The 140,894-nt window shown below is 39.3% G+C and overlaps 1 protein-coding gene across 1 annotated transcript; it reads right to left on the reverse strand.

Annotated features, from left to right (window-relative positions):
- Positions 1-11,391: 11,391 nt before the first annotated feature.
- Positions 11,392-120,104, reverse strand: RSPO2 (R-spondin 2). Its single transcript, XM_074894367.1, has 5 exons — positions 119,730-120,104; positions 65,793-65,981; positions 52,946-53,089; positions 51,715-51,903; positions 11,392-12,020 (listed from the first exon to the last, which is right to left on the reverse strand). Exons 1-5 carry the CDS (start codon positions 119,821-119,823, stop codon positions 11,911-11,913), a joined length of 726 nt encoding a protein of 241 aa, XP_074750468.1. The 5' UTR covers positions 119,824-120,104; the 3' UTR covers positions 11,392-11,910.
- Positions 120,105-140,894: the final 20,790 nt, after the last annotated feature.

Here is a 140,894-nt window from a genome sequence, read left to right on the forward strand (position 1 = left end):
GCCTCCTCCCACTGGTCACAACTGCCTCCCCCTCCAACTTAAAACCTGTAACTTATGCCCACTTAAGCCTATATGACAAATATACATTTGGAAAAAATTAATGTGTGCTGAAAAATAAAATGGTCACATTTGGAGATGACACCATGTTGGGTTGGAGTGTTGAGAACGACCCCCCCATATTCCAGGAGGAGATGGACAGTGACCTACTGCATCACATATACTCACACAAGTCTATGGGACCGGATGGGATACACCCAAGGGTGCTGAAGGAGCTGGCTGGAGTGCTCGCCAAGCCGCTTTCCAGCATTTACCAGCAGTCCTGGCTGACTGGGGAGGTCCCGACAGATTGGAAATTGTCCAATGTGACGCCCATCTATAAGAAGGCTCAGAAGGATGATCTGGGAAATTACAGGCCTACAGCTTGACGTCAGTGCCTGGGAAGCTGATGGAGCAGATCATCCTGAGTACCATCACACAACACATGCGGGACAACCAGATGATCAGGACCAGTCAGCATGGGTTTATGAAAGGCAGGTCCTGCTTGACAAACCTGATCTCCTTCTACGACAGGGTGACCTGCTCATTGGATGAGGAAAAGGCTGTGGATGTTGTCTACCTTGACTTCAGTAAGGCCTTTGATGCCGTTTCCCACAACATTCTCCTGGTGAAACTGGCTGCTCGAGGCTTGGATGGGCACATGATTTGCTGGGTAAAAAACTGGCTGGATGGCCGGGCCCAAAGATTTGTGGTGAATGGAGTTAAATCCAGTTGGCAGCCGGTCACGAGTGGTGTCCCCCAGGGCTCGGTTTTGGGGCCACTCCTGTTTGACATCTTTATTGATGATCTAGATGAGGGTATCGAGTGCACCCTCAGTAAGTTTGCAGATGACACCAAGTTGGGTGGGAGTGTTGATCTGCTCAAGGGTAGGGAGGCTCTGCAGAGAGACCTGGACAGGTTGGAGCGATGGGCTAAGGCCAACTGTAGGAGGTTCAATAAGGCCAAATGCCAGGTGCTGCACTTTGGCCACAACAACCCCCAGCAGCGCTACAGGCTTGGGGAGGAGTGGCTGGAGAGCTGCCAGTCAGAGAGGGACCTGGGGGTGTTGATTGACAGACGGCTGAACATGAGCCAGCAGTGTGCCCAGGTGGCCAAGAAGGCCAATGGCATCCTGGCTTGTATCAGAAACAGCGTGGCCAGCAGGGACAGGGAAGTGATCTTACCCCTGTACTCGGCATTGGTGAGGCCGCACCTCGATTCCTGTGTTCAGTTTTGGGCCCCTCACCACAAAAAGGACATTGAATGACTCGAGCATGTCCAAAGAAGGGCAATGAAGCTGGTGAAGGGTCTGGAGCACATGTCGTACGAGGAGCGGCTGAGGGAACTGGAGGTGTTTAGTCTGGAGAAGAGGAGGCTGAGGGGAGACCTCATCGCCCTCTACAACTACCTGAAAGGAGGGTGCAGAGAGTTGGGGATGAGTCTCTTTAACCAAGTAATAAGTGATAGGACAAGAGGTAATGGCCTCAAGTTGCACCAGGGAAGGTTTAGACTAGATATTAGGAAGTATTTCTTTCCAGAACGGGTTGTTAGGTGTTGGAATGGGCTGCCCAGGGAGGTGGTGGAGTCCCCATCCCTGGAGGTGTTTAAGAGTAGGGTCGACATAGTGCTGAGGGATATGGTGTAGTTGGAAACTGCCAATGTTGGGTTGATGGTTGGACTGGATGATCTTCAAGGTCTTTTCCAACCTTGATGATTCTGTGATTCTGTGACAAGGTATTGTGAAAATAGCACTGAATTTCTAATACCTCAGATATTTATGTCGTACTCTTATGCCTGACACTACCAAATATTTCTCATCGAAAGAATCCTTTGAACTTGTAATTTGTATATAAAGTAGATATTTAAGTTTGATCTTTTTTAATTTAAAAAGTAGTTTTGCCAATTTACAGATACAAATCCTACCCCAATTCTGGTTAGCAATTTGCAATCATCCCTCTTTGAATTATTTACTGAAATAAACAACTTGCTGTAGAAATAATATTTTCTTTTTTTTTTTTCAAACAAAAGAGCAAAAATTAAAGGCCTGGTATCTTCTCTAAAAGGCCAAGTAATAATTATGAAGCTCACAGTCTTCTAAATAGCAATTTGCATAATGGGCATTGAACTGGCCTTGAATATGCAAGACATTGAGTCCAAACTAAAGGCTTCCCATGCTGTTGAGATGTACATATTTGCGCACATGCTTTCTATCTCTGCCATGATCCAGAGATACCAGGGTTGGTTAAAATAATACTCTCGGAAGAAATGAGGGCATTTTCGGAATTTTGAGGGCTTATTAAGCTTATACTATTTTTTTTAGTTGTTGCTGTCCCCCACTGAAGAAAAACTGCCTTTACAATTGTACTTTTTCATGAAGACCAGAAAAAGGGTTTGTTCCACAAGAAGGCAAAAGGTTTACCTACACACACAGAATGGGAAGAGCTAAAGTTCTCATCTACAAGACCAGCTTTTAAAAATTAAATAGTATTTCTGTGTTCCCATTTACAAAGAAAATACTGTCCAGATTCATCCATGTATCAGATCAGCTATTTATCTAAACGTGTCATATGCTACCCCATATGGCATATAGTTTTGAGCAACTGTAGAGATACATCTGGTCATAGCCTGTGTCATGGCCTCCTTTCCTCTTAAGATATCACTGCCCTGTGCAACTGCAATTTTTAGTTCAATATATACACAACAGCATGTCTGTCTTTATTTCTGCTACAATTAAACAGTTATTAAAGATGTAAGTACAACACACATTTTAGAAGTACTTTGTTTTGAAGATCTGAAGTTGAATAGTATCTACCCATGAAGAGACTTCACTGACAGAGAGCATTTGTGAGCCTGTGTTTCTGATTACGTCTGGTGTTAACTTCCAAAAAGTTTAAGGGTAGGATTCTTGTTAGCTTAAGACTATATCATTCTTTAGCTTGGGCAGAAAATGTTTGGAATGCATTTTTTTTTTATCTTTATCTGCATCTGACTGAATACCAATATGAATTTTCTCAAAAAAACGGGATATTTTAGGCACCAACTGAGTCTGTATTTTTACAGATTTGTGCCTGCTCAAACTCATAGTGATTCACTGAAATCTTTATGGGCCTTCTGGGAGCTCACAAACAAGATGAACACAGTGGTGTTTGATAACTTCACTGCAGCAAGATCTACAGATTCAGGTGCAAGATCTAGCAAAGCTCCTCCACCAGACGTCTCAGCTCCACTCTGAAGATTAATGCAACATAGCAGTATGTTACATGGTACAATGCTTGTTTCTGGGCTGCTGTAATTTATAAACTCCTAAATGCAGATACATTTCCATCTATTTCAATGTAGATGAATAAGATAGCTCTCAACAAGCACAGCTGAGGAGAAAGGCAGGTGATGGTGACTCCTGGCAGTCTGTGGAGAAGATGTGTGGGAACTCCAAAGTGCCTGGCTGCCACAGCTAAGGTAAAGAAGGCTTGTGAATCAGTCCTCAGCAGTACCACCTCAACTGTACAGACACATTTATACAATAATTAAAAATTAGTTACTGGCTGTGCACTGCCCTTATCTCTGGCCACATGCATATCTTGTCCTTCAGAACAATAAATAAATGCGGAGCTATCATGTATTCCTTTCAGGTAGTTATTCTCCCTTACAAATGACTTAGCTCACACTTGGTTGGGTTTCTATGTCCAGTTGTTGTTAATAGTGTTTATATATATATATATATATATATAAAATAAAAAAGTGTTGTTAATAAGCTAGGCCAGGCTAAGCAAAGCTCTAACAAGTCAGGATTGTATATATACTGAGGTGGATTTTCTATTAAGTCTCACTTGGATACATATTCTTCATTTCATACAGAACCAACTGGATAATTTTGAGTTTTTAAACTATGATTTCTTGATCCAGGTGCACTTTACATGGAGATGCCACATGGAAAATATTTGGGTGTCATGTTTAAAACATTTTGGTCGTGTGTGAGATCTCTCATCAACAAAACTTCCAATGCAACTCTTTTCTTCAGTGAATGCTTAGCAAAGGCATTTTTACAAAAAACAGATAGCAAAAATCAGCGTAAGAGGACTTTTATATTAGTGTGGCAGAAGAGAACTAGAATAGCACATAACCAACAGAGCAGAAGATACATGTGCTTAGCATTGAATATATCTTGTAAGTGAGGAGTGCACTAAAACTAACACCACCACAGTCAAATTTAGAATCTCAGTCACTCCAGGTTTCTCCGGACATTTCATTCTGCCTAATTTACCCACCATTGCTGAGTTCCCAAGAAGGCAGAACATACACAGAGTACTATGTACACAAAAGACCTCATTGCTGTCAATCAGCCTCAGGACTGTTGCACTCTGGATCATGATCTACTCTCAAAACCTTTAAATCATTTATAGAGGACAGGGGTGGCACAAAATTTTCTACAGGAAAGGAAAGCGACTTCTGCTTGGCAAATGTAACATTCAAAATGGGCTGCAGCTGGTGGACAAATTTGCTGCTGGAATAAGTAGGCAGGTGAAAGTAGGCTGAAGGAAGGCAATCAATCCTACCAGAAGCTTGATGTGGAGAGAATGAATGGCTTGCTCTTTATAAGACTAACTCAGATGGAGGAAAAGACACATTTCGGGAATTATGTTTTATAATCTGATATAATCCACAGAAGAAATTCTGTTTAGGAATCAAAATTGTCCTGTTCTAGGTTTCAAGTCCTAGTCCAGATCTTAAGAAATATATGTTGGCTTTCAAGACTGGTCTTGAATAATGCCTTGGTGATACAATAGTCCAGGTTGAAATGCACACTTCATTGTTAGCAAAGGGTCTATCAGCCTTAAATGACTTGTATTTGCTCAGGAAGCCTTCATCTACATTTATGTCTGTTAATTAGACATTTTAATAGGGAAAAGATAATTAGGGTTTATGATAAGGTTATTTGTGGCAGGAAGTTCTGTTGTACAGTCAAGCTCTCCATCTCTGTGTATTCAGCACAGTAATGCTAGCGTTCTGCTTAAAAACATGCCAATATTCTTCAGTTCCAATATAGTCAAAGATCTCTCTTTTCGAAGAAGTGGATTTGGAGGCTTCACAGATAATACAGCTGCCCTTTCTTTTTACATCACAACTCAAAAAAGTGAAGCTGACCAGAGAAATCATAAGAATTAATGTATTTCTCCAGAATGCATGTGCTACCTACTTTCTCTCTCTGAATAACATCTGGATTTTCTTCAGAGTGGCTGGCTGTGTAACTTGGAAATACATGCCAAAACATCTGCAAGTCAGCCATCTATTGCAAAGCTTAGAGTGTATGGGAATTCCTTGAATTATGTTATAGGGAGCACCAGGGAGCAGGAGGGAAGGGGAAGAAAGAGTAGGTAAAGCCCACAAATCCTTGTGCTGCACTGTTTGCATGAAGGAAAAATAATTTTAAAATGACAGTAAGGATGAAGAATGATTGCCTCATTCAACTAATCAGCATTGCAGAGCTGCAGCTCATTTATAATCAGAAGAAATACATTTTTGGTTATCTCAGTACAGATTTTTAAAATGCTATCATTCAGCATTCACGCATAATTATCATAACAGCATAAAAAATTCAGAATGAAAGTTTTTCTTCCACATTCATTCTTACTGTTGCCAATATTCTATGAACTACCACCTTGTCATAAACTGAAAAATTCTTCATGGTTTTAGTTCAAAGTCAAATATACCTATAGGTGATAAGAACCTTGTACCTTCCCTGCCAAAGTCACCGACTGTCTTTATCAACTGTCCCACCAGAAATGATCAAAGACTGATTTTGAACAATCCCATTGAACTGGGATTGAATTGATTTGAATTTACAAATTCATGATGAATTCATGAAGAAAAAAAAAGCAGAAAAATTGTTATCTAAACTATCTTAGTAGAGCAACAAACACTATATTCTTTTATATAAAAACCTAAAAAGAGGCTCTAACAGGTCAAACCAATAATTCAATATTCTGCCTCCAATAATGGCAATGGGCAATAGTGTGCAAGGTGAGCACATGAGCCATTATCTACAGTCCATTCATCTCGTACTCCCTCAGCATCTGCAATCATTGGATCAGGGATGGTGATTATACTTCCCTATATACTTACTTATTCCTGGTTTAGATTATAGGTGTGAGAGGATACACACTTGCCTATTCTTCTCATCATTTGCTTATAGACCTTTAGTCCATGAATATTCTTTCTAGAGAGAAAATATATGATCACAAAATAAATTACTGAGATCAGATTTAGAGTCTGAATACACATGCCCTAGCCAAGAGAATAAACAGACTAGAAGACCTTTGTGGTAGAGGGGTTCTTCATTGTTCCTGCCAAAGCCAGGCCACAGTGTAACAAGGAACATGAGGCCAAAAGGAGAGTACCAAACTGTGACAGAGAAATCCTGTGGCTGAACTCCACGTCCCTGAGATTTTCTGTGCATGTATCACTAGACAGCAACTAAATAAAAGACTGAAACAATCCTGGAGCAAAGATCAGGAGCCCCCCTGCAGTTGAGGGCCTTAGCATCTGTAGATGGCAACCAATACCTCCAAGTCCACTCAGAAAGAGAAAGCAAACATAAACTCTCACCAAAGTTTCTGCTAAAAAGAAGACTTCAAGGGAAAAAAACCCACAACTCTTATCTTTCCCATAAAACCCCCTTAAAGTCTGACAATGAAGCTAAGACATAGTTGCAAGTGAAGACATAATCTCTAACTGCCAGTTTTCTCTCTTGAGCTGAATGTCTATTTTGAAAAGTGACTGGGGAAAAACATAACAGCCTCATTTTCAGTGTTTATTTATTTGTGGTCTATGAATTATTAGTTAGTTAGTTTCATTGGTATTGCCCAATTAAAATCAACAAGATTACATGAGTGTCACTGAAGACACAGTTTGAAAACAAGGAGGCTGGGCAGTTCTTTCACAGCGGGCATGACTACAGATACACTACTGGCCAGTGTAAGTAAGGATCCAATTTCACTGGGGTTGAGGATGTATGTTCATTAGACATAAACAGAGCTAGTTTGCATTAAAAAAGAAGTTGAAGTCTAGAAGAATTGGACAATGAGCCAAAGGCTGGTCTCAATTAGGGTGCTCTTTCTAATCATACTTATAGCATTTTTCACTCCTGAGAGGAGCTGCACTTCAGACACTGGCCTGCCTTTCTCTCAGGTGTCCTGTAGATCAGGCTGCTCTAATACTTCCTAAAGTTAATGTCCTTTCCTCACTCTTGGACAGAGGCTTCTCAGGAAACACAGAGCTTTTGGTAAAGAACTAAAAAAGCTGACAGTGGTTTGTGGGTTACGCTTTCAGAAGGGTACATTTTGTTCTTGTTGGTGTCAGTCCAAAACAGCATCAGTCTAAAGTTTACTGGAATTTATGCTGGTTTACACCATTGGAAGGGGAAGTGAACTAGTGTCAAGAGACAAGTACATTTTTGTTGGTGAAGGGAAAGAGATGTGCAATCTGAAATCAGAAATCTCTCATATGGTCTGGTAAGTGATAACATCAGTCTTCAGTAACATCACCCACTTAAAAAAGCGTGGCACTTGTCCCGGTAGTATCCACTTATTTTTATTCTATATTCTATTTCATCAGCATTATAAAGTTGAAGCACTGACTTTGCTCTTAATCTGTCTGGAAAAGTCTTCACAATTTATAAGCTTTTAATCAAGATTTTACCATTATCTTTTATTTCCATAAAAAAAAAAAAAAAGAAAAAAAATAAAGTTAACATGGCATTTAATTGATTTTTGCTTTATTTTTAGCTAACTCAAATGAAAATCTACTTCCTATTTTTTTTCTGCTTTTCAGTTTTCTGTAATAAAAACTCATACTGATAAAGGGAGATACATCATATAAGTTCTACAAGTATTCACTTTTCTTTCATAGACACCTTTATGTCAAGCATATAGGTGTAAGAGAACAATTTCCTAATACTGATATTTGTAATATTTGCATTGCCATAATGTGGAACACAACATTTTTTTTCCCCCAGGAATAAGAAAAGAGACATGTAACACTAATTCCTCACTAGCAAGCACAGCAGAGATGCAGTGAAGACCAGTCAGTCACAAAATAATTGCTTTAAACTTGAACCTGGGTGTTTTGGTTTTAGTTTGGTTGGTTGTTTTTTTAATTTCAAGAGACAGATGCTAGGAGGTCAGGATAAGGTAAGGCATACTGAGGACAGAGAGGTCCTCAATGCAGAGTGGGGCTATGCAATTGTCTCTTCTGGGACAGGTGAATAAGATATAAAGGAATGTATGTTTCAAAAAAGAACTTCTTGCACATCATAGCAATGTAACACTTGTTTTAACTGATGATTACAGCATGGAAAGTTCTATATCTTACTAACTTGATACTTTTCTAGTTTTAAACAAATTTCCAATGGTTAATCATTAAACTAAGGGCATAAAAACCTTGTGCTCCACCTCTCTGAATGTTTCCACTGTTTTGAGAGAAACAGATTCAAAAAGTAATGGCAACTCTGAAAGGGAAAAAAGTTGGTAGCGTCTGTACCTGGTCAATTGCTTACCAGAAAAGAAGCAAGACCTTTACAAGCCTGCTTCTGATCATATTTAAAGGAAATAAGAGACAGAGTAGGCACAGGCTGTTTTCATGATATCCAGCTTTGAAAACCTGATCTTAATTTACCAACAAACTGTATCTGTTTGAAGATCCTGAAGAAGTAGCATAAAACAGTCCTCTCCCAGATCTGTTCTCAGTTCTCCAAGCATCCCAGCAGAAGTATGAAAACCACTGTTGTGAGGATCGTCTCTGGAATCCCGGAAGGGAGTATGTTCAGAGAGGTTGAACCTCCTCTACTCAGCACTCAGGAGGCCACCACTGAGGTACTGCACCTGGTTTGGGGTACTCAGTATGAGAGAGGAATGGAGTAAGTCCACTGGAGGGTCACTAAAATAGCTAGGAGGCTGGAGCACAAAACATCCAAAGAGAGGCCAAAGACACTGTGGTGTTCCACCTGGAGAAGAGGAGGCTAAAGGGAAATGTAGCAGCAGTCTTCAACTACCTGATCAAGCTTACAGAGAAGACTCAGCTCAAGTCTTCTCAGAAGTGTAAAGCAAAAGGACAAGGGGCAATGTACACAAATTGCAACAGCAGAAAAAAAAAATCCCTGTGTAGATGGTCAAACATGGCAACACAGACTAGAGAGGCTGTGAAATCCTCCATCTCAGGCAGATTTGATTTAACTTTGAGATTAGCTCTGTTTTAAGCAGAGATTGGGACTAGATGATCTCTCAAGGTCATAGAATCAAAGAATCATAGAATATCTCAAGTTCAAAAGGACCCATAAGGATCATCCAGTCCAACTCCCTGCTCCTTGCAGGACTACCTAAAACTCAACCATATGACTAGGAGCATCACCCAGACACTCCTTGAACTCTGACAGGCTTGGTGCCATGATCACTTCCCTGGGTGACCGACCACCCTCTCGGTGAAGAACCTTTTCCTAATGTCCAAGGAACAGCCCTTTCTAACCTCAGAAGTATGATCCTACAAAAACCCCAATGCTATGAATGCACCATGCAAAGGCAGGATAAAAACAGATGTCTAGGACAAAGAAATTACACACAAGGACACTTGCTGCTTAGAGATGACTTTCTTTTATCTACACTCTCAACGAAATTCTGAATAGGAAAGTAACTGGGACAAGTATATCTAACATACAGTGCCTTTTCAAACATGTTATAAGTATCAACAAAATAGCTGTTTGGAAAACCCTCAAATTTTCCACTCCAGTGGGAGAAAATCTGCATCCACACACCTTCTCCAATTCTTCTATGTGTATGCTATTCCAAAGGAATCTTTGAATTAAAAAGGACCAAAAATATTTTACTCAGAAGCTTGTGACATAATTTTATTGTATGTTGTAGCATTCTTTCCATGACATGCCTAATACAATATTTGTGACCACTACTAAAAGGATTGTATGAGGGCATTCACTGCACTTACAGCCAAATTTGATAACCAATAAGCAAACAGGCAGCTACAGTTCTTACTGTCGTCTTTTTTTTTTTTTTTTAAGTGAGCATTTAATGTCCAAAACAGCAGCCCAGGATCAGAGCAATCTTACTGTCCTTACCATTATTATGTTCTCTAGGTAAATACGAACATATTCTAAATGAAGGATGGTGAAAGCCTCATGGCTAAGTGGAAGTCCACAAGCAATTTCATGGAACATTCATATGTGCCTAACTACTGCACATTTCTGTAGCAACACTTGTCCTAGCTAAATATAGATATATTTGTGCTTATAGATGCTTTATTTCCCTAGTTTATTTGTAAAGTATATAAGCCATAAAACTAAAACTGAGATTTGTGGGATTTTTCTAAGGTATATGTCAAAAAGAGTTTTGTAGGGGTCCTTATCCTTGCTTTGTGTAGGTCGTATGCAAGTTTTAGTCCTAGAACTGGAATAGCTTCTCTAAGTGGCAGCATAAATGGCAGCCATTTTAGTGTGGGCTTTTCCCAGCAGATATTAAAAAATCTCCTTGAATGCAAGCCAAATAATGCTAGCTTACCAAATTACAAATCCTGAGCCATTTTAACTTCCTACACAGAAAATTCTCTCCACCCCTCCCCCCCAAAAAACCCCAAACACCAGATCCAGAATAAACTTGCTGAACTTCTACAAATAACTGGCAATACTGGGACACTGGTGTTCGCTATACTTTTGAATGACTGAACTCACATAGCTTTTTCTTTCGTTTCTCCCATGTTCAGGTATTTATTTGCTGTATCTGACTGGATCAGGACTAACAGAAATAAACTGCTGTGCATTATATTTGAAAAAAACTACACATACAATCTTAGATACCAAGAACTTTCCATATAATTTCTCTCCTGACACTCAAAACATCTATCATCATTGTGCCTCATCTTAAAAAATGGTACACTTGTTTTTCTGAGACAAAATACACTGGGGCTGAGATAGGAGTACAGAACAGCAGAAAAGATTTGCAGTTTACTAGTCTGGCAAGCATACTTCAGAGCTGACACTCCATTGCAAGGGTCAGTACAAGGTAGTTTAGCCATCTGAACGTGCTTTACAAATGAGAAAAAAAATCCAGTTTGTAACTACTGAGAAATATGAGAAGATACTTAAAACATAGTAAAAAGTAAACATTTACTGGATTATTTTAAAGTATATTACTAGAACCAACAGGACATAACTTTAAACATGTATAAAGTATTATACATAAAAATGCATAGATGTACAGTAAATATGTTCATTTATATGTAGACAGAGTAATATGTACACATAGAGTCTGTTGTGCTTCTGTAAGTCTAAGCAGTAATTCCTGTGGTATACTGTCTTAAAGTAGTTTTATTATACAACTGTTTCAATGTAGCAGGTGATGAGAACAATGTACATTAACACTAAGTAAGTCATACCCATTTACTCTTGAAATGTACAAATATAGGAAACAAAGGCCATAAATGCAATAGTACCTACACCTCCAAGACTTCCTTTTTTTGTTTGTTTATTTAAATATGCACAAGTCCGCCTAATGATGATACATAGGTTTCATTCCTGCTTTCCCCCTGTGTCAACATATTGACCAGGCACTCAGGACAAAATCTGTGATGGACTTCAGCACCACTTCCACTGATTCACCTCAGTGTGCTCCTGACCTTGAAGTCTTCAGGTCAAAAATGAGAGAAAAAAATAAAATAAAAAATATATAAATAAAACAAACAAGCTTGTGGGCTTTTTTTTCACAAGTTATTTGCCATATTACTGTCAAAGCAGCTGAATCATAGTGCATCCATGGGCAGGAGCATATAGCAGCTTTTGTGCACTTTGCAAAAAATATATTAAAGAAAATCAGGTCTTTACTGGCTTGTTTTATCTGTTGCTAAAAAGATGCTGTGCTGCTTCTGAGCCCTTTCCATCAAATTCTTTTTCTTCTTTTTCTTGTCCTTTGTTTTTGTTGGCCTTCTCCCTAAAAAAAAAAAGAAAACCAAATATCAACAAGTCAACCAAGTAAAGAATACAAAAAAGTGATACTAGACTGCAGTCGAAAAACTCAGTGGCACAGAAATTATCGATGGGGATTGCAAAGGTAATGCTGGCTAATGAGCTTCGATCATCAGTGAAAACAGAAATTTTCAATGTGATACAAGAGGAAGCAGGATCCCTGACTGTCATCACTTGTCCACAGACACAACTTTCCTGGTATGAGTAACCATACTGATGCAGGTCTCAGTTTTAGGAGGGTAACTCACACAAGCAACATTATGCAAGTGCCTGGGGCCCAGAGCCAAACAAGTATGTAGAATCCTAACCCACTGAAAGTTGGATGTGTGCCTTAGACCCTTGTGTAAATTTGCTTGAGTGAGTAATCCTATTTAAGTCACATCCAATATATCCATGATTTCAATGAGAAATTAGGCATTACAGCCCAAGTATTTGGCTGGATGTCATCCTACATGCTTTGGTAGAAACAGCGTCACCTCTGTGAAGAACTGTTGTTATTGCTTATCAGTACACGGTGCCGAAGTCTCAGCACATTACTGTGCAGAAACAAAAATTTCATTACGTGCTTCTTACTATTGGAACCTCACTGAAAAATAACCAAACTTGGGAAATCAGGATCAATGCAGGAAAAAAATTTCTCAGGCTCCTAGGATGGGAAAGTTTTTTTCTGTTCAGCTCTAATAATAAATCTGTGCCCTTTGATTATCTCAGCAAAGATACCACGGACTGAAAAAATGCTAGATACAAAGGCCCTAATTCAGCAATGCATTACCCTGTAACTATATGCTTAAATCCTATCAAAGTTTACTAGGATTTAAGGAGATGACCGAATGCTGTCTGGAGTAAGAACAGTCTGGGTTTTCTTGGCAGTACCATATACCGAAATATGCGATCGATGGTAAAAAAAAATAAGGTTATTAATCTCTAGAGGTGCCAACTCTGTTAACTTTCAGGAGAACTAAATGAACTTAAGAAGACAGTAAAAGGAAATTCAAGTAGCAGATGACATAAAAATGTGAAAATGTAATTTTCATCTACATTGTCAGTACCTTATTAGTTGGGAGAAATGTTTGCCAGTCTGGCTTTGTGTTACTTCCATATTGTTTCTTAATTAAAAAGGCACAAGCCAGTATAAAGCATTTTTCTCTATTTGATAATAACAGTGAATAAATCTGATTCTAAAAGTGTCAAAATTTATGATTTATTAAAAAAATAGGGTTATATACTTCAGATGACATATTTGTAATATGCTGTGTAGGCTACTATTCTCCAGGAATTATTGTAATACTTGTATATAAAATAGGACAGGACATTAAGGTAATGAGCACGCGTTAAGTCCATATTAAAATCATAAGGCTCCTTGGAGTTTACTTCTGCTTCTCATTAAAGTCTGACATTAATGCTACTATGGCATTTTGCCATTTTTAAATCTAGTTAATCCTACACAGTAAAACCTCAGTCCAACCAAACATTAATCAAAGCAGCATTTAAGTTAAAACTCTTTAGTAACACTGTATCTAATGACTACACACACCTAATGAGGTCAGAGGGAAGGAATACTTGACACAAAGTGGCATTGCAACAAGATGGTTTGAATTATAGAAATTTCCGTATCAACATTTCATTACTCTGCTAGTTGGTATATTGTAAGGCATCAGAACTGGGATGAATGTATAGTTCAACACTGTATTCTAACTTGCACTTTAAATATTCTAAATTTTAACCCGAATCTTTGAAATATTTACTAAGGAAGGAGTAGATGAGGGGAAACAATTTGAAACAAGTGACTAATGCTGCTGGTCAGTTGATTCTCAGAAGACCAGCAGAATCAACCAGAGCTTTACTGGAGTTTTGCTATCCTGTTTGCTCAGTGATCTTACTGTCCGAGGTTTTTCGCTGCACGGACCAATTAGTAAAGGAAATATAAATTCCAGTCAGCGCCTCATCTAGTTTTCTCTACAACCTCCTCCAGAGAACTAAAGGAAATGCTTACTCTAAGTTTAAGGCAGTGAAAGATCCTATTATTTTTCCTCTGAAAACTTTGAGATGCACAGGTAAAATGACACACACCTCACTTGGTATCTTTGTCTAAGCTTACAAAGTAGCTCCTGTAACAAAAGCATCAAAACAATTTGCCAGTACACTCCCTATACAATACCCTTAAAATAAAAATAAAATGGACTAGACGTCAGTAATTTGACATGTCATTTTGCAACAAACACACTACAGTGCTTCTGCTGCTCTGCAGCAATTGTCCCCATACCTGCCTTTGCCCCAAGGCACACCAAAGGCAAATTACCTTCTTTTACATGTGTCAAGGAGTAGCAACCCCTGCAGAGGCAATTCCACTGAGACGCTGATACCTGATAATTTGTTCCCCTGTTAGTGAGCTCTTTGGTGGCTTGCTATATTTCCAAGCGCCATATTGTCAGAATTAGTTTCATTATTTTAAGGACAATATTAAATCACATGGAGAAATGGCTGGCGATGCTGAGAGTCCCAAATTCCAACAGTCATTTTAATCAGAAAACTGAATATAAAAGGTACTTGGCTAACCATCAGTTCCCATATGTTACTAAAATGCAACAGAGATTAGAGATTAGCAAGAAAAAAGTGACTATAAAGACTAAACAGTCCAAATGAAGTCTGCTGCTAAAGTCCCCATACATGAGAACTTTTATTAAATTCAGATTTCAATTACAGTGCTTCGTCCGTCAGTAGAAGCACAGTGAACAGAAGTAACTTCTGAATATCTTGCTATCGATGTCTTTCAAAGAACATGATGTTTATGATACAGAAAATAGACCCTCAAGGAAGATCCAGGAGTCCAACTCTACCAGTTCCCCAACTGGAGGGCAGCAGGGTGACAGCCGATGGAGGAGGCGCTCCCCTGGGGCCGGGATGGCAGCAGCTCCCTCCGCTCTGTGCCGTGGGTCAGGTGTGGAGAACCTCGTCTGCAGGGAGCCTTGCACGGCCTCCCCCATGCCTGCCATGCTCACTGCTCCTGAGAGCAAGAGTCCTGTCCCAGGCCCCTCTCTCTACAGGAAGCAGCCGGGCTCTGCCACACTTGGCTTTGCTGGGGCAGTTGAAAAGGAGCGGATTTTAGCAGCGGTGTATTACAGTCCAGAACTTGCTGTTGCACACAGAAGGCAATTCCTGGCTGAAGCAAACAAGGGAGAGCAAAAGCACTCTGTCTCTAGAGGGATTTTACCACTATCAATAACAGGTTGTAGTGTTACTGCACAGGACAAAGAGTGACAATATCCGAGATATTAAGTCTGATTCACCTAGCCTACAAATCTCTCCTGATCAGAAACAGCATCCAAGCGAGCAAATTGTCCAGCGCAGCCACTTGGGATCTGCAGCCTGCACCACTCTTTAAACAACATTACATCCTTCCTAGTGATAACTCACCTCCTTGTCATCTGTCAGATAGCCACGCACCTTGCTTCTCCTTTCCAAGTGACAGACCTCCACATCAGGTCTCATTTTCAATCTTTATGACTGAAGACAATCTATTTTTGAAAGCCTTTGGTGTTAACAGCAATGGGAGCAAATACAAATAATTCATGCAAAAAGCAGGATATCTGAGCACTGTTCAGGTTACTGTATACCTATTTTTATTTTGATTGCATTTTCCCTTGCATACTAACTAGTTAACTAACTTTTCCTTGAAAACCACTTTTTATCTGACTGTCTAAAAAAGGGCTCCTCAAATTTTATTACCAGAGTCAGCTCTGAACATAATTTACGGAATTTGTTTAACACTCTGTAAAGTCATGTGTATACACTGAAATGTATAGGGCCTAAGAAAGATCTGAAACTTAGCTGGATTTGGTGTGCAATTATCTAGTAAATAAAAGCCTTAAAAGTTTATCTATCATTCTCTATCTCACATATCTGCACAGGTTATTTTACAGAAGCAAGATTGGCAAAGCCATTCATTCAAACCCTTTATTGCAATGTTATACAATTCAGTTTTGCTATTTGCTTTATAAATTACCAATAAGTCCTCATTTTCTAAGTAACTTTTCCCAATGTTTGACATCTTTACAGTGTTATTCATTAAATTTCTGTTTGGACCACTTGGTTCTGGTAGGTAGGTGGGCAACTAATATGCTATGCAATGAAACATTACCATTAGCTAACAATGTACCACAGCTTCTAATAGTATGATAAAATATAGGTAATGATACAGTAACCTATAGGTAATAATGCAATTCCAACATGAATTCCCAAAAAAACTTTATTTATGCTAATATACACAGCAATTGTCCGTATATCAGAGAGTAACAGCTACGAAAATCGTTATTTAACTTGGCTCTTACTGGATTATTTTTCTTTCTTTGCTGTTTTTCTACCATTTTATCAGTGTTGCTCTTACAGCTGCTGCATGCTGTTATACTAAGAGACTTGTGCTCAGTTCTCTGGCTTGTCTCATACCTTGAGCTGAAAGGTATTTGGAAATACTGTATGTTCCTCTGTGGATGGACCCACCTGGTCAATTCGGGATACACATTACCTGGTTCAGAAGGAGTCTTCATCACCTTCTGTCAGCTGCAAAGGCAGCCTTCTCCAGACAGAGTTTGGGCAGCAGATTCCTAACACTCAGGGCGCTCCTGGTTCTCCAGTACTAAAATGCAGCAAATGTATCACAAGGACTCCCAGCCACCTTACTCAAGATCCTTGGCTCAGACAGACAGCATCAGTTCAGTATCTGAATGGTCCTTCATCTGCTGTATAAATACAGTCATATGTAGTGGTCTTCTAACAAAATCTGTCCATCGCTAGTTTCAGCAGATGGAGAAAAGACAGCATACATCCACATGAGGGCAGCAAGGATTTAAATTTGAAACATTTACTAAGGAAAAAAAACAACTATCTGCAGCTTTATTTCATAGTGTAATTCCCTCACAAATTTTCAGCATTCTCACATACAAATCATTATTTTAGAGATATCAGAATGTTTAATACTCCCTTCTTTATTTAAAACAGTTTTTCTTCTATTGATTCTGAAGAATGGGACTTAGAGGTGTCTGCTTCCCTTCCCTGGATTTTCATATGAAGGACTTTCACTGCTAGCAGTAAAGGCACAATGGTGTCCTGGGATAACAGCAGACCTTGCTAAATACACCTTTTAATCTTTTCTTCTCCTTCATTTGTCCTTTTAGGGGCTGAATGTTGCACAGTGGTACATCATTTTCCTATGGCTGCAGTTCTACCATAGACCCCCATGTATGGCAGCATCTCATCCGTGTGGTAAGCTAGAAAAGTTATTACATTCAAGTCATATCACTGAAGAATGGCAGGCAGCAGGGAACTAGTGACAGCAGTAGAAAGATGATAGAGATATTCAATGATTAACCAGTCAGACCAACTCAAGAGAAAGATGGCAGATGTAAGCTTCTGGAGGAGCCCTCTCTGGCAGGACAACTTCTGTCCTGCACAGAGCCATGGGTGCCTCATCATTTACTCCCCATTTGCACTGCACATCAAACTACACATGAACGGTGACTGCAAAAATCCAACAACCAAGCAAACAAATGATTCAGCCTAGAAATGATTCACCAGAGGTAATTTATTCCCTGGGGCTTTCAGCTGGGTTAAAAATTTTGGATACTGAAACTGCCAGAGAAATGCACAAATTCTTAAGAAAACTTATAAACACACACTCAATGAAAGAAAAAAATTCCTCACTGCTACAAAGTCAACCTCTTCCTAAAGCATGACTTACAAACCCACACTGACAAGTGGCCCACAGGAAGAGGACACAAAGAACTCAAATAACTTAGCAAACTGCACACCGCAGGCATCTCTACCAATGTCACCTGTTATTGAACTCATGACAGCTTTCCTAAACTGGTTTGCAGTTGGTTTTTTTTAACACCATCAAATTTAGGCTGAAATTGGCTATGCTCAATGTGTGCTACAGCAGGAACATGACCTGGGGAAAATCAGCCAAAGTAAAATAGCCTTTTTTGGACAGGGAGTGAAAGACACTGGGGCTTAGATGGTGACACTGGAAAAGAAGATTGAGGAGATGGGAAAGAAAGGGTCAAGAAAGAAAGGGTGTTAGAAACCAGTTCCTCATTTTCCTGGGTGAATTTCTGATGTCATTTGAAGAAGTCCTGCAAACACATATTTGCCTCTGAAGACAACAGAAGGGATGGTATGATCACACAGAATACATCAGCTGCCTACAATGCCATTTCAAATCCCAAAACACCAGAATCAGTAAAGGCAGGTTAATTAATGTTTGCGAAGCACTGAAAAACGGTAACAATGGACACCATAGAAAAGTCATGAATTATTTTATCATTCTTTCTTCTTTGGCAAGGGTTGAAGAATGTTGAGCAAATGAGGTCTTAGAACAATTACTAAATAAAAATAGAAAAAAAATACCATAATTATAGACTATATCACAACTGACAGAAAGAAGGAGTAATGAAGGCACTTCTTTGGCTTTGAAGTACTTGAGCTTGCAAGCTTACTGGTCTTCTTTTGTACTTTTTGGTGCAATACTAATAGCAAATGGTATAAATTATATGTATTCCCAGCCTAGTGAAATTACTAATAGACTAAGAAAATTAGTTCCTTTATGCAAATGCACAGTTTGATGGTTTTTACACATTCTTCTCTATTTGATGTCAGCTTTCCTGATGAAAATCAGGGAAATTTCTCTCTTGAGTAAACCTTGTAATTTCTACACAAATCATTACAAAAGCACTCGTAGTGCAAAGCTAACCTGAGTGATATCTTATTCAGTTCCTGCAGCCAGTAGCCTAACATTTTATTTTCAATTTAATAATTTCACAACTTTGGGTAAATTATTATATCCCAACCAACACTTAACACAGCATATACTTGGTGTTTGTACACACCAAACTTCAGCTACTGAGATGAAAGATAATTTAAAAGAACCAAAGAATAATTTCTCAACTAAAGGAAATATCAAATTATCCCAAGTTTATGTATCTTAATCCCACTATCTCTTTTTGTTTTGACATATTCACTAAGAAATTAAAGGTTTTACTCTTTAGGGCAAGAATAAGCAAAGTGAGGTACTCTTTTTCTCCCAAAGTACACATCTCCTTTTCATCTGGCCTGAATATAAGCTAACTAAGCAATACTAAATTTGATGTTCTTTCCTTCTGGACAATATTGAGTATCATCAGAAACTGTCATCTGTTTAAGAAATACTGATTCCTCCACAAAGAATGGAATTTACGTGTCACAGCCTACTGAGAGTTCAGTGGATTTTTTCCTCAACTTTAGGGCAAATTAACTGGGAAAAGAGTCATCTTACATTGCTGAAATTCAATGCATTTCCCACAGTGTAGTTTTCCAGCATATACAGTAGATGGCAGTGAGATATTAACTGAAAACTGGTTTCCACTTCCATCATTTCAAATAAATTATTTTTGCTTTGCAGAAGTACCCATTACTCTGCCTAGAACATAAGGCATTCTATTCATTAATGAATATAAAAAGTGCAAAAAATAAAAATTAACAGATACGGACTCAGAGAAGAAAGCAAAAGAAGGCACACTAGGGAAAGAGGAAAACTAGCAAACTCTAGGTGACAAGAAAACTCTCAGAAAACTCTGATAGAAGACCTATGCTTAACTGAATAGTGTAGATGTTTAAATGTTGGGTCCTGTTGTCCTTTCAGTCACAGTTGTGTGAAAGCAGGTGGGTCTCCATTACAGCCAAAATGTTTATCTAATGTAGATTTAGCTCAGAGTTCAAATGATACGAATATTGGTTGCATGCAGGGTACTCACTATTCTTATCTTAGTCAACACCATGTCAGATCAGTTGCTTTGCAAGCAGAGCCAAGCAAAATATTTCCAATGAAAGGTTTGGGTTTGTTTATTTTCTTTCCTTTCACCATCCAGTATAACTGACTTAAAATTCCCTTTGTCCTGTATTTCAAAACAGACTCTTTACTTTTCTTTCATTTCTCCTTTTTCTAGAGAATTTAATTAATTTTATTTTTATCTCATCATATAAGGAATAGAAAATAAATTCTACTGAGACAACATTTATTTGTGGCACCTGCAAAGTTTAATTTCATACTGGAAATTGCATTTTCATCAATTAAGGGTTTCTTACAAAGAGAGAGATTATACAGGGAAGTTGATTTTTTTTAGAGATTTTTTTCTTCTGTGAAATACTATTTAGTTGTGAAGTGTTTATCTTTTTTAATTCCCCTTAGGGATTCTGGTCAAGAACTGAGGAACAATTTTGTTCCAGGACCTTTTTTATTTTTTCTTTTTTTTAACTGAAACAGCTCAAAAAATAGTTCTAATTATCAGTTCCGCCTCTCTTCAAGTAATGCACAGGTAACCCTATTGACGTTCAGTAAGAAAAGAGGCTAAATTAAACACCTGATGATGGAATAAAGTATGACCCAGCAGGAAGATTCCTACTGAATAACAACTAAAAGTGAAGACGAATGTATTATTTCTAATAATATGATGAAAAATTATTACCTCAGTCTGCTCATCGGGAATGGTGTACCAGATTAACTGCTGCACCCGCATTGCTCGCTGATACTCATTTGGTTTATACTTGAGAAGGTGCTGAAACAGAAGGTATTCATACTACCTACCTAAATTTGGTCAGGTTAGTCTCTCTTTATCCGTAACTACATCGGTGTATACTGTGCATGCTTTTCCCTTCTCAGGCATTTATTTCCTTCACCAAACCCACAATCAGAACTTCACTCCACCCATTATAGCTTTTACTATCCGTACTATGGTCAGGATGGAGTCACTGCCTTGGTTTTCTAGTTATATTTCCCCTCTGCTGATGCAGTAATGACCTAAATTTAGCTTTCAGGGTTTCCCTTTGCCTTCCCCCACACTACGTCCACAGACTTGTCTATACTAATGCTACACCTGCATTAATAAATTAAACAGCATTAGAGAATATCCCCAAATACTGTACCTCAACTGTCTGTCATGTTTTAACCTGGGGCAGCTCCCGCCCTTCCCAGGGCAACAGCATAGGTCAGGGCTGCTCCCACTGGCATGTCCCTGGCTTGGGAGCTCTGAGCAGAGCAATACAGATGTGGACTGACCTGTGCCACTCAATGCAGTGCCAGATAACACCCCAGCATGTTTAGTTAACTACTGTAGAGACAGTTGCTATGTTTGAGCTGTGGCCAGTCGAGATTTAAAAGATGTCCTGAGTCACATGGCTTTATCTCTAAATGTATTACAGTAGCTTTTTTGCTGGCTTAAAGAGAAGCACTTCCACAAGACTGCCTGTGAGGACTAATACTCATATGTATGCCAGGCTGATTTATTCTGTAACCAGGTAATTCCACATTATACAGCTACAGGAAATCTATTTACTGCCAGAAGTTGGAGAAAGGGCACTCTTCACCTTAAATCTTACTTGTTTCCCAATAGTCACACACCAGTTTTTCATGGATATTAAATACTGCACAGCCATTTATAAAAAATGGATACATAGAGTATCCAATATGGCACTTTAACTTGCTAAAGTTTTTGTGTGTGTACTAGTATCATCAAACCACTGTCACAACTTTAGAAAGAGCTTTATGGCCCACAGAACATTTTTGGAAGTCTGTTGTTTATTTGAAGTCTACTTTACAATGAAGTTAGAAATATAAAATCACCTGACTAGGTTCTGTTAACTATGATCTGGACCAGCTTTTGCAGCTCTACTATTCTCTTTGGAAAAGGCGTGCATAAAGAGTTCTGCAAGGAAGCAAAAAGGCATCAGGATGACGGTCCCTCTGTGACATGGTCATGCTGCACCTGAGCCCCTCCACTGCCTCTGTGGCAACCGGCAGCACAGCTCTCCCAGGATTTGATGCGACCTTTTTTCCCACTGCAAACACACCATGGAGAGAGCCATGGAAAGGAATAGCTGGACTAAAGGGTGAGTTTCCAGGGAAAAACACTGTTCCCTTCCTACCCCAAAACTGATATTAAAACAGGTACTGACAGTTCCCAACTACACCATATCCCTAAGCGCTATGTCAACCCGACTCTTAAACACCTCCAGGGATGGGGACTCCACCACCTCCCTGGGCAGCCCATTCCAACACCTAACAACCCGTTCTGGAAAGAAATACTTCCTAATATCCAGTCTAAACCTTCCCTGGTGCAACTTGAGGCCATTACCTCTTGTCCTATCGCTTATTACTTGGTTAAAGAGACTCATTCCCAACTCTCTGCAACCTCCTTTCAGGTAGTTGTAGAGGGCGATGAGGTCTCCCCTCAGCCTCCTCTTCTCCACACTAAACAACCCCAGTTCCCTCAGCCGCTCCTCGTACGACATGTGCTCCAGACCATTCACCAGCTTCGTTGCCCTTCTCTGGACACGCTCGAGTAATTCAATGTCCTTTTTGGAGTGAGGGGCCCAAAACTGAACACAGGAATCGAGGTGCGGCCTCACCAGTGCCGAGTACAGGGGTAAGATCACTTCCCTGTCCCTGCTGGCCACGCTATTGCTGATACAAGCCAGGATACCATTGGCATTCTTGGTCACCTGGGCACACAGCTGGTTTTAAAGAAGACTTACTCAGACTAAAATATCAGACTTGGCCTGGAATGTGAAAGAAAGAGAAGTTGTACGACCATCAGATATTTGTGTCATTGTCTATTTTATTTCATAAAGAAGTACTATTAACCCTATTTTCATTTTCACGTACCATGCACCTAGAGTTTTGCTGTACCCCTGGCTCCTAGCCTGGTCATGTTTCTGGCACACAGAAAATGTCTGTGGGGGCTATCTCAAACTCTGGACCATGAAACTGTAAAAACATTCAGCATGAATTTAAAACTACTGAATGGATTTTCTTCAGACTGCCTCCTGGACTTTTTTCTGAGTGTTTAAGCAATGTTTGATTCAACTCTCTGCATAATTCTTGCCACAGTAAAAACTTTGTACCCCATCCCCACAAAAACCCCAGACAAGCAGCTCTTTAAATGTTTCCGTGTTGCTGTGAAGCCTTAACTAAACTTTTTTGAACAACCAGCGCTTGAGGCTTCAACATGAGCTGGCTGAGAACAGGAGGAAATATCAGTAAATCAGCATTAAGGACCTGAAATAAACTGAGCTTAAAGTATTTGTTTTTGGCTTTCTCCAAAGTAATGCATAAACAGACCACGGGACCACCTAACTTTTTTTCCCCTTCAAGGCACTAAACTGGTGTATACCATCCATTAATTTCTTCTTCCCTGGAAAAATAATTTTGCTCAAGGTATCATGAGCCTTTAAAAATGTAATAGTTAACGGGTTTCAGTGAATGGACTATAAAATATTTAACATTTTTTAAATATTGTAGATATTGAGTTATTGATAGGCATTTTCCCCCTTTTTTTAATGTTAATCGGAATATAGTGTAAAACAGCCAAAAGCAGAAAATTCAGTCTGATATGCTTGGAGATTTTCATAGTGAGAGTCACATTTGAAGGAAATAAATGAGGTGGTTTCAAAGTTATGGTTATTTAAAACCAAAATTCACACAGAAACAAACAATTTATGCTGTACTTTCTTTAAATTATGCTCTACAACTTTTCCAAATAAATTCAAGTCTGCATGTAATAGCAGCATTAGATATAATGTGTCCTATATTAAATTTTACTGCAGACGCACATGGGAGCATAGTAAGGACAAACCACAAGCAAAATAACCTGTGATTTCTCAAAGTTCATTATTAGACTTAATTTGTCTTGTTTGCCTTGAAGTCGGCTGAACCAGTTCTTAACTGAAGTTCACTGCATGAAGATTGTCTCAAACCTGCATACCTTTTCAAATCCGTAGATTAAATAATAAATACCTAGATAGGAAAATTAGATGATGCATGTCTCTAGGAATGCTTACACTTTATATTAATATAATTGAAAACATGTTTTATTCCTTAAAACTTAAGATGATGCAATGATTGCAAGTGAGAAGTGGGGTCAAGAGAACCTCTAGTGAGATCTCTCACATAAACATAACAAATCAAACATTATTCTCATATGCTGTTGAGGTTAATAACTTGTTGAAGAAATGCATCCAGTCTAGATCTGAAGACAAAAGGAGATGGAGGATCCATCACTTCCTCTGGTAATTGTCCCAGTAGTTAATCATTCCACCGCTGAAATATCTGCCCAATTCCTAATGTAAATTTTAATATCCAGCTATTATTTTTCATTATGCCTTTCTGTCCTAGATCAGACTTTTCTCTTTATACGTTGTACATAAATCTGTGCTCATCATCTTTCTGAGAAGTTAAACATATGGCAGTTTTTGTGCACCTTTCTTTAAAGCTTATTTTGTAGTCCTCAAATAAAGTTTTTGACTCACCTGCAGTTTCCTACTGAATTATCTGTTCAGTTTTGCAATATCTTCTATAAAATATGAGTCTCAGACTGGATGTCAGAGTTCTGCTTGTACATAGGATATAATTGACTTAGTGTGCTCTTCCTTACTACCAAAGTTATAGAGCCAAGAATTTCATTTGAAATTTTTCTCTCTACATTATAGCAGACTCATGTGATTTCTTCTGAGGAACACCACTTTTTAAATGCCATTCCTCATCCTGCAGGTATGCATTCCCAGTTCTATAACTCCGATCCTCCAGGATAACTTTATGTTTAACTAAATGAAAATTAATTGTGTTTGAATGGGACCACTTTACAAAGCAACCTGGACTTTTCTTTAGGTCTGCTCTAGTGTATTGTTTACATTATCCTCAGTATTACTGCAGTTATGGGGAACGCCCCTTTTCTGGATCCAGCTGGAGAAGCTGAGGACATTTTTGCCCTGGCTATTTCTCAGTGCCCGCCACCCGGCAATTACCTGTGGCAGCTTTGCAGGTAGAATAGGCTGTATTAACAACCACTACTCCATGGAAGCACAGGATGGTGCCCACAGGAAGGCTCCGGCTGCCTGTCCCAGTGCTGAGGGCCACCCGGCAGGCACTGTGCGGGGCTGGCTGAGCACCACAAGAGCTCACTCCAGCAACAGCTACGGTGGAGCAGCGCAGGCATCATGTATAGCAACCATGCGGAACCGAACAAAAGCTTATTTGAAAATTACTTTACTAAACTGAAGTAAGTCCTTGACAATAAGTTCATCCACATAAGCTGTTTCACAGCTTAAACAGATGAATATTTAGTACGTATTTCAACCTTAAGTGCATCAGTGTTTAAACACGTTGTATTTAAAACCATGTATTTTTTATATTTAGCACTGACCTGAAGAAGAACAAGAAAAATACTTTTTTCCCCTTCCACAGGTTAGAGGCATTGATTTGATAGCGGAATGAATGGTCTGCAGCATTTCTGTTATGCCAGACTATTGCTGCAGATGCTCTTGGCAACAGAGGGGGCTGTCTTCCCCCCTCATATACACAGCAGCTGGATACAGCCTTGGCATCACATGATGTAAGAAGCAGTATAACGTGGTGTCTAATAATACATGTGCAGTGAACAAATTAGGTTCTCTTCTCATTCTGATATACATCTGTGAGAAAGACAGCACTATAATCTCCACCATTGGCTTAAACAACCAGTCCAAAGTAAATTGAAAACTAAAGCTTTTTCCTGCATAAAACGTTTTAAAGTATATATTCACTGATAAAGTTGAAGAAAAATGTGTGGATGCTTTCTTAAGAAAGGAAAAGAATATATGAAATAAACACAGCATGTAGCTTAAAGGCTACTTGCCATAAAAGGCTTTTCCTGACTAAGTTACAGATGTACTTAAAAAACAGATGTACATCAAAGACTGTTGATTAGAAGCACAGAAAGAAGTAATTATCAGTTATTTTTTTCAAAAAATAAATTCTTTATTCTAATACCAATAAAACCTTAGTATGTACAGAATGATTCTATGGGTTTAATTAACCATACGAAAAATATAAATGTATATGCTATTCTGGCTCCACATCATCACATTCTTATAGCTAGTTTGAGTGAGCTTCTGACAGGAGATCTTGGCTTCATTACTTTGTGACAGTATTAGCTTAAAGACATTGCATAACTGAAACTCTTATATATCTATTTATTTTTTGCTTAGAAGTGCCTGACACTAACAATTCTTTGCGGGACGAGGTATTTCCAAAAGTAAATATTGAGGCTGGCAGTCATAGACAGCCCATCCAGCAGTACAGTAGCACAAACCACAGTCCTTGCTAAACTAGTGGCCAGCTGCAAGGGCTACATCTTACAAATAAAATAAAAAGAGCCAGAGCACAGGTTTGAACACTGTCATGAAACACTAGCAGATTTCCTGGCACATTTCTGACTTATGCCAAACAGTACTTCTTCCAAGAACGGTACATTCCTGTCTGCAGTTTCTTTGCAGATCAAGAGATGAAAGAAACATTTACCCAAACCCTTTAGACTTCAGTAATTTCAAATCAGCAGCTGTTTTTCAAGATGAACAATTTTTACAGTTCTGATTTTAGATGCATACATGATAAGCCCCTGGACTGGAACACATGGACCTAAAAACCAGACATGTAAGGGTACAACTTTGGCTATATACTTGGGCTGACTGATACTGGTTTGAATGCTGTAAGTAAGTATTTATTTGAACGAAGCTCAGCTAAGTGATTATCAACTTCTCACATGAAGTATAGTTGATCTCTACCGAATGATAATTATTTCATCATGTTAGCAAATACTCATTTCTTGGCCAGTGCCTTCATCACAATCTGTTCCATGTGTTGATTTAAACTGTCCTGTAAGATTAATAGCAGGTGACAACTGGATCATTTAGGGTATGACATACTTATCAAACTAGTTACAAGTATCCACTCAACTGTTTATTTTCTCCACTGAGACAATTAATCTACTATTATAGCCACTTTTCTTCTCTGTACTCAGACTGGTATGTTGTATTTTCTTCTTGTCATTTGCTGACTTCAGGAGATTCCTTTCAAAATCCTGTTTGAATTTAATTCTCCTTCCAGTTATGCTTAACATCTGTCAGTCTCCTTCTGTGTAGCCGAATAACTACTTACTCCCAAATGCTATCCAATTATTCTTCATTAGACTTCTTTCCACACATATAGGCTTTGAACATGTGACTTCTGTTGTCAATTTCTGTGTAAATAAACTTTAGATAATAGCTCTTTCTCCAGACCTGATTTCAATAGGAAACATAAAGTACTAACATGCAGTCAAAAAGAAATATTTGTAATACAGAATAAGCATTTCTCCCTGGTTTGCCTGTCTATGCAGACAATTAAAATCTGCACAGTTATATGGATTATTAGTTAGAAATTGTCAGTGTTATAGCTTCTCTCTATCAGAACTATGGAAACATCCTAGGTAAGAGTCACAAAGCAGACTGACTCTCTTATCTCCAAGATAAACATTCACAATGTGCATTAACAGTTATTTACATGTAATTAACTAAATGGAAGAATCCTGCCACCTATAAAATAAGCACGTTATATAGAAAAAATAAGTTGTAAAATGCACATTAGGATGTAATATCAACATCATAAGTTAAAGAGTTATTTACAGTTAGATTTTCATTGATACAGTTAGCTTTTCAAAGGAAAATACCTTAGCCATTTGACTATTTCTAGAATATTGAAAATAATTTGATCATTTTCAACTACTTATCAGTTTCTGCATGGATCTATCTACCCAACAGAAAAAATACACAGAAACATTTAAGAGTGATTTGTGAGGTAAGAGCAACAAAGCAATTACTCATTGTCAGGAAATGTGTCTATTTAGATTAAGTGATCATAATATTATTTGTTTCCAACAAATACAGTTCTATGATCTTTAAACAATACATTATTTTGAACTACTTCTGACTTAATAAATTAGATGACTGATTTAATTTTGAAAATCTGGATAAATATACAAGTAAAATCCCTGTGAATCAAGACTTTCCATGCCAAGTCTCAACTGTGAGGGATTTTTTATGATTAAGTATGAATTCCTGGAAAACATGGTTTATCATAGAAAAACTGGCAAAACTTTCACAGTATTTGCTCTAACAGGCGCCACTGTAATGGGCTGCAGATCTATGAATAGGCCAAGAACAGAAGCTAAAACTAACACTGAACAATACAATATGTTACCAAGTGGGAAGATCGTTTTTTTTTTTTTTTCTAAATTATAATAGATGGGATTGATTTCAGTCCATAATTTACATAATGAAGAACTTAACTGGCCTGGTCTCATCATTTCTCAAAAACATTGTTTTGATAAGTGATTCTGTTCTGAAATTTCATCTGGCAATGAAAATACAGTCATCTTTGAAGAATTGATTTATTCTCTTCTTACATGCAAGAATTACTTCTTGGGAGTATAACTGAGCTTTCAAACAACAGATCAGATATAAGTTACTATTGCTAGCAGAATTTTGTTCATTCCATGCTGGCCATAAGTCTTGAACAATGCACTGACCCTCAAATTTCACAAATCCTTAAAAGCCTATGTGCGTAATGTTACGGGCTGAGAGAGTCAGCTGGTAGCGTCAGAATACAAAACCATGAAAGTGGCTCCTCTGGGTCAACCAAGGATCCACCAAAACCACTACTGTAACAGTAGCTCAAAACTAACATGTTGGTAACAGTATAAGAGTAGGACAAAAAATGTATGCCCCCTTTCACAAGACACTTCACTACCATGCATGAGGCCTGCCAGGTACATGGACATACAGAGGCACTTACTGCAGAAGGGCTTGCAAACAGGTTTTTGCTGGGGAATGTATTTTCTGGTACAACCCTTGTAAGTGAAAGCCCCACTGTCTGGCCTTCTGCCACTCGGTAACTTCTTTGCTACCTCATGATCCTAATCCTGCAAAGTTAATTAGGATCATGCAACTATGACATTTTCAGCTGGTAATAAAGAGTTTTCCAGCAGACAATAGATCAGGCCAAACTTCTTTTCCACAGAAGGGACAGCAGAATTTGCATGACATTGAAAGTGCACAAAATCTAGGCTTATCAAGAGAAAAAGAGTAAGACGTGCATTGAACCTGCAAGTCTCACATGTACTGCCTGAGACATGAGAGACCAGAAATGATAAAGGAAAATCTGAACTGCTGTATGAGATGAGACTAACAGAGGGTGGAAGAAAGAGTGGAGTTACAACTGATCACAACAGCGCTTTCATGCTAAAATTGGGATATTTGTTATTTTATGGCCCCGCACATCAGGTCCATTCCTGACATGGTAGGACACGAACCTACTTCTTTTGCAATGTCAACCTACAGCATCACGTAGTCATACAGAGGCTGCCACTGAAAAACTTGTAGCTCCATAGCATATCATCCAATTATGTATGCATCACTCCACCCCTAATTTAAATACCTTACAAATCAGGCACATAATGCCTGCATTTCAGTTATCCTAGGTTTACTACTATAGAAGGTGATTGCATATTTTTGCATATGGCTTCAAATTACTCATAGTTTTGAAAGACTGGCCCAAAATGGTAGTTAGAAGAGATGAAAGCACGTGGAGATACTAATTTCTGCTAAAATGATTGCTTAAGCAATCATTTTCCTATAAGCTGACTACATCAGACAACACTCTGAAGTAAGAGCTCTACCATCTTTGGGAAAGGAAACAGAAAATTATTTTTCCTGTGCTTAAATGGGGTTAGAAAAGAGAAAGGCATCTGTTAATACTGTCGAGGCAAGCTTATTCAGCCAACTATTGTGCTAATGCAAATGATGTTTGTTGCAGTTGAATATAATGCAGCCACATCACCTGGGCTTTTTGCAGTAAGACACTACACACAGAAGATGACAGTGGGTTCAATAAGCATTCTAAAAGAGAATTTTAGGCACAGTGCCTTCCTGTCAACGGCCCCCACCTCAACCACCAAAACTGCAAGCTTTCAGTTGTAAATGTTATTTTGAGAAGATTAAGATGTAGGGCGACACAGTAATCAAACAACAAGGGGCTAATGGATTTCAGGCTTTAGTATGAACATTTCAAGGCAGAAGGAATCTTTTTAGGTTCCAAAGTCACTTATTATATTTATTATTATTAATATAGCAGAGACACAGATATTGATAGAGTGACTGTAAAATAGAGACAAAAATGGTGCTAGTGTCTCAGTCGTAAGGAAAAAGCATCACAGGTTAACAAAGTATGATATTCTACCTTCAGATACATCAAATAAGCTGCAGATATTTTGCTGGCATTACTATAGCTTAGGTAAGTTCTCACTAAAAATTTTTCTCCATAGTGCTCCACAGGTTTCAGAAATATTCTCCACAATCACCCTCAATCTTCCAGTGAGGTGACAGCTTTCCATCACTCATCTAGTCATATAAATTGCTCTTCTGCTGTATGGTCATGTCTCCAGCTGGACTAAAACATCAGGTACCCTAAACTACATAGCACCAAGGCATGTGTTGCATCACTTGTTTTTCTTATTAATGAAGAACCACATAATTAATAAAAAACCCATGAACTTTCTGTCTCATTAGGCATAACCAAAGACAGAGGGAATGACACGTAGACATTCTGGTGAATTTTTGTGAAGTGCTGCTTTTTGTAATCACCCTCAAAATGAAGTCATTACTTGTTTAATATATTAGTTTTAAAATAAATTATTGTAAATATTTTATGGGAAGGTGGAAAACTGATAGCGTTATGCATGTCTGCTTAAGCTCAGCAACTTCAGAAATTCAGTTTTTGGTAAAGCTACTACAGTTTGATGTATGCCTGGAGTTGTGATTTTCAATACACACTATGCAAGCACCTGTCCAGAGAAGGTCATGGAGCAGGTCATCTTGAGTGCCATTAAAAGTCATATAATGGACAATCAGGGGATCAGGTCTGGGTTGATCAGCAGGGGATCAACATGGGTTTATGAAAGGCAGGTCCTGCCTGACAAACCTGATCTCCTTCCATGACAAAATGACCTGACTATTGGACGAGGGAAAAGCTGTGGATATTATCTACCTGGATTTTTGAAAAGCATTCGACACAGTTCCCCATAGGATTCTCACAGAAAAACTGGCTGCCCATGGCCTGGATGAGCGAACGGTCTGCTGTGTCAAGCACTGGCTGGATGGACGGTCCCAGAGAGTGGTGGTCAATGGAACTAAATCCAGCTGGCCACTGGTCACAAGTGGTGTTCCTCAGGGCTCAGTGTTGGGGCCATTTCTGTTCAACATCTTTATTGATGATCTTGATAAGGACATAGAGTGCATTATCAGTAAATTCACAGATGACACCAAGTTAAGTGGGAGTGTCGATCTGCATGAGGATAGGGAGGCACTACAGAGAGACTTGGGTAGATTGGATCGGTGGGCCAACGTTAACAGGATGAGCTTCAACAAGGCCAAGTGCCAGGTCCTGCACTTGGGCCACAACAACCCCATGCATCGCTACAGGCTTGGGGAGGTGTGGCTGGAGAGCTGTGTGGAAGAGAAGGATCTGGGGGTTCTAATTGACAAGCAGTTGAACATGAGCCAGCAGTGTGACCAGGTGGCCAAGAAAGCCAATGGCATCCTGGCTTGTATTAGAAATAGTGTGGCCAGCAGAAGTAGGGAGGTGATCGTCCCCCTGTACTCTGCACTGGTGAGGCCACACCTGGAGTATTGTGTCCAGTTTTGGGCACCTCAATACGAGAGAGATATCGAGGTGCTGGAGCAAGTGCAGAGGAGGGCAACGAAGATGGTGAAGGGCCTGGAGAACAGATCCTATGAGGAGCAATTGAAGGAGCTGGGACTGTTTAGTTTGAGGAAGAGAAGGCTGAGGGGAGACCTCATCACCCTCTACAACTACCTGAAAGGACATTGTAGAGAAGTTGGTGCTGGTCTCTTCTCACAGGTGATTAGTGACAGAACAAGGGGAAAGGGCTTTAAACTCCAACAGGGGAGGTTTAGACTGGGCATTAGGAAAAAAATTTTCACAGAAAGAGTGGTCAGACAGTGGAATAGGCTGCCCAGGGAGGTGGTGGAGTCACCATCCCTGGATGTGTTTAAGGGTCGTTTAGATGAGATGTTGGGGGATATGGTGTAGGGGAGAACTTTGTAGAGTAGGGCTGATGGTTGGACTCCATGATCTCAAGGGTCTTTTCCAACCTGAATGATTCTATGAAAAGCAGATCTGTCTTTGTGCAAGCATCCTAAGTGTAGAGTTGCTCCAGCAAACAACAATATCAAACCTTGTCTCAATATAGGACTGACAAATTATGCATAAGGTTTGAACAGAATATTATGAAATACTATCAGACTTTTTTTTTCCTCAAGTGACAAAAAAACATCTTTTTTTGTGGCTATGTTAGAAAGCTAAGTAAAAAAAAAAAAAAAAACCCCAACCAAGAAGTAGAAATGCCCCAACAAAAATGCACCATGTGCACAACAGCTATGTCTCCTCTCCAAACTGCATTATTCCATTGAAACTCATTTATTGTAGTAACCATGAAATAGAGTTTTAAGGTTATTTACTAGCCACATCTTGACATTTAGAAAAATAGCTGTATATCAAGTAACACAATTATACACAGTACAATAACAATATAATTGTACAAAATAAAACACAATCTGTTAACCACAATTTAAATATTTTCATATGCTTCTGTAATTCCTACTTTTAGCCAGTACTGGAAGCTCCAGAAGACTGGAAGAAAGATTGTTCCTATGGCATGATTTCAAGGAGATATTTTACATCCCTTTTTGAGGGTAAGATAAATTAAATGATGGTCAAGAAATTTTGCAATGATATAGAAAGCTAAATATTCTTGAGGTTTTGGTTAGGATCCTAGGGACATGCGTTACTATTTGAACTGTATTCAATGACATACTGCACTATCATTATTGCAAACTAATAAGTAATTCACAGGTAGCTACAATCAAGAAATCTCTGTCCCTCACTGTTCCTTTCATTATTCCACCCTGTGATTTAGCTCTATACTTGAAAATAAATTTAGTATATTTTCACTGATACCAGACAATTCCAGTAATAGTGCAAAAAAAGTTTTGTTGCCAAACTGTTTCAAATTCCATTTCTAAATCAAAGTCATGGAAGGCTCCTTGAGAGGTGTTCAGCACATGTGGCCACTAGATTATTTTGTCCCATTTGGGCTAGTAAGTGTAACTGCAACATAGTCAGAAATATTTCATAAATGATGTCACTGACTTGGGGGGGGGGGGGAAGAAAACATTATTCTATGGCACTATTTGTAATCTAACATTTTACAATCCTGAATTTTAGTATGGAGAAATACAAGACTGTAAAATCCCACAGCACACTCTACAATACCATTAGTTTGGGCAGAAAAAGACTAACTTTACAATGGACATTTTCACAAACCCCTGAGGGATTCAGAACAGCAAGTCCAACTAGAAGTCAGTAAAGCATTTTGAAAAAAGCTGGAGGAATCTCTTAAAACACGCTCATCCTTCTGAAACAACTCTTCAGTAGCAAATGTCCAAAAGTGCTCAGCACTTAATAGAGCCTACTAATAACAAAATTGTCATTGAACAAATTTTTGAAAGCCTGAACAGCAACAGCTGTGTATTAAAAGAAGTACCAGTAGCTAAAGATTCAAATTATTCTAGCTGCAAGTATCTTCTGGATTAAGGAACACTATCAAGCCTGGAAGCATACAAACACTTTTATTTCTATGCATATATGTTAATATTTGTATCATATATAAACAAAAAAACTATTGTCCCAATCTCTCTAATGTGGAGCATTAACTTTTGTGGATAACATGGTAAATTTTAGGTATAAATGAAAAACATGAGAGATGTCAAACCTATTTAGAAAAAATTTAAGCACAAACAGAATCTCAGTTTCCATATCTTAGCTAAATGTGTTGAGAGTTATAAAAATCAAAGCAGAATAATAAATGTTGGCTCTTCAGTTACAGTAACTCAAACAAAAATGTTTCCAAACTTTAACATTATATACATGATTAAATACTCAATTTCCTGCTATTTTTCCATCAAAATAAAGCTAGACTGTAATAAACACTGTATGAAGCTTCAAGCAAGGAAGATCTAAATCTGATTATTACTTTTTTAAATTGGGCAGAAAAACGCTCCAAAACTTCCAAACTAGACAAAGTACCTCTCGCACTTATCTTCATAAATGTAAGATCACCATAAGTACATTTTAGCTCCTTTTTAAAGGAAAATATGTTTGCCAGAAAAAATAAGATTATGGTGCTTGTTTAGTATTAACTTCTGCCAAGCGTAAACAATTTTTCTTCGAGTTACTACTGAGTCATATGGTTAACAGCAGTAACTATTATCACTTCATTTTCTGTAAAATGGCTTAGGCTTGAAACCTCCCACACTTTTGCCTTGCGACTGCTCTGGACCGTCAAACAATCAGAAAGTGCTTGTTTTCAAAATCGAATATGTGTGGTAGCATGGTGGCATCACTACCGTTCAACGGCCTTTTTAAATGTGCTTTTTTAATTTTAAATTTGGATCAGCTGAACATCATATTCACATGAACACTAACGTAATAGGATAACTTCAATCAACTCAACTTTGAAGACCACAAGTAACACATTTTTAAAAGAAAGCTACTTTTTACTAGCAGAATGTAAATATAACTAAAGAACGAAGTATTTTTATCAATAGCAGGAAATTGCTGTGCTTAATAAAAGATTTGGAAAATCTGACTACATCATAACTGGGTTTAGTGCAATCTCTTTGAGGACACAGAATTATACCTATTCACCACTAATGAAACTGCTGACAGGAACGAAGGAAGTAAATCACCAGCTATTATTTTGCTCGGTCACAATGCATTGCATTAGCTCATTTTTCAGAGCCTAAACTAGAACATGAATTTCTAATCTCCTTAAATTAGCATGCTAGTTCAATTGCATTGAAATGGGCCTTCACTAATAACACTTGATTTTTTGCTGCTGACTAGGTTTTACGTAAATACCAGGAAAGCAAGCTCTTTAGAAATACACCAAATCTGTGGTCCTACATGACAACATTCACTTCTTCACAAATTATATGCCGAATGTTTTCATATGGAAATACATTGGAGTTTTCACATGAATACCTAAATGAGATACAGCATTTTAGCAAACATTGAAAACTCTAAACTAGCACCTTTAAATACGTTTCTTTTGGGGTTGGATGTAAGGTACAAGTTTGACAAACACATTGAGTCAAAAATTATGAGCCAGTCACAAGTAAAATTTAAACCCACTAGATTTTAAAGCAATAATTAATTTCCAGTGCTTTTTATTTAATTTCTGGTGTTGAAACATTCAGGGTGTCTGTGTTTTCAGAATTCTGCCCGCAGCTACAAAGACTGGAAAAATAGCTAAAACATGAAAATTGTTATTATGTGGTGGTTCCAGCAGCTGAACTTTAAGAAATTAGGAAACTGTTGACAAAAATCACACAAGAAAGCAATACAGGGAACTCCCATTAATGTCCTCATTACTACTTTATTCTCTTCACTTAATCGTCTTAAGAAGTAATAAGGTAAAGCCGTTTTATAACAATTCCTGCACGTGATGCATGGTAACTTCCACAATTCAAAGAGCTCTGCTGAAGGAAATACCTGAGCTTTCTCCAAGTGTCCACAGGGGACAAACACTCTTACAGGTTTCAGGGCATTTATACCTTTCCTTTGGCAGCTGAAGCATTGCTATGCTGATAGTATCAGTTTCACTTCCTGAAAAAAGTCTTTCCAAAATCAGTCATTTTTGATGAGGGAGAAGCCCAAAGTTCCCACATCACATTGTTCTCAGTAAAAAGGCCTTCCCCTGTTCTCTTGTTTATTATTGTCTTAGAACAAAACCATTAGAAAAATTAGTATAAGTGGTATAAAAGGTAGACAAAACAATTCATTTGCTAGTGAGCTGACATGATGTCTTTACCACATACTGAACAGTTCTAGAGCGTTTACACAGTTAGCTGTATAATTAGATGAAATTTTGGTTCACATAGAAAAATAAAACACACCCCTACCAATAGATCCACACCCTGTTTAATAGCTCTGAAAGATGATATGGAGATGCTGACTTGGACAACTGTCTAAAACAAAAATAAAAATTTTAAGTGGTTCTTTTGCAACACGTTGCTCCCAGCTTTGAAGTGCATGCACTGATGCAGCTAGTTATAACTCCAACTCCAGCAGTGCTATTTAAGATCTTATTCTATAGTCAACTGGTTGGGGAAAGTATATCTATCTTTTTTTTCCTTTTTTTTTTAAATATCATTTCTTCTAGGACAGCATTCCCTGAATTACAGAGAGGTTCCAAAATCGTTCAATGAAGTGAGAAGGATTGTACTTATATTCTGGCTTCTATTTTAAGTTCACTTTTAAGTTCTGAGATCCTGTTACTCTGTGGAACAACTAATAACAGCCAGATTTGCTTCTCATTTAAACCAATCAAGCAATGAAACGTTGCTGGCTTTGATGGAACTTCTGATTTTTGGCAATAACCATCAAGAAGCTCACGCTCATCAATGCTCAGAGATCAACAGGAACTCATCTATAGAACAACACTGACCTATTCCAGATAACTATCTCACCCAGAACAAAGATGTGAACACTTTATAAACATGAGTTGCAGTCTGAGATACTGTAAACCTATGACACTGTAATAAAAGGGGGGAATGTTCCCCTCCAAAAGAAATGGAATTTCTTTTATCTCCCTAAAAAAATAATTCAGATGGTTGGAAAAAAGTAAGAGAAAAGTAATATATTATTCTTTCACAACACACTCCACCCAAAAAACATTATTCTGGAAAAGACATATGAATCAACTTTTTTTAGTTTGAAATTTTAAGGACAGTTACTTATTTAATAAAAAAACTCCAGTTGAAAGAAATATTCAGCATGTTATAAAACTTCTTACGAAACACTGTGCTGTTTTTCAGGCCACCTCTATTACCAAGTTCTGCAGAAATGATGAATCCCTTTTCTCCTTTTCCTGGCCACAGCTGCAAGAAAAAATGAACCTTATCTCCCAGGATTTTTCCATTTATGTCTAGGACTCATGATCCACTGGCTTCCCCTGCTATCAAAAGAGGTATTACTGCAGCCTATGCTCAAGCTGGCATTGGACTGCAGAGCTGATTAAGAAAGTCTGGTGGCAGAATAATCATGCACTGAGTGCTGCAAATTACAGCTGATAGCATGTATTCATAAATCCTGCAGAGAATATATATTTAATCACCTTCAATGATTATGAAAAACTGATTCTGACCATTACATTAGAATGTCAGTATTTTTATTATAAAACTGACACAGTCTGTAATGATCTTGAAATCAACTTTCTTTTGCTTCAAGACTTATCTCCTTGTAATCTGCCACAGTACTTTCTTTTAGCTAGAAACCTTCCACCAGCTATTCTAGTTGCCTAACCAGAGCAATGATTTGAAGCCTGGCACAGGACTTGCTCAACAGATATTTATCTGTGGAGTTTTTATGGCTCAGAAATTTTTTCAGCCCTCAGTTATGAAAGACAATCTCTTTTCTTCTGTTGTAAATACACTCAAATAGTCCTACTTGTATATCACTCCTAGTGCTATAAGGCAGAGTTGTGAACTGATTTTTAGTGCATCCCTTCTGCACAATCTTTTGCAATGCTTAAAATTTATTCTCTATATTTGGCCAAATTGTGGGTTTTCTTTGCTAGGCCTCAGAAAAGTTGTTTCTTCGTAGTTTAGATGTTATAAGGAACAGGTGGTAAATCAGGAGGTACAAAATAATCTGGTCCATAAATTCAGAGCATGGAATTTAACCATTTTTGTGGTAGTTTTTAACTCGCTTTGTTTTAGAAAATTTTGTAATCTTTAGGCATTTGTAATTTCAAGTAGCAGATAAATGTAGCACTTTTGCCAGTACTGAAGTTACTACAGTATTAAACCTAAATGCATTCTAGCTTCTAGACAGTTATGCTAGATCTGATCAAAGTTGCTTGGCACTTGCATCTAGTCAACAGCTGAGGTTTCATTATGCAATTTTAAAAGCAATGAATTAAGCAAAAATGTTTCACAGTTTTCACAGCACTCTTTCTACTGTGCTGAACTCTTTGTATAAGTACAGTTGGAAACCCATTCAAGCTGTTCACATTTGTATCTGACAGAGAAGCAGAATAATTTAAAATCTGGCTGGCATTTTCATCAGGAGTTCACTATAATGTGTGCTATGGAGTTATCATGGGATCTTGATGTCACTGGAAATACCTGTGATCTTTATGCTACATGATAGTGCAACTCAAACATAGATGCTTGAAAGTCATGCCCCTTGTTTGAAATTCTTAAAGTTCTTAATAAATCTGACGTGCTGTAAAGCGCCTACGCTTATTGGTGTCCTACTGCTGCTGCTCTTTGCATCTAGATACCTGCATGCTTCTCTGCTCTCCAGCAGAGTCTGGCTTGGTACCAGGTTCACAGAAGTCATCAGATTTATATGTCTGATCAGCTAAGAACACCAAGGAACACTCATAGGAAACGAATAAATTATAATTTGAGTAGAAAGGCTTAAAATGGACAAATACATGAACACCAAGCTAATCGGGTCCTACAAGAAGACAGATCTCAAAGAAATAGTCTTAAAAGATGAGCTAAATTTGCTCATCTGTGTCTGCAATATTTATACACAATAAATAGATGTGCACAACAAAATTAAAGTGTCAGACTTGGAGGTGATATGTAAGGCTGTACAAACTCAGCCTTCATTTGAACTCCAATAGCCCTCTTCCTGATTCACACTGTATAAAGAAACATAAACTGAAAATCTCTCTCATTAAATGGCAAAGATGATGTAAGATTCTAATTTGATAGAGGATCCTTTAAATTAGACTTTTGGAGCCCCTTCAGCATCTAAGATGTGGCAGCTTAGACACACAAAATAAATACATTTAAGAGAGAGGACATTTTGCATAAAATGGGAACTTGGGAACCAAACATATTGGTGCAGTATTGTGTCCATCATAATTAATACTGCTTCTATGCTTGATCATTTAGCGCAGAATGTTATCCCGACACAGGTACAGTACTGAGTTACCTCTGTGGTATGGCATTGCTATACTGTAGTAACATTCCTATACATGTTACTACTCATTTTAGTCTAAGTGATTCTTAAGACTGTACCCAGAAAAATTATTTAAATCTGCCCATTTTTAATGTGACACTATAATACCATGTAAAATCAATGCAGAGTAGGGATGACCTGTTCATCGTGAGCAGTTCTTGCTATCTATTGCTCTTTTTCTCTGCTCACATTCTCACTCCTTTTCTAAATATCTGCAGTCATCTTTCTAGTTCTTCAGAATGAACCTGAAATTCAAACTGTTCAAGAGGAAGCTCTTATCATTCACCTCTGAGGTGCAAAGCAAAAAGTACTATGGGAATCAGTGGTGTCCAAGCTTTCCAATATGAGGTAAAATTATCTCAAATTATCTCAGAAAACTCTAAAAAAAAAAAGACAACACAAAAAAACCAAGTAAAAACAAGCAACAACAACAAAAAGCAGATCTTTTCCTCCATTCCCCTCTTTCTGTGCTGCTCATGAGAGGTAAAGGTGCAGACTTATCTAGAAGCACTCTATGAAAGATTTCCACAGCACATCCTTAAAAATCAGTACAGTTGACTCCAGCCTAGTTCTACCACTGGCAGTGACTTGATCAAGTGAGAGCAGCTGGGGAGATTGCTCCTCCACTTATTCCTGTTGGCATTCCCCCCTGACTTCTGTTGCCAGCTGGTGCAAGTTAATTAAATTAAATCTGGCCTACAGGAGAGTAATGGAAGCTGCTGCATTTATGAATTGAGCAGTGTCCCTTTCCAGAACATTTGTGAGCCCCTCTGTGATAATTATTTGACAGGAATAAACCCCACAACAGAGTAAGTCCCCCAAGTTAGCGCTTGTGAGCTATGCACCAATAAAGCAAACCACAGTGCTTTATCACAAACATAGTACCCCATGACCTGAAAACATTGTATCTGCACAGCACTGTGCCAGATCTAATAAATCCTGTCTCTCAGCAGGGGTAATTAACTCTTGCACAGCATTATGCTGATACTTTTAAACAGTTTCTATTTCCCGAGCTACCTTACGTAGCACCAGCTTGGGAGCCTCCGAACTACACATCACTGTAGACGTGACCATTGTGTGTCAGATTTTAAAAGGCACTGGAAACCAGTCAGTCAAGCAGCATATGTGGATAGGCTTTAACTTTTGTACTTCGTTAACAAAGCCATTAATGAGGACTCAAATGTCCCTACATGTTTTTTTCCTGTCTAAAGAGACAAGAAACAGGAAGAAGCCATAACTGTATTTCTCAGATTCTTTCCTCTCTCCTCTTTGCTCATGCTTTACACCTCAGATTTACCCTGTCTGGTTGTGGGATAGGAGCAAACAATTTCTGCTGAATTCAGCCTGAACCCATGAAGTTCCTGTCTTAGGCTACCTTAGGTTGCCACTAGCTATCAAGCAAGCAGGCAGCAGAGCATTCAGAATGATTCTCCAGAAGAAGAAAGCTGTTATAAAGGGTACAGACAGGCCATCACAATCAATCAAGTTACAGCAGTGTAATGAGTTCCTAGCTTAACAGCCAAGCAGCTGTAATTAGCTGCATGTACATTGCTAGTTTACTGCAAGTCAGATGGTGATGTATACTTAGATAATATACTTTGCATGGGTACTGCACAAGGAGTATGCACCCAGTTATGTCTCGGCTGAAAAGCTTTATCTACTTAAACTATCATTTAACTGTTGGTAATCACATGTGCATCCAAAGAATCTAATTTCTGTCACAGCTGGTTAGTGATCATCAAACCAGTCCTACAAAGCAAGACTCAACATTCAGTCATACACATATTTTCTTACAGCATCCTTAAGGATGATGAGGCAGATGATATAATCTAAATATTGCATAGAAATACTGCATATTTTCTAAATATTATAGTATGGTGAAGTCTTTCTACTTCCGTCACAGTTGCCATTATTTATGGAATAACTTCCAATATCCAAACACTGCCGTTGTTAGTACCTGTTATGCTGGAGAGATGAACTGTACAAAAGATGAGGAGTATCAGAAAGACCCAGCCAAAAATTCTGCCAGGAGTACATCAGGATGTGGCCCTTGTATCAACGTTGTAAAAACAAATAATATCTGTATAGCATAACAGGTTTATTACTTAAGAAGAGATTTCTGTGCAAGGAAAGCCTTAGTTAATCCTTAAAAGTGAATGAGGCTGATTGCTCTCTAGTCATGCCACACCTGAAGCAGATGGCTCTACAGACTTGCCATACCCAGGCCTGTGGTTGGGGAGAGGATATGCATAGAACTGTGCCTTACTGATTGATCCTCAGAGAGGAAAATATAATCTCAGCTAGGTGAGTGTTTGCTGGTTTCTTCTGCTGTGACTGAAATGGCTGACACTATTAATGTATAAAAATAGCTCTCTGGTTGAGAATCAGAAATGAGTAAATGAATGGCTTTTTGTCCTACAGGTGGATTGTAGTTTCAGAATGAGCAAAAGACAAAAACCAATAGGAGCTACTTCATAAGGGCATGCACAATAAAATTTGTCAAGTACCTTTTATGGACAAATTCAACCTCTGCCCTTGGATCACCTACATCTCTTTCAGTATTTGTATTTCCATTTGGATTAGCAGCTGGCTCTCCTTCAGCATTTTTAAACAATTCTGAACTGTATAATTGCCATGGGATGGTTCTAACTCACACTCAGGTCATTTATGAGGATTTACACTCTGGTACTTACTCTCACAGGAGATACTGCGTCACACAATACTCACGCTGCTTCTGAAATACAGTATACTTAAGGAAACACACATGTTGAAAGTACTTCTTTGGTCTAAGATATAATAATGGTGTGGCAGGTGCACCTGCCCCAATAAAGACCAAAACATCTTGACTGCTGAAAGGAAAGAGTTAAACTAGAAGCTGCCAGCCCCATGGTGACTGTGGTCATGCACAGACCTTAGTTGAGGGAAAGGAAAGTCAAGGCCCTTCGGTCAACAGACAAGACCCTCAGCCAATGAAATGCCTCAGTTGAGAGAAGTTTCTAGACTGTTGACCATATATGACCACATCTCAGATTCGACTAGGGTATAAATGGAGCCCCACTGGAGGGCAAATTGAGCCAGTCCTCCTTGGAGCAGTGGGTCTGCAGTCAGGGACTCTATCCTTGGATCAGAATGCTGCCCAAGGCAACTCCTGAAGTTTGCAAGCCCTCGCCTTGTTGGGTGAGTGATTGTGCATTTTGGGTCATCATCCCTAAAACTTAAGCTTAAATTGGTTGTGTAGTGTTAGTTCTGTTTGACAGACATCTGAACCTGTAGTTTACTAATGTAAACTAGTTTACTAGTGCTAAACAATTTTGATTAGAATAAATCTCACTTCAAGTACCTGCCTTGTCTGATTTGAGAGATTCCACGACATGGCAATAAATAAATTTGCATACAACCTTTTAATGATTGGAAAAACTATGTGAAAGTCTTCCCAAGAAGACTATTTAACTAAAAAGGAAGACTGAAGTATAATTTATATTCAGAAGAAAGGGAAAAATGTGCTTGAGTTGGCTCTTCTGTACTGCCAGTAATTCCCTGATAATCTTCTGAAAATAAGTTGAAAATGTATCATGCTGCAATATGGTAAAACAATACATAAAATTCCACAGGCTGAATTGTCCTGATAAGGTTTGTAGAGCCAAAACCTTGCTCTCACGTGTATATAGTCCATTACAAGATATGCTTTGGGCAGTGGTACTGAAGAAGGAAAACCAGAACAGAAATCAAATGACAACAACCCTTTTCCACAAGTGTTTTGTTAATGTTTTGAAAGGTACCTTCTAAAGATCATTTTAGACAGATTTTATTTCTGCTCTTAAAAAGAACCACGCATTTTTAAATTCTGCTTAAGTCAAAAAGAACTAAGTCTCTCAAAACCTTTAAAAACCTGAGCCATCAGTTAAATAAGCAAACAAACCAAAACCACACTTTACTACAACAGTACTCCAAGGAAATTTAGGCTACTTATACCTATCTAAGCTAAGTTACAGGTTTCAATATAAGTAATGTATTATTTCACCATATTCACAGAAGCCCACAAATTTTAATAATTGTAATTGTAACCCATAGTAATATTTATCTGGACTAAAGCAGCCAAAAAGTTTTGTGAGTTAACACTAAGCTGCCTCAATTTCCATGCAAGATCCACCATACCAGTTTCAAGGAAAATACCAACCCAAATACTAGACAGTTACCTAAATTACCTAAATCTTGGAAGGGTTATTTTCAATAAGTGTTGATATTTTTCAGAGCACTTAATTGCTTAACCACTTAATTTAACTGACCTTATTTCAAACACATAGAAAACGGAAGAGGAGGAGTCAACAGCCGTATCTTTTTCACAGAGCTTTGACAGCCATCTAGATCATCAAGCAATGGGATGATAGCAGTGGAGTCATTCCTGTAAAATCTCAAAGGAAACCTGCATGTTGGTCCTTGACAGAGAGTACTTGGGTTTAGAATTAAACAAAACTGCTATTCAAACTGATATTCAAGTTTATATAGCTTATAAAAACTGTTTCTAACTACTTTTTAGATCCAAGTCTAATTGGATTGCATTTTCCCTCTAGAAGATAACTAAGGAATGGATTGCTTCCAGCAATGTAATAGACATAAACCAGCAATTTTTTAAAAGTCATACTAAGTTTATTCTTGAACTCATTTTAATGAATATGAATCCAATTCAGGCGCAATCTCTTAGCTCACACATTTGTAAGCATTTTCTTTTCTGCATGTGTTCAGGGTTTTTGTTGCTCAGGTGTGAGGGGTTAAAACAAGTGCTGCATAACAAATTCAGCTGAAACATTTTGTGTGCAAGTGAAGTTTCAGCAGGATTTCATAGATTCATTCAGTCACATATTTCTTCATTCATATGACCAAATAACACACAAATTACACTGTATTAAAAGTAATATTTATATTAATCTTTCTGTATCTCTGTCCTGTAGCTGTGAACATCAAAATGTCATACTGGGTTGTCAGGAGCTAACATATTTCTTATTAAATCAGCCTTAAGGAAAGAACATAGCTGTTCATGTTTCATCATTAACACACCTTAGTTTTCTTTACTGCTTTGATATGAAAGCATGGAGAAGTACACTCCTCCATCAACAGATTCCTAATTTTCCTATCCCTGCTGCAGGAGGGAAAAAGAAGACAAACACACAAGAAATAGCAGTATAGGTTTTTTGTTTCTAAGAAAAAAATATCATAAAATACTATATTTTAATGCAGAAAAGAAAAATCAGAGTTTCCTGATATATTTCAGTTAATTTATAGTATCCTATCGGCTGAAAGGTACACTACCTAACTTCTATCTGCAAATCTAAGAAGTGCTCCAATACAGGTATGTACATGCATGCAAATCTCAGTGTCAATGAATGCAAATGTCATGAAAATATAATTACAAATTTGCTGTGCGTTTCTATATTTTTCACTTTGGAACAAATAAAAACAACACATTTTTCCTATCATTTATAAATCATCATCTCACAAATAAGCATATGAAGAGGAGCAGAGTTACAACCAATAAAGGGAAAATACTTAATCTTTGAGAATTGTCAGCTAATCCTGGTTTTCTCACAGTTGACCTGATTTCAGAAGGAGGCTGGACTAGATGACCTGCTGCAGTCCTTTCCAACCTGAACTACTTATAATTAAATTTTGATTATTTTTATTATTACCAGAGATTACAACCTTTGCACTCTTTTTAGAAGCCAGCACAAACTTATTGACTATTGATAATATAACTATACCTCTTGCCTATGTGCCTTAGTTTAAAATACTTAAAGATTCATTGCAGGCACTCTCACTGAAATGAGCAATATAAGGCGTTTTATTTTTCCTTAGGGTTTATATTTCCTTTACTGTTTTCACCTGCAGCAATCCCTTCTGAATGTGATCAGCTAAAGGGTAGGAAAAAAAAATTTTAACACTCTCAGCACAACATTCCCTGTATGAAGCAGATGTTGACAATCCAGATGAGCAGATTCTGTAGCTGACAAAAGCTTGTTTCCTGAACAAATATACTAACAAGCATGCCAGGCTCTGAAGGTTAAGCCACACTACAAAACAGTTCTTGTTTTCTGGAAAGCCTCCAAACTACATTCACCTTGTCCCTTCTTGCTCCCACTTGCTAGCTCCTTCACAAAATGTGCGGAATGGCCATCAACTGAAATATTTGCAAAAACATTTGCTCATTATTATTGCTTTTCCAGCCTGCACTGTGCAAATAAGTGTCTTTGGTGGAGTTTACTTCCTGTAAGCTCTCTGTTGATGCTGAAGTGCTTTTTCCTTTTTTCCTTCAGAAGCTTTGAGTCATGCTTTGTAACTGAAAATTATGGGTTATATTTTCAGACAAGCTAAGGCCAAGCCTTCTTGGTCAAAGTGTAATTGGTGCTCACAAAATACTTCAAGGAGGCAAGCCTGCTTGGTGATACCAATATTCTAGCAGAGTCAATACTCAGTGAAGCTACGCTTAATGGAGCTTCTACCTGTCTGCTGAAGGCAATGAAGGGCAGATTTGGTCCAACGCTACTGCAAATTTAACAGAGAGTTGCAGTAGGCAATGACAGTATATTGTTGTAAATTCTATGTACTACAGTCTCCTTTAAAATGATGATTAAGACTTGAAAACCCTAGTTTTTAGTATTATAGTGATAAATAGTATTCCAATGTCTTCAAGATTCATGAAATACTAACCAAAGCAGTAAAATCTTACTGTTTGTAAATCTTGTCACCTTTCCCCAAGTCATAATGCTTTCTGTTTCTTACCATCCTTCTTCAGATCATGCCTCAACTTATAACATAATCTTTTCTAAGTAGGATCATTTTCTTTTATCTATAACTTGCAACATACATTTATGTCATGACTTAACTAACAATGGAACGAAATCCTCAAGTTACTAAAAACGTCAACAACTTAGACTGGACTTTAAGATTTGAAAAGTCAAAGCAACTCTAAAACTAAAATAAAGTTCTATTTCTGCATCTCTATAGATCCTCTGCTGGTCTTTCAATGTTTTCTTAGACTGCCATAGTGCATTAACTTAAAATAAATGTACACTGTGCTATGTATCTTTTAGATCCTATGCAAGATTTTGAAATTACAAGTGTGCACCATTCAGCCAAGACCATTAAGTGAAAAGGTCAAATAATAATAAAGTCAATCAAGAAATCAGCAGTTCCAACTAAGCTTTTATCCTGATTAAAGCTAAACTTGGAAATGCATGAAACAACAGTTAGCATTATATTCAAATCATTAGACATACTCTGCATATTATTTCAACATCAATAAAACAGGCCAAATTAAGAGACCTCAGTACTAGAACAAACAAGGTAAAGACTTGTTTTGGTTCTTTTCCCTATGACCAGTCATTTCAGCTTCTCTCTGATTAGGAGTAAACGATACCAGAAACGTTGCAAAGCCCAAACAGGAAGAACAGTGTTCTTTCAGCCTAAACCCACAGCACATTTTGCCGTTCACAGCCACAGAATCATCCAGGTTGGTCCCCAGTCTGACTTCCTGCTCTCAGTAGGATCAAGACCATTCGGACCAGATTGTCCAGGGCTTCGTTGAGTCAGGTCTTGGAAACATCCAAGGATGGTGACTGCACAGTCTACTGGACCAATCTAGCCAAGCGCTCTACTGTTCTCACGGAGAAGGCAACATTTCTTGCTGCTCCTGAACCAGTCTTTGCCACTTAGGTTATCTGTTCCTGTGGCAACATAACATGACCAATAGCAGACAGAAAATATGGTGGCTATGTTTACTGAGACCTACCTAGAGAAAGTTAGCCTCTTCTAAATAAATCTTTGTTTATATTCAGAGAGAAATCCAGATATCCTTTGACGGGTTTCAAAAGAAAACAAATGTAGGTAACACCAAACTTCCAGGGAGGAGTGAGGGGACAACATAAGAGCATTTTTTACCCTTTTTACTGCAGGTCGTAAAGTTAAAGCCAGAAATTTTAAAACATTCACTCTCAAATGAATATGTCATTTTAAAGAAGGGAAAAATACTTACCTACTAGAGATAACTATACCTGTAACATGGCTTCTATTAGAAATTATGCTAGTTTAGAATACTCTAAGTGTATAAGTAGTGTCTTCACCAAAGTTTATGTACAGCTTGTCTCTAAATATTGTCTACCCTACCTTAAATATTTTTTGCAAACCAGGATCATTAAGTCCTTGTTTGCCGTATCACTAGAGCTTATCAGACTAAAAAAACCCTCACACTACTTAGTTAACATGCATTTTGCAGCTTTGTATATTTATTAGTTTTCTGTATTTAAGTATATATTCTTTTATTTTTTCAGTCATAATTTCTGAATATTAATAATGAAATGTAACTGCAGTATAAGGGCAGAAAGTCTGATTGGGTCATTTTACTGTTGCTCTTCCAGAAGTCTTAAATTCTATTGCAGCAATAGAAAGAAGAAAGATTACTGCATAACCCCCCCCCCAAAATCCAATCAACCAGCACGAAGTCCATCCAGTTACATGCCTGTGTCCAGGCAAGAACTCTCTACCACTGTAGCCTCATGTCCTGCTGCCTTTCCCTTTTTGAGATCAGGAAATTAATACAGACATACATTCCATCTTCATCTCTCTTTCTCCATGTCTGAAATAAGCATTCATAAATGGCATTGGGATTTGTACTAGAAATAATAGAGTTTGGCATAGAGTAATATTCATGATTCAAACAGCTTGAAGAACTGCAGTCTGATGGAAGACTAAAAGAAGCAGAGTGGCTTTGCTTGCCTGTGTAATACTTAATATGAAACATGAGGGCAACCTGCAAGTTCCTCAAGGGTACAAACAAAAGAGGAGTAATTACTGAGGTGAACACAGGGAACATGTAAAAATAAGATGTAAAAAAAATATTTATAATAAATATATGGGAAAACTTCAAGACAGCAATATTTATCAGTCCATAAAACGTTTCTGCCTGCTAATTTCCCCACTGCGGTCACTCTTTTTTAAAAATTCTTTTTTTTCTTTCTTTTTGAGCTAAAGAGGAGAAAATTCCTTATCAGGAAGAGATGGGTAGGAGGTGGCCTGAATGATTCAAGTCATCTTTTTCTAAGTCTAACCTCCCATAGTATGAGTCATGTTAAACCCAAGCCACAGGGTAACATACATAACATAAACAGATACACAAATGTGACATTCCCATCTGGTAATAACAGTTAAATCAATTAGTACTGACAATAAGAAAATATCACTGGGTAACATACTTGAAATCAAGTAGAATATCCTCTTATGTGGCTGGCTTCAGTAGGAAAGAAGTGAAATCATCTTTCACTTGCATTCCAGCTTGTATCCATACAAGTCTACAAATACTGGGAAAGTCATAAAGAATTATTCTTCATCAACTAGATTTGTACCACAGACATATGGCCAGATGGGTAACATCTCAAACCCTGAGAAACATGAAACTGAATGGTAGGTAAACTGAATTCAGTAGGCAAACTGAATTTAACTCCACTTCTTCTGCAAATGTGTAAAAATCTGTTTCGGAAATTCTTCTGTAGTGTGACCATAAATAGTAACTGTAAAATGTACAGAAGTAGAAAGCATGTGTCAAAAGCACTTTATTTGACCCTGTTCTACCAAAAATATCCTTACTTCCTGTGCTCAGTTTAATCCATCACAATCTACCACCATTTTAGCTATATAATCCATTACTTATCCCACACATTTGTGTGCATTTATGTACTGACAACACTAGAAAGAAAGGATTTATTAACAGCCTCTCAATTGACATTTACAGGGATTATGGTTCTTCGGTCCCCCAGTAGTGTTAATCTTACATTTCTCTCTTATTTCCTCAGTTTAAAAGTTCAATTACAAAATTTCTAACATTAGGAAAACACCATATTTTTAAAAACACAATCTCTTCCTTAGCAGCCAGGACCTGCTTGATTTGAGCTTCCCTGTAACTAGTGTCTCTGCCTCCCACTACTTCACAGTGATTAAATAAGCAATGAAACATTTCAAGTGTCTAATGGGGCAACCTGCTAACTACATTAAATATGACGAAGGAATGGGATCTTAGGCCAGATGTGTATATAATCATAATGAAAGCATACTACAAAGCAGGAGTTTCAAACAGGACAATCTCTGTGGTTTCCTCACCTGCAGAGATAACCAGGCCTGGGGAAGACTTACCCTAGGCACTTAGAAACCCACTGACACACTCCTTCCCAGGAGTTTCTTAGAGAGAGAAAGGAGTTTATACTCTGGCCGGTATTTTATATGATGGCACAGAAGTGGTATTAAGCATCAGCATTCAGTGTGGAGAGTTCAAACCTGCAGTTTTGTATATGTTTATTTTTATCTCTGAAAACACAGGCAGGGAATTCCACACCATGGGAGGATGGGAGAGGATTGTAATCTTTAGGATTTACTGGAGCCCATGGTTATGAGAGAATACCACAAGCCTTTTTACTGAATTTGTATTTGCAGCAATTTTCCTGATACACAGTGAAAAAAATGCAGCAATTTGAACTAGACAAGGCAATAAATTTCCTAAATCTTAGGAAAGCCCACCACTGTGCCTTTGAAAAGATAAGGTAAATCTTTAATTTACCTAAACTGCTAGACAAGAAAATTTGAAACAATCTAAAAGAATCTGCTACAAAAAGGTATGAATGTTCAATAGCTAGAGATTACCACAGTTATATGAGCATGCTACAGCATTCATGAATATTGTGGTCCATTTAAGCACACTTCTCAAACTATTTACAACAATTTGAATAATTTGTACCCTAACTAAATTATCCAGACTAAACCCATACCTGTAAATTTCTACTTGCTGGGAGCTTATATAGAAGCTGGACACTTCATCCATGAAATACCTCCCTCTATACACACTGGGTACATAATGACAATCTGTACCACATAGAGTTCAATTGAAAATATTCTGCGATTTTCTCAAATTTTCCACTACAAGCTATACTTTATGCATCTGAACGGAAAAAAGAAAAGAAAATATTAATGAGATTTTGTAGAATTTAACACAGGCTCTTTTTTCTTCCTTCCATTTTAGCTGTAAATCATTTCCCCAGTTGATCTGATCACTAACTCCATTTGGGCTTTGTTAGAAGTAAATAGAACAGCTCATCCTCCTCAGCAGGCTGCAAGCACTAGTAAGTGTAGCTACCTTGATGTAGATGCAGCTGACTCGCATTCAAAGACACACATACCATGGCAGCCCAAATCAGTCTTAATTTTTACCTTTTCTTCTTCCTTCCTATGGAGATGCTAGTTCCATAGGTTCCACTCTCCAATGTCTTCGAGAACTTTATTTAGGTTGGAGATTAACTGCGCTGTACAATGCACCCCAGGACCTCTATGACAATGTGCATGCACATGTGTATGAGTATAGGGAGTGGGACAGGGAGGAAGAGTGCACAACAGACTCAGTTAACCTGGATAACAGAGAATCAACTTTATATTCTCTTCCAGATTGTGCCAGGGTCCTAGAGACAAAAATGAAGCTTGCACAGATTTAATCTGTAAACTAAAACTTTATGTAAAATTTTCACACGTACTGGTGGGCAGTATGTTCAAGCCAAGAGAGACATAATCAACAATCCCAGAGCACAAGCTTATTTATGTAACTTTTCTAAGATTATTTATCAGGTTATGGCTTTTCTCAGGACTCTGCAACCCTTTATTCCTTTTTATTTGTCAGATCTCACAGTTGACTCAGGTTGCAGCAGGAGGTTAGACTAGAGAACTCTTGAAGTCCCTTCAAGTCTGAATCTTTCTTTAATCCTATGATTCCAAAAGGAATGGCATCTTTATCATTTGTTGATCACCCACCTCTCCTACAAATTCTGAAAACTCTAAGTGTTCAGTCTGCGCAAGTGAAAGAGGTTAATCATTTCAGTTTAAAAGATAACAAAAACTCCTCTCTATCAGTGACATGTCTCCACTTTGGGGTCTACAAAACTGAACACAGAATTGAAACTCCATTTCCTTTTTCAAATCAGCATCACTACATAAGTCTTAGAACACCATGATAAAGATGTGTGACTATTTCTTTTATCTACTTGTGGTAATTGCCATAAGCTGGTCTCATGCTGAAAAGCTTGATATCTATCACTGTTCTACTTGCATCTCATCTATCATAGTTTGGCCCTGATCTACAATATGCAGAACAAGCAACACATTCCAGATAATACTTCCAGCTAACATTGCCATGTGTAACTAACTTCATTTAATTTAAATACCCACCACACCAGCACTGGGTGCACCGCCTGCAGAAAGGTTTAGAATCACAATCTTTCCTGCCATGCACAGAGTAATTAGTTATTCCACCATCACTATCGTTTTCATGTTGTAGCTAAAACTGCAACCTGTTATGGTTCTTCCACAAGGCACATCTTTGAAAAAGCCTCAGTACCACACCAGGAAAAACACACTTTCACTGTCTACTGAGAGACTGATCACTCCCATGCTGAGCCTTTCCCTGGAGTCTTGCTGCACAAATTAGGACTGCCGTAGTACTTCTGCCTTTCAGCCTTGGCTGGCAGAGCAGAGACAGGATTTCCCTTTCAGCTGGGATGAAATAGCGCTTTTTTTTTCAAGTTAGAAATAGGATTTCAGTGAAGGAAAGCTCAAAGATTTTTGTGGCATGGACTACACTTACCTCCTGGACAATGCCTCATGGCCATTTTACACCGTCTGGATTCTGCAATGGTTGGGCACGGTACCGTGTCTTTCGCTGGCTTCTTCACAATTTGTCTTGTTCTTGTTTCCAGGCCCCACTTAAATCCACATGTTTTGTTATTTCTGCTGCAAGTTCCCCACTCACTCCACTGACCCACTTCACAGCCTTCTGATAAAGCAAAAGAAAACATGAGTGAGCAATTCTTCTGGGTTTTTCTTTATTTCCTTTTTTTTTTTTTTTTTTTTATTAGAATACACTGTTAGAAAGCACCACTTGAAAGCTTTACTGTTAACAGGCAAAAACTTAGAAACAAAATAAAAATCTCTTACAGAACCTGAGAGAATCTTTTTGGCAGGCAACAAACTGAGCATAAAACCATCAGACTATCAATGGGTGTGTATAGACATCATGTCAGTCCCAAATACTCAAAACCCCTCCTAAAATCATGAGATCGATTGAAATTTTTCTCTTAATAAATAAATCCTATTTGGTTGTCACCTGGATTTGCAAAGCTCAAGAGTTCACATTTCCAAGTCCTCTCCATCGTGAAATGCAAGGAATACTCTTGAAAGAAAGTCTGTCCTGACATAATCCCCAGGCTTCAAGATAAAACACCAAATTGTTAGATTCGACAAATATTGTGAGAATTGTCAATGCTGTCTCAGAGTTATAAAGTAAATTTCTACCAAAACCACTTATTTGGTGCTTTATATTTATTACTTGCTAATGGAAAAGAGAGTAGCTGCAGAGAAACTAAAAGTGAATTTGAAGCCCAAATGTTACAGGAATTCAATCTGCCCTGTCCTGGGTTCTTGCCTTGCTAAAAGGCAAAATGAGCAGATAGTTTAATGAGAGCAAGAATCCAACAAGTACATCACTGTTCTAATGCAGTTCTAATGCAAAAACTGGCCTTCCTGAAGTCTTACAAATTCTGAATCATAAATCCTCATACAAAGTGATTAACAGTTAAGAGGACAGAACTTTCTGATGCAGAACAGAGTGGCATTCCCAATAATGCAATATTTCAGTTTGGAAAAAACCTATTATTATTATTAATTATTATTAGGGGTAAAGAAATACAGACACAATTCATTAGTGAATATTTCTTGATAGGAAATGTTAAGCATCAGCTTAAAAATAGTGCCATATTTGAACCTGGCCATCTGGCCAAAGACCTGCTTCAGCAGCATTGCTGTGCTAGAAGACTCACCCACACATTCCATAAGCTCTTCCAAGGCTGCAAATCCAGGGGGGCATCCTCGGAAGCAGCGGCCTCTGTGCGAGTAAAAGCCAGTTTTGCATTTGGTGCAAAAGTCTCTGCTAAAGCAGGAGTCGCAGTTTTCTATTCTGCATCCTGAATCAAAAGGATCATAAGGAACAATGAGACATTTAAGTTGGGGTGAGCCTAAAAATGAAAGGACTTATAAAGCAATAAAATAGCAAAACCAGAAGTGCTATAATGAGGAATACTGTCATCCTGAAATCTATCTGCTCTGTAAGAGAAATTACAATTAACTGTAATTATTTATCATGTTTTCCCCTACATCTTTTTAATCCTTTTTTTTATTATTATTCAGAACTGTAGATAAAACCTGTAGTTAAGTGATATTTGAGTTAATTACATCTTTTCGGAGGAAAAATGTTCAATGTAAATTATTTTTGGTTTTAAGTAATTTTGAGGAAACTAAGATGCAAAAATTATTTTGGGAAGTATGCATGTATTATATGTACTGCCTGCAGTTTATTATTTGTCATTGAAAGCAGGATACATCTTTTTCCATGAGTTGTCTCTATAAATAGCTGAATGAATGCTTTCATGTATTATATCTGATGTCCATATCTACACATGTGCTACCATGCAAAAAGCCTCAATTTTTCTGGATATAATTCCTCTCTATTATTAAGGCAGTTAAGCCATAAAAAATAACCATTATTAAATAATTAAAAGACAAAAAGCTATAATAAATAGCAAAACACCCCAAAAAACTATTGTCTTTTGAAATATTGTATTTCTCTGAAAATTTAAGAGAAATATTGTCTGCAATACATTACAGACTCAGAAGCAGACTGTTCAGAAACATCCTATCCCATACTAAAACATGGCAACTTGGAAATGAACTAGGTATCAACAATCATCTGCACACCTGGAAAGCAGAAATACTTACACAGAGGCTTATGAAAGTCAGTCATACATAACTACAAAAAAATGCCAGGGCAAAAGGTTCCAAAGATTAAAAAGTAAAAGCCATTGGAACAGTAATGAATACTTCAAAATTAATTTTTAAAAAACCCTAATCCTTCAGCTAACATACTTAATTTATATAAACTACATTAACTGTATCCTGTTTTCAGCTATCTGAAGTCACAGAAGGAAGCATTTGTTATTCATGTCACGCAACAAAATACGAATCTTTTTTGGTCACTTCTGTCATTCATTTATTCTTCATTCTTTTCTAAAGAAAAAAAATCACAAAAGTAAGGACTTCTGAAATAGCTATTGGTAAATATCCCCTAACAACACTTCAAATTTGGCCAATCTTTATAAAACAGATCTTAATAATTATTCTTGAACTTCAGCAGACCACAATAGGGCATACCGTAACACTTAAACCGGGTGGTGGTAGAAAATTATCCTTTGTCAGCAAATTGGGGAAATATGAGGCTTTTTAGATCAGATTTCTTGTGGCATTGGAAAATAAATTAGGCAGATTGCATGAAAAGAAAAGAAAATATTTCAAATGCTGGTACACCTTTCTTTGGTTAGAAGGAATGCCTACATCAGTTTGAAGCTTTGCTCGGCCAAAGGTAAGTTCTGCAGGCTCTATTTATACACAACCATGCATAACCTGCATGCTACCAACTCCTGTGTCCCGCATCTCTCAAAGGGGCTTTTTAGAACTTGTGTTTATATAAGCAGCACTAGTTGCACTTCTTATCACAGTTTAGTTTATAGGAAATTCCCAAGAACAATACATTATTTTTCACAAGGGTTGAACCAATCTCCAAAGAACAGGAGATCAATGCCCATACAATGACCCTGCAAAATCCCTTTCCCAGATTAATGTGTCCACAAGGCAAAATGGTATGGTGAGCTGCTCTGGAAATGTACCGCAATAGTTAATTGCAAATCTGGTTTGTTACGCTCAAGATGTACTGCAAGTATTTTATTGATTGCAATGCTTGAATCAAACATCCAGTGTGTTTAAATATTCAGAAAAAACATTTGCCTCTTGCCCACCCACACAAGACAGTTTGAAAAGACATCAAGGTTTTTCCAAATCATGTAGTCCAATGATGAGGTGCAGAACAGAACATTAAAAGAAAAATTAGCATCATGTGACCCTCCCTCAGATCCAAGTGACGCAAGTATATTTTTGAAATAATGTTTTAACTATTGCTTTCAAAACATGTTGTAGACTAACATGTTTAAAGTTTACTCCATTTGAACTTTTTGGGTGGAAGATGGATTAAATTAAAAACTTCTTGTACAAGTTGCTTTTTGATAACGTATAAACATGCGTAGTAAGCGAAAGCCTGCCTCACCTTATGCTGGAGATACACTCCATAAAACTATTGTTATTTAACAGTACATATGTGAATACTCCATATTTAAACATTAAATGAATGAATCAATCTTTCAGTTTCTTGATCACAGTTCAAAATTCGCATCCTATTTATATTTTTTGCTTTGCCTTCTATGCCACTTTTCTTTTGTATCACAGTAGAATCCCTGTCATGATAATTATATTTTGGAGGCATTAGCAGGGGCTCCAGGATGAAGGTTGGGTGGAGATTTCCACCAAGGCAGTTTATTTTCAATTTTTTTCCTCTGAAAATTACTCCAAACATGAAATGCCTATTATTTAATCTGTATCAGATTCAATTTAGGGGATAATACTGAAATAATATTATGAATAAGAATTCTGAAAAAACATTAATTCACCAGAGTGATATTCAGCACAATACTTAGGGTTACTGGGTGCTAATCATAATGATATTTTAACTCAGTAACAGAGCACACTGTAGCTGAAGATCAACTGAGAGCAACAACTCCTTTTTGTCATCCTCCATACACTCAGTTTCAGATCATGAAGATGGTGGTGCAGCTAAGCCTTGCATGGATTTTTTTATAAAGTATAAATAAACTATATTAAAAATCTGAAGAGCCATACTCTAAAAGTTAGAAGAGCTAACTTTCTAGAAGTCTATTTCCAATCACAAACTGTCACAGCAGTGGTTATAAAATAAAGAAAACATTACAGTGTTTATTATTTTTTGTGCCTAGCTTCATCTTATTACATGGTTTCAATGCTTCTGGGGCAAATTTTCCTTTTTTTTTTTCTCTAATAAAAGTGCTATTAATAAATTATTTTAACTATGACTGAGATTAGTTAATTAGAATAAATTAATTCTTTAACTTCTTTTGCTTTTACAGCTAAATATACCAACATGGAGAGATAAAGTGCACACATTTTTAGTTGGACTCCTAAAGAAAGCTGATACACCATTTTGAATATTAAGATAGACTGGTTTGGAAATAAATATAACTGTGTTGAATTTTGTATTTCTTTTTGTTAGTCAGCATCATTATCTATGTAAACTTTATTCAATGTAGGTTTTAATGGAAGTATATAGCAGATTCCTAAAATTTTTTGCATTCTATTATTGAAATAATAAATTGGATAATAATTGAATAATATAGTATGAAATCTACAGAAAAGCTGTTAGACATAATATTCAATAATTAAGAAAACCAACATTTTAAAAAACTGTATTATCCTTTACACAAAATAACATAACAAAACCCAAGCAAACATTGTTTAATGTTAATGACCTGAACTGCTTTCTTCTGATTGCCACGGTTTTCAACCATTCAAACTTTCTGATCTCAGCATCTTATGCCTAACTCTAGAGAAGGAAAGCAAAAGCTTTCCTACTTTTAAAAAACCCTATCTAAATCCTTTTAAATTCCCTTTAAATTAACTAGTTAGCTTACTGATATAATTATAATAAACTTGAACAAGTCAGAGATTCTTTTTTCATCTGGAGATGGTTCTTGTCAAAAGCATTTTTATTACGTCAATTTACGAGCAACAGATCCAATTGCTTTTCTCAACAGTTCGGTGGTTTCATCTTCTGTATAATTTCAGTAGCTAAACCATGCAGCTAGTGTATTCTTTTTAGTCCAATTAAAAGATTACTTAGAAGTTTACAACACTAAAAAAACCCCAAAGGAAACAAGACCAAAAAACGTGAGCTAAACATAGCTAAGACTTTAGACCCAAGGAGCTCTTTAGGTGAAGGAAATAGATAATGAATAACTGACATTATTCTTCAAAAATTATTTTTTTTCTTTAAAAATAAACAGAAAATGGTGCCCACTAGAGGTTTCCAGATAGACAAAGGTAACTGCCTGGGAGACTTTAGAATCAGTAAGGAGGATGAGCCTGGAAGATTGGTGTTGAGGGGAGAAAGAGCTGATAAGTTCAGACCTGCAGAAGAACCCCAAAGAGCAATCACATACCTTTGGCAGGCCTACCATAATTTCAAGGCAACAATGACAGAGTTGGAAGCTTAATATTCAGAACCTGAGAGTGAAGAAGTAAAGGGTCCTTCGTTGCTGCTGTTTCCATTTAGCTAGCAACAAGAGGTCTGTAGGTCAGGGGCAGACACTTGAGCCTCTACCTCTTCCTTCCCTTGTATTCAGTTTGCAGTGTCTTATCAATGGTCTGCTTTCTACCAGACCTCAAATCCCTTCTATTCCTGTTCAGCATCGTGTCTCCTTACATCCCACTAGCCCTACTACCCTCTACTCATAGTCAGGGCCTGTTAGACATCATAACACTCTTACCACAACTCTTCTAGCACAATCTCATCTTTTCTTTCTAGTGATTCTATCTTGGGAAAGCCAGAAAGTCAAATATTTGCTTCCATCTTTCCACTTGAAAGGTATAAAACATCCTCGAAAGCCACCCTCATATGAAGACCACACATCTTCCTTGAGTACCATCCTCACATAACTGGACTTCAAAAAGCACTCAGGGAGGCCCAGAGAAATCAGCTGGTATGTTTGATTAGCACAGCCCATTTCTAAACAGATGACACTTTTTAACATGTGGTGTATACTTCCCACAGGATTTGTATGTAAATGTTAAATGAACAACATTCTGACCTCACTGAAATCCATGGCAAAAGTCCTAGTTGCTTCAGCAAAGGGCAGTTTTAAACTAATAACTTTCTTATCCCATCAGATAGACCTAAGCCCACTGCAATGACTTCAATGGGCAAAATTAATATTAAGAACCCTAAAGAGATATAATCTTTCATGATAAATACCTATTTATAAAGTGAAAAGAGAGAACTGAAGAAGAGCAATACTCCAAAAGTTAGAAAAGCTAACTTTCTAGAAGTCTATTTTCAATCACAAGCTGTCACAGGAGTGGTTATAAATTCACAGCTCCATGACTTCACCTCCCAGGGGAAAGGGTGGAAGAGAAGTCACTATTTTGTCTGGTGAAGCTAACTGGCCTGAAATTAGACAGAAGTGCTTTGCTCAAGTATCTTCAGTGTTCAGACAAAACAAATCAAAACAAAAACATCCCTTCCACAGAGCTCTGAAGTGTTGATTTATTGGACAAGATATATAACTTCTCCAATGGGAAGTCTATTGATCCTGTGTAATCTCTTAATTTAGACTGACAGGAGAGTAAGAACTTGAATGACTGATATTTCAATAGAGCACAAGGGTAGATTATAGTATGCAAAAGTGCCTCCATGTTTGAGAGCAGTTACAGAATATGGTCAAGAAAGAAACATAATTCCATGAGCTAATACCATGCAACTGCTCAGTCAATGGCCAGGAAATCTACCAAGCTGAAAGACCAAATTCTTTGGTTCTACAGAGGAGAAAAAGAAAAAGGATCATAATATCTCCCTTAAAAAAGGCCATTTTCAGAAAAGAATCCAAAGACAGAAATTTAATTCTTCAACTTTGCTTACTGAAACAGTGGCAAATGATAATTTATGTACAGGACTTAGTAGCCAAAGTTCCCTTTTCCTTAATTTTCAGTGAGCTCTAGCACCCCATGGCACTTCAGAAATAATTTTCTTCTGAAGTGTTTTTGCACCAGATTTTTTTAAAAAAGTAGTAGCTATGAGCCATGTTTCAGTCAAGGTTACAGCAACCAGTCTCATCTATAGGAGTGCATTTAGCTAGCCAGCAATAAAACATTTGTATTTAGGCTTTACAATCTCATTTATATTGACCCAAATGTTCCTCTGCCATTTACTTGAATATCACAAAAAAGCAAATCTGATTGATGTGGATGAAACTTACGATATTTATAGAAAACTATACAAATGGTGCATTAAAGAACTCTGGAAGGAGAAAGCCCGGATTACAAATCATGCCCAAATTAGAGATACACTTTAAGCAGATGAACCACAGTGATATTAAAAGATTTTCATGACCCGCTTTGGCTTCCTGACAAGTCATGATAAGCTACTCCTACTCATTCTTCTTTTAAAATAAGCATTAAAGAATTGATGGAGTTACATTTTAGAGAAGGAATCAAAAGCCCAGGAGTTCAAAATACAAATTCAGATATTGAATTAAATTTAGACTCAGGTACATATGCCTATTATTGTAAAAAAAGAGTATGTGCCTCTGTAAACAGCTTCTTTCTGTACTATAATTAGAGAGACCATAATGTTACCAAAACAAATACTATCCTTCCATAGTAAATTTATCATCAGCTTATAAGGTGATGCAGAATAAGCTGAATTGTAGGGAAATATAATGCATTTGAAGCTCAAAATAAAGCATAAAATGCTCTGTATTGAGATGCATGTTCTTCATATTTTAACATACCTTAACAAGAAGAAGGCTTACTATATTAGTTTCTCATATTAAGTGCAATATGATGAATTTTAAAGTCAAAAGGTATCTATCTCAACTGTAAAAAGTAATGACTCATTTCTAAAATATTTTTACTGATATGCATAAACTTGAAAACTTTACACGTCTTATTTTGCCTTTGTGAAAGATTCATATCCTGTAGCGTTTCCATTGCCACATTGTGCCTTTCTAACCATAATCAGTGTGATTAACTACCCATCCATAACTCCCTTCATAACAAAGATATTTTGTAGTAGACATAGTGGTAAAGACTGTTGGTCATTTCCTAGTAATGTTACTAACAACGATTCACAGCAAGTTCTGCCCTGCATGAAACACGGGCACCAGTGAAGAGCAGCTGAGTATGGGAAAGGGAAGTGAGAACACGTGAGAGGATCTGCATGAGTGGAAACCAGCAATGACCAGTGTAAGAAAGAGAACTGTACTGAACACCTTTAAGACAAAAAGATGATGATCATATTTTGCAAAAGGAAGCTGCAGACTGAAGCTGGGGAAGGAAATGTGTCATTCCTAAATTGAAGGGCTTGGTAGTCTTTGAACTGAAATTATGTCCTTGCTTGAGGTGTCCCCTTGTGTTTCAGAAGTCGGAGTAATAGGTTATGATTCACTGCAGTTAGCACTTTCCTTTCAAAGGTCAAACTCAGTCTTTCCATTGAGGCATCATTCCAGAGGAGTCTCTGGGCCTGTAACTTATTAGGTTGGTTATCCTGGGGAGTGACAACTGTTGTTTGGTCCAAAGCACCTAATACTTTGGTCTTTCACACTGAGCTCTGACTCACAGTGCCTACTCTTCTTGCCCCAGATCTCTGTCTCTTCTACCCCAGAACCTCCTAACTACACCTATCCCCAGACTTCCCATTCCCATTGCACTCACTTCTTTCAACTCTGCTGCTCAGTAAAACAGAATTGGTGCTACAGACTTAACTTTACGCTGCCATCCCGACATGTCTGTTGGCACTTCACACCAATCTGTCATTGGCCAGCACCACCTTCTGTGCTAATCCTCTCCAGAATTTCCAGAGCTGAGAGAGACTTCAAAAGTCCAGACAGACTACACATTTTGTAACTCACCTTGAGGACACAAGGGCACATGAGGAACAAAGACTGGGCTAGTGCTAGCAAGAGCAGGAGACAGAGGCAAGGTGCTAAAGAAAGCTATGATGTGAGCAGTTCTTATAGTGGATGGAGTATCAGTTGAACAACCAATGGAGAGAGAAGAGAGACCAAAACTTCCAGGAAAGTCACTGAGGAGACAGTAAAGAGAGGAGGAAAATCATAAGCAAAACAGCTTTAGCCTACAAGGGAGTATCTATAATAGTGTCCTGGGTTTGAGTGAGTAGAGGGGGTTTTGGTAGCAGGTGAGGGGGCTACAGCAGTGGGCCCCTGTGAGAAGCTTCTCAAAGCTCCCCTGGCTCCAAGTCGGACCCACCTTTGCACTAAGGCTGAGCCTCTGTGATAACATATTTAAGAAGGGAAATCTAGGAGGAGGAGTTGGAGTTGTGAGGAGGAGTTGCAAGGAGAACATCTGTGCGAACACCAAGGTTAGTGGGAGAAAGGAGGAGGAAGTGGGGGAGGTGTGCTGCTGCTGAGTTCTCTCCTGTGGTGAGAGGGCAGGGCCACCCCCTTGCCACCGATGGAGGTCCACAGTGGAGCAGATGCCAACCTGCAGCCTGTGGAGGACCCCACCTCAGAGCAGGTGGCTGCACCCTAAGAAGGCTGGGATGCTGTGGGGAGAAGTCCCCACTGTTGTAGTTCAGCACTGGCAGAATTGCAATATGTAGGGGTGTACTAAACCAGAAAACACTGCAGCCCATGGCAGGGCCTCATGTTTGTGGAGGACTGTCCCATGAGAGGGGAACCAGGCCAGAAGTTCCAACCCCTCACCAAAGGTGGAAGAAGTGGCAGGACTGACTGCACCCCCCATTCCCTTCCCCTGTGCCGCTGTGGGAGGAGGTAGAGATATTGGGAGCAAAGCTGAGTCCTGGAAGAAGGGAGGGGTGGGGGGAGGTGTTTTCAAGATGTAGTAATGCTTCTCACTGTCCTGTCAAGTGTTGTTGTTAGTGTTTGTAATAAATTTATGTTCTTTTCTTCTCCTAACAAGTCTGTCTTTTGCCCGTGATCGCAATGAGTGAGTCATCCCTCTCTATTCTTACCTCAATTTCCGAGTCTTTTGCTTTATTTTCTCCTTGCCAGCTCTGGAGGGAGAAGAGGGAAGTAAGCAGCTGCATGGTGCTCCGTTGCCCTCTGAGCTCAAACGATGACAAATAAGTAGCTATTTAACCTCCTCAGCAGATGTGGCTTAGGTAGTTGCAGGTTTATTATTATTATACAAAGATTTTTAAGCTACAGCTTTGGCAGGGGCTGAACATGAGTGCTAGAGAATGATACACACAGTCACTTGACTGTAACACGCCCTGAAGTTTACCACAGGTCTACCATTTCATAGAGAGAAATGCTTGGAATACAACATCCTAATTATAAAATACTACAGTAAGGATTTTTTAAAAAAATAAATTCACTTAATAAACACTTAGCAATGGATTTCCAGTATGTTCTAATCTTGATTCATTATTAGTTGAGATCTTTTAAATAAAAGCCAAACCACAGTGTTTTCAATTAGTACTTTACAAATATACAATTGCCCTATTAAATCTAAATTGACTACACATTTAATAAATCTTAATTCAAAGCACTATGATGATTTTTGTTGCCAGATGGGTGGAACAAAACTCTTCTGTCAAAATAGAAAGTAAGGCCAAAAATCATAAAATTCCAAATTAAAAAAAAAAAATCCAAATCCATTTGAAGGAGGAAAAGAGTGTGGAAGAGATAAGGAAAAAAATAAATGCCTATAAAATAATGATAGGTAGACCTCAATTTCTGGCCATCCAACTTCATTTGCAAAATCCAAAATGCTATATTCAGCTTGTTTTTAAAAAATAAGCCATATTTGAAGGAAACAAACACAAAAATAATCAAAACTAGTTCTAAAAAGTCAGAACAATTTCATTTAAAGTAAATAGTGCTGCCGCTCTGGTAACTGTACTCCCTGACAGACTGTTACAATTGCACTGACTGCAATAGTCTCAGAAGGTCATATGCTCTGCTGTACTACATAAGAAAGTGAAACCATGATATATTAATGATGTCTTGCTATTTTGTAACAAAGTTCAAAAAAAATCATTACCTTTCTTAATAAAGCGAATTAACTACATGTGTTTAATAAATGCTGAACCTGTTTAAAAGTTCTCTTTATCTTGTTTTCACTAAAGGCACATGGAAGGGGAAACGAAAATTTTAGCAGTGTCAGGCCCTCCTGTGAGAAAGAAGGAGAACCTAAACGAATGGAGTAGCCAAGCACAGCTGAAGGGAGCTGTAATTTCCAAACTCTGAGTGCTTCCCTCCCTTAAAATCATAGAGGTTAATATGGATACAAACTATGTTGAAAGGCTCAAGATAAGCTTGATCCATTAATCAGACCAATGTTAAACCAACCACCTAGGTGACAGATTTCATCTTACTCTTTAATACAGTTCTGTTTTGTTCTCATGAGATTATTTCTCATTGGAGCAGTTCATTTCAAGTCATTAATATTAAAATTTCTTGGAAAATTAACAAAGTGTAGCACTTCTCCTGAGCATTCTTCTACAGAAGAGACTCAGCACTTTCCAATTTGGTGTCCAAATGTTCTGTATTCTCATACTGCAGTGTTCAAGATGAAAATCATCTCCAGCAGGAAACTCTACATCAATTTCTAGAGACAAGCAGTCTCAAAATTACATGATTCACTGTTACTAGAAAAACAGTCTAGAACCACTTAGCAAATTCAAGACACACATACTGCTTACATGTAGAAAAGAAAATTAGTCTTGAAATTCAAAATTTCCATCATTTTAGAGCTGCTGCGCTTGGCTGTGGTATTTATTGTGTTACATTTGGCACTATGTTTGGCTTTTAAAATCATGTCAACATTTTCCACAAAAATATGTTCTATAGCTTCTCTAACAAAAATGGGCAAGTGTTCCAGTAATAAAATGTTAAACAGCTTTTGTGCCTATAAAGACATTAATAGGGCAAAAACCATTTCAACTTATGTAATTCAAGCCCTGTAACTCCCAGAAGGTTTTTAACATAGAATTTTTATTATTTTTAGCCGAGATAATACTATCTGAGCAATGGAGTCTGTAACTAAGGGCTCCTAAAAGTATCTAACATCAAGTAGGAAGAAACCTATTCTATTTTTTAAGAATGTTTATTTTAACTCAGCTTCAATCCACAAAATGTCTGTGTCCACAATGCAACATACGTGCCATGCAAGATCACCAAACCAACAAAAAAATGAAGATGTGATTTATAGATACAGCAGTTGGCAGTTACACTAAAATAAAAATACACAATACAGAAATCATTGGAGGGGAACCAGGACTGGTTGGTAAATGTGACTGCATCATTATTCTCACAGGGGGAGACTGTCAAAGGCATGAGGGCGAGTTAAATATCCAGTGCTCAACACATGCCAATATGAGTTGGACACAACTTGCATTTAGGCTTTTCAAAACCAATCCTGTAATTCAGGGGAAAAGGCTACTTTCTGTAAGTGGTAAAAATGAAAAAAAGTTATATTGAATTCACCATCTACCTTCTGCAAATAACTTTTTTTTTCTTTTTAAGAAAGTAAAGAGAGACTGCCAGTACGGACTACTTTTCCTATTTCACAAGCACACTATAGGGTAATATAGATAAATTCATCTATTTCCCAAAGCTGTAACTATATTCAGAAACATTTTTACATGGATAAGTTTTTACAGGCCAGTTTTGAAAGGTTTAAAGCATACAAGTTGCTGAATTCACAAATGTGTTATGAAAATTAAGGTCAAGATCCTAAATTACTTTACAGAAGGGATACATAAACCATATACTGGTCTAATTTATTTTTTCATCAAGTCCTAGCCACCTGGTATAGATTAGGCAGCACTAAGCAATATTACACAGCCGTTGGGAACACAACATGAAGAATACCATATCCACGAAGCCCATGCATGGAATGGGGAGAAAGAGGCGGGATGTCACTGCATGGGCTGGGACAGGTCCAGGCACAGCCATGAGTGCTCCTTGTCCAGTCCAGACCGCCAAGAAGTGACCTCACACGGGTCTCAAGATTATGTGTGATGTGAAAGCCAGCACCCACTCTCTCACAGTGTGGTGCATCCCAGTGACATGCCACAGTGCTGAGGGAAAGAGTGCCATACATTTAACAGACACTTGATTATTCCAGGAATCAAAGAAAAGCTATTTCTCACTGCAGGTTCTTAGGTTCACTGACCTAATTCTGGTTAGACTATCACACACACACAAACTTCCCTCTCCCCCCTCAAATACGAATTAGAGGTAATAGCAATGATTAATAATCCATATGGGTAATACTCCACATATGAGTATATGGAAAAATCGATACGAATCAGCACAACTGCCAGAGAGCAGTGAAATAATGTGTAGAGATACCAGAGCACTTGTTGATTTTAACAGTTATGCTTCTAGGCACAAACATGCAAACAGGGAATCTTGTTGCACATTAGCAGGTTGTAAATTTCCAAATAAAATGCAGTACTAAAAGTGAAAGGTTGTTTGTTTGTTTTTAATAGTACATCTGTTTTATTAAAATAGCAACACTTACATATTAAAGCATGTCTGGTGTGAGGTGTCTGGTCATCTGAAATTTGTGTGGGAACAAAAAGCATGACAAGAAGCCCACCCATATATTAGTGCATATACTGACTAGTACCTATATGAGCACTGTTAAATTAATGCTTAATCCTTTTTATTTTCATGTAGTGGGAATTTGTTAAAACTAGGAATATCTCCTTAAATGATCATACTTTCCTACATTTCCCTTCTAACAAAAGCAATAATAACAATAAAAATAACAACAACAATAAAAAATAGGTTAATGCATCAACTGTTTAATCTGCTGAATGTTACGTATCTTGGCATGAGCTGGGATGATCTTTAGCAAAGTTTTATGATGATCTTGAGACATCTGTGAAAATAACACCATGTTCCACAACATATCATCTTAAAAACTGAGCGTGAATTATGACCTTCCTACAAAAGTGAATGTAAACGTTCAAATAAAACTCACTTGAACATCTGTTCATATCTGGCGTTCGGAGTCCGTAGTACCCCGATGGGCAGGAATGCAAGCATTCACCATATTGTCTCATTCCTTCTCTTCGTAGGAAGAAGAATAACTTGTGTTGGCATCTGATGCACCCGTTATCCTTTGAACAAGATAAACAGCCTTTGCAAATGGGATTTGGTCCATAGCTAGCTGCAAAATAAGAAGATAAATTACACTTCAAGATCACTTGGAAATTATTTTGGCTGGAGGTCCTTTTCCCTCTAAAGTGTTACTTATCTACCACAAGATTACACAAGTTTTGAAAGGAGGGTTCTGAAAGTGCATTCACTCTTCAAACATCTGCACTGGCAAGTGAATAAAAAGAAATGCAATCTCTATATTTTTAATTGTATGTACGGCAATTTAATGAATTTACACACATTTAAAATAGAGGTACAGTCAAGCAGAGACCAAGCTATACAAAGTTCAGCAGTATAACGTAAATAAAACCCAGACGCTGAATTCTAGTTTGAAACTGGGGACATAGCACACAACAGCAACAAAATAGAAGAACATCAGCACCCTGATATATGCACCTGGAATGATATGTCCAAGGAAATCCAGCAACCACACTAATGCAATTTCTGACTTGTGAAGAGAGCAATATTAAGAGTAGAGAACTCTCTGCAGAACAGGTACAGCACTAGCAACGTGTGCTGTCCATAGTGTGCAGGGTCCTAGAACAGCTGTCATCTCACAGTTTCTTCTTGGTCTTTCTAATGAGAATGTCAAGACAATTATTTCCAAAAAAACAGCATCCATTTTAACTGCCAAGAGCCTTTTTCTTCAAGTTTCTACCCCAAATGGGCTGAAAACCATATGCAGAGATATTACTGAAGGAGGGCACTTAGTGAAGATTACCATTTTAGATCACCAGCTGCTGTGTCTTCAAATTCTATTCTCTTCTTTGGGTTTTTACGGGGTTGGTTTTTTTTTTTTTTTTTCTTTTAAATTACTTGGCTGATAACTGTAACACAAACCTTAGCTGCATCACTCTTTGCCTGTATGGGCTTTTATTATTCCGCCTTTCTGCAGAGTTGCAGAACACTCCCCTGTCCCCATGGGCTGTCAACTCCTTCTCAGGCGCTGAGTCAGCACAGCAGGTTAGCAGAGGGAGGATGGCTCAAGACATTCCTGAAATCAGCATAACTTAACAGGTCTGTTTTAAATATTAAATTGACTACAGGACTTCTCAGAAACTTGCCAGTTCAAACCTGGTTTACTGGAAACAAAAGAAAAATATTATGCAACAGAAGGAAAGTGTCTTTGGGATCTCAAGAGCTTTTTAATAGAGGCCACCCTGAGAGCAGCTGACCAAAAGAGCAAGGATTGTGTTTAACTGCTATATTTTTAAGTATTTAAAATTGTTCACACCCTAACATAGTACTCTTGTACTTTTATCTTGTATGGATGGATAACTGAGGTTGTTCAATAGATGACTTCACCAGCAGAGCCAGGAAAAGAAAAAAGGAAAAGCCCACCACCCTCTGGAACCAGTAGCTGATAAGCTTTACTCTCACCTTCACACATCTGCACACCACATTTGCACTCCCTCTCTGCTCTGTGTCCCACACACGCCTCACCAAGTTCAGCATGACAGCATTCAACTCCCATCTTGTACAAAATAATCCTAGTGGGTGGCAGGCAGGATGAGAAGCCAAGCGATCCGTTGTGAAACAGTGCAGCCAATGGGACACTTGCTGAGTGTGGCAATCCTCTGGCACCAGGCTCACCTGGTGAGATCCTCTTGATGGGAATAGCATCCTTGCCCAATATGGTATACATATGATTCTTTGGCTGTTAACCCTTTTGTTAACAGCCTACCAGACCAACTGCCTTATACTCCTAAACCAGTTCCCATCTCCTGTTGCCCACAAGTCCTCAGATATAACTTTTCCTACAGTTCATCTTGCAAGTATTCTCATTCACAATCCACATCTTCAAAGACATACAAGAAGAGAAACAAACAGATGATGAGCTAGGCCTGGATGCATCCCTCATCTCACTGTCAGCAGGGATTGCCTATCTGTAACCACATCAAATAATATGTGGCCATGTACTCCAAAGCAATTGTTGCTTAACACATGGTGGGCAATGCTGCAGACTTCTGAAACCCCTTTTAGTCTCCCTGCATCTTGCTCTCAGTAAATCTGTACCTCCAGCTTGTTCAAGGTTCCTCAGAGAAGCCTGTGTTATAACAAAAGAATTAAAAGGAACAAAGCAAAAGTAAAGATGCAAGATGCCTGACTTTATTCACCCCTCAGAGTATGTTTTGGAGTTTGAACCAGCTGAAGTCAGGATCTCATATACAGCATGTATATGGTTATGACTTAGGGCCAGGCCAATTGCTTGAACAGCGTGGATATAGCTAAAGGCTACTATTCTCAATAGTGTGGCCTGGGGAGCAGGAATTAGGCTCTGGAGCAGATACACTTACCATGTCCATGAAGGTCTCATGTCCACCTTCCCTCATTGACCCCCCCTTTAAAATTTGGACTTCTTGGCTACAAAATGTGTCTCAGTTCAACATGACACCTAGACTCCTTCCTTTTTATCTCCTGAGCAGCCTTAACAAATGATTTTTAATTTATATCCCCATATTTTTTTTCACTCTTATAGGAACACTGTGAGATTCAGTTCATCTAAACTTGTAAACAGCTCTGAAATCCTCAGATATAAGGTATTATAAATGTGACACATGTATTGTTACTTAAATGAATTATTATTAAACTCACACATTGAATTTGGATAACAGAGTTCAAGATGGTCACATAGTGAATGGCCACATAGTGATGACTTTCCCTGTTGCTCTCCTAGTTATTAAGTTATAATAAAAACCTAAAAACGCATCAGACATTTTTCTTTCTTTACCACATTGAGAAAAAACAAAATATCATTGAAGAATTATACAATGGTAAGGGGAGATTACATGATTTGTATGCTGTAATACATAAACTTCATGAAAGAATCTGAAAACTTTCCATTGTGCTGCTTAGGCACCAAATTGAATAATTTCCAGGTATTTTGCAGACAGTAAGTTATTGTGAAGTGTTTATCACAGAACTGATGTTCTTCCACATTATTGTTGCTTATATCCTTTTCAGACCTTCATAGGAAACATACTGATGTCTGCGACCTTTTAGCACTTCAGCTTGTCCCAAAGCAGGGAAAATCATGATATGCTCTACTACTAAATTCCTTGGACACGGAACATATACTTTAACAAATCAAATACCGTAGCACTGGTTTTGGTGTCACAATAGGCATGCCATCTTGAATATACCAATTTAACTTTCTCTCTTTGCCCCTATGTACACAGGCTATAATTAAATCCTATAAAATCCCCCCTGACTCAAAGTCTTCCCTTTTCATCTTGTTTTCTTAACATAGCAAATACAATGTATTCTTATCACATGTAGCTTTTTCAATTCTCATATAATTGCTCTTTGAAGGAGGAAGTGAATGCCTTATACATCTATATATCTATATATTACCTTTTGAATTTCTGCATAACTGCTTTTTTTTCCTTCTGGATTAGATTACAAGAAAAAATAACAAGCTTACAAGACATGGTCAATCACATTCCAAGTTACCAGCTGCATCACATGCAATGTAAAACATCACACTACTCATCTCTATTTTGACCCTGTCTGGAACACCCTCCTCAACTCTGTGTGCCAGGCAGGCAGGTTTCCTCCAGCCAAATCCCTCATGGAAACTTGCTCCTTCCACAAGGCCCACAAATGTTAACCAGTGTCAGAGCACTGCTGTCGTCACATCATAAAACTGAAAATGCACACATGCTCTAAGTTAGCACCATCCTCTGGGTCTCAAAGCGCGTGATTGCCCTGGCTGTCTGTTAAGATTGTAAGGTCCTTGCAGCAGGAGTAATGTTTTGTACAGCCACATAAGTATGTATGCAGGTGTGAACACCGCACATAAACACACACACCTTTATACAGATAACGCATTTTATATTCCTTCTGCTTGTTGCTTCTACAACAATACCCTAGAGCATGTCTATACATAAAGAAAAAGTATTTAGACTTTATTCTCTATGTTGCTTTTTTATTTTAAATCTGGGATTAAATATGCCAAGTTTGAAAAGGTTACTTGAGAACACAGACTAGTACCCAAACACTGAATGAAACACTTCTGAACTCTAAGGGTGTTCAAAGTTTCATGGTTTGGATCCGTATCAAGTAAAATCAAATGTCAGCTAATTACTTTAACTCTTGTCTGGATAAAATGTATTTAAGCCACATTGCTGAAGCGGTTTTAAGTGAATTGTTATGACTATTTGAAATCACAAGAGAATCGACAGTACAAAATGAGTCTAGCCTGTTCCCCACAAGAATACAAGTTGTTCTGTAAGCAAGAGAACTAAGAGCATTTGATTTTCTGTGATCTTACTGTCTTGCAGCCCATACCACAACAACTGCTACTAATTTGTCTTTGTTGTATACCCACTTGTTAGGTGTCACAAACCTCTTTTAAATCTGTTGCTTCAGCTCACCACAAGAACCTGGTGTTTTTACACTTCTGTAAGAAACAGGCTGAATTGGACAAATGAATCCAAAACCCACTGGAGAAAGAGGAGGGCCTGGCAGAGAAACAAGCAGTAGAAAGTCATTACCTCAATATCATTTCTTTAGAGGGCCAGGCTAACATGCTCATTATGTTCCTAATATCACTCACTGACTAGTCATTGTGTCACTATTTGGCAGTGTTTGGTCTTTTGAAGCCTCTGAAGTCAGAAACTGGGCTTACTGGTACAACAGCCAGCTTAATGGCACTCTTGCCCTAACTAGGACTGCAGTCACATAAATGTTGGTAATTGGATTTTAGTTCAGATTTAGCAGGAAAGTGTCCAACACACTTATCACTGTAAACATGAGGTGTGCAGACCAGGACTCAGAGGAGGGAAGCAACTAAAAGACCACTACAAGCTGTACTTAGTGCAGAAAGAGATTTCATAATCCTGAATTCAATTAATGGTATAAAGATATCCCATACATATCTCAATAAAACCATCTAAAGTACACTCATGCTTGGCATATGTCATCAGGGTACCAAAGAATGGAACAAAGAATACAGCCTTACAGATACACCAATATCACACAGTATATCAATGTACTAACACTGTAAGACTGCAAGGTCATTATAGTTAAAAACCATCTGATGGGCTATGAAGAGAAGCTGGCCAAGAAAAATACCTATTTTTCATTAGAGCTGTATAAAAGCAAAAGTAAGTTTTGGACAGAAAAATTCAATTAAAAAAAAAAAAAAAAGGAGAAAAAATTACTAGCTTGACTCTAGCCTTTAAGAGAATTAAGAGATTCAAGGTCAAGGGGGACTTTTATGAACAATTAGCCCAATGCCCTGTACAAAGAAGCCACAGAACTTGCACTTTACTAAAACATATCATTTAAGAAACCATTCAATCTTGATTTTTAAATTGTCAGCGGTAAGGAAACCACCGCAACCTTTGTTAAGATATCATAGGGGCTAATCACTCTCACTGTTGAAAATCTGCAGTGGAATTTTGAACTTCAAATAGCAACCACTGGACCTTTTTATATCTTTGCCTGCCAAATTGCTAACAGTTTTTCAATGTTTTTTTCCCCAATGCAGACGCTCTGATCAGGTCAAGTCTTAGCCTTCTCATGGGTAAGATAAACAGAGCAAGATTCCAGAATGTCTCACCGCAAGGCAAAGTATCCAGTCCTTTGATCAATCCCTTACCATTTTATCAACAGGCTTATGGACACCAAAAAAAGAGCTCAGCAATGGAAAAGTGATTGTACAAGTGCCAAATACAGAAGTGATATAGCTTCTCTACTTTTCCTAGATATTACTCTCCCGAAACACTCATATGTTATATAAGTTTTTTTGACCACAAAGACACCATTTCCCAAGTACCATGCTGCTCTGGGTAGGAAGCAGCCATCTTTTGGAGTTACACACATCACCCAGTGCTATCTTTCTCAACACTGGGCCTTAACCACTCAGGATTCATTTTAACTGAAGTTGCCCACAACTCAGAAAACCAACATTCTCCCCACTCTTCCTCTGAAGATAGACTAACTGTAGGGTGGCATTTGACTTCAATGAGTTTGGTATAAATCTCACCAAATTTATACTCATAAGTGAACAGTTTTGTCTGCTTATTATGAAACCATTTCTCCACTTCCTTTGGTGGCCTTAATTATATTTTCAATATCATAATTTTATGCTTAAACTGCTCTCATTTGTCAGCTCATTTCATTCTCTCATTACTGATGTAATGTCCTCCTGATTATTCTAGTCTAGGCCTCAGAAGACTTGTCTTCATTCCATCTATATTCAAAAGACAGAGGACTTTTATTTCACTTCCAAATCGAAACATTTTATTTGTGTTACATGGCTAACCAGCTGAATACTTTCAGAATTTTCCGTACTGTTTTCCCCACCACCACGGTAGGGAGAATCACTGTGAAGATCAGTTAGATATTACTGACTTTCAGCACCCTGGCAAGTCTCAAGAAATCACCTACATGTTGCGATATTTTTCAGTATTTAGTGACTTATCAGCATTGCAAACTGACTATGAAATTCAGAAGCCTAATTTATCAATAAAATGACATGTATGTTGGTTTCCGGATGTCTTGGTTGCTTAGATATTTTGAGAACATTACTGACTTTCTTTCCAGCTGGGCTGAACTGCTAGTCATAGAAGTATTCAACCATCTGGAGCTTTTAAAGGCCTCTCTCATAGTTTACTTTTGGATACCTGCTATCAACTGAAAACATTTAATTCCCCTTGTCCTCTTCTGTCTGCTGTTCACAGCCTATGAGTCCTCACTTGCCTTCAACTCTACTGAATGCTGCTTCCACCTTCTACTTCTGATGTGAGTCCTCCTCCACAACTTCTTTCTGATCAGTTCCTTGAGGGACATTTACTCTCTCCCTGAAAATGGAGCAGCAATGCTTCCTCAGTCTGGTTGCTCAGACCTCTTCCATTTCCCCAGTGTTCCCCAGTGACCATACTCGTCCTCCCAGTCCAGAAACCCAGTGCTGTCAACAATTTACATTTTATGCACAGGAAGTCCTTTCTGGTTACTGGATGGAAAAAAAAAAAAAAAAAAAAGGGACATCTGCTGCAGGTTACAAACACCATTTCATCACCTGTCATCCTAAAAATCAAGTACATAAATAGTCACAGAGAGGAAAGTGTCCCACTCCCTGTTCAAACATCCTAGGAAATACTAGCCTTTATTGCGTTTGCTGTTCACAGAGTCACCAGTTTTATCCTAGGTCTTCCTGCTGTCACTGACAGAGTAATTCAACACTCACACTTGAAACACTGGTGATAAAAGGCCGAAGCATCACAGCCAAAAAGAGCATGCAGAGACAAGAAAATGTAAAATAAAATACAATATACTAAATAAAGCCCTCTTCCCTTGTGTTCATGCATACAGGCCAGCTACATAGCCTGCTCAGAAAAAAAACCAACAAACAGAAAACAAAAAACCAACAACCAAGCCTTACCAACCAACTAGTTCACAACTACCACTCACAGGTCAACTATCTTGAAGCCTAGCTCCCCCAAATACTTACATTCGGTGTTGAAAAGTCAAATAATGCACATTTATGCACATGCTGCCAGTCCCACTTCTGAGTTTTAATTTATAGGCCAATCCATTTCAGCTATAGTAAGAAACTGCATTACACCAACAAATGGACCAGCCCTTTCCTTTAATCCATTCAAATTGTTGATTTGTAAAGTGGCTGCTTCAGTTGTTACCACTTTGAGAAGATTCCCTCCAAGATGACCTGTTTCATCTGCTTATGAGTTGCCAGAATGATGATTTTTTAGGAACCCTGTAGTCTAGCAGTACCAAAACATGACCAATACATGCCAATGGCAGTTTTGTCTACTCCAAATCTCAAAATTCTTTATCTTATCCGGCAACTTCAGTCTCTGTAAAAATATCCGTGATATAAGCTTTAAATAAACTTCCATCAGCTAGTTTTGCGATTAGGATACTTTATAAACCCCAGATAATTTGATTAAATGCTGATAGCTTCATGTATAGTAACCTCAAGAAACTCCAACCATAAAACCCAAGAAGATAGTTAACATGCAGTACTTTTGAAGGATAACTTGTCTTAAAATTTCTCTTATTTACATTTTACATTAGTTACACTTTCAACTTTTTATAGAGTAAAACGTAGAAATCCCCCAAAGCCACTACTTAAAAAGAAGAAAATAATCACGTCTGAGATTCTGGGTTGTTCCCCAAACTGCAGCAATTCAGACATGGAGGCAAAGCACCACAAGTCATTACCTTTAGCAACAGCACAGATTAATTACATCTGATGAAAACAGAATAAATCAATTGATGGGACAGACCAGATCCCTAGTCTGATCTAGCCCTAGGATCTACCCCAATGTCCATCCTCCCTCCATCATGACCTTCATGCAGTGGCAGGGCTCTTTTGCCTTAGTGGCACAACATGCTGGTTTCAACAAAGGGACATCTACAGCTCCCTCCCACCAGGCCACCACTCTGTCACTCACCAGTCACAGCTCCCCTGCAGACAGTGAAGTACAAAAGAGTGTGAGCACCAAGCAGCCCAGCTGCTCAGCACAGGGAGCTCTGCACCTGCACAGAGCTGGCCTTAAACCATCTACATCAGGAATCAGGAACTTTCAAAACCAACTGCTGTGTCCTCCCAAACAGGCTTTTGAAAATCACATTCCTCAGCTAAGGCTTTACCTCTTTTTCACTTGTATCTCCTAAATCTCACTTATATACGAGGCACAGCAGCTCCTTCTAGGCTTTGTATGTAGGAAGAGGGAAGCAAGGAAGACAATATGTGACAACCCCCACGTTCCCCAGCTTATTTCAAGTGGGAAGTTTATTTGCCTTCCATTGAAAATAAATCACATTGGGAAGCACGAGCAGACACTCAAATAGAGGCTGGTAGTTCCACTTCTAATATAGAAGAAATAGTCATGCTCCTTTCAGAGACTTACTATACATTGCACCAATTCTTTATATATGGTGTTAATGTGGAAGCTGCAAAGAGAAACAAAAATAAAAACCGACTACTTTCTTCGTAACACCATGTTGGTGGGGAGGCCTGGTTAGTGGAGCCCATGAGGCAGTGTATTTCCACCTCTCAGGTGGTTAAAAGTCACTTGGACACCAGTCTCAGACCTTTCCATTTCAAGTTCCCATGTTAGTCATCCAGAAATGCACAGGATGTCACAGCCTATTTCTTAATTTAAAAATTGCACAGAAATGGACAAGAATGCATTTTCCCTGTGTACATATTCTGCGTGCCACTATCTGATGGCACATTCAACTGCAAACTTCATCCAGCATATTGCTGCTGCAAATCAACATCTGGGACACAAATCCTATTGGAACAAAGTCCCAGGCATTTAAACAAATTCATTTTTTTCCAAGCCTTTTAATATCTAGAATATTTCAACTAGCTGCTGTGAATAAGATTCATCTCTAGCATGCAGGTGAATAAACAGAGATTTAATTTTTTCCCTTTTGATGGCATGTTTACTTTGTCTTCTATTATAAGTTATAACTTTTCCAAGCACTGAAAACTTCAGGGATCCAACATAGAGGCGTTCCAACAAAAACACAGTTCCAAACCCAGATCCACCCAAACCGCTGAAGACAAAACATTTTTGGAAGCACTAAAGCTAGAGAGGTGAAGATCCAGAACACTCTCCTTAAGACACAAAGTACAATGACATACAAGAAGACTTTATGTACAATGCATGATATTTCACTTTGCCTTTTTGTACTTTTACTGAACAACTCCTAAAAAGGTAAAAAAGATTGAGGAACAGAAAAAAAACAGTTTGAGAAGGAGCTCAAGTTTTTCTTTTCACTTCCTGGAAGATAAAATTCAACATATTTTTAAAGTGATAGATATCAAATCTGGACTCTGAAGCTAGATAATCTATACAGCAATTTCAACAGAAATAAACAGAGGCAAAGACTTTATTTTCGTTGTTATATTAGGCACCACTAAACTAATGACTACATGCTTAACTTTTGTTTACTATCACATTTTATTGTACAACAGGAACTGGCATGTAAAGGAAATGCCAAACAAATAAATATTTGACTGTGACTGTAAATCTGTAACAGTGAAGAACATGCTTTATTTCTCCAGTTAGTGTTTCATAAATACCAAACTTCTGAAATGTTGAACAGCATGTAAATGGAGCTTTTCACCTTTTTAAAAAAAAAAAATAGAGTATTATTAAACTGAAAGGTACAGACAGTGGTGCCCTCTAAGAATGAAGAAATGTAAGGTTTAGATACTTGGGAATACTCTGGAAGACTTAATGGCCTCAGACATAAGGAGCTGAGTAGGAAACTTCAAAATGCATGTAAGGTTATATTCACAGTATCATAAGTTTTGCAGAAGAAATGTTGTACAGGTCCTTACGCTGAGCAAAAGCTAGTTCTGAGCAAAGCTTCAGTGGGGGTCTGTACAAGCAGATTTGCCAGATGTCCAAGCCTGATGGAGGCAACCTGGGTTTCAGGTTAGGCATTAGGTTGAGAATGAAGCTTGGACCACACAGAAGTAAAATTGCTCCCCACAGTATTGCAGAGGACTAGGCTGGTAGTCTCCAGGTAGATCTGACAAGTCTGCAGAGAAACTCATTTGGGTACTGTGTAGACACAGCACTGCATTTCCTCAGCTACAGCAGCTGACAGAGTAGTTAATGAATATGTTTGTGCTAGAAAACCCATAGCACTTACAAGGTCCCAGGTGGGGTACTTTGGCTGAAACTATTTCAACTCTTTTGAAACACTAGGCAGAGGGGAGATACTGTTTTCCTCTTGCCCAGGAAGGAAATTCAAAGCTAGGTGGATGCTGTGGCTACTCCAACAGCTACCCAGTTTCAGTAAGTCCAGGACTCCAAGTGGCAACACTTCTGAACAGATAAAGGAAGGCACAGGCATTTCAAGCCCCAACTGGAAGCCTGTTCTGGCCTCAAACCTGACCCTGCTTTGAGCAGGATATTGGTAAGGGAGGCCCAATCTCCTGCTTGGGAGGTCTCTTCCAGACTGATTTATCCTGTGGTCCTATGACCTGTATCTGAAGTACCAGATTTCACCTCTTGCTTGAAGAAGGAGGCAGCCTGAGCTACATGATGTGCAATGCACTTCTGACGGAGGAGGAACAGGTAACAAAGCACCCAGGGATATGGAAAGTTTTCTGGATGACCAGATATATTCCTTTTCACAGGAGATCCCATGGAGGGAGGCAACAAGTATCAATGAATGAAATGGAAACAAAGCATTTTGGAAATGTGCTGTAATTGCAAATAAGGGAACTTAAAGGGTATCTTCACAGCTGGAAGTATCCTTTCCCATACAAAGTGAGCCATCTTAAGTGAAAAAAGCTCACCAGAGGAAAAGATCTATAGGTAGCAATGCAGCTCAGCTCAAATGAAATTCAGGAAAGGACAAGACAGTATCTACCACTAGCCAAAGACCCCCGAAAGCTCACACCACAGATACCTTTCTTTTGAAAAAAGCAGAGATGTTCCAGAAGGACAGGTGACAACTTCCTGCCTCCTGTGAGCAGAGGACCTCCCCACAAAGACAAGCCACCCTGCCCTACTCTCACACTAGAACAGAGGTTTCACTATTGCACTCCTAAAATGAGAATTTGGATATGGTCACCCACTTTGTATTACCAAGACTGAGGACAAAAGGCTGTATGTTCAAATGCTGAAAATCCCACCCACGTCCCCTTGTTCCAGGAGGCGAGACTCTGATAAGCGGTGTTGGGGGCAGTATTCTGCATCAGACAAACCATTACCCTTCAGTGTCTCACACACACAGAAGTACAGCAACTCCGTGGCCTATAAAGCTCATTTATAAGACTAAAACATTAGTACTGGTGGACTTCCAGGCCTCCCAAGACACCAGGATAAATTTACGCATCAGCTATCAGAAAAGAAAAGTGGCATCCCAGGAAACTTTGGCATTGGAGAAATCTGATATGAGATATCTCTGAGATGAGCATTTAAAGAATGTTATCTAGAGTTTCTGTAATAAGGTGGAGTCTTTTTGTATTTATAAAGACCACTACCTTAGTGTGCTTATTATGAGGCAATTCAAAGTTAGATTAACTTTTAAAACAAAAACCAGGTAAATGCTGATCAAAAATTAGCAGTTGACAATGTACCTGTGAGTTTTGGACTGGTTATATTTCTACTGTACAAGTGGTACATAGCATAAGCCAGAAATGTGATTATTTGAAACTTTGCAAAGGCCAGATTTGCCAAGCTTAAATTACTCGTTGGCATAACTGACTGGAAACAAAAATTAGACATTGGGAAGAGTTAAAACTAGCAATTGTTTAAGGATAGGATATTCTACCTGATAAATAAGAAGCCATAGTGCCACAAATACCAAAACAAAACAAAAAAAAAATGTAGGGCAAAAAAGACCACTCTGACGAAAAAAAAAAAAAAGATAAAAAAATATGTGGAAGTTGTATTAAAGCACAGCTTCAAAGGATGGAAAAAACAAGATGTAAACAGCAAATAATATAAGTTAAAAAATTGAGATAATTGACAAATAACCTAAAGGGATCAAAAAAACCCAACCAAAAAAACCCAGCTCCACCCCTCTGAACCCTCAAATCCCCAAACTCAATAGTGAGTAGAGACCAGAATAACAAACCATATTTCTAACACTTAAAATAACAGAGAAAGAAAAAGAGCCTAATAGTTACATCTCATGTTTGGAATAAAGCAGGATGTATCCACCCAATGTGATAACACAGCTGTAATTAAAACTTTGCCATCCATACAAGAGGAAGCTACGCAAGACCATTTGCCAAAGAGGAAAAAAAAAATTAAGCAACTATCACTGCCAGTCAATTGCTAAATGCATTAACTTAACATTTCCCTGTGGAATTATTTTTTTTTTTAAGAAATGCTTTAAGACTGCGAAAAGCCCAACAGTTCAAAGCACAGCCTATGTACTAAACAGGGAACTACAGACCGATTCACCTGACATCAATTTCAGGGGAAAAAAACCCTGAGTCTTCAAGAAAGCATTGCATCATTGAGAAGTAGAGACTAAATATACATACATACCTATGTAACAGATAGAATATGCAAGGGTTTAGATCAAAATAAACTGTTACTCTCTATAAGCACTGAAGAAAACTGTTGGTTTTATACTTTTATTTCTTCAAGTCATCTGACCTAGTACAACATGACATTTTGATTTTAAAACTCAGCTCACCAACTAATCTCTAAATGTACAGTGTATTAAGAAAGGATCAATGCTTACCAAAAGGGCTCAAAAAAAGAAAATCTTTGCTGGCACAGTATCCAAATGACAAAAGCTGATGAGGTATCAAGTCATCAGAAGGAACCATTACTGGTACAGTCACCTCAAGTCATGACTAAACATTTACAACCTAAAAAATTCAGTTGAACAAAGGTAAATACCAACTACACAGGGGAGGGAGGGAGACGGTCCATCTTGCTGATGATGACTGGAAGCTGAAGTTAGGTTTGAACTAAAACAGGATGTGTCCACCATGTAATTAAACACTGGAATATGTAACCTGTAAAATGGAGGCAGGGGAAGAAGGGAATGGGAGAAGGTTTGGACTGGCTTGAAGTCCTTGTTAGGGAGACTACATCTCTCTTCCGAAGTTACATGCTTTCATGGCACTACTGGGATAACATATTTGGTTCTTGCCCCTGGAGATATCATGCGACCACTTCAGAATACATGAATTGTGAGTGTCTGTCACAGTCTGGATCATCACTGTGCTTTTACATCAGGAATGCAAATCATTCCCTACAGACTGAGCTTTGATCTACATGCCAGAGCAGTCCTGGAGCTGCATTTCCTTCAAATTAACCTGAACTGGAAAATATGCTTCAAGTGTACACCTAACATTCTTCAGCAAGTAGTTTACAGAACCAGATTAGAGCTAGCCCAAAGTAAAACCCTGAAATGTGTAAAGCATGGGCACCAGGTCCCCAGAACTAGTTGTTTAGTTCTACAAATGCACCCCACTGGACCTCATTTCTTGCTATTGTAGACATGGCCAGTGAGCCGCTCCTGATCCCAGGTAGGACACAAATGCCCAAATTGCCCTCAGTAGTTTCATGCCTATTAAGACATTAATTATAAAATCACATATAGTCTCATACTTCAGAGCCCAGCCAGTAACCTGAAAACGTTACCGACTTCAACATGCAATCATCAAATGTAGTTTCCCAAGAATAGGGGAAAATTATTTTTCTTCCTCTGAATGATCAGAGACTGGCCATAACTAGGGGCAAGTAATATGCTAGATCAAAACTCATGTCTAGTTTGTGTATGTCCCCCATATACTCAGAGTCAAGCTACTGGTCAGATTACATTCAGAAAAGAATTTTCTTCCATCAAATCAGTATAGACTTGCAGCATGTGACACGGTTTACCTGCTTGGACTGTCTGGGTAATTTTCATTTAGTTAATGTCTCACCTTTCCAAAGACCTGAAGTGTTTTGCGGCTCCTTGGTCACTGTTGTGGTCTGTGACACACAGTTTAGACCTGTGAATTGAAGTGCTTTGTGACAGTTTGAGTCTTTACATACATCTGAGTAAAAGGTAATAATACTTGGCAATATATTATAACAGTCCTTTCTGATCTTAAAAAACAAATGAAGATATGCTAAATAAATCAGTTTATTCTTTCTTCCTGTTTGTTATAAACGTTGTACCTCTGAGAGAAGGCATGAACTACTCAAGGGAGCCCTCAGCTTAGGATAAGACACGGGTTCTTCAGCCACAGTTTCCATGACTTGGGCAAATAGCTTTTCTTCCTCTGAATTCTTCATTCTTTAAATTGAGATAATAGCTTCACTATCTCAGAATAAAAGGAGTGTCAATGCCTTAAAGTAAGAAGTTACTTGGTTTTATATCTCACTTCTAAAAAAAGAGAGGGAAAAAAGATCAATTCCATTAGAAAATTGAAAAATTTCATTTCTGGAGTATTTCATAAGAGAAATGATTTCTCCAAAGATCTCCCCTCGGCTCTCAAAACACTTCATCCCAGAGACCACCAGAGGTAAAAACTGTGTAAGCCACTGAGAAAACAGCTACCGAAAAATGCAGACTAGTATTTTCAAATGAAGCACTTGAAACACAGCAGCTGAATCAATACTTTGATATTCAAAAAGGTTTTTATTTTTGACATTGCTGTACATTAACAAACTCCAATAATTTCAAATAAGTCAGTAGCAGCCAGGACCACTCCAGTTATGAGTCTCCTGGTACAGTTTTCTGAATGATAAATATTTGTTGATAGCTTTCCAGAAAGGACAGACTGTGTAGTACAGCCTTGGTGCAACTATAGTCTTTAACTCAGCCTGATAATTCGTATCATGATTACAACTCCCATTATTAGGACATGCATTAGGGACATGGTTTAGTGGCGAGCTTAGCAGTGTTAGTTTAACAGTTGGACTCGATGATAAGGGTCTTTTCCAACCTAAATGATTCTATGATTCTATACTAGATTTTTGACTAGAAGTAATCAACTGGAAGAGAGAGAACATATCCTCCCACTGGAAGCAGATGATGCGAGCAAAGATAGATGATATCTGTGAAGACAGGCAAAAGCTCTTTAGAATTGGACTATTAGGAAAGTCCATGGAGAGCCCAAAAGGCATCATCTGAGTAGAGAAAATCCTAGCCATACTGTCATTTAACAAGAGCCACCTAAAAATTAGCAGTACTAAGCATGTTCTTATATTTGTCTAAAGTCACATACTAGGACATAAAAAAAAATATTAAAAGATCTTTATTCGCATAACTATCTGTAAAAAGAAGCCTTGGTGAGGACAGGTCTGGGCTCTAAAATGATAAGTGAAAAGGACTGAGAACAAATTTACTTCATTGCATATACTAATGCAAACTCATGCACTAAGGAGAGTGCACACAAATGATCCCTTACTACACCTGTTTTCTTCACACAGTTATTTCACAGGAAGAAAGCAAAATATTTAAATGCATTTCTCACTTTGTATCTCAGATTTATTTCAGTTTGTATTTCCTTGAGATTTTTAGGAGGTAGTTGTGACACATAAAGCTGCAGCTGAGAATCATAAGCACATTTTCATCTCTACCACCAGAGGCAAATTTTTAAGACGTTATGACACTTACTTTTGCCTCTGAAAACAACATCATTAAACACATTGATATTTAAATTTATATTTGAACACTTACTTAAACTGTAACCTCAAGTTACTCATAATCTCTATGGTGTTGGGTTTTTGTTTTTATTATTTTCTGACATTGTGAAGCATACAGAAAACAGGCCATCCTAACTTCAAGTACATTTTTAAAAAATGGAATAATGATGCAGTTAGAATACTCTTCAAAGTGCAGCTCCTCTCCAAAACATGACTGCAAAACCAACGATGTGGCGTTCCACACTTGTGCCTCAAGGACTTCCAGAACAAAGTTTGTTCAAGTTATGAGCTGTACACATGTGTGCGTGCATACATATACACATACATATGTATTCTCTGCCAAAACCAGCCCTAGAAAAGAACTAGTTAAATCATGTCATGAAAGGTGCTCGTATCTCCCTCAAAGATTTTGTACTCACTATGTTTTCTATTAAACCACTTAAAAAACATGGCTTTCATAATTAAAAGGAGATGTAAATAAAGGCAGAATTTAGGTTGACAGTGCAATTCTATTTCATTATTCTTTAAATATACAAGCTGGAATCTAAAGCATTTTTTTGTCACAATGCTGGCTTTGCAAACTAACAAGACAAGCACCTTTTAACTCTATGAAGCAAAAATGATAGAGAATTCATGCAAGGTAGTCCCAGAGAATAATTTATTTTATAAAGGATTTTTTATATTTTCAAGATCATTTTATCTGATTTTTAATTCAAAATATAATCACCATGTCTCAATGTAGTACTATTAACTGTTGCCTAAACATTGATTTTCAGCAGCTAACATTACAATCACCCAGAGATGACATAATCCTAAACATGAGGCAGCTCCTAATTTTAGTGTCCTCTTATGCCTAGTAAGTAACATTAGGGTCTCCTTACATTCAGGGTCATGGGACAAGACACAGCAGTCCAGATCACTAAGACTAAGGACCTGGCATTACCTCCATGAAGGGAGAAGAATGGGAGCACCAAGCACAGTCATACAGCAACTGCCAGTGCCTCCATGTGGAGCTGTAAACTCCTGGCTTACCGTGACTGCCTTCATACAGGTCATCACAGGAAGCTAGTGATGGTAAATTTGTGATTACAGTCAACCCTTTACAGTAGATCTGCCTCCAACTACTCCCTCTTTCCACCTGAGCAGGAGCACTAGCCCATGTGACTGAGCCTGAACTCGGGGCACACCAAAATACAAGGTGATGTTAACTTTGTGGCTGTTTTCCTTTAAAAAAAACTTCTTACATCTGCCTGAACATAAAATGAAATGTAAGTATCTGATCAAGATAAAAAGTAAAGTAGATGAGTTAGAAAAAACATGGAAAATGCAGGAGAGATAATCATGTGTGATTATCAGACTTACATATTTTACTGCAGCCAGAGGAGAAAACTGGATTTTGGAAAGAGCTTCCCCTCTCTGCAAGCTTTCTGTAGGGATTGTTTGATGATGCAGTGCTCAGGTTTGATGATCAGGTCAGACTAGGATTCTGGCAAAAAGATATAAAATATCCTGCAAAGAGGGAATGAAAAGGGAGGGGGAAGAGGGATATATATATAAAATGGCACCTCCCTATGCCCATTCTCTCCTCTTACACTCCTCATATATCACCATTCCCCCTGGAGCTATTAAACTCAGCATATAGCCCCTTACAATTACTATAACCATCTGATTTTTATAACCTCCCACTCCAGGCTTTCATTAACCCCAGACACACTTGATGCCAAGTCTTCCTTCCTGGAGCACCAAGTCTATGTGTGGAGTCCAGCTGGCGAGTCAGAGAGACGTCGTAAATTGGAAGAGTGTGCTGGAGCTACTTAAAGTTGTGGTGAACCAGAGGAAAAGGACCAATTGCACAAAAGATTTAGGAAATGGATAGAAGGTGTTAAAATATCCATCAAGAGCATAATTTTTGAAATGACATCCAGAGCACAACAAAACCTAACACTAAAACATCCACACAAACCCAAATCATCCATCCAGACCTGATTCTGTACAGAGTGACCCATAAAAGCAGACCTCAAACAGCCACTGTACACCTATCGTCATACATTTCCTGACTTCTAGGAGTGCAGCACTGTCAGAAAGCAGCAGATTTCCCAGTCTTGCTGATGTGCCTCTAATTTCAAAGCTGCCAGACTTTAACTGCTTTTCAGCAACGACCTCACGTGGCATGCTTTGGCTGGGAACGTATTTTTATAGACAGTTATAGCTCCCTCTCTCCAAATGGAAACAGTGACAGGTTTCTAACTCCAGAAATATTAGCCGGAACCGTAACAACACGAGTTTGGTTTAAAACGTAACCTGTGACCTGGAAAGTCATTTTTAACACTTTTGTGTTTTAACATTTTGTGTGCCTTTTTAGGGTTGGTTACATGTAAAAATTAGAAACTAAAAAGAATATCAGGTGCCAAAAAGGCACAGATTTCCCTCATCTCCACTACGGCCCTTGTTGAACAGCTGCTTCCTCCATCTCCAAAGATGGAGAGAAAACATAATTATGCCATATAACTGCACAAAGCCATTGTGCTATGCCTAGTTCTGCTTTTTTGCAAGCACTGTAACACACATTCATTTTAATTTAGCTTTTAAAAATTACTTAATTCATATCTGGAGAAATAGACAAGGATGCATGAACACATTACAGAATCACAGAATCATCAAGGTTGGAAAGTACCTTGAAGATCATCCAGTCCAACCATTAACCTAACACTGACAGTTCCCATCTACACCATATCCCTCAGCGCTAAGTCAACCTGACTCTTGAACACCTCCAGGGATGGGGACTCCACCACCTCCCTGGGCAGCCCATTCCAACGCCTAACAACCCGTTCTGTAAAGAAATACTTCCTAATATCTAGTCTAAACCTTCCCTGGCGCAACTTGAGGCCATTACCTCTTGCCTTACGCTTCCTCTTCATAGCTCTGCAGCAACCAATTTATCTGTAGACAGTTCTAACAGGGGACAACCACTTTCTTATGAAGTTGACTCAAAGACAAACTCACTCACATGCAAAATGATCTGGTTACACAAACTCACTCTGGTTATATGTCAGAACCATGAAATCTGCCTCATCAAAAGTCAAATAAAATCACCACAAATGCTTGACTCTTCAAACAACAACTAATTTACCAATTTAATAACAATCGTGAAAAAGGGAATTGATTAGAAAAATGATATGAAGTAGAAGGGAATTTTGTATGTCATGCTATACTTCCACACCACCACTCGTATGATGACTTTCCACATATAGGTAAAGTATGCTGTTCCCTAACTATACAGCTCTTCATCTGAATCTACCTAATAATTCAAAATCCCTTGGCACAAAATGGTCTTTCTCATTTGCAGGGATGTATGGAAAATGAAATCCCACTTCATAGAAGACCTTGCTCTTTCAAAATCAGTCTTCATTCCCACAGAGAATAAAGTAGGAATAAATAATTCAAAGATAAGCCAAGTTCTGGTGCTGCCCACCTGACAAGAGTATTTCATTGTGCCAGGAGCAGGAGCACAGGCCCTTGGGAACCAGCATCCCCAGGGCTTCCCAGCTACTCATGCCCTTCCACAGTATTTAGTGGACTAAGGGGAAGCCCGCAGTGACAAGCACCAAGGCATGCCAGACTGCTCTTCCCACAGTGCCTGGGAAGCTACTGGGTCAGCCAAAGTCCTGACAGCACTGGAACATCATGGTAAAGTGAGAGCCCCAGAGCTCAGGAGCTGCAGCAAACACCACTCCCAGCTTCAGCCTCCGCAGCATCTTTCCTGGCTATGGAAGGGAAGCCCACCAGACTAAGGATTTATAAATATGCTACTGGTTTCTGAAGTGATTCCAAGATGGTCCAGACTTGGTGACATGTAATGACCTGCTGACTGGCAATACTTCTGTGCACCCACATTTATTTTATGATGAGCAATCTTCCTGCTATTGTATTCAGTAGTAATAGAGTCTCCCCGGCTCACTGGAAGCAGACAGGCTACAAAAGAGTGCATGCAAAATACATAGAGAGTGAAGTATTTTAGAACTGCCTTACTTTTTAGCCATACCCATTAAATTTGACTTTATTCTACACCTCTCTTTCCCTCAGCAGAAGATATAAGATACAGAATTGAAGAATACTGATTTACAATCAGAAGAAACTATTACTAGATAAATTGTTTTAAGAGTTTAAACAGCACACTGGGAAACAGAAATTAAGAAGTTACTTAGGATATACTTTACTGCTTAACTTACTGGCTGAAGACTGAGGAACATGCATTTATCAATACATAGAAGTTCAGTGGGAAAAATAATTACCATCTCCTTTTAAAAGCTGTCTGAGCTCTCTGTTTCCTTAAGGAAACACAGTCTTGCCAGCCTTAATTATAGTTTCCTCCAACTGTAACATTCATAGGTCTTAAATCTTTTGCTTAGTTTTATTGCCAGTCATTAGACAGTGTATGGTTTCTGTCCAAAAGATGGAAATGTTTTAAAATATTAAGAACTTTGTCAAGAAAATTAAGTACTTTGGTATTGCTAAATGACCATTTCACTCTCCCCCCTCTACTTCCCCCCACCCTGTTTTGCTGAATTAATTTTGGAACATAACACATATCATGCTTGGATTTGTCCCAGACAAATGAACTTGAAATCATTATTTATCATTTACGATGCCTTTTCTAAACACATTTGGCAACCGAATCCCAGCCAGATCCCTTTTTACCAAAGAGTTTGTTTGAGCAAGCAGGGCTTTAGACACCAGGAAAACAATTTTTACCAAGAGTCAGAGTACTAAACCTGAACTTTCAATCTTAAATTCTGCGAAAGTGAGTGCACTTTCAGTACATAAGTGGTAAAATATATGACTAAAACGTGGGCAGTATTTTGATCATTGAAGGCTAGAAACAACCTATAGGTTAAACAGCCTTGTTAAGTGGTGGAGTGGGCACACATACCACAAAACATATGCCTTAGCCATCTTCTGTTATATTAGCCAACTCACGACACATGCTTTGCATCCCAGTATCATTAAAGGAACACAAACAAAAAGTGCACAGCAAAGCAATGCCGTAAAACTGGATGTAGACTCTGCAATGTTATATCACTTATAAAACAAAATCTTTGAACTAGAAACTGCACTACAGCCACTGCTACCTCAGGAAGCTGCGGTTTGCTGCTTGGAACACTTCATTCATGTACTATTTTTAGGAACGTGGACATCTAAATAAAATTTTGTAGGCACACAAGGTTATCTAAGGGTAAAATTTAGTTATCATACACAAAAACACAGAAGAAAAGGAATACAGAACAATACATGTTTACTGGGCCAGTCTTTTTAGAGAATGTAGTGATTAGGAGAGAAAGAAAGGCTTGTCATAACTCCTTCAGTCCAAGTGGTGCTCTTAGAAGTCTGCACCACCATGAGGCTCAGAAGGGGTCTCAAATAAACAGATGGTAGTTTCAATGCCACTTCCTTTCAAGAATGTACTTCTTCCCCATAAATAGTTCATGGAGAAGCAAGAAGTAGGCTGAAGTGTTTTTCTGGGTTGATCCAGCCGATTGTGATCAATCTGGTATCTCCCTTTCCCTTTCTATTTAAACATGAATGTGGTCTTTCTCATAGCTTTGTTCCTACTGATAGCAGAGGTACCACTAGAGTTCGCTGCAGGGACAAAGACCTCTAAGGCCTTCAACTGGTCATCAGAAGACTGTTTGTCGTACCATCAGATTATACTTTTCCTTTCCTCATAAAGGGAAGTTCCAACCAAATGCTGTCTTACCAGATCCTCCTGCAGCCCCTGTACAACCACCCAGCATGGCATGGACCCCTGTGGAAAGGCCTACATTCTCTAATTAGGTGCAGAGAGAATTAGGAACACCCCAGCTAGGAACCAATATGCTCAAGTGTTTACATGTCCAAGTATCTAATTAAATGTGCTCTGTAGCAGAGAAGTGTGTCACATCAACCCAGAGGGCCAGAAGCTAGGCTGGTCTGAGGGCATGTAGGATCATTAAGGCATGCAGAAGGAATTTCAACAAGTTTGCAAGGAGATTAGAGTGCAACACAGTTTTACACAGGGAGAACACGTATGGGGGAATTACAGACAAGAAAAGGTTCAAAAAGGAAAATTAGTCCATCACATTCACACCATTTTCATGTTATTCCACCTCTTTTATCAGAGGAAAAAGTAATGCAAGCAACCTTACTCCAGGACAGGATGCATTTGACTTGAGCTATTCAGTTCTTTACTGTATGAGATGCATATTAACAAATAAAGGCAGAGAGACAGTAACAAGGAAGCCTAGGTTACATTTCAACAAAGAAATTCTGTATGCTGCAGCTAGGCTCCCCATCTTTATTTCTAGGTAAGAGTAAAATGGAAATTAGTTTTGAGTAGTGAGATGCTTAAAACCATTCCTACTATCTTCTTTCACTACCCATCTCCCTGTTCTTTTTGTTTGCCTCCACAGTCCAAGTTTGGTTGTCAGAAGACTGCAGGTTAGACATTTAGACTCTGTATTGAACCAGTGGAGCATTCAGCTGATTTAGTCATTTAAATTATAGGAATTTTATATACTTTGGGGATTGCCTTTCTGCTGTTTGCCTTTTAGCAACTGTGCCATTCCCACCCCCACCAATCCTGCTGTGTACAGGAAGTCACACTCCTTTTCTAACGATGGGATGTTACGCTTGTGTGTGTCTGCATGCATGCGTCTGTATCCAATGTTAAACCACTTCCTCAGGCTTCAAGGAAAGGTTCTTGAAGAAGGTGGTGTGCAGAGGGAGTGGATGTAGAACAAAGCTCTCATGGGAAAGGGAAGAGAAAATAAACATCAAGGTAAAGCCAGCAAAGGAATTTGTTAATACTTTGTATCACAGTGCTGTCTGGTTTCAAGTCTTACCTATCCCAGTTGCAGATGCAGAATTGGCAACTGATTATTGGATAAATTTTGCATCCTGTGAAAATCCAGTCAATGCTTTAAGAGATGCTTCAAATTTCTTCTGTTCTCTAACAGTTTGCAATTCCATGCTTACCTCCTAGATGTCAGCTGCCAGTTCTGCATGCTGCTGGGACAGACTAGTGAGTAAAATCCAGCTGGAAGTTAACAAACTGAATCTGGCCCAGTGCCTTTTCCCTGGAGGAGGCAAGACAGCCAGCACAGCCCAGCCAGCTGACTCTCACACAGCTGGGCTGGGCGCATCTGCCTCCCCACAACATCACGGCCTTGGAGAAACCTGAGCACTGCAGTTTTCTTCAAGTGTGGAAGAAAGAAGAGTCAGCAGAACTGCAAGCTGCTGTTTATCAGAGGAGGAAAGGACACAGGAGTGGACAAGGTTGGTCTCCAATGCAGCTCGAGGTTGCCCTGAGCTTCTGCTGCTCGTGTCTCCCAAGAAGAAACCCAAAACTGACATCTAGTTCACATGCCCAGTGGTTAAGACTGGACCACCTTAGGCTAAATGAAAACCTGACCATCAGATCTCCTGTAGTACGTTACCTGTAAAATCCTCAAAATACAAGACTAAAAAAAACCTTTTTGGAACCAGATCAGAAAGGCTGAAACTATCAAACTGCAAATGTGCTAATCCCAAACCTTTCCTCTCACTTAGCAGTAGGAATTGTCAAGTTTGATGTACACAAAGGGATAGATCACATTTAGCGGGGCTTGGAGAAATCTCGGAGGTTCTTCATCCCTATGGAGAAGATTCCCACGGTGGCACTCAGCTGGAAAGGCAGGGAGTTGCCAGGCTCTTCCAGGCATAGAAAGTGTTACTGGAGTCCTGCTGGGCAGCTGTAACATCTCTACCCATTCATCAGCTTTTCCTCTAAGGTTCCTGCAGCTCAGGAAATCTCCCTCCAAATGCCCTTTTCTGCATACACAGTCCAGCCAACAGAAATTAACGGGATATGCTGAAGGGGAATTTAGAACAGGAAAAATTAAGTGAGGTATTCTGAAAACCTCTGAAAAGGTCATGCTTCATAAAGAGGAGTGATCATCCGGTCGATTTGCCTTTTTTAATAGTTCTCCACCTGCTGGTAGGAACGTTTCGACACTGCAATGCAAGAGACTGTGAGAAAAAGTACCTGTCCTTAGAAACAGGAATTAATATAAACTTCATTAAACAACGTCCAGAAAGGAAAGCTATACACACACACATACACACACACACACTCAATCTCTGTAGCTGAACAGCTCCACCATTTACTATCAGAGAAGTGCTCTTCTAGGAAAAGAAGAGACCATGACTCAGTATGACTAAAGACAAAAAAAAAAAAAAAAAAAAAAAAAAAGGCAGACATCAGCTTAGACTGACATCGACTCCTACTGCAATCCCCCAAATCACTTCTGTCTCAAATTTCCCCTCTCTCAAATAGAGATGATGATTAAATAAAAAAGCAATTACTGTATCAGTTTAGTCTTTGAACTATTTAAACTAGTCTCATCTCCTTATGGCTGCTGCTCTTGCAGACACATGTGATCCCAAAATATCATGTGTCAAAACAAATAAAAATGCATCCAAAAGAGAAAAAGCTCATCCAAATGTATCTAAGTGTCTTTGGCAACACTAGGCACAAATACATGAGAGAACAGACTGGCTTTTGCTAAACCGATACATCAACCTCTGACCATATCCAGAAAGTGCACAAATGTAAGACTCTGGCATACAGCTGGAGAAAAAAAATAAACTAATCTTTATAAACCACAAAATAACATCTGTTTACAAATGTGGTGCAGTTTCAAGTATGTTCTTGTGAGATCTCCCATCTTTACATACTTAATGTGCAGAGTGTTTCCACAGCCTAAGGACAGAACCTTTCCAAAGAAGACCCCATCATGGACAGACGAGGCTGAATTCTGCTCAGCTCCACTTGCAGTGATAGGAATCCATTACCAGCTTAATCCACCTCGCTAAGCAACTGTATCAAAATAGTTGTACCACAGTCAGAATGGAGAGTATATTGATACTCCTTACTTCCACTGGTCTTGAAACCACCCTCGTTTGACCAGAATTTAAAATCAGTTACATCTGTACAAATTTGAATTTGTTTGGAAACACGAGTATGTAAAGTAACTTTCAAAGTGAAATGACAGGGGTGTCTAGACAATATGTAGTACCAAACAAGCATGCTTGGGACAATAAATCAATCAATCAAGCCATGTCCCAGAGATCAAGTACTATTCTTTCACTTGACATCAAATAGCAAACCTGTTCTCTCCTTGCCAGCTGAAGCAGCACAGCAGAATACCCTAACCCTTCCCTAGTTGCACCGAGTCTAGGCTAACAGTAGTAATAAGTGTTTGTGGAACTGGAATAAAAAGACTAATAGTGAAGGAAAAAAAAATAAAATAGGACAAGCACAAATGAAGTAATGAATCTAATGAGGTGTTAGAAGTTACAAAACTATACATACCACTAAAAATCCTACCTTAACATACAGGTGCATACAAGTCAAGGATTTTCACCTGCACATGGCGAGTAACTTTACCATGAGAAAAATTACACACTCATTTATAAAATGGGGATTCTCTGTTTTCCACTTAAATAATACATAAGTACCATAGCAAAACCTTATTTTTTTGTAGTAGGAAGGGGAAAAAAATCTAAACTCAAGAAACTGAATTCAAATTCCTTATAGAAATAAAAATTAATTTGCTGAACATATTTTCAATAAATCCTTCAAACCCATGAAACATGAGTCAGACTAACTCTTAAAGCACTTTTAAAAAGCACTTTACAAACTCCCTTTGATCGACACCGGAGACATAAAACCCACCTACAAGGTCAGCTGTAGAGAATATCAAGAAAAGCAGGGGCCACACAGAAGCACTTGCCTACACAGACAAAACAAATACAATACATATAAGATTTCAACACATTTTCAAGTCTTTTTAGAGTTGGCAGAAAATGTATGTTCCCCCGAGTCTCATTGAAACTATAAACTTCACCCAGGTCTCAGCTTTGAGAGACTGTTGAAACAACTGTGTTTTCCACAGTGTATTTTGTGTTGACTACAAATTTTGAAAAAAAAAAAAACCATATATTTTTTCCTTTTTAGTTTTTTGTTTCTTTTTTCCTCTTTACTCTCCAAGTCAGTAAGTAAACATATGAGACAATACAAAGAAGAAATTACAGCACATTGTGGAAACTCTAAAACAAACACATCACCACAAATGTAAGTATTAGAGATAAAGATCAGTAACTACAATGCAAAGAAAAAAAATATTTAGGAATTAAACAGAAGGCAGAAGCCAGTCAAGCACCAGTGCCAAAAAGAAAAACAATTTAAGAGCCAAACCACCACTCCACCCCCCCAACACCAAAAAAAAAGCCTAGAATGGTAACTATGCAGAGCCAGACAGGAACCAGAGGAAAACAATAACCTATTTGCACATACAGAATACTATGGCGAGGTTAATATTGCTGTGCAAGTGGACATACCAAGATTAGCAGCTTGGCAGAACATCCTAACGTGCTTTCTAGGCAATCCTGAAATTCAACATACCATGGCAAGACTCTCCACAAACACTACTGCTGAAAAAGTTTCAATTTTTAAGCTGCTTTAACAGAATTGAAGACAAGCAGATTTCTTTACTTGGTAAGTATTTCCATCAACTCATTGACAGGGATGTGAGACTAGGGATGTCACCCATAGGAACTGTGTTAGCTTTGTGCACACGAAGGTTTTGCGGGATGTATTGACTCCAATCTACTTTTGTGAAGTCAAGGTTTTGAAAATACAGGAATGAAGAACAGGAAGGGACCTGTGCAGACTGTACAATGTAAAATACTTGTCATAAGCCTTTTAAGTTTCATCTTAAAAGCGTTTTCTACCATAACCCCTTCTACTATCATTCCATAATGGAAAGATGTTTCAAAATATTCACTGAAACTTCCGTCATCTGACTCTACCAGAACTTCCCAGACCAGAGCCCACCTGCAGGGACTCTGAGTCTTGACAAAGGTGTTTCTTTTAACAAATTCATAGTTCAAAATGTTGCTTTGCTCAACTACATTAAAACAAATGCTCTGATTCACTAAAGTGCATAACAAATGTGATTTAATTTCCACCACAGACATCCTGGATCATTCTCAAGTCATAAACAAGTACGCCCTAGTAACAAGCTACAATATTTAGCAAGTTAGGGATGGAATTCACCTCACCTTACTTCACCAGCTAAAACCTTAAGGATTCACTCTTAGGTCAGACCCTTGGGAGAAGACAAATTACCCTCTGGAGATGCTTGTCCTCTTTCACTGACTACGGAAGAACCTAAAAGTTAAGTGGGCTGAACATCCCTGCTGAGATGCCCATTTCGTTTCACTGACTCATAGCTAGGTCAGACTGAATCTAACCTTCAGATGGCTAAAACTAAGTGAAATGGGTCCCTTTATAAACTTTAATGTATGACATTCTTGTACTGTTTGCTATAACAACCTATGTGATGCAAGGGTGTTACACTTCCGGAGTAGGCAGACAGATGCTTGCCAGTAGTATCCATTTACTAGGCAGCAGCTCCAAAAATACATCATTTACATAAATATCCAACAGAAAGAACTGAGCAACTGCAGTAAAATGAGGGTTATTTTGCCTATTATTTCATAAGAGGTTTGAAGATATCTTTTTGCTGTACATTTGGCTGGGGACCATGATCACTCAATGCACATGAATTCATACCATCTCCTTGAAGTTGCCTCTGAAGAACCCTTTTATGACAGCTTATTTATTACATATAAAACTCCTTACCCACATAAGAAAATTACTTTTGGCTTTAATTTCAGAACATTACCTTTCAGTAGCTAAACTTCCAACTTTGAGATTTAAGGGGATTTTGTGGGGTTTAATGCTTTTTTGTACGTATGTGCATTTAGCATTACTGTACTGTTATGCTTTAGGAAATGAGGCACTTGTACTTAGAGAACACCAGCTTCTTGTTAAATTCAATCAGCAGACAAACAACTGTGTCTTTGTCACAGAAGCCCAAGTTCAAATGCATAAGGATCAGATAATGAAGAAAAAAAATCTTGTATGACACAATATGCTTTCACTTTATTTAAGAAGTGAATGCACAAGTATCTAAATCAGATGCTTAGGAACCAAAGCAGTTTAAATGAATGCATTTTAAAGCCTAAAATATGTTTAAGCAGTTGGATGTTATAACAGCATATACCACATTAAAATTAAGTTAAAATCAGACTTTTTCTGGTAGTCTTAAATGTAAAAGAGAAAAAACCAAAACCAAACACAAATCAATGGCCCTAAGCTCCAGAAATACTTTTACAATTTGGGGGAAGAAGGGTTAAAAGAATCAGAATTCATTTTCAGAAACAAATTACCATCTCAACATCCTTGTCTTTTATGTTCTGAATATGTAACAGGAAGTGGGAATTGTCAGAGGTATGTATAACTATGCCTAAATTATAGCTATAAAGCCAGCTAGCCTAATTCTTAGAGAACTTCTAGTTAGAACCTACTCAGATTACATGCAGATAATAAAAAGAATTAAGCTAGGAAGCTGAAGGGTTTTTTTGCCCACACGTTATTTAAACATGAATCCAATTACTGAAGTTTCATGGAACGGCTGTCTCGCTCCATTCAGTTTCCCCTAAAACAAAGATGATATAGCTGTATTGTGGTGTTGAACAATCCTGAATTAATGTGGGCAAATGAAATCCCTTCTACAACATTATTCTGCTGTGGGAGGGGGTGTGGAGGAATCCCTTTTAGCATAATAAAAATGATGGTGATATAATGAATAATTATTATGGGATTTCATAGCTGGAAGGCATGGTAGTTATTTCAAAGCTATTTGTAACCAACAGCCTTATAAAAAGCTAGAATGTATTACATATGTGCAGAAGGTAACTGCAAGCATGTATTAAATCCCAACATCTGAAATAACGAACGGATGTTTGCTTCTACAATAACTACCTCTTTATCAAAAACTGTGGGCTGATGAGCAACTAAATTAATTAATTATCACCCTTTTACGAAAACAGAAATAAGGACTTAAAAATAAACTGCCATGACATGACAGCTCTCCTTTTCTTCTGACAGCTATATCATTCCCTTCCTTCCAGCAGCAATCTGATTTTCTGGTGAAATGCATGGGTGGACGAGCACTGGTAGATTAATTAGTTCCAGTTACCACTCAGAAAAGGGCTGATGCCAAACAGCAGAGCCTCCAAAAGGTTGTACTGCCAACACTTAAGACATGGGAGAATGGGATCCCAAATACCCAGGTCCTGGATTCCTGTGATAATTAAAAGAGCAAACAATGGGATTTCTTTCTTTTCTTAAGAAAAAAAAATCTGTAGAGGAAAAATAGAAGAAGTGGTGTCTGCCTAAGTTTGCAGTCAGTTTCTCTAACAGCCTTGAAATGCAGGAATGACTTTACAGACAACAGAGGACTTTCATTTTTCTGCTTTATCTCCCTTGCTTTATAGAAATATCAGCAATTCCAGTAAGTTTTGATGAAACTGGTTTACTTCATTATGAGGTAATGCTGTGATGCCACTCAAGAGGATGATCCATCTTCCTTTTCTGTCTCTCCAGGAGTTAAAAATGGATCCCACCACAGTTACTCCCATATAGCAAACACTTAGTTTGGTAAGTGATCTCCCTGTCTTTATCTTGACCTGTGAGCTTTTTCATCTTATTTTTCCCCCGTCTTGTTGAGGAGGAGTGAGAGAGTGGCTGGGTGGGCATCTAGCAGCCAAGCAAGGTCAGCCCACCACACTGAGACACAGGCAACAATCCTGAGACGAAGTGTGAATATCCATGTGGACTATGGAAGTGGGAGATCCACCTGAATATGGGCATGTTCCTTTGAACAGAAGAACTAATTGCTCTGAATATGACTTTGAAGGGGACACCTACAAGTAGTAAGACAGCTCCTTTCAAAGTCAGTCTACTTTTTTAAGCAAATCTAAACAGCTCATGGAATGAATAATTCAATATGAAAAAAAATTTGAATGAAAGTAATAGAAAGGTTGACATTTATTTGTTTTTCCAAAAAGTCTTTGAAAAGGCTATTGTTATATGCTTTTTTGTAAAGTTTTTATTTTTCACACTTAGATAGAACATTGTAAGAACTTCAACAGTGTACGGTAATTCCCCTGTATCTGCTCACACACTTAAACACACCCTTCCGAAAAGCACAAGTCATTTTAAGACAAATAATGACAAACTAGAAGATTAGATTCCTGGCTATGCCCTTTTAATAGAGCCATGGTCTTTGTTTTCTACCAAAACATGCTTGTCCCATTAAGGTACATTTATGAAAATGTCCAGAATTCCCATCTCAGGGTCCATTGATAGTTTCTGTCCCCCCTCTTGCAGATGACTCACTGCCACTCTGAGGTTTTGGTCCACATAGCAGCAGACCCAGCTAGGTTTGCATGGGGAAGCAGTGCATCCTCTGACATGATGTGGGTACGTACATTCCTCACCAGCCTTTGTCTAAGGGGTGGAAGTGAAGGAAGGTTTGCTACAGATTTTTTTAACATGCTCCCCACAGGAATGTTGATATAGAATCCAGTGATCTGATTTTCACTACGAAAGGAGTGGCTAGGCCAGGCAGCACGCATGTAGGGTCAGTGGGTTCGGAAATACTCCCAAGTGTAAGCACTGGTTTTGGGGGGGTAAGGAGGAGCAGCCAATCAGACCACTCACATAATGTGTCCCTAGGCTAGCTACCCATCAGTACCTAAGCACTAGTTTCTTAAAAATTATGAACAGAGATGCTTTATTTAAATGCTTAGCCATGAAACAACTTTTAAGAACTGGTTATTAACATTTCTGTATAAAAAATTACCACTGATGCAAGAAGACTGCATCCTATATCCACATTTTCCTATATACATCTACTCTTAGTTTAACCTCTTTCAGAATAATTACAAAGATATGCATTGAAACAATCATTTTAAAAGTGCAAGTGGTATATTGAAAAGCTGCTTGTTGTTCAAAATGAGTTTTTCCTCAAAGGCAGGGATATTACATTTCAGTTTTCAGGAATTTAAAGCGATAACGCAACCAACACTAATGCCTGCTTATTGTAACAATATAAACCATAATATTGTTGGCTTGAATCCATTAATGAATTAATCTTTGTCAGAAGAGTGTCTATAAAGAAGGTTCTTAAAAGACCCCAAAGACATTATAGCACTGATGGTTTACCATTATGTGGTATAGCAAAGTTTTACTCAACCAGTTCTAAAAGCAGACATATGGAGTCCATTAAACTCCTCTCTTTTTTGTGGTGTAATTCTGAATGGCTGTATTATGCTACTTATTTAAAATATGGATTGTAACTTCCACCACCAATTAATAAGAGTTCTACACATTGCATGCAATTTATAAGATGCACAAACTTTGTCATCAGCACCTAAAACTGAAACAATGTCAAGAACTGTATTTCAGCTAACTGTAACAAATAGAAGATTCATATGATAAGAGTCAATAACTTTGACACTAAGTCAGGGACACACAATTTAACTGCTGTTAAAGTCAATGAAAAGGTGCTTCTCCTGTAAATCTCCTGATATTTTGAATGGTTTGTCTTTTTTTTTTTAAATGTATCCATTGCTATCCTCTGCCACATATGCATAACCCTACTCAACCACAGTATTCCCAAGTAAGGAATTTACATTTAATTCTATAAAAAAATATATTAAAAAAGAATCCCACACATGAAACTAACCAACTCAGCTGATCTCCATTCTATAATAAAAACTGCCTTCTTCACTATTCCTCTTGGTGCCACAGTCTGCCCTCTTACACAGCATCATCTTTTCCCATCTTCCTTTCTTTATTTATGCTCTTTTCGACTTCCAGATCAAAGCAGTTTGGCCTCAGTCTTACATGTGGTTCCTGAATTCAGTGGAGTTCATTATGAACCTACAAAATCCCTTTCATACACCTTAATTCAAGATCAGGGTTACAATAAAAGATCCCGAGAAGCAAGGACCAGGGCGCCCGCTCAAGGTTTAAGTGACTATCTTCTTGCAAAGCAGCCTGCCTAAGCAACAAACAGCAAGGAAGTAAAGCTTAAGAGATATTTAGGAAAATATAGCTGCATTGACCTTGCACACATACTTATGCATATATGGATTGTCAGTCAAAAACTTCACAGCAGAGACTAACTAAAAGAAAGCAACATGGGAAAGCTCATTTATCTTTACTCATCCCTCTATCGCTGAGAAATGCAGTTAAAATGCAAAAAAACACCAGGCTTAGTAAACTTCTCAAGTAGTTAAGAAGAAAGACTTTCAAAGACACAAATGAGAGTAAAGGAACTAACTCCCTTTCTTACTGAAAACTTCAAATTTTCAAGTCCATGTGACCCCCATATTCAATTTAACATAATGATATCTAGCACCAAAAAGTGTGAGCTTTTGCCGTGAGTTCTAAGGGAATCCAAGAGTCCACAAATACAGTATCTCACATACATGGTGGCCATTGGAAGTAGACACACTGAAGAAAATGGGAGGGAAGAAAGGACCATCCATTTAAGACCGTTTATTCTCCTCACATGCCAGCCTTCAGCCTGTGAGGTATAACAAGGCCACGAAGATGAGTATGTGCAAGGTTCTTTGTTGAGCAGACCTGTGTGTCACTGAGCCCATCACCAGCTTCGTTCAGCTCAGGAGGAGGTGATCATATCCTGGAAGATCTTAGCAATTAATATTTATCAGGACCTGTTAAATATTACAAACAAAGCTGAAACTAGACTTAGGTGAATGTAAAGTTCCTAGTTAAATGCCTAATCAAGCACATACTATCATCTGCAACTTTACAGTGACACTACTGCAGCTGTTTCCTTCCTATTTTGGCCTCGTTGGCTTTATTTTGAGAGAAGTAGCATCTCCATGTGAACCCAAGAAAATACTTTCCTTTGAAAACCAGATTTTAGACTTTATCTCCTTTCTGTAGTTATAAAACCTTGAATACTTCATACAGCAATCATATAACCAAGAATTAACAATCAAATATAACACACAGCAAATGTTCTCAGATGAGTCACTGTACCCTGTATATTCTTGATTTGTTGGCTGCTTTGCTGAGCAATCATCAGCTAATTACTGGGATAACTATAGAACACCAAAATTGTCACATCTGCTCAGAAACAGCTATTGAGGAAAAAAAAAAAAGATTTCATATTTGACTTGAAATGAAAGTGTACATAATGATAGTTTTCAAGAGATCTCATTACAACTTTGCTTCAGCTATTCACAATTTTTCACATAAATATGTCATGTTATTAAGAGGACTGCACAGCTATATTATCTACCAACACAATCCCACCTTCAGGGTACTCTCCCAGGTCTTGTAATACATTTGAGCGGATTTGGGTTCCTCAGTTCAGTATCTAGAAAATTCTAATAGATTAGGTAACATTACAAAAACAGCAACAATCTTTCTACAGAACATAGGGTGCAATTTTTTTCATTGCTTTTACATCCCACGCACACAAAGTGAGCAAGGAATAATATCAAATGCTACTTCAGAAGGGTTTACTGATCTTTTAACCAATATGAAAGCCAACACAGTGCACAAGACAGAGCTGCCCACTGTACAGCGCCTTGGGATTCACAGTGCATGGTTCATAGCAAGGACCTCTGTATGCAGGAATGTTTCTGGAGCGACCTGTTAAAATCATCACTGTAACACAGAAATGCATCTCTCCCTACTAACAGTTGTTCAAAAGGCAAAGTACTTGCCAAAAAAAGGACTGGCTTTTGTTCAAAGAAAACAATGCAACATGGACAACAGGCAGCCAAGCTGTAACAGCAGCTTTTAAAAGTAGCAATAAAAAAAATTTAAAGAAAACTAAACAACATTTTCTGAGGGATCTCATCTTTTTTTAAGAAACTGTAAGAGGAATGTCTACTACTGGTACAGATACAGGTACCACTGCTGGTAGATATTAAGTTTCCAATTATTTGTTATAACACAGCTGAGAGTGATTAGACAGTTTACATATGACTGCTAGGAGCCCGGTGCACATTATGTGGGCCATCAGGTCCTGCAGCCTAAACACAATTCTTGATTTAATGGATAAATGAATTTTGCTAAACCACTTCAAATACAGGAATGTTTTCTGAATCTGTGCACAGGCTGTTAGTATATTTCCATGAAGTCTCATTCCAAAGACATCACAACGCACTTTGTCAGACCCAATAAAAACTGCACCCCAAAATCCCATACCAATGAATTCAGTACTGTTTTCTATGGCTGCTTCTACCCTGACCTCTTGTTTGGCAATTATTCTTCTTTTTACTAAATGATACTTTCCATGAAAGTTGTCTGCTTTTCATGAAAAAGGTGGGGGTTTTTTTTTGTATTTCTCTAACTTCCCCCACCAAGGGAAAACACTTCTTTTATTTTCTCCACAAAATACACTGGTTCTTTTACTCTTTTTTCCACATTAGCATCTCTGTGCTGTGAAAGCATAGTGATCTCGGTCCTAAAGGAAAGGTCTGAGGCTTAAGAAAGGGACAAAATAAGGATACAAGTCCTCTTTCACTGCATCTTTTACTGCTCGGTTGTCAGTGCTGTGGAACTCGACTTGTTCTTACAAATGCCATTATTGAAGATTGGAAATTTCTGCTATGCTGTCTTGTAGGAAGAGGAAGTAATACGGCAGCACACTAATGCAATACCAGAATTTTGCAGCATTATTAAATAAGTAATTAATTAAACATTAATTAGGTGGTCTCAAAAGATTGTCTCCTCCTTCATTTATAGAGGGACTGTCCTTTCACTTACTCAAATGTATTGAAAGTCTGTTTAACTTGGAAGCCAACACACTGAAATATCTTCAAGACAAACTCCATGGGGGAAAAAGGGAAACTTTATAAAAAAAAGTATGATGGCTTTCAAAATACACAATAAGTAACTCAGCAGTATACAGTGGGTCCATTTTTGGAATTACAGACTTCAAAAACTTGTGAAACATCACATATAATGAAGGCCCATGATCAATATTCTGCCCTTTACGAATTTCAAGTAGAAGCCTAGCACCTTGACAATCCAACAGGAAAATATTGCATGGGAAGATTAAAACTGTATTCAAAGGCCTTCAAGCTTCCTTTCCACATGCATGCTCCCCACAGATGAGTTACAGATAAGATACACACGCTATTCACTAGAGTATACTTTCAGTTTGGAGCCCAGTGTTTGGTGGTCCATTTTCCCCACTGAGTAACACCAACTAATTTACTGAACGTATGGCTACTGAGACCATTATGATCATCACTTCGAAGATTCTTGTAGCACATGCTACGGTATCAACAGGAATTTACTCTTTCCCACTTCTTAAGTGATCTGAGTAACTCTCAGATTAAATTTAGGAAGGAAAACCAGTCCCAAATTAAAAGATCATGGTAAAATAGAAGAACTTGGATTTACTGCTACATTGACTAGAATTATTTATTTTTATTATCCCCAATGTAAAAATGTAACCATGCTCATAATTGAGGAGTCTTTTTCTTCTCTAACACTTACTGAAGAACTCTTCACATACTCTTTAAGTTGTCTTATTTCTGGATTCAATGAAGAATACTGAGTTGAAGGTAATAAAGCCACCGGCCCTACCTATTTAAGCTATGTCCAGCAAAATGTGATAGCCATCAACATATAATGTCAAACAGTTGACATTTCTTAAGGCTTTTTGCTCTTAACCCCAAAATAAACCAATAGCAGATGAGCCTTGTCAACAATTTGCTAGTTGCTTAGTACACTACGACTACCATGTTCTAAAATGCACACTATATATCTGGTTGGTATTAAAGTGCATAATGAAGAACATATTTACATCCTGTGTTTTCCCAATCTTATTCACTATATTACAGGATTAATGGGCCTACAGTTCATGTCAGGAGCCAAATTGTTCTAATAAAATATGAAGCATTTATCTACTGAGAGGCTGGAAAGGGCACAGTTTGTTTATTGCCAAGTCTGAAACAATGCTAACAAGAGCATATGTTACTTAATCTCATTCATGCCCATAAGATTTTACATGCTAAGACTATGCTGAGTAAATAAAATTCGGAAACCTAAAGGAAATCCTATTCTCTTATTTTTATTGAGCATTAGTAACAAGCTGGCTCTGTACTGGAAACAGCCTGTTTTCCAGCTCACCTCAGCTACTTCTAAGGCACCTAAGGCCTCATTATAATTTACGTAAGACATGGAAAGTGCTGGGAAAATAAGCAAAGGAACACAGTCCTACCAGAACCCAGGAAAATCACTGGATAAGCAGTTTGTTCACAGACATATCCAACTGTTACCGCATTTCACTTGGCACTTGTGAACCAATGGTGATATTCTCATTCCTCTCAAGTCAATGGATGATGAAGCATTCATTTCATAGGGCCAGAATTCTCCCTGTATCTTTGCCCTAAAGAACGTAGAGCAGTTTAAACAAATAGAAGTACACTGCTCTAAAGTCCAAGCATGAGGTTTTGACCATCATGTTATTGTTTATGGAGAAAGCTTTCAAAGAACATGTTGGATAAATGCACTAAAAGCAGAAAATACTGAATGCTGAGGAACAGCTCTTCAAAGTTATAAACATCAGAACAGAAAAGGTATGTAGCAGAATGCAAGCAGAAACAGAGAAGTACATAACAGAATTGAATTTATTTCTTCTAAGAGATGTGCAGTCTTCACCATTGTAGTGCTGTTACAAGTCTATGCCAGGAGCAAATGTCTGGTCCCATTTTCCAGATGAAGAAAGGTGGAGACAGGACGTGGACTGAACAACTTCACCAAGGTCACACAGCTTGAGAGTGAGGAAGTGAAAACAAGTCTTCTGTACCTTGAGACAACTCATCATTTTAGTCATCCCGTTCTAAATCTTTAGTAAAACTGAACATAATCACTGCAAAACCCTAATACATAGAACTCTTTAAAAAACTCACATTATTATATCTTAAAAGACATCAAAACTTCCTACAAAGTTTTGTTGCAAAACAAAAATGAGCCAATAAAACCATTTTCAATAAAGACTGTTTTGGAGGTTGGGGAAAGGAAGAAGATGATTCTTCCAAGAAATATGGAAGTGTCAGCAATAAGTTCAGAGAAAAAAATGAAGGCTTTTCAGACAAGACAAAAGACTTTATAGACATTTGGAAAAAATGTGAAGGAAGAATAAATGCTAAAAATTATGCCAAAGCCGCACACGACTGAGAGGAGGAGCAGCAAAGCAATCTAATTAGAAATGGGGAAGGTAGAAGAATAGGTGTCTTTAAACATAGTGAAGAAACACCAGATTGGAAGATTATAACTCTGGAAATATGCATATATTACCTCATATGAATGTATCTGAGTTACAGAAAGAAGTATGGAAAAGACAATTCAAACAATCACTGTTTCCACGCTACACAAATACACACTTAGCTGCAGGATGTCACTTTAATTCAATCCAACAGCACTGTGCTTTACATCCTGCATGTACTTAGCACATTCAAAACGTCCACCAAATCTTCTGTCATCTCCCCGTTGTCAGCCCAAGGCATCAGAGTTTGAGACATCAGACAAAGATGATGGACCAGAGTTAGAAATCTTGAACTACAACAGACGGAGCATATTTGCTGTTCAGATATGTATAGTTTTATCTCCTCATCTTGCAGGAATAACACTAAAGATGGAATTAAATGAAGTAGCTTCTGTATTTCAGATCCATTTAAATCACAGCAGACTGGGTCTCATGCTGAAAAAATGACCCTTAATGGCTATAGGGCTTTTTTAAATCCAAATCAGAATTCCCTCATAAAGAAGATAAAAAATAAAAACATATAAAATTTACCTGTGCACTCTGGGTGCTTAGCATTCACTGAAGTAGAAATTAAAATTAGTTTTTGGCAAGGGGCTACTGATTTTTTTTTTTTTGTTATTCTGTGGGGAATGCAAATACAGTCTTAAAGACAGACAAGTCATTTGTTTATAAAAAACTAAAAGCCACTTGGCTCACATTACATGGATTAGTTTTGTAATGTGAATAATAAGAGACTCTAGAATTAAAAGGAAAGATACTGGCAGCTCTGAGGAAGTAAACACAAATGTGCGATATACTTTTTTATATATTCTTAATACAAGAAATATATATTTCTTAATTTTGAGACTGGCCTCAAGTCTCTTGTCATTTTCAAAATCTGATGGAATAAAACATAATTTGTTTTTCATTAATATATAGATTGTTCTTACAGCAATTAAGTCAGCCTACTTCAAATACCTACCTGCATATGAAGAGCTCCATCCTTTGTATCCAAAAGTTAATAAAATACGTCAGGATAAAACCCCATTTAAATACTTTTTCAGACACATTATCTTGTAGTGAAAAAAACGACAGCAATTTCTGCACACTGCAGAGCAGTGGTGCAGAGTCACATAGGCTTTGCTATCTCATCTCTGACACACATGAGAACACAGAAGACTTATCATCAGATAGAGCCAGTACTTTCTAAATCTCTTAGATCACTGCCATGGACGCAATGTTCTACATGCAGGTGTGTGCTCAGTCAATAAACTTGGAGGCACAAAACTTATTTATGTGCTTATTATCCTTCATAATAACCATACACATGCCTAGAGATTAACACTCCAGGACCTCTTAGCCATGCAAATCACTGATACAATTTAAACTGCACTGTGATAAAACACTACCCTCCACACCAGAGGAACTGAGGCACAGAACTGAAAGACTTGCAGTACAAGTTAAGCTGCAAATGTTCCACATTTATTTAAGGGAAAAAAAAAAAAAAAAGGAAAAAAACTTCTTTGCAGACACATATTCAGAAATCCATTATAGGGGTGGTGGGGTAGAAGAATCTGTTTTTAAACATACTGACCAGCTCTGTTGGTAAGAGAACCAGGCACCTTGGATTCAAATTTCATGCTCTCACCACTAAACCACAATCCCTGCAGAGCATTTAAGTAAAGCTGTAAAATGGAACATCAAACAGCAAATGCAAAGCTCTAGGATGTACTTGAGTACTATCAAGAGCATTCGGCTAATCAGATTTCTCCTTGGCTAAACATACATAAACAAAAGAGAAATTATTCCATACAGTAGAATATCATGGGGATCTCTACATGGTTACTACAAGGAGACAGGAGATAGTGTTTCTGCTACAAACTAAGCATGAATGACAAAATCAAGAAAAAATTAACACGGTAACAAGCAGTGATGAAAAACAAGTCAACTATGTTTGTGGCTAAAAAAACCGATTAATCTTTGTCACAATTTCATAAGTTAGCAGTGTGAGATGTAAATGCAAAAGAAGGATAACACTAAATAGTTCTGACATTAAATCATTTCAATACAAGTCTCTTGAGAAATACGCTATTCCTCCACAGCACTGCATTTCATTGTGTGCTTTTTCTCGTTACGTATCTGCCAGGCTTAACTGGGACTTGAGGTATTTTTAAGAAGAAAGATCAAGCCCAGAAAGGCGCATGCTATGCTGAACCTCACAAAAATCTAGAATCAATTACCATTTTCTGTAGAAACAGAAACTTTGCAATGAAAATTTTACATGGAAATTGATATACTGAGCAAAAGCATTGCGCACTCCAGCAGCAGTCAATAATGCTTTAGAGAAAGGTATAAGAAACCTCTTGTTGGTAAAGGTAAATTCATCTCCACATTAAGAGTGATCCCCACATTAAGTCTGTGATACTCAAGTCTAAACTTAGAAGCATGAGATGACGTAGGTCCTCTGAAAAACTCTAATCTTAATATGCATGATTTTTTCTTTATTTCCATATAAAAGTATTTCCTACTTCACCCTGCGTTGGTCAAACCTCAGATTTAGCAGGAATGGCTATAGCAGCCTGCTGTGGTGAACAACCACTTAGTTGCATGATGAGAGCATAATCAATCATTTCATTTTCTTCTACCCCATCCCAATTCTATAGCACGGTTGAGTAAAAAAAAAAATAAATACTTGTGATCACTTGTGACTTTTTTTTTTTTCCAGAGGTGCTAAGCATCCCCAATCCTCATTCTCTTTTACCTTACAGAGGAACTCAGGCCTTTATAACCCCAGGCCTCAATTTTTACACCTACAAAAGATACCCCTCACTTCAGAGATGTGCACAGGAACGTGTCCTGAGCACTCAAAAACACAATCACAAAACAGAAGAACGAGTGATTTTCAAAGACACCATCACAGTAGGCATGTTATTAAGAATATGAGGCCACTGGGTTTGCTAACCTCACATAATCAGAAAACAAAGACCACGGTGGATAAAGTACCATTGCTACTAACCACTCCACTGGGTCTTCTCCTGGATTTTGAAGTGTCAATGCACGTATTTGTTTGAAGCTGTCCACATCCAAGGATATGAACTACACGTGTAGCTGTTTATCAGCTAGAGTGTGTATACTGAGCTCCCAGCAAGGATAAGAGCAACAGAATGTAGATGAAAAAAATGTTAAGACTTTAGTAATTAGAAAAAGCCAGCTGCAGCTAAGAAGAAGGAATGTTAAACTGGGATTTTTTTTTTTAATTTTTTTTTATTTTAAAAAAAAACTTTACTGCAGCTGAGACACAGAAGCCAAGTAAATCACTGGACTCTCACTATATGACTGCTGGTAGAAAACTGTGCATGGAAAAACTACTGCAGCTGATCTGGTAGGAACACAAGCCCTAAATGGAGGTCTTCATTCAGGTCAAGCTTTGGCAAATTCTAATCCTTCTCAGGTGACATTACTTGTATTTGACCACATCCAGTTGATCTCTTCAAATATTTTCCTTCCTCTCCTCCTTAAGCCTTCCAGAGTGTGTTTAAGTAGCACAGACTAATGTTATTTTACCCAATGAGCCTCATATTACACCAGGCTCAATATGCAGCAGTTTCACTTAGCGGCTGCTTGGAAAGCTATTAAGAGAAAACAATATGAAACCAAGTCTGTCTTCAGATTCAGGTTTAACAGAGTCACATTTCAACCTTTTTCCAAAAGCTGAAAAAATCCTACATATTGATGCCACTGCTAATGTTACAATAACTGAAATAAAAGTTGGAAGCAGCAAGACTTTTTCCAGGAGTCTGATGGAAAGAACTAAAAGTAATGAAAGAGTTCTCAAATATAGCATTAGCAAAGTGAACTACAGCTCTTAAAAAAAAAAAAAAAAAAAAAAAAAAAAAGAGGTGTCTGACTTTCAGTCTTTCTGTAGGATCTGACGGTAATTTTTCATAAGACAACAATATACCAGAGCAAGCACCACTTCACAAATATACACTGTGCCTGAGGCAGATTGACATTACCCCCAGATTTACAACAAAATAAGTGAGACCAGACTTAGATCTAGTATCTTAATCACTGCATTCACAATGCATTCTATTCAAACATTCAAATATTTGTAAATATTTGGAAAGAAAAAAAATGGGGGAGCAAGGAACTCATGTAATGCAAAATTAGCATGATATAGAACCTTATTTTTATGAGAACTTTAAATGGCTCAGACCACCCAGACAAACTCAGTTTTTTGTCTTCACGTTTATTTTACCTCTTACCTTTCATCTCCACTGTGCATCATCAGCTTTTTTTGCATGGAAGTGTGAACAGGAAGAAGGGAAGTAAGAGGTGGAGCAAGTGCTATTTCAAGACTTCTGCTAGACTGGGAGTCTTGCTGAGGGGAAGTTACAGAGCTGGAAAGTCCAGTGTCACTGCTAAATACGAGGAAGCTCCTCTCGGTTGATCTCAGTACTCCAGCAAAGCTAAGGTGATTGCAACTGCTCATGATTCACAGTCACGTATCCCAAGGATTCCTAAAGGGAATGGACTCTCTATCATTCTTCTCCACAGCTATTACTAAAAACCAAACAGACACAAGCTAGGTACCCGGCACATTTCCAAACCACATTTCACAGCATGGTTGAGGTTGGAAGGGACCTCTGGAGATCATCTGGTCCAATCACCCTGTTCAGGCAGGGCCACCTGGATGCAGTTGCTCAGGATCCTGTTCAGAGATGGCTCTGAGTATCTATCTCCAAGGATGGAGACTCCACAACCTCCCTGGGCAACCTGTGCCAGTGCTCAGTTACCCTCACAGTAAAAAAGTGTTTCCTGATGTTCAGAGGGAACCTCCTGTGTTTCAGTTTGTGCCCACTGCTTCTTGTCCTGTCACTGTGCACCACTGAAAAGAGCCTGGCCCTGTCCTCTTTGCACCCTCCCTTCAGTTACATTGATGAGATCCTCCTTGAGCCTTCTCCAGGCTGAACAGTCACAGATCTCTCAGCCTTTCCTCATGGGAGAGATGCTTTAGTCCCTTAATCACCTTTGTGGCCCTTTCTTGAACTCTCTCCAGCACATCCATGTCTCTCTTGTACCGAGGAGCCCAGAGATGGACACAGTACTTCAGCTGTGGCCTCACCAGTGCTAAGGGGAAGGATAATCTGCTGGCAACACTGCTCCGAATGCAGCCCAGAACACCATTAGTCCTCCCTGCAGCAAGGGCACATTGCTGGCTCACATTCAATATATCATCCACCATGACCTCCAGGGCCTTTTCTGCCAAGCTGCCTTCCAGCTGGGTGGCCCCCAGCATATATTGATGCATGGGGTTGTTCCTCCCCAGATACAGGACTCTGCACTTCTTTTTAAACTTCATGAGGTTCCTTTTGATTTCTTCAGCCTGTTGAGGTCCTCCTGGATGGGGGGGGGGGGGGGGGGTGGGGGGTAATTTCCAGAATACTGCTGGCACAAGATGCAGATAACAAGACATTTTTAGCAGAAGAACAGAAAATATCCTCCTCTTCTTGTACCCAAAGTTGATCAAAACTGTATTCCCTTTGACACAATATATAGAAGTTTCTGTACTGGGTTGCAGAGATGACTCGAAAGACAGATGGATAGAGCATGTACAGTACAAATATGGGAAGATAACTGGAAAATTGTTGACTTTCTTGCCAAGAAAGCTACAGATGAGGCTGAACTCTGCTATCCAAAATGGAGGAAATACTTTTTTTTTGTGATAGTGCATGCCCTCAACACAGAGGGGCTACATAACCCAGTCAACATGGACAAGTCTGAGAATCAGAACTGGAGATCAGATACCCAACTTTGTCCCAAACTGTTAATGACAATGTTATTCTTTGCCTCCTCTTCCTCTCCTACCCTATGTCAGCTTTGCTTACTTGAACCCCTCAAAATAAGTATGTATTGTTACTACTACACAACTGAACAGCAGTAGATAAACACACTGTGTAGCACTAGGTGGCCTACAGGTTCTATTCACCTAAACATAAGATTTTGCAGAACATTTGCTTCTCAATTTCACAGCACATATATTTCATTGAAGCAGCTCATAGTTTTCTGTTTCTACAACAATCTATATTAAAAAAACACAAAACACAGTAAACTTGAATCAAAGCAAGCTGTATAGAAAAAAAAATAGTTTATTTAAACACTACAAAAGTGTTGGGGATTTTTCTCATTTTACTTCCCAGCTACAGCTACAAATGTTTCCTACAACTCAATTTCCAAAAAAACTTTGAACGCCAAGGGCAATGGGTGAAGTTCAGCAAAATCTGAGACCGAATAAGGGAGTTATGATGAGCACTTGTAATTCTGCAGTTTCATTAGTTAAAAAGGGAAACTATGACCCACTGTCACCTCAGCATCAGTGAAGTTGCTGCACTCCAGCATACTGCAGTAGCGCTGTGAGAAATACAGCTGGAAGTCAAAGCACCTATCTAGAAGCACCATTTCAATTAAATGATTCCATTATTAACTCACATACTGCCATAATATTAACATTTCACACTGGAACACTGCTTAGCATTTACATAAAAGAGGGGTTTGTTTTCTGTTACCATTGCCATTGATGCATGCATGCACTAACCAAAAGTTTTACATGTGGAAAGACTAACAATGAAAGCAATCCCTCTGACTTCCGAAGGTACTCTCTTACCTGCAAGGCAGACTTCCCAGCGCCGAACCATGTCAGGTAGACAACAGACACACAAACAGGCGATCTGCCCATGTGCAATCAGTATTTGCTGAACACAGATGCATACAGGCCAGGTATATTTTTGATGGCCTGGGCAAGGAGAGTAAATTGAAGAAATGTCCTGTCATCAGCTGTTGCCACAGGAGTAGATCACAACAGCAAAGGCACACAACTACCCTACTCCAAAAGGTGCCTATCCTCAGATGTCCCTCAGAAAGTCAACTTTCCTCAAAGTGACCATTCACCAAAGTGAGCATTCAACAGACCATTTTGGAGAGGACAGGAGACCAAATTTAGAGGTAAAACCACCTCCTGAAAATGCTCTGATGAAAGTATTAAAACATGTAATTCAGTGAGGACAGACAAATAAGCAAATCCTCTATAAAATGTTCTTTGGGTTTAGGTCCCTTGCAAGAGTGAAGCATCTCAGATCAGAAGCTACTTGTAAGTATTCCACAATAACTGGCAATAGCTTTAAGCAAACTAAAACCAGTTTGTGTAGTGAAGACAACCTAATGCACCTTGGGTGCATTGCGGTGATACTGCTGAGTTACAGTTACTCTTGCTGAGTCAAAACTGAATCCATGTCCATCACATTATTAGCATGCACTGTGTAAAATGAGACATAAACCAGGTCTGACTAACTGTAATGAAAGGCCAAAGAACATTTCTGCTAGTGAAGGGAGATCTGGGACAGAATCTGCTCTAGTGACCTTAATTCAGAGGTTATTGTTTAAGCAGGGCCAGCACCACAGGGCCTCACCTCAGTTGGGATCCTTAAGTACCATCTCAATACAGAGAAAGTGAAAGATGATGAAACTTTAATTCCCATTCAAAAGAGTCGTAGCTACATGCTTGTCAGTGGAATCACTAGGAAAGTCGGTAGGTTTATAATGAAAACATACCATATCTGCCAGATTTTTTTCTGAGTAATTCAAGAAAGAAGCAAGAGCAAATCAGCAATACCAATCTTTGCTAAGCAGTTGCTGTTCCAGTGGTTTCCAACTCGCCCAGCAAGTTTTATTATGGACGCACTGGGTGTTGTTAACGCTGCTATACATGTGCAGATTAATCTGTGCATGCACAACAGCCATTTGTCTGATGTGGCTAGTTTGGGGGGTTTTTGGTATTTCAAAGGTGGCAACCATACGGCTAAAAAGACCATACATTAGTGCAGAGTATATATTTGTGTGTAACATATTTCAGCCATCATTTCAACTCAAGAAAGAAAATAAGATGACTGGATCAGGAAGCTTGTATTTTATTGCACCATTGCAATTCTCTAACACAAATACTATTGTCCCTTTGCAGAGCAAAGCAGTACAAGTTTCTCCCAGTATATAGGCACAGACATTGTATTCATTGCTGCGCATGGTCTGCTTGGGAGTTAGTGTTCATGCAACTGCCCAGTGATTTAAAAAAAGCACCAATTTAGAGCGTACCTAAAAGCTGACATCACAAACACTATTTATCTTTTAGGTCCCTTCCTCTACCTCACATCTATGTTTGGATCTGTTTTTCATGAAGATGGGGAAAATCTTGACAATTCTCAAAAAAAAATAGACAAAAGTTTCTGTGAGGTAAAATTGAGACTCATAATCCCTAAACTATATAGTCTGGATTATTTTTAGATTTACATTTGTTAAATCCTAGAGAGTAAAAATTTTTTTAAAAACAGAAAATCATACTAGAAGGATTTACATAATGTTTTGGATCTATGTTAACCATACATGAGATCTGTTATTACCCTCTTCAAGTAACATTCATAATTCAATTAAAAATGTTTATTGAAACAAAATTATGGAACTGCATGCCTCTTCTAAGTATTACGTGTACTTACTTACACTTCCCTTGCTACAGTCACACAAATGTTCCATAAAAAAAAAAAAAAGAGGAATGAGAGCAGATAGCATAAATTTCATTCCCTCATAAAAGGACAAAGTCTTACAGATACATCAAGTACTTGGCACTACTGAAATTGGCATTTCAAAAAGAAATACATAACTGATTAATTACTGGATGCCAAGATTTGCAAACTGCCTGCTATCAAAAGATATTTCTCCTATTACAGCGAAACAAAGAGCATGAACATTTTTTGCACAGATAACCAGATCTTAACAAATGTGATCTTAAGAGTCTCCCCTTGATCACATAATCAAGGTACCTAAAATACTAGTTGCTTCTCTGCTTTCCCTTAAAAAAAATCATCTCTTTCTGCCCCATAATACAGTTTTACTCATTTTTTTATGTCCTTTTGCTCCTCACAGTTTTACATTCAAGTCCACCAACTTTTCGCATGCTATCACCCAAAAAGAAATTTGAAATCACAACTTTGCATTTAAGCAACACGAAACTGCATCAAAATAGAGTAAGATTAAAGCAAAGCTATATAAATTCATCTGAGTGCAGCATTCAAGAGTATTTAGATACAAACACAAGGATGAGGCAGTGTGACCTGTATACATCCAGAAGATACTACCACCTGCTCCATAGACCACAGGCTGATTGCTAAAGGTCAGAGACATGCATAGCTTCAAAATCAAGGTGCTAAAAGGGAGCAATCCCAAAGTAAAGACATACAATTAAGGTCTCAAACCCTGTAGTCTCATAGGAAGATCTACAGAGGAAAGTATTGTGATACTGCATCATTGTAGATGAGTTACAGTTGTCATCTCCATTCCGTGCTCAGAACATCAACTTTCACATCAATTGAGTATTTTGAAATGGGATTACGTACTATGTACAAACACCAATTTCTTGTAATTCCTCCTTTCCATCCCCCATGTCCACTGCAGAAGCTGCACTGGGAAGGTGACCTTACTTAGTGTGTTCGTCAGACTCATTCTTTCACTCTTGCCTCTCCTGTGTCTGACATTGTGTTGCACCAGTACCTGCCTTTTGGGGGCATACACCAGAGAGCCCATCGCCCTGATCCCTTTCGACTTCTTTTCTCCTCAGAGTTTTGAAACAGTATTAGTGAAAACAGCCAGGATGGTTCACCTCATGATAAACCCTGTGAGAGCTAGAACATCCAGATGTAGAGAGAATAAAGTGACATAGGTAGGTTTCAAGTCTGGCTTACAAGTTCCCTTGCTGCCCACAGATATACAAAGTTCAACACATGTAACAGTCAGCCCTGGTCAATAAGTGACCTTTATGTAGGGAGCTGGCTGGACAAAGCCATTCTGCAGATAGGAGAAGTAACTGTATGACCCAAATTCTGTATCTGCCTGATGGTGCTTAGAAGCAAGATCCACTTGACACTTCACTTCTTAAGATGCATTAGTCAGAATCCAAGTATCAAAAAGTCACACTACAAGCCTACTCCACACTCTACACCAAAAATTACTTGGGAACGGGCTTTAAACCCAACACTACTGTCCCAAAAAGTGATAGATTAACTCTACCCACAGAAGGTGACTTTGCAGTACCCAAGTGACACTTTCTAAAGCACTGCATCTGCTAAACAAGTACTACAAAGACAATGAGTACACAAACCATGGCAGCACCTGATTTTGGTGTCTAAAGCAGCCCATGATGAAAAGGATCAAGCTGTTACATTTGTGTATTATCAACAGCCAACATGTACAAAGTCATGCTTTTCACTAAGGATTAGCAAATACTTGGAGCCTAGACAAATACAGAAGGTTCTCCAACTGTGCCTGAACAAAACTTTGAGGTAAAAAGAAAGGGCACATCTGAGGAATTTAATTTAATATTAAAAATAACTGAAACTAAATAAATCTCTAATACAAGAGAAAGTGTAACTGTCAGGGACTGTATCTGTTAAAGTTAAGAGCTGCACCAACACATAATTTTAATACAGTTGAGAAGATTGGATGTGGTGGATCCCTTCTCATTTGGGGTTGATACCAGCTCATTTCACGGGCTAACAGTGAAGAGGTGTACACCTGAACTTCAGTTATAGATAGAGGTAATAAAGTTATTTTATATTTATTGAGTTTGGGGTATGCTTTATCTGATCAAAGGCAGCACTACATCAGTTATAAAAGAAAATGTAGATATTCATGTTGCAGGTAACTACATGCAGTCACATGAATCCCATCCCTGGGGTTTATAATTAAGATGCATTTTTGGAAAGGGATGTTATGGTCAGCTATAAGCTTCTGAGCTTGATGTACACTGCACTAGGAAAAGTTCACAGCCTGTGATAGTCTGCAGGGTTGACTAGACAGCTCCCTCTAATCTATGGTTAGCTAAGGTTTCTGGGTATTAAAAACTAGCCAGATGATCAGAAGTGAAATGCAGACCTCCATGGGATAGTCAGAGTCTTGGTAGAAGTATTAAGGAAAAAAAAACAACAAAGAAACAGCTTACAGAAACACCATTGTTTATTTCTTTATGCCTTGAATTTTGATAGTGAGAACCTCTTCCACTTTCTAGCTTTTAAATAATGTCATTTTTTTATTAAAAGCAGTTTATGCAAACAACACCATGCTAAGATACACTATCATAGTAATTATGCTGGCCTGTATATTGTAAATGATACATTGAAGTGAGAAACTGCATTCTTGCTGTTATTGTCTTAGGTTCCCTGGTATTAGTATACAAACTCACTTTCTGGTATTTGTCATTCATTTTGAGCTGCTCTAGTAACAGATTTCAGCCAAGCCTTGGAAAACATACATCCCCCTCCCCCCCCCCCCCCCCCAAAAAAAAAAAGGAAAACAAGAACTTAAGCCAAGTTTATCAAGCAGAAAAATATAAGTTCTCCACCACAGTATAAATCTTCCCACAGATTTCAATACAAAAGCATACAAGCACAGTCTTCAAGGTCTGATGAGACACATCCATCTAGCCCAGCATCCCAACCCCAAGTGACCTGTAGCAGAAGCTAAGGAGATGGATACAGGCAAGAGAAGACATACATGCAGCAACACTGTGCCAAGCTCATGGTCCCTGTTTTCAGTTTCCACTATAATGGGCCTTGAGACATCTAAGGGTGTCAGATCCGTATGACTTGCTCCAGGGTATCTTGCTTGGCCACCGGTTGCTCAAGAAGATCATGTACACGCCAGGCCCAGAAGGATGTATTTTAAATATCACAAGCAGCACTAGAAACTTACTTCAGGAAAGTGAATCAAGGACCTAAACTTAAGTGTCTGTCTTCACGGTGAATCCCACTCTTGGTGTTTTGAGCATCTTTTCTGCAAATCTTCACAATCCACTTGAGCACCGATTATCCTCAGCAGCACTACATCATTAGCTAGTTTGGTAGTCAGTCATTCACACTGAAGTTTTGACTTCTGCTGACACTTTAGTTTAAGAAACTTCCTCAGACTTACCAGATAATAGGGTATAAGTAGCCAAAAGTTTAGAAGTTTTGATTTTCCAATGGTTACAGTATTAGGATATTCTTACTGCTGTAGTAATGATGTGTATATAAAGAATGTTTAATAATTAACTATCCTAAGTAGTAAGGGGCGAGGAACAGAAGCTACCCTCCAAAGCTTTACTATGCATCACAAGTACCTGGGAAATTACTCTAGAAAATGTTAACACGTCTCAGTTCTTTTGCAAATTCCGTTTCAAGCATTTAATGTAACAACTAAGCAAAACACATATCTCAAAGTACAGCTTCCACATAAGATTTTAAGCCTTAACCCACAGACAAAAAGTTAACTGTCCTCCAAATGTAAAACATGTTCCAAGATCAAAGAGAAGAGGATAGAATAGGTAAAATACTTGTATACTGTTGGACAATTAAAAGAGATTGTGTAGTATGACTTTTTTTGAGATAGTAAATTACTCTTGGAATTAGTACAGTCCTTGTAAAAGCAGATGTGATATTTACTTCAACCAAGTATTTCCAACAAAGGCTCCTTTTCCCTAATGCTCAAATCGTCAATCTTTCCCAAAGCCTGACCACACAATCCAACCAAGACAGGTTCCAAGATTATCCCCATTTCAGGTACGTATCTAGTTAGGAAAGCTAAACCACAGTCCCCAATATCTGAACAGGTTTTTCTAGTTGAAAATCCATGTAACAGCTTCCTATATTAACAACTGATTTGCAGTCAAGATTCCCATCTTACATTAAGATGATACAGATTTAATTGACATAATTTTGATTACAGCTACTGGGTTCTTCCATATATGCATATAATCCTATAAACACCATAGACAGAGATATATTGAGCTCTGAGAAACACTTGGGGAAATTTCCTTCCCCAGGCACTCCTCCTATTTCCACCTGTGGATATTTTGCCATCAACACTGTTGCCTACTATTCACTCATTGACACAGACATTACCCCTTTCTTCATGTACATCTAATACAGAGTGTGAGAATCCAGGAGATGAGTATGCACCTCAGCTCTCAGGACACTCCCTGAATATGAAGTAAATAGAAAGACAAGTATTTGACACCCACAGTTTTTCTTTGAGTTCTTAGATATAGGTAACTTCCACTTTCCCATTCGCATCTCTCATTCTTCCAACATTGTTCTCACCAGCTTTGAGAGCCTCTCTGCACTACAGTCGAGTCTTCCCATCAATGCAGGCGCTGCTGTTGACTTGTTTTTCCTCGGGGAATTTTGTTAACATCTAATTTTTGACAGCTGTTTACAATGAACCCTATATTCTTTTCTGTCAACGCTTTTGCAGAATACCATCACTCCTCCCAGTAGGCCAGCCTGACAGTCTTCATTTCTATATACTCCCATTTTGATTTGTAGTACTCCTTGGGGAAGCTGTTTTATCTTGTCTCAAAGACAAGGAGAAAACCACTGGTCTTTCGTGTGCCCCATGATATTCAGTGAAATGCTAAGACATGAAGCTGCTCATCTTATACTGACTGCTAAAGAGAAATCTGAAGAAAAGATAAAAATTTTCACTGGAATGAACAAGCAAGTAGGTATCCAAGAGAATGAAAAATCAAGTTACACAATTAAGCAAGAAATGGAAAGGAGGTGCTTTGATATTAGGCTAAACCAGCTCTGAGATTACACCACTGATCTTTAAGCTATGTAACCCTTAAATATGTTCTAGAATAGCTTCTACAGGAAAGGCAAATAATCATAATTACCTGCTCAGGACCGAGACTTCCAGAGTGAGAATTTGCTGCGGTGTTTCAAGGGAAGTAAGGTTCTGCTCTGAGCCAACTAGGCAAAGCAATATTCTAACGAGCTGCAAAAGTAACTAAGAGCAGCAGTAGAGTTAGCAGAATCTGTGGATCATAGTGTGTTTACCAAATAATTTTTAATGAAGTGACATTGACTAACAAAATATAAATCAATGCCAGGTAGCAACCACATTCTAAACCTTCATTGTTCACTCCACTTTTACTGCAATGTTGCATGTCTTGCTTTGGGAAAGGGTTGAAAGCAGAAGGGGAATGAAGACATCTGGGAACATCCTCCCAGATTTACTAAACTCTTGTTTCTAGAGTATTCTACATCAACTACAAGTCCATGCAAACTCCAATACAGGCATATACACTTGAAGTTTACTGTACATTTAGCTGCTTAAAAAAGTCAGCTACATATGATATTTGCCCATAATTCCAGACTGAATACAATTGATTTCTACCGCACAGGAGACTTAATCTATTCCAAGAAAATTTATTTCATTAAGAAAATGATATTATGGAGCATCTGAGATCATGTAACAGACAAAACAGAATGCCAGAGAAATTGTAACTGCCAGTACCCCACAGTGAATGCCTGATTATTTGCAGATGGGATATGGAAAAATTGTGAAATTATTGGAATTTTGGGTCCTGTATGAAAGCATTACTTCAGACTGCATGTGTCATGGCAAATGTCTATTATAATTTGAATACATTCTTAGATTTTACTTTCAGTGCTTAGTACTGGCTATACTTACTTCTTTAGACTTACTAACTGAAAAAGACTGCATTCTTCAAAGCGCAAAACAAAACCCTTAGGTGATAGCACAAAACAGTGCCAGTAAGTCAACTGTCAATACTGATGGTATTTATCCAATAACTAAACTAAAAACTAATTTAAATCAATCTCCTTTGGAAAAGCCAACTGTTCAACAAGCACAACAATTGGTCTAAGATCAATCAACGAACATGAGATCAATTAAAACCAGCTTAAGTTTTTGTAGGAGGACAATTCACACAACTCGAGTTAGATGTCTATTCATTTCAGCACTCCCACAATGCAATCCTTAAGCTCTGTTGTAAAGCAGAAATACCACTATCACCCTCCGCTGTCTAGCCAGCACTCTAAGTAGTTCCACATTTAATTAAAGACACAGTATACCCTTTGTTAGCACAGATAGTCTGGGCACTTTAAAGCACAGCTATCGTTTTAGCCACACACACAAAAATTAAATTCTGGAAACCATCTGTTGAAAAACCATCAAAACTAAATTGCCTTGCAATTTTATTTGTACCTACTCTGAAGGTGACATATGCATGAAAGTGCAAAGTATTTTCCTCTCACATTTTTATTACTACTTGTACCGGCTTAACACTGGAGATGTTAGCTCCCTCCCCTTCCACATAATTGCACTGAAAGTGCAATTCTTTCAGAAATACAATTTCTGGGCAGCTGAGCCACCTGATTTTCAGCTAAATTTAGAAATGGGAAGGGGAGATATGGCGGAGAAAATAACAGGGAAAAGGATAGCAAAATAATTCAGAATATGTGGATAATAAAAACATTTTATACTGAAGGTGTACATCCATTCCACACACCCCCGCCCCCAAAAAAAGAAAAAAGAAAAAGAAAAAAACCCTGGACGCCCCTGACATCTGGGGAAGGGCTGCAGTAACCCTTCCGTCCACATGGGTGCTGTACTAACACATCTGACCGCTTCGACTCCCTAACTCTGGTAATCCCGACACCAGCATTTTCGGAAAATAGATGAAACCCTAGCGCATCGTTTCTCTTTCTCCCTCGGAGGGATCTGCGCGCCCTGAGCAGAAGCTGGGGCACAGCCGTGCCCTGGGCGCTGGGCAAGGCGCGGGTCGCTCCGCTGCCGCGGCTCCCCCGCCGGTTGGGCCGCCCGAGCCCCGCGGGAGCGGCTCGGCGGGCCGGGGGGGCCGGGGTCCGCGGGGTGGAAGGGGAGAAGCCGCCTTTCTGCCTCGCAGACACGGTCCCGCTAAGGCTGGTGCGCGGAAGGCAGCCTCGAGGCCGCCCCACGAACACGCGAGCCCTGACAGCCTGGGCCAACAGCGGACCTCTGCCCGCTGCCGGCCGCTCCACCCGCGGCGACGGCCAAATCGGCGCCCGGTACCGCTCGCTGCGGCCGCGGGGCCGGTGGCGGCTGCCGGCAGCGCCCTCCCCGCGGGGGGCAGCACCCGGCGAGCCCCGCGGGGGCACGGGACACCCCGCCGAGGCGGGGCGGGGGCCGGCGGCCGCACCGACCGCTCGACGTCCCCGGCAGCCCCACACGGGTCGCGGAGCGGCCACGCCGCTCCGGCCGATCCTTTCCCACCGGAGCTCACGTCCACGCAGCTCCTCCCGCTCCTGGCCCGGCCCGCCCGGCAGGACGGCGGGGGGCAGCCCCGCGGAGGGGCCGCCCCGCCGAGGCTCGCCGCCGCCCCACGTGCCGGCCGGGGAGCCGGGGCGCACCCCGCCGAGGGAGCGGCTCACCGGGCGGGAGTCTCTGCCCGTCCTCGGCGGGGAGGGGACGGGCGCGCAGCCCGCCGGCAGCGCCCGCCCGCCCCGCTCAGCGCCCCGGACGGGCGTCCCGGCCGGGCAGGCGGCCGCCACTCACCTCTCTTGCTGCGTCTCCAGCGGCCGCCTTGGCAGTGGCCGTAATCCACACAGTTGAGGATGACCAAGGCAAAGGAGACGAGGCGAAACTGCATCCTGGGCCGCGGGGGTGGGCAGCCTCCTCCGGCGGCAGCGAGGGGCGGCGGCGGCCGGCGGCGTGCGGGGCTGCGAGCGGCGCCGGGCGAGCAGGGGTCGGCGGAGCGCCGCGGGGACCGGCAGGAGCTCACACGCCTCCCGCTCCCCTGCTCGGGCGCTGCAAACTCGCGGCCGCTTCCAGCATCTCCCCTGCGCTGCGGGGAGAGAGAGGGGAAAAAAAGCTCTCGGCTCCTGGCTTTCCTGGTCCTCCCCGCTCCTCCGGCTCTCCCCGAGAAACAAAACGACAAAAATCAGAAACGCGGGTCGGGGCAGGAGCGGAGTCCCCGAGAGCCCCAACTTTCCCCGCAGGCAGCGAGCGGGCGGGCGCTGCCGCTCGGCACCCCCGTGCGCCCCGGGGACGGGCTGTCAGCCGAGGGAAAGCTCTATTTATCCCGGCGCAGGGGCGCACCCCGCCCACACGCGCTCAGGTCGCGGGCACGGCGGGGCGAAGCCGCCCCCCCTACCTTCCGCGGCGCGGCCCCGCGGCCATCCCGCCCCGCCGCCGCCGGGTCCGGAGAGCGGCTCCGCGCCGCGGGGCAGCCCCCCGCGGGCAGGCGCGGGCCGGCGGCGGCCGCCGGGGCTCGGGCGCGGGCTCGGCGGGGGCTCCCGGCCACATGCAGGCGGTGTCCGCGCCGGACCCCCCCCCCCCCCAGCTCCGCCGGCGCCCCCGGCCGCCCGCCCGCCTCCGCCCGCTCCTTTTGTGCGGCGGGGCGGGGCGGGGCGGGGGCTGTCAGCCGGGGGGCAGCGGCGGCGGCGGCGCGAGGCCGCGGCACGTAGGTGGTGCTGCCGCCCGCGCCATCCCGCCATCCCGCCGCCCGGCGCCGCGCCACGCCCCGCCACGCCCCGCCCCGCCCCCGCCGGGCCCTAGCGCCGCCCGCCCCGCGCCCCCGCCCCGGGAGCCGCGGAGGCTTTTGCCCGGAGGCTCTGGCTCCGCGGGCTTCTCCCTCTCCTCGCAAAACCTCCTCGTCGTTTCCCCGCACTGCTTACAGCCTTGGGAAGCCTTGGCCTCCTCACTTCTCTCCTTTTTTTTTTAATTTTCTTCCCGCAGTGTTTGATAATTGACTCTATTCCCTTCTTTCACCCCTGGTTTTAAGACCTCGATCCATTTCTTTCCCCATCCTTTTCTTCTGGCTTCCTAAAATCTGACCTCTCACGTTCCAAAGCCTCTTCTCTGAAGCGCCACTGTCATTGTCCTGGAAAGATGGCTCTCGAAGTCCTAACGAATAACTTTAGCAAGTGATTTTTTCGCCCTTTCTAGACACATCTCTACCTGGCAAAGGTATTGTAGAGCTGGTAAAGTGGGAACCCCAATACAAAGGGGAACCCCAACGAAACAAGGGAGCACTCAAGAGGTGAGAGGTGAATTTAGCTCTGATGCAGGAAGGTCTGCTAATTCCTCATAGCATCAACTAAACCGATCCCACCGAGCCAGTTGGTTTCTCTGCTCCCTGCTCACAGCCTGTTCCCCAGCGCTGCAGGTATCGACAGATCGCGGCTCCTGGGTTGAGGTGGTGGACCCGTTGTCCCCTGCCTAATGAGCCCCACAGGACCTGGGGAGCTGTGGAGCAGGTGTAAAAGCTGGGGAGCAGTGTGGGTCTGGCACAGCTGGCACAAAGCCAGGTCTCATAAACCCAGCGGGATCCAGGCTGGCTCTGTGCTGGGTGTTTCTGCTCCTTTCCAACCCCCGACACTTCTGGTTGTGGCAATGTGGTGCTGAAATACCTGAGCTGCCTCGGGATGGAGCCAGCTAGGCTCTCACAAAAGCAGATGTACTCTTTCCAGAGCAGAGCTGGCCCTAGAAAGAGCGTAACAGCATTCATGTGGCGCTGTGCCTGAGCTAATAAATCGTGTTAGACCCAAGCTGGCTTTTCATCCATGGCCTGGACAATCTGACCGCAGATAAATGAAGTCTGACTGTATGGTGTTTACCATACTATCCTGAGACCTCAGAACTTTTGACTGTATCAGTATAATATGACTCTGAAGCAGAGAAGCATTAGTATACTCAGTTTCCACACAGAAGACTGAGTTACAAAGAGGCTAAATAACTTGCCTGAAATAAAAAGGGGTGTATGAGACAGTGTCAAAACTTGGCCCTGAGTTTCCCAAGTTATCAGATAGTGCTGTAGTCCCTGGGCTGCCCTTCTTTACACTTACCTACTGTACAGTACTAGTACTATACTAGTTTAATCACTACTATGAAATGTAAGGATTTTTTAAAGTCACATGACAGTATGTAAGAATATCTTCTGATGTCAAATCTTTATTTATTGTAACTGTCATTATGAGGTTTCAGTATATGAGATTCCACTGTGCTGCTCAGAACACCTGTACCATTCAGTGTTGTCACAATCTAAGAATTACAGACATGTGACCTGTCAACTAATTAACACAGACCTAGGAACTAGGTCAGTCAAGGTCAGTCTAGCTCCATGTCAGTGGTTTGCAAGTGGATTTGGAGTGGATGCTATGGGAAAGAGTGCAAAAAATAAGGCATGTATATATGTGGTTTGTGGTCTTTATTTTCCCCAACTTACACCGTGAAACTTTCCAAAAGAGATATATATATAGATGTATAGATAACTTTTTGCAGCTGAGGCCAGAATTTATTTTAGTGGAGGATGTTTACTGGCAACTGGAGTTCTCCAAGATGTGTAGTCCCCATATCCATTCTAACTTCATGTGACAGGTTGTGTGCCACAGGCTGCTGAGAGTGAGGCTTTTGGCACAGCAGTATCTTCACAGCACATGGTTACAATTTTCTGATGCAGAAATAAAAATTGTACCACCACCCTACAGATCCTCCCAAGCTGCAATGAAAGGGAGAGGGAGATCATACTACAAGAGGAAGGGGAAATCAAACAGAGGTGTTAACTACACCTTTGTGAGGACTCCAGGAGCTGATTACCTTTACTGTTTTCAGTTCTACAACCCATAGTCACCGGGCTTTGAGTCAACAACTGTTACCTGGAGATGAGTCTCAGAGTTCTTTGCATAAACAGTGATAACAGGATTTCCCCACTAATACAACTCCATTTCTGGATGTGTCTGAAATACATAAAAGTATAAATGGACTTTCAGAAAGGTGCCCTGCTGACACTGAAGATGACTGAGGTCTCTCAAAGTGTAGTACTAGGTTTCAGGGGAAAAGGTCTCAGATATTTCCCCATTTCTTAAGGAAGGATAACAGGTCAACTTTCTCCAGCCTAGGCTCCTTTCATGTTCTCCCAGACCTGGAAAATAAATACAAGGAAAGTATCTCCAAATGAAATTCCTAGACTTTGAGAGCAGGAGTAAGCCTCAGCACTGGGTTTTGGCTGCATGCAATGGGGGAGGCTGTAGCCCAGGTGGGAGCCAGTTCTGCAGAGGAATCCTGCAGTCAACGGTTCAGGAGCTGTCTGGGATTTCAACATCCAGCTTAGGCCAGGCAGGCTAGACCACCCACAGGCAGCCCACGTAATCCCTGGCAGCACTAGCCATGGGCTAGCATCCTATCATGCCATGTAAGTACAGGACATAGCTCCTTCCTTGGGACTGCTTGATCAAGAGACAGCTAAGAGGGAACATCTGCAGATAGTGAGACACCTCATTTGTAACAGGCAGGTGGCTGAGTTGGAGTGGCGTTTTCAAGACTTTGATAGGAAACACAGATATGACAACTTTAAAGGAATACAATGAATCTTTTTTTTTTTAAGTATTTATGAACAGCTCTTTCTAAGCATGATGGGCTGTTAAGGAGACAGTATGAAAGCACTTGTATGCAGAAAAGGCCTTGAATCTGTGTAAGCACTGCTCAGCAATCACGAAAACATATCTGTGTTATCAACACTGTTTTCAGGATAAATCCAAAACATAGCCTCATACTAGTCACTATGAAGAAAATTAACTCTACCCCAGCCAAAACCAGCACAGAAGGATCCAGAATTTGAGTGATGGGGACCTGCATCCTGGATCAAATGGCAATTTGCGGTAAACTCTCAGTACTGCATGAGGTACGACAGGCAAGAAGTGCTTTCAAAGAGAAGACAAGCAGCTTGTGCTTCCTATTATGGGGAAGAATCAGTGAAAGTATACAAGAAAAGAGCATTACAGTTAAAGTTAATGGCCAAGAACACAACGCTAGCTAGAGAGCAGGCTAAATTTGATTGAAATTCACAGAATACAATGTTGCCAAAAGCAAGATATTTGGCAATAAGAATCTGGATCATAGTTTTGATAATATGATGGATGGAAAATTCATGTTTTAAAATAGGCTGCATGGAAAGACTCTTCTTTACAGATATAGAATAGATACAGTTTTGTTGTCAAATCTGCAGGTCAGTCTCAGACGATGACCAGTCTCCATTACAGAAATAATATCTGAATTTGCATTTTCAGAGAAGACTATCCAGCGATAGAGAGTAGAAGGAGGAAAGAAGAGATACATTGAAGAGACTAGTCAGCCCCTGTCGGGGAGCTGAAAGGTGGATGAGGATCACCAGAGTATCCCCTTTGGGTGAGCTTCTGAAGGAATGATAACAGGAAAAAAAGGCTGAGAACAAGAAGAACCATGGAGCTAATGGAGGACAAGAATTCAAGAACATAGCTAGCTGTTTATGATGGCCGATAAATCAAGAACAAAAGTAACTGAGATATGATTAAGAAAAAGTCATTAAATATTTTTCTTTAAACAACAAGCAGAAACAGAAGGAAAATATTGGCTCACTGTTCAACAGAAGAGGGCAATTAGTCATCAAAAATGCTGAAAAGGCAGAGATTCTCAACGCTTTCTTCACCTCTCTCTTTACGAGCACTGTTGGGCCCCAGGCCTTGGGAAAAAAAATCCAGGTCGATGCAAACACAGAGCCACCATCAGTGAAGGAGGAGTTGTTATGTGAACTATTACAGGAGCTTGACCCCTACAAATCAATGGACGCTGATATTATCCAAACAAGGGTGGTAAGAGAGCTGGCTGACATCGTGCAAGGTCGCTCTCCATAATGTTTGAGAAGTTGTGGAGATATGGGGACGTCCCAGAAGACTGGAAGAAGGCTAATGTCACGCCCATCTACAAGAAGGATTTAAAGGAGGGTCCAGGAAATTACAGGCCCATCAGCCTTACTTCAGTCCCTGGGAAAGTTATGGAATGAATCCTCCTGGGGGCTATCACAAGTCAAATGAAGCATGTGGTTGGGAAAAGCCAGCACGGATTCACCAAGGGCAAATCATGCTTGACAAACCTGATCACCTTCTACAACAAAGTAACCTGCTCAGTTGATGTGGAACAAGCGGTGGACGTTGTCTACCTGGATTTCTCCAAGGCTTTTGATACAGCTCACCACAGACTCCTTCTAGAGAAACTGATGTGTTACGGTCTAGACAAGTGGTCTGTGTGGTGGGTGGCTGCACGCAGAGGGTGGTGGGAAGTACCTGTTTTTCAACCTGGCAACCTGTCAAAAGTGGGGTCCCCCAGGGATCAATATTGAGCCCAACGGTGTTTAATAACTTCATAAGTGATCTGGATGATGGGATCAAGCGTACCCTGATGAAGTTTGAGGATGATACCAAACCGAGTGGGGAAGTGGACAGAGAGGGAGATCCACCCTACAGGAAGACCTGGATAGGCTGGAAGAGTGGGCTAACAAGAAGTTCAACAAGGAAAAGTGTAAGGTCTTGCACCTGGGATAACATAATCCAGGAGTGCAGCACAGGCTGGGATCTACCTGACTGGGGAGCAGCTCTGTGGAAAGGGGCCTGGGGGTCCTGGTGGACAACAAGCTCAGTATGAGTGAACAGTGTGCTGCTGTGTCAAAGAAAGCCAGTAGGGTTCTGGGTTGCATTAACAAGGTCATCACCAGCAGAGATGAAGAAGTCATTATCTCACTCTACTCAGCGCTTGTCAGGCCACACCTGGAATACTGTGTTCAGTTTTGGTCCCCACTGTACAACAAAGACATGAACAGGCTGGAGAGGGTCCATAGGAGGGCCACAAAGATGATGAAGGAACTGGGAAGCCTGCCATATGAGGAAAGGCTGAGAGAACTGGGTTTGTTCAGCCTTGAGAAGAGAAGGCTTAGGGGAGACCTTATCACCATGTTTCAGTATTTAAAGGGTAGCTACAACGAAGATGGAGTGTCCCTTCTTACAAGGAATCCCATGGAAAAGATGAGGGGTAATGGGTCAAGTTACTCCTGGGGAGATTCCGATTGGACACAAGAGGAAAATTTTTCACAATGAGAACAATCAGCCATAGGAATAATTTCCCCATGGAAGTGGTGGATTCCCCAACATTGGACACTTTTAAGATTCAGCTGGACAGGGTGCTGGGCCATCTTTTCTGGATCGTGCTTTTGGCAAGAAAGGTTGGACCACATGATGGCAAGAAAGGTTGGACCACATGATCCTTGAGGCCCCTTCCAACCTGGTATTCTATGATTCTATGATTTTGGGCAGAATGGTGTCAGTGGCTCAGAAGCCGAATCAGAGTCTGCAGAGCCCAGAATGTGTTTACAGTCAGAGGGAAAAGTCAAGGGACTTGAGAGATTAAAGGGCAGAGGAAAGAAAAGTACACACTGAAATCAGCAGAGAGGAATTCACTGTAGGCATGGCACTGTGTGCATACCATCGTGCAGCACTGGGGCACTAATGAACACTGCACACATTCTAGGGGGTGCTTTGTCAAAGTAAGGAACTGGAAAAATTATCTGAGAGATAGTATGTTCAATGAACATGGTCATAGAAAGAATGAATTAGTCAAGGCCCAAAAAGATGATGTGGCAATGACTGAAATAGCAGATGATGAGAGTCTGGGCAACAGCTTTAGCTGTGGGGATAGCTAGGAAGGGGTGTATTTTACATAGGTTATTCAAAAGTCTCAGCAGCCAAATTAATGTGCTTGAACAGTGCTGAGATGAGTCATTACACACTGTTCAGAAATTGTATTATTTTATAGAACTAGAGTTCTGTTCACTGAAAATTCAGTTTTATGTGTTGTGCTCCACAGAGGTTTCACTGACTGTAAATGATCATACCTTCTACACTTCAGCTGTATTAAAGTCAAAGTGCTGCTGCTTTTACAATATAAAGTAATCGAACCTTTCCATTCTTTATTGGGCTCCATAGGATGTAATCTGTACGTATCCTAACTTCATCACATAGCAGAGAGAGATCTTAAAATGAACAATATCAAAGTTTATTTTAAAAGAAATTTCTCCATATTCCTATAGCTGGGTGACTCATGTTCTCTACACTGAAGTCATGATCTTTCCTAAGACCAGAGTGTCAGCAATAACATGTAAGTCTTCGTAGCTTTAGACTGCAGTAGAAGAGATGGTTCTTTATTTTCAGTGAAAGAAATCAGTGATCCTGACAAGCTTTACATCTAAACTTCAAAAAGAAATAAATTTATATACGACCCAGCTTCCAACTCTATTTCTGAGTCACTCTTCACCTCCTTTAAATTCTTAAAATACACTTAATTCATTAATTCTTCAAAATGTGATCTAAAATAATAAATAACAATAATAGAATATTGTGCCCAGTTTTGGGTGTCCCAAAGCCAGTGCAAGACCACTGGAGAGCCACCGTGTTTGGGAGCTGGAGCACTAGACCTGTGAGGGAAGGCTGAGGGAGCTGGGCTTGCTGGCCCTGAAGAAGAGGGGATTTTGAGGAGACTTAACAGCCCCTTCCCATACCTACGAGGAGGTTACTGACCAGGTGAAGCCTGGATCCTTATGGAGGTGCTGGGCAGAGGAATGGGAGACAGTGGTCGTGGACTGAAACAAGCGAGGTTCATGCTGGATATAAAAGAAAATAATTTTCCCTGTGAGGATGAATAAACACTGGAAGAGGCTTGCCCAGAGAAGTTGTGGACTCACCTTCCTTGGACAAGGCCTTGAGCAACCTGGTCTAGACTCTGCTGATCCTGCTTTTAGCAAGAAGTTACACTAGCGACCTCCCAAGGTCCCCGCCAATCTGGATGATTTGGCAATCCTATAAAACCAAAAGTAGAGTGAGAAGACTACCCTGTGCACCTTTTAGACACCCACTTAGCTTCGCTTCAAACCCTGCCTGGCCACCTGGTATCTCTGCAATATCCACAGTGCATAAACTCTCATAAAATTGTATCTGGTTTGAAGCAATAAAATGATTGAAGCAATCATTCTATTTTTAATTTTAAGCTACAATGTTATTTAAAAAATATTATCTGTGTAAAGCCAGTGAAGCAAGACTATCCCAGATTCTTCTGTTGGGCTACAGAGATTTCAAATGAGGCTAACTTTAAAAAACATCTTGTCTTAGCAAAAATACCTGAAGCCTTATGGAGGAAGACTGTAGATATTAAGAGATGGTGATTAGAAGCAAATCCAACTAAATCTTCTTACATATTGAGTAGGGGATCAAAGATTTTCTTCCTTTTGACGCTTCTCCCTCTCTGAAACACGATCAAACTCCTCAGTTTTTGACCTGCTTGTGCAGGCTTTTCTCATGCAACACTTTCAGCAGTATCCATGAGCATTTTCCCTGAAGAAGAACAAATTCATTAAAGCTGTATGTTTTCATTAAGGACTCAGAGAAGCAAATGGAAAGAAGGGGTAACATCTCTAAAATAACTTTTGTAGCTCTCTTGAGTTTAATTTCCAGTTCTTTCTGTAAAAAAAAAAAAAAAAGAAAAAAAAAAAGAAACACAGAAAAAGTAATAAGAAAAATATGCTCTAAATGATGTGTATCCTCCTCTCCCAATTTGGACTGGCACAAGACAACCAATTCCTGCCTGCCAGCTGTGGACACCATATTTCTCCTGGAGCGTGCATGAGCCAGCGTGCTTGCGTGTGGATATTGCATTCGGAAGGTGAGAGTTCAAATTGCAGCTTGGCAGCAGCAGATAATCCACTTCTTTTGGAGAATGGAGATTTTTAGTTTGCCAGTATATAGGTCAGAAAATTACTAAAAAAATAATGTATACCAAGCCAGTTCAGGCTTTCTGTTTTGCAATGCTTTTCATCACACTCTAACTATAGAATAGAGGTTTTCAACATGTATATATGAGTTTTGAATTTGCTCTAATATGGCCTCAGAAAAATGGCTTCACAAGGACCTGTGGAATGCAAAGATGAAATGTGAACTGTTTTTTACATATTTTTTTACATACTTTTACATAGATTTTACGTCTTCTGCCCTAAGCTTTACGCAATCACTGCTTTATCTCTCATACATGTACAAACCCACCCACACAAGATCATAGAGCAACTGAGTTTGGAAGGGACATTGGAAGATCATCTGTCTAACCTCTTGCTCAAAGCAGAGCTAACTTCAGAGTTAGGTCAGGTTGCTGAGGGCAACCAGCTGAGTTTTGAAAATGTTCACCATGGAAGATTCCACAGCCTCTCTGGGTGACCTCTTTCAGTGCTTGTCCACCCTCACGATGAAAATTCTTTCCATATATCCAGAGAGGACTTTCTTTGTTGCAAGCTGTGACCATTATCCCTTGGCTTTTTTCTGTGCACCCCATCTTCATATAAGCTTCCTTTTATATCTGAATATATATATTTATATGTTTGTTTGTATATATATATAATTATATATTGACTTATATTTATATATTGCTGGTATATTCTGCTTTAAATGTATGCATAATATTTATTTCTACTTTGCACTTCCTCTTTCTTTATCACCTATGCATCAAACAGAGAAAATATTTAAGATATTTTTAAAAAACATAATCCTTGAGATTAGCCCCATCTCTTCAAGACATCTACCTTGTTTTCCCACTCTTTCTGTTGATTACAGAAGGAAAGAGGAGCAAAGATGACTGGATACCTATAAACACAGAACTGTTACCACCACATGCACTGATAAGCAAAAGCGTCTCTCAAACGATCCCTTAATAAGAGGAAGGTGATATGATGGAAACTTTTAAATTGAAATGTCAGAATCAGTAGATTATTTTCTTGTAACAGAAGCATTATTCAGCATAGACATATTTTGTACTCAACATCTTGTCTGAATAACCTAACTTGGTAACTGGCTTTGGAGATGTCCTCCAAGTACAATTTAGAGACCTTTACTACTTAATGTTAATAAAGGCTAAGTGTTAAATGTTATGATGTTAAGCACATGCTTTCTCCAGCATATCTATTTAGCAATAAAGTGATTGCAATAGTTGTTGGAATATACAAGAAGTATCTCTGCCAAATGATAATAAAGAAGGGAGTTTAAAAAGAATCTTGGACAGTTAAGAATCCCTAGATAAAATCCTAACAATTTGTGTAGTTAATCTACAGTGAGTTTCAGAAGTAAAATTGCCTCCATTAATACAAAAGCATATGTTCAAGACACTTTTATAATCTGCAGAATATCATACTTCTCCACTGTCACATCATTGATTACCCCTTGTCTTATATATGTAACAAACAAAGCTCAGGAAAACAAATTAAAAGAGGACTCACGAGCATTCTCTCTGAAACACTGTCACCTCCTTTAGCCCAGCTCAGAAGAAATCCTACACTAAAGGAGCAGTGGATAGTGACACTAATAGGAAACGGGTGTATGATCTCACTGTGCTCGGGATGCCAGCCCTTGACATGTTGTTGTGACAAATATCTAAGCACAGAACTGAAGGTTTTCAGTGAAAGGGCAAGAAAAGAGCTTACATTCAGTTTTGTCAGATTCACATAGATGTACCCAAGGACATATTTTCAGAATTTGAAAGCCACAAAATACAGCTTTTAATTTTAAAAAGTGCATAAACCACAGTAGAATCCTGTTTTGTTTGGGCTCTATACCCTGTTAATCACAATGGGAGCTGAATGCCAGCTTCTGCTTTATTGCAAGTTTTGGAAAGGTGTATCATACCTTTCTTCTGGAAAAAAAAAATGACTAATTTCTGTTCATATAGTAAGATAGAGCTAAACCATGAGGGAAAAAAAGTGCAAATTTAAGGTCATAATTCTTCAGAGTAAAATTAAATTAGAAAATAGGGCAGAGAAACTGTGATGTCTGCCATCTCAACAGTACCCCAGGGGTTGAGAAGGGGACTGTTGGAGCCAAAAGTATGAACCACAGTACATAAGTAGCTGTAGTCTTTAACCATGCCTATCTTCTGTTGATCAGCAGAAAGCCCATAAATCATGCTCCTTAGGGACTGAAAGGCTTAAATAAGTATTAAAGGACTCAGTCCTGCACTGGCAGAATAATACATATGATAATCCAGAAGATGTTGTCTGCCTTTAATTTCTACTTTCTTTTGGACTCTTTTTTTCTTTTTTCCTTTTCCCCTCCACTGAGCCATTTAAAGCAGGAGAATAAGCGAGGCCATGCCAAATGCAGATATTTCACTCTGCTTTTCCTGAACTCAACACTGACGTTTTTATCATCACTTCAATGGATATTTTTGGATTGGTTGGACCTCAGTGATGATTTTCATTATTTAATGTTAGCTTCTCTCCTTGGGGAAAACACAAAGTTTGGGTTTTTAGCCAGCATAACAATTAACAAAGGGAATATTATAAATCACATGGCTCAGTCTAAAAACAGCTACTGATCATCTGCAATGCCCTCATGACACTCCCAAACCCTCTTTCACCCCAGTCCTGGTTTGGCCCACAGCTGGCAGCTGAATATTTTCTGACTGATAGCTGGCTTGGTGAACAAAACTAATAATAACACTGGGCCCAAGTCCACTCCCCACTGTTTAGTACTTCTGGGGAACAGCATCTTCCACAGTAAGCAATTGTTGTGGTATCAAAATCCACATTTTATCTGCCCAGCATGGGGAACACAGAGGGATGTGGCTGGGACAATTTCAGGCAAGGGATTTTTAAAAGTGAATTCATCTTGTGCTACTGCTGTGCCCTTAGCAAAGTGTCACCTTCAAAACTTAAGATGCTTTTTCAATATTAGAAGAGATAAGATACCTTATATCTTATACCATATATAGATGGGATAGAAAGTAGGGGCTAAATCCCTGAAGAACTTAAAGGATCAATCAGGTGGAACATATTTGAACGTCTGCAACTAAATTTCACCTGAATTGATGCACCTCAATCCAAAACAGAAATAACAATAATAAAAAAACCCTCTCTTGGCTTGCTCTCAGCTGGAGGCTTTGAACTCAGTGGCACCATTTATCTTGATTTCAAAGATCCTGGAGGAACAGAGCTTTGCTTCTACCTCAAACCAGCAAATGTGGAAAGCCAAGAACCTCTCTGACAGAAGCATTCTCAAACCTTAAATGCAAAACAAGCACAAAATGTGTATCAATATTTTCAGTCAGTGTGATTATCAGACACGTTCTGAGAAAATCTCTGGGAATGGTCTTCTCGCAAAACACAGCTGTGGTGACTTCTTTGTTAAAGACACAGCCAGTGATAGTACACTCATACTACACAACTGACTATTTTTCCTCATTTGCCTCATGATATCAAAACCTACATCTCTGAATGTATTCTAAGTAATTAGAAGGGGAAGGCAGAGTGGGGTGGAGGTGATCTATACCATCCCTATGGCAGCTGGGTCCCCAAGCAGGAAGGAAATCAGGATTTGTTAGATTAGAGAGAAGCAAGAGAAAGGAAAGAGCCATGCTTGGGTTTGTGGTTTCTGATCCCCAAAAGATGTACGTATACATTCATCCGTTACTACATAAAGTGTTACATCTGTCAAGCTACAAAAACATCTCAGAACAGGAGGCTGAGAGCCCACAGCTATCCATCTCCTTTGGAGCAATCAGTCCACGACACACTCTCTCTGTGATCAATAACAATAAAGTTGCTGGGAGTGAAGGAAGCAATGCATCTCTTGCTGGTTTCCAGTCAGGAAAACACAAGGCTACCAGTGCCTGGAGGGCAGGAGATGTCGATGTGAATGAACACCGAGGATAAGGAGTGGTTGGAGTACCTGTCTCTCACTCCCTGGATGAGTGGCCTAGCCTGTAAATTACTGCACAGAAGGAAGACACGAACTTCCCAAGCTTCTTTTAAAAGGAAATAGTGAACTTTGATCTGTTCTTCGGCTGAATGGCTGCAGGTAATGGCATGTGGTGACCATATTTTTCAAAACCCTTTGCTGGTGGGGGCAGTATCTCCCTTATAGTGGTTCTTTGGAGAGCAGTAGGGACGCTGTGTTACCTCCCTAATACCTTTGATCAAGACATCATTCACAGGCAACTGTAACCCACACCAGGACTCCTTCAAGTTTCCTGAGCAGCTCCATGGAACAAACATGGCTTTTGGGCATTTGTGAGGGAAGCAGAGGTCTCTGGATCGCTGGCTTACAGCTACATACTGTTTCATGACTTTTAAAAAATGCCCTTCATAAGTCAAGGATGAGAAAATGGTCAAAAAGAGCCCCAGCACTAACCGTGTTTGCTGAGCCTCACTCACCTGCTCTGACGTCTCTCAGGCAGCCCTGACTGTGGTGTAAGACCCTGGGGCATGCAAATCACCTTGTCATCCAAGCTAAAGGAAGCTCAGGCCAAGATGCTTTGTATTGGTATCTGCTTCTTAATATCATCCCATACACCGATATGGCAAAGTGACTGCTTGCTGGGTCAACCAAGGAGGCTGCTATTCTGTGAAATGTTAGGTGAATGTTGCTTTGCTACCTCAGGTTAAAATTCACATTTATCACTACAGATGTTTTGTCAGATGTTTGATGCTTAAATTATGACCGTCTGCAGGGAGCAGGTGGAAAAGAAAGACAGGGAACAGCACATAAAACCAGTCTAGCTAGATAAGTTTTTCCATGCTCTTCTTTTTGTAATAAGAAATGTTTGCCGTGTCTGTGCACGCATTTGAATTGTCAGGATTGCCACCATGTGCCTGGATGTGATCTGCCCGGAGCAAAAAGCAGTGGGTGCAGATGAGGTCTAAGACCGGGCCAATAGGATCACAACATACAGCTTTGTCAGGAAAGTCTGTCCTGCTTACTTTTTATCCAAACTGCCTGCTGCCTGTTTGGAAAAAGTCTGGAGAAAGACAAATGACATTGTCTGTGGAGGGGACATAGAGCAGAGGCTGTTGCCCAGCCAGCAGCAGTGCACCCAGCAGCTGCTGAAAGAAAGGAGAACCACAACTCACAACTGTATAATCAGCCATAATTAAAGAGGAATATGGAAAGAAGGGAGAAGTTTTGAAGCGTTAATCCTAAACTTATGAGGTGGGAATGCAGCAAATCATCTTTCTAACCAGTGGTAACAGTAGCAATAAAGTAGTAGCATGAAACTCTGCTGGCAAGACTTACAGCAGACTTCTCCATAACACTGAGGGTTTTCTCACTTACTCACTCTGGTCATATGTCATTCTTATATTACAATTCCCACCTGAGAAATGCAAAATGCAAACTACCTTTGAATGAAGACAATTCCTCTAGAATCCCTTCCATTCATGCTTGTGCCCAGGGTATGACTCAGATGTTCACAACAGAAGCAGGATACTCCTCTATCTCCAGAGGACCCATCAAACCAAACTTTCTTCATCAGAACTCAGCCTTGGTCAGTCCTGTGCCAGATCCTGGCCACATTCATATTGCAGTTGCTGGGAGCAATTTATTTTGGACATTGCCAACAATTGTCCTTGTGCAGATGGTTTGTACTCGTGGAGATCTTGGACCTTTGTCCAAGGCAAGAGGGAGCATATCGTGCCAACGTTGGAGAATACACTCCTAGCAAGCTCTGGTATAACTGCATGGCTGTGTCATACTTTTTTATTAAATATGGGCAAGTTGCACTGTTTGGTTCCGTGGTCTCATGTACAAGGGCATTATGACAGAATAACAGTATGGCTGAGGTTGGAAGGGAACCTCTCGAGGTCATCTGCTTCAATCCCCTTGCTCAAATAGGGACACCTAGAGCTGGTTGCCCAGATGGCTTTTGGATACCTCCAAGGAGGGAGACTCCAGAAACTTTCTGGGCAACCTCTGCCAGTGTTTGACCATCCTCAGAGTAAAAAAATGGTTTTTCGTGTTCAGACTGAATTTAATGTTTTTTAACGTGACCATTGCTTCTTACCCTGTCACTGGGCACCACTGAGAAGTCTGGCTCCCTCTTCTTCAGTCCCTCCCATCAGGTATTTATTTATACACATGGATAAGATCACCCCCAGGCCCTCTCTTCTCCAGTCCCAGCTCTCTCAGCCTCTACTCATATGTGAGGTGCTCCAGTCCCTGAATCATCTTCGTGGTCCTTCACTGGACTCTCTCCAGTAAATCCATGCCTCTCTTGAACTGGGAAAATGAGTGGTGGTTCTGAGCTGGCACGGGTAAGTCAAGCGAGATGGACAGAGACCTGAGAGTGCTCATGAAGCCCAAGGACAAAAGATCTGGGCCTGGTTGTGGACAATCTAATCAGGCTGATAAACTGTCGTGAACATACAATCCCTGATCCAGCAGAACAGAGGCCTTATCAAAATTACATGACAAATACTATTTTAACATCTAACCTGGTAGAGTCTGTTTATACTGGGTCAGAAATTTGGCTGAGGTAACTGAAGCGTGTTTAATTAAATCCCAAATTGTCTGCAACTGTTTTTGCATTTGGCACTGAAATACATACAATATTGACTGAGAAGTTTATTAAATTTTATGATTTGCTTTTTCAATCTTCTAGCAAGGTACTCTGGAAGCAGAGAGTTTTCATAAAAGCAAGTACTACCTTAACAGATAAAACATGCCACAGCAGCTAATGAAAAAAATTTAACATTTTTAGTTAAAGAAATCAAATATATTAAAAAACCCAAACTATGTATGTCATACATGTCCAGCATGAGACTGTAGACATATAAGAAAAATCCTGCAACACTGTGTAAATTGTTCAAACAAATAGTAGAAGAAAGCCACCCTTTGAGTCAACCACCTGAAGTTAACAATTAGCATAGCTATGCTAAGAATGATTCCTGTGGCAGATATCTCGTGTCTCAGATATCACTAGCTGATACCTCAGTCAAAATAAATCCATTTTGTTGCTCTGTTTACACTGCTGGGGAGTTTTGGTTAAACCAAAACCTTTCCATAAACTGCACTGGTTTGTATACAAGGTATAAAAAGTATTTGTGTTTGGGTTACTGGCTTCTCAATTAATAGTTTGTTTCCTTTTCTTAGAGATATCTGGTTTGCTTTGAATAAAGCACTTAAACATTGATTATAAGGGAAATATTCTCAAACTTGCTGGGACAGACCTGCTCCAAAAATCATTTAGGAAGCTTAAAAACAGAAACAGGAAATGCCACCCTGGTGCTTTCTTGAGAGGTGAGATGTTGAGGTTCAAATCCTTATTCTAAATCAGGAAAAAGAGGGATGTAAGCCTGTCACTGAGGGGTTCAGGCATGTGCTCAGGCTATAGAGCAGACATATCCCTCTGTCTTTTTTGTCTGTTTTCCTTCTAGGCCTGGTTCCACAAGTAAGTTCAGAGAGTGCCCACCATGCAGGACAGACTTCAGGTGAAGGAACATACTGTCAGCCCTTGCAAAGCTCAGCTGGCATGCACGGCATTGGGAATTGAGCCATGTGGGGAATTCATAAGTCTCAAGGGTTAGACTGCAGTTGTGGAAGGCATCGCAGGTTTAAACTTTAGAGGCAGGCACCTGAAAGTGAAAGGAGGATTTTCTATCACTAATTCATCCTGTGGGGTCACACAGGGACACTACTGGTGACAAATGGTGTAATAGTTATCAAAGAGATCACTGTGACCCTGCTGCCTGGCTGAAGAAACGTGGTTGAATACTGACTGTTCTTACACATTTCTGCCTGTTAAACTAACATGACCTAGTGTGTTAACTAAGACATGTCTTTCTTCTGGTGTCTTTATCAATAGCATTATGATTGAAAACAAAAATTAAAAATGAAGAAAACACCATACTTTAAGTCATAGAGGATCTTGAGTAAACGAAACCTCCATAGTTTGGGGGATTTTTAACACACAGACTAAATCTGTGCTGCAAGTGAAACTGTAAGTGTAAGCCAGCAGGCAGGGAGTAGAGGACCACGAGTGGTTTGGGCTTCACTGTGCGTTGTGCACACTTGCTGAGGACACCAAGACCTCTGAGATTTTTCATTTGCACTGAGTCCTGCTATGTAGCATCCTCATTGCTACTAGTACCTTTATCAGGTAACTTCAGGCTGGCGTGGGTACACCCTCGTATGCAATGGTCACACCTCTGTTTTGTGGAGTATATCCTTAGATCTGCCAGTGCTTTAGATTGTCCAAGCCTTGTTTACACACAGCTATTTACTAAAATTTTTACAGGCAGATCAGGTGAGTGTAAAGGATAGGCTTAAGGCCTTAATTCTTAAGTGAACTTTGTACCTCTCCATCTGCCTGTTTGACAGATGCACCTGGAAGGGGGCTTGTGGAAGGATCCCAAAAGCAGGTCTGGGGTTAGAAGCTCCTGACTAACACAACAGCTACATTTCTAGTTCCATATTCCAGGCCAACTGAGAGCATCAAGACACACAAGTCACCTATAGTACGTGGAACAACTATGTTCTGTAATTTTTTATCCTCATTTTAGATCAATCTATCAATAATAAACTGATTCTTATGGTTCCTGGCAGGCTGCTCCAGTATGAGAAGTATTCTCTCCTTTGTTTAGACGAAGGATCCTTCAGCCAGACTTCTCCTCTATAGCTCTGGGAGGTTTGGACTGTGGCAACTTCTTGCTCTGGGCCATCCCCACATTGTGTTATTTATTTGTGGCATTTTGTATATGAGCTCCTATGCAAATTATAGCTTGGAGCCTTTGTCTGATGGATAGTGAGAACTGCAGTGTGCCGTTCCCCCAGTGGCAAGCCTGCTTCGGTGTCACTTAATAAATCACCATTCCAAACACAAGAGGAAAAATATATAAGTGTGTTGGAAATTTAAAACTGGATCTTTTCTGTCATTCTTCTCTCATCACAAATAAACCAAAAAGAAAAGAAAGATGCTTGTGGTACTAAAAGCCTTTGGATTATTATAACTACTAACCAAAACCTCCAATAAGCTGCCAACCAGACTACTTTCTTCAAGCTTATTATTCCATTTCTGTTTCTGCCATTTAACTCCTCAACTGTAATATTTCCATGCAAACAGCACGGTGTGCCCAAAATATCTTATCTTACATTAGAGAGAAAACAAAGTTTTTCAGGGAGGACACTGTATCTCTTTTCCCCCATATGGCTGAAACTATGCAAAACCAAAATGGTTCCTCTCTTGGCAGACAGGCAGGAGTCCTAATGAGCCAACACACAGAAAACAGATACAATTAAGAGATAAACACCAGAGCTTATTTTATCCTTCTTCTTTTCCCATCATGCTTTGTCCAGTTCTTACATCCCCACTAACTACAGCCAACAATATTTAGAAATTACATTTCAACCAATGCCATTGGCTGATGAGCACCATACATTGATGCAAATTTAACACTTTTCCCCCATATTCATGGCTATCAAGAATTTTTATTTTGTCCATACCTGTTTTAATTTCCTCCTAACTTTGCCTAGTACTTTTTCATTCTTCTTATCTGACAGCTTCTTTTCTCTCTCTTCCGTAACATGCTTGTTTCACACTGTCTTCGTACTTTCCCCAGGCTTCTCCTTCACTTGCTACATCCTGTTTCTTTGGACATCCCTTTCAAACACTCTTCCCCCATGCCTTCCTTTCACATCCTTTATCTTTACTTCCTCATATGAGTCCATAGCAATTCCTCTGCTCAAGAATGACACAACTGCAAAAAACCCGCAGGGAGCAAATACTGCATCTCAGATTCCCCACTGCTCTGAAACCAGCAATTTAGAGTTGATGCATCCTGCATAAATCGATGGGTACTGTTAGTTAAATAGATGGATCCTACCAGCTGATAGATATCGATATCATTTCATATACTATTTACTTTTCTCACAAGTGTAGAATTAACACATAGAGGGGGTGAAAGAGAGGAGGCCTGTGTTGGCTTTCTCCAGGGGACCAACTCAGAACCTGTAGAGCAAGTGAAGATAAAGAGAACATGGTGGAGTACTGGAATATGTGGGCTTATACTAATACAACCCATACCTCTTTGTGGCTCCCTCTGCCTCCAAGTTCAACAGTCCCACTGAGTCTGGCTCTATACATGAGTAAAGCATATATATGATAGACCATTAATAAAGTTTAATACATAATTTTGCTTTTTTATTTTACCCAGAAAAATTTTTAGTATTTTATCAGCTTTCAGTTCTGCTGATTTCTAACAAGCCTTTTTGGGATTTTTTTTTTTCTGAGTTGGTTTTGGTGGTGAGTAGGAGTGAAGAAAGAAATTCAATAAGCCTGCAGGCAATTGCTGTACTGGCAGCGTGCATTGCTTTTCATTTTGGAATTGGCATGAAGGCCCTCCAAGTAACACAAGCTCTCCTTTTTGACAGAATTGACAGATAAATTATATAACAAGATGCAGTCGGATAGTTTTGGGTGGGGAATGAGGATTGAGTGAAGTCAAAATGGAAAGCTCATGTCACATCAGGGGTATTCTTTCACTGTACTATTAAAAAAAAGCACCTTTGATCCAAAAGGCTCCTATGGCACTTCACAAAATGCAGCCAAGGTCTGAAATGATGTGGCTGCCTAAATTAGGTTCCTCAATCTATAGTTGGTCACACCAGTAACAACTCAATAATCACAACTGTTTGACCTCTCACAAATTCTGTTTACTTGGTGGGGCAGGGACACTACAAATTATCAGTACCTTTAAACTATGCAAATAATTTTAGCTGAAACTGTATAATCTTTGAAAACACTGATTGAATTTGTACAAGAAACAAATATCTAACCATGTTGAAAGCCAAAATAGATGACTGTCCTTGTTTCTTCTAACTTAATTTGAACCTCCTGGAGCCCCACAGAAATTCTCTGACATTTCCCAACCTTGGTAACACTTGCTTTATATTCAAATCATACAACATATTGGAATATATTTTTCGTACTAATAATTTCCAATAAATGTTTTCAAAGCTTTGGAAGCTGTCTGCCCTGAGTGAGATTCAGATCCTTCAGGAAGATTTATAAGGTGGTATGAAGAGAGGAATGGAGATGAAAAAAAGTTGAAATAAGCCTTTTCCTACATACACAGTAAGAAAGGCACAGCACTAAACAAATAGTCCTAGTTAGGTCAAAAATAAACCTGCAGGAAAGAAATAAACAGGTTGCTTTCTATTTCATATACTGCTCAAAACTCAGAATTTCCTCTATTACAAACAAAAGCTCTTTGTTCTTTTCCAAAAATCATTAGGAAAAAGGTTTTCACATCAAAGAAATCATACAACACAAGGTTCATATAAGTGAGAAAGATGAACTGCAGTTTTATGTAGGATAAACTTTTACTGTCTAAATGTCATCCCTTTTTGCCTCTTCAAAAATAGATCACTCTGGCACCATGTGAGGAAAAATGCTCCTTAAAGCAGTAGAAATAGGGGAAAAAAAACCAAATTCAGTATCATCCCAACAATTATTATCAAATAACACATTGCATTTCTGTGGACCCTACAAGGATAGGAAAACATACTGAAATAATTGAATTAACATCATGATACTCCAAAAAGATATTTTAACTTTTAATTCCTAGTGCTGACACAAAGATTACATGTGTCTTTTTTGTGAGATTAAACAAGGAATCTGTGTCCAAACCATGTGTAGAATCTTAATCCTCCCACAACCAGCCTCATTGTCCAATCATAAGGTCAATACATCTACACATTCACTAAGTGGCTTTTCATCACAGCGTAATTTTTCCTTAAATATCATAACCTCTGATCGCTGAGGGACAATTAAATGTTCCCAACATGGGTATAAAAAGAGAGTTGTCCTAAATAGTTGCTTCCACATACCCCACTCAGGGTCATTATTAAAGGAATATAACCTGCATGTTCCCAAACTCACGTAGTGCAGCTTCCAGCCCGTGGTCGTTTCAGGCAAGCCAGCCATAGCTGAGCAGCACAGCCAGCACCTTTCCACACTTCTTTTGCAGCGTATGCAAGCTCTCACAAGCATGCAATTTTTTTTCATGACAAATTCTCTGTACACTGGATGTTCACTGCAACAAGAAGCTCAACC

This window comes from Strix uralensis, chromosome 1 (assembly GCF_047716275.1).
Source record: "Strix uralensis isolate ZFMK-TIS-50842 chromosome 1, bStrUra1, whole genome shotgun sequence".
Classification (NCBI taxonomy): Eukaryota; Metazoa; Chordata; class Aves; order Strigiformes; family Strigidae; genus Strix; species Strix uralensis.

Coding starts and splice junctions, on each gene's coding strand:
- RSPO2 (XM_074894367.1), bottom strand. CDS start 119,823: ATGCAGTTTCGCCTCGTCTCCTTTGCCTTGGTCATCCTCAACTGTGTG. Junction 51,904..52,945: donor AGAGCTTATGGAATGTGTGG/GTGAGTCTTCTA, acceptor TTGCTTTATCAG/AAGGCTGTGAAGTGGGTCAG. Junction 12,021..51,714: donor CATGAGGCATTGTCCAGGAG/GTAAGTGTAGTC, acceptor TTTTTTTTTTAG/GGAGAAGGCCAACAAAAACA.